The sequence below is a fragment of the Grampus griseus genome (assembly GCF_964374135.1).
Source record: "Grampus griseus genome assembly, chromosome: 12".
Taxonomy (NCBI): Eukaryota; Metazoa; Chordata; class Mammalia; order Artiodactyla; family Delphinidae; genus Grampus; species Grampus griseus.
Genome location: NC_139006.1, coordinates 88,691,810 through 88,835,256, shown reverse-complemented (window position 1 = coordinate 88,835,256; position 143,447 = coordinate 88,691,810). Strand labels below are relative to the sequence as shown.

At 48.7% G+C, this 143,447-nt stretch overlaps 1 protein-coding gene across 1 annotated transcript; it reads left to right on the top strand.

The window, feature by feature from the left end:
* The first annotated feature begins 34,903 nt into the window (after window positions 1-34,903).
* Window positions 34,904-140,696, top strand: PARD6G (par-6 family cell polarity regulator gamma). Its single transcript, XM_082668008.1, has 3 exons — window positions 34,904-35,125; window positions 70,510-70,732; window positions 139,780-140,696. The coding sequence occupies exons 1-3, from the start codon at window positions 35,054-35,056 to the stop codon at window positions 140,598-140,600; spliced, it is 1,116 nt and encodes a 371-aa protein (XP_082524134.1). The 5' UTR covers window positions 34,904-35,053; the 3' UTR covers window positions 140,601-140,696.
* Window positions 140,697-143,447: the final 2,751 nt, after the last annotated feature.

The following is a 143,447-nucleotide window of genomic DNA, read 5'->3' as shown; positions in this document are numbered from 1 at the left end:
TCTCCCCACGTCGCGAGGTAAGGCTGCCTTTCCTGCACCCTGGGCAGTGTCATGCCTGTGTATACAGCAGGACGCACAGCAGTGCATGCAGCAGGCCTGATGCCTGCCCTTGCCATGTACTTGGGGGCTTGGTGAGGGTGGAACATCCCGACAGGACACGGGCCGACCCCGGGGAGGGTGTAGGGGTGAAGCGTTTGGGAGCTTCTGGAGGGGATCCTCACCTGTCTGCACAGGTGGACTGAGGACACAGACCAAGGGTGGGCAGGCGGGGAGCCCAGGAAGGGTCCTGGGTCATCCCTGAGGCTGGAGGAGGGGTGTGGAGCTGGGGGTGACGGCGGTGGGACGAGGGACTGATCACAGGACAGTGCGGAGACAGAGCATCCGAGGCAGCGGGGAAGGTGAAGATTGTGCCCGATGGCAGGACGGAGAGACCAGCAGGCGGTGCTGCAGGCGCGGGTAGCAGGGCTGCTCCCTGCAGGGCAGCGCCAGAGCCCCGCACCGCTGGAAACCACGCAGTGTCCAGACAGAACCCCAGAGGATGGGGGCCCGGATGGGCGGGAAGAGTTTGGAAAAGTCACCTTATCTCCACATGTCCTGGGGGAGGGGTCCCTGCTCCAGCCTCGTTCCTTAGAGTCTCCCCACCTGGGGAAGTCAACACACTCACTCAACAGCCGGTCGTGCACGGCTTGGAATTTGTCCGGAGGATGAAGGGGAAGCGGGGGAAAGAATGAGAAACAAGCTCTACGTGTTTGGACAGCACATACCACTCTAATTTCCAATCAGGAAGAGGAATTTCCCACAGGCTCAGGCTTCCCCTGTAACCAGAATGGGGCTTAAAGCGATCCTGCCACTTTGTGGCCGGTTCCAGAAACATGTTGAAGACAGGTGCTCAGGAGCACTGCAATCCACAATGCCTGCAGGGTTGTAAATGACAACTATGGTGGGAAAATGTCTCGGGGTAAGTAATTGAAAAGGGCTTGAAAACAAGGCAGAATTGCAGGAACCGGCTTGCATGACGTAGACTGGACTCGCCGTTAAAGCACATGAAAGCTGCTCAACATTGCCTACGAGTCAGTTGGCCAAAAAGGGCGTAAAGGTGTAAATCCATACGCCCTTGTGCCAACCAAACATGCGGGAAAAACAAATCAACACTACAGAGATGCATCGCTTTGCCCAGTCAGAATGGCCGCCCTCACAGTGTGTAAAAACCAGAAATGGAGGCGAGGACGTGGAGAAGAGGGAACGCTGCTGCGCTGATGGTGGGAATGTCAACTGCTAACAGCCACGCTGCAGAAGGGTACGATGTTTCCTAAAAATTCTAAAAAACAGAGCTATAGGGACTTCCCTGGTGGCGCAGTGGTTAAGAATCCAACTGCTAATGCAGAGGACACAGGTTCGAGCCCTGGTGCGGAAAGATAACACATGCCGCGGAGCAACTAAGCCCGTGCGCCACGACTACTGAGCCTGTGCTCTAGAGCCCATGAGCCACCACTACTGAGCCCATGTGCCACAAGTACTGAAGTCCAACGCCTAGAGCCTGTGTTCCGCAAGAAGAGAAGCCAGTGCAATGAGAAGCCCATGCACTTCAACGAAGAGTATCCCCAACTTGCTGCAACTAGAGAAAGCCCACGTGCAATAACAAAGACCTAACACAGGCAAAAAAAAAAAATGAATTAATTAAAAAAAATAGAGCTACAGAGCATACGGCACCTCCAGTCCTGGGTGTATATCTCGGGATAACCATAAATCCATAGGACACAGGAACTTCAACTATTAGTGCAGCCCTTTTGCAGGAGCCTCGACTTGGAAACAATGTAAATGTCCTTGGAAGCAAAAAATGGATAAAGAAGATGTGGTACTTCTGTACAATGGAATATTACTCAGCCATGAAATCAATGAAATAAGGCCAGTTGCAGCAACTCAGGTGGACTTAGGTACGATCATTCTAAGTGACATAAGTCAGACACAAAAAGACACTTAGCATAAGAGATCACTTATAGGTGGAATCTAAAAATGGCTGCACATGAACTAAATTACAAAACAAACAGTCACACATTTAGAAAAGAAACTTATGGCTGCTAAAGGGGAAAGGTGGGGTGGGGTGAGGCATAAAGCAGAGGGTTGAAATTAGCACAGATACCGTTCCAAAGACCAAATAGGTAATCGACAAGACCTCCTCTAGAGCTCAAGGAACTGGACTGGGCGCACTCTAGTCACCAGAAAAGGATATGTACGACTGGTAAGAATGTGAAAAAGAATTTATGGATGTCTCTCTGTAAGTGAATCAAGTGGATGTGCAGCAGCAAGAAAGACAGCATGGAAAATCAGCTACACCTCATTATAAAAATAAATTACAAAAAAAAACAAACCACAGGGAGAAACTGTTACAAAATTCGTTCAGGGGCTGTGATGAAACCTGCATTGACCCCATCTAGATCCACAGCTAAACGGGACAAGAGCAGAGGGCTCAGTCTCTGTCTCTAGGTTTACAGTCTAATGCTAGCTCAAGTCATTGTACCTCTGTTCATACACTGCTGATTATTTTCAACAAACCACAAAGATATCAGCATTTTATATTTACTATTTGGTGCTTGAAGTGGAGTGCCAGGCAGCATCTTGAGTATATTAATCCAGGCTGAGCTATGCTAACCTGGAGCGCTACTTGGAGATGCCCAAATCTTTAACGTCGTCATAACAGTCCTTGCACTTGTAATAATATTCTCTACAGTTGTACCCATTATGATTGCAGGGTTTGAAAACAGACTTGGGCCACTAATAACTGGGGCACCTGAGGTAACATTTCCCCAAATAAAGCATATAAACTTTTGACTACTTCCCCCATCATTCTTACTCCTACTCATATCACCAATAGAAGCTGGTTCTGGCACAGGTGGAACCGTGTATTCAGCTCTAGCCTGCAGTGTGGCCCACGCAGGAGCCTCTGTCGACCTAACCATTTCCTCCTTACATTTAGCAGGTGTCTCTTCAATTCTTCCTGCTATTTCTTGTATTACTATAGTCTTTAATCCAAAACCAGCAGTCATATCCCAATACCAAACACCATTATTTGTTTAATCTTCCCCAGCTATAGCCATATTACTATAATTACCACTCTCAGTCCGAGCAGCCAGAATTGCCATACTGTTAAGAGACAGAAATCTCAACACTACCTTCTTTGACCCTGCAGGAGGAGAGCGAATCCTATACCAACACCTATTCTGATTCTTTGGTCACCCTGAAGATGGCGTTCATGGCCTACCAGGGCTTGTTATAAACTCACATATCATTACATACTATTTAGGACGAAAAGTGCCTTTCAGCGATTTGGGAATGTCCACCGGCTTTTTAGGATTTCTCTTGTGGGCCCATCTTATATTTACCATAGGGATAGCTGTCGACTCAGTAGCGTACTGTGCATCAGCTACCATAATTACTTCTATCCCTACAGGAGTAAAAGTATCTAGCCAATTAGCAACTCTTTTATTTTTTTTTATTTTTTTATTTTTTGCAGTACACGGGCCTCTCACTGTTGTGGCCTCTTCCGTTGCAGAACACAGGCTCCAGACACGCAGGCCCAGCAGCCACGGCCCACGAGCCCAGCTGCTCCGCGGCATGTGGGATCCCTCCGGACCAGGGCACGAACCCGCGCCCCCCGCATCGGCAGGCGGATTCTCAACCACTGTGCCACCGGGGAAGCCCTAATTTTTTTTTTTTTTTTTTTTTTTGGCTGCGTTGGGTCTTCATTAATGCGTGCCGGCTTTCTCTGGTTGCGGTGAGCGGGAGCTACTCTCCGTCGCTGTGCGTGGGCTTCTCATGGCAGTGGCTTCTCTTGCTGCAGAGCACAGGCTCTAGGCGCGTGGGCTTCAGTAGTTGTGGCTCACAGGCTCTAGAGCGCAGGCTCAGTAGTTGCGGCGCACGGGCTTTCTGCTCTGCAGCATGTGGGATCTTCCCGGACCGGGGATCGAACCTGTGTCCCATGCATTGGCAGGCCTATTCTTAACCACTTCGTCACCAGGGAAGTCCCTGATCAGCAACTCTTCACGGAGGTAATATTATATGAGCTCCCACTCTATTATGAGTTTTAGGCTTTATTTTCCTTTTTACAGTAGGTGGTTTGACAGGAGTCATCTTAGCCAACTCATCCCCGGACATCGTCCTCCAGGATACACACTATGTAGTAGCACACTTCCATGACAGTGTCCATGGGAGCAGTCTTCACTGTTATAGGAGGCTTCCTACACTGATTCCCACTATTCTCAGGTTATACACTTAACTCAGCGTGAGCAAACAGTCACGTCACAGGTATATTTGTCGTAGTAAATACGACTTCCTGCAGCACTTTCTTGGCCTCTCAGGGATGTCACTACGTTAGTCTGAGTACCCTGAGGCACACACAACATGAAATATTTTGTCTTTAGGCTCATTCGTCTCAGTAGCAGCAGTAATGCTAATAATCTTCATACTTTGAAAAGCATTTGCATCTAAACAAGAAGTCTCAGCAGTGGAAACTGCTACTCCTAACCTAGAATGGTTACACGGATGCCCTCCACCATATCCTATGTTTGAAGATCCTACCAATGTAAATGTAAAATAAGGAAGGACTCAAGTCCTTTTCAACCAGTTTCAAACCAACACCATAACAATTATGTCTTTCTCAATAAATGAGATAAAAGTTAAAAGTGCTGTAACTTTGTCAAAGTTAAATCCTAGGCTAAATTCCTGTGTATCAAAAGGCATATCAATATCTTCTAGGCTCTCAAGATGCAACATCACCCATTATGGAAGAACTTTTACATGTTCATCATCACACATTAATAGTTATTTTTAAAATAAGTTCTCTAGTCCTCTATAGTATTTCACTAATATTGACAGCTAAACTACCTCATATACATACAATAGATGCACAGGTAGAGAAAATGTGAACAATTTACCAGCCATTATTGTAATCTTAGCTGCTCTATCATCATTGTGAATCCTTTACATGACACATGAAAGCAATAACTCTTCCCAAACCATACAAACTATGGGTCAGTAATGATACTGAAGCTGCAAATACACAGATTATGAAGATTTAAATGTTGACTCCTCTGTAATCCCCACATCAGAGCTAAAACCAGGAGAATAATGACTAATAGAAGTCAACAACCCAGCAGTATAGTCACTGAATATTAGTTTCATCTGAAATTGCTGTACACTCCTGAGCTGTTCCTTCTCAGGACGAAAAAGAGCTGCTATCCCAGGACGCCTAAATTAAGGAATCCTAATAGCACCAGGACCAGGCCGATGTTGTGGACAAGAGAGCTCATTTTCCTGAGTTCAAAGACAGGACAGAGGGATATGGCTGAGATATGGGGTGAATCTGGAGCCCATAGGGATGCACTGTCCAAGTTCCAGGATAGGAATGGGGTCTCTGGGGTCCCAGGCCACCTACCACGCCCTCCCGAGCAGGATCTTGGCAACATTCCCTGTCAGTGATGAGGCAGCCCTAGCACTTGTCATGCCCCAGTGCTGTGTCCTATGTGGGTCCCATGCTCTTGAGACCACACCCACACTCTGCAGGTCCATGCTGCAGGGTCCTTCGTGCCTCAGGAGTAGAGACCACACAGCAAGCAGCTCGCTCGGCAACCAGCAGGAGGAGGGGAGGAGAGCAGGGGCACCAGGGGAATCTCACTCAGACAACACCCCAGGGGTGCCAGCGGGGCCAGTGATGATGCAGACGAGGCACAGGCCTAGAGGTGGAACCAGAGGACGCAAAAGGCAGCTGATCAGGTCCTGGCTCACCTGCACGCCGGACACCTTTGTCCCTCATACACCCCCTTCCTCGAACACCCTCTCCTTAAATGCAGATTCTTCAGATGCAAACAGGCAGAGCTTCAGACTGAAAGTCAGCTCTTCCAAAGTGACCCGTCAGCAAACACTGCAGGATTCCACTCCAGTGGGTGCCCTGGAGTCGACAACTCAGGGACTGAAATGGATGTCAGTGCCAGGGGCAGTGGGAGGGAACGGGGAGTGAGACTTTCATGGTTGTGGAATTTTGGTTTTGCAAGATGAAAAGTTCTAGGGATGGTGGTGACGGCTCCACGAGAAAGTGAATAGATCTGATGCCTCAGAAACGTGCACTTAAAATGGTGATGATGGTAAAGGGATGTGACGTGTGTCTTATTTCACTTAAAATAAATTCCTAAAATAATGTCTTGTTAATTGAGATTCCATTTCGACTCCCCTTCACAAATGTCGGAGGCCCAAACACAGTCCCCCACCTGAGGGACCACCATGGTACCCTCACCTGGCACATGGGGTCCATTCTTAGGGGGGGCTAGTCTGTGCTCACCTGACCTCTGTCCAGGGGGACCCAGGCAGTGGTGACCCCCATAGATTAGATATATGATATGCTATGATATTAATATTATACCATCAAGCATTGTCTCTCACCAGAACACAGAGCAGCAACCCACTCAAACATGCCTGACCTCATATGAATGTGACAAGATTAAGAGAAGAAAAGGAAGCACTGGTTAATCAGGGCAACACCCTTAATTCAGATGTTGGAAATCTCAAAGGGGACAAGACACACTGCAGGCAAAGAGCACATATGTGGTCTCCCCGTACATGTGATCCTGACCCATGCAGATGTGGTGAGACCCACACAATCCCCGCACCATTTACCTGGGGTCGCACATCCACATTCACCACGGTGACCCCACCTCCCCAGACCCTGCACCTAAAGTCACACGTTCTCTCTCAACAGGTGACCCCTCCTCCCCAGACTCCCCCACCTGGGTTCACACATGTATAGTCTCCAGGGTGACCACACCTCCCCGGACACCCCCAACTGGGGTCAAATGTGCACATTCCCAGGGTGACCCCACCTTCCCAGACCCTGCACCTGGGGTCACATGTCCCCTTGGTCAGGATACCCTGGCTCTGCTGGTGGCTCCCCTAATATGGAAACAATCTGGGTTCCTGGGACCTTCTGGGATTGGAAAAAGTGGCAGGTGGGTCTCCTCTCCCCACACTTGTCCCAGAGAAGTCCTCCTCTTTTCCCTTTGGTTCTGTTGATTTTACCTGTGTTTAAAGCTTTCATGCTAGAGGTGAACACACTACTTGGTTCTGGCAGGCTCAGTCCTTTCTTGTCTCACTTACATGTTGAGAAAACTCGCAGGACAGCAGGGCTGAAAGCCGAGGGGCAGCTCTGGACGCTGCTGAGTCGGGATGGGAGACTGGAAGGAGAGCTCAGCAGCAGCCTCACCTGTTGCCCATCAGCCTTTTGCCCAATCTGCTTGCCCTGCAATCAGTTCACCAGGTAAACCTGCCTCCCTACGCACCATGCACGTGCTGGTGAATTGGAATAATTTCCAGGTAGGCCTCCTGAGGATTCTCCACGAGCCCCAGGGAAGGTGAACCTTGCAGGGATAAATACTAAGGCCCCGACCATAGCACTGACCCTTGGGAGGGCCAGGTAACCACACTCAGAGGAGTGGCTGTTACCTAGACAAGCCCACCTCAGCTCCAGACCCCAGACATCTAAGCACTGACCTTCAGATGCAGGCACGGAGCTTCCCAGTACTGAGGCCAGGCCGGGTTTCTACCCAGGTTCCCATAGTCCTAGCATAGACAGAACATGGTTAGGTCTCAATCTTCTTATTATAGACAGCACATGGTCAGCTCTAAGAATAATCAGTAGACAGGACATGCAGAGGTCTAAATCTTCCATGTAGACAGAACTTGACCATGTTTAAACTAGCTTAGGGTAACTCATAGGAGGTACAGGTCACATACATGGGTCTCTCATCTTTGGACACCCACATCAGGAAACTGATCAAGATCTTTGTCATTAAACATTTCAACAGGCAAAAAAAAATGTTACCAATATCTCTGGTCAGGATCCACGGGTGAGCCATGAACTTCTTGTAGAGCAGCCCAGTCTCCTGCAAGGACAGACAAGAAGTGGACTGATTCCAGCCTCCGAGGCTTCCAGAAGGAGGTGGCTGCACTGGAAGCCCAGGCAGGACAGTCCTGCATGGTCCGGACCGGGAGATCCAGTCTGTCCATTCTGCTGGCCGATTCCGGGTGGGGCGTTCAGGGCCACTGAGAACCCTGCACTCAGGTCCTGCTTCCCTGCAGTGTGTGTGTGTGTGTGTGTGTGTGTGTGTGTGTGTGTGTGTGTGTGTAGAAGGGGCGGTGGCTGACGGCTCCTATGGCTCCCAGTCAGGTGACCTCATGCCCTGGGGCTGACACCCAGCATGGGCACCAAGCTGTCTTCAAGGGGAGACACGGGGAGAGGTGGGGGCACAGAAGCCGTTGGAGAGGAGAACCCACTGTGGAACTCCTTGCACATTGGCTCATCCCCACCCAGGGAACCGCCTGCCCATCGTGGGCCCCATGTCACCCCCCAGCCCCCCACCCCCGAGGGCAGGGTGCCTGCTCTTTCAAAAGCACAGGGTCTCACATGAAGAAGACCCAGTGGGGGCTGTCACCCCCCCCCCACTCCTGATGCTGAGTTTGGGAGAATGCACCCCCTTGACTGGGCAATGAGACCCTGTGAGGAATGGCGGCCCCATCCAAGTTGGGGCCTGGTTGAGAGATGGGAACACAGGAGCCAAGTTCAGGGCCTGGAGGCCAGGTCAACAGGAGGGACACCCCAGGCCCTGGTCGGGCTCTTCCACTGTGACATTGTAGCTTATAGGGACCTGGGACAGGTGACTGAATGTAATCGAGGTCTCAGCTGGACCCTGAATGGGGTTGAAATAAGGTGTGAAGGATGTTACTAAGACAATGACAGTCATTGAAAGACAGGCTCTGTGTCAGGACATCCTGTTCCATCCATTTAAATCCCTGAGATCTGTGATACGTTAAACAAGATGGACTTAATTGATATTTATAGGACATTCCATCCAGAAACAACAGAATACACTTTCTTCTCAAGTGCTCATGGAACATTCTCCAGGATAGATCATATCTTGGGTCACAAATCAAGCCTTGGTAAATTTAAGAAAATTGAAATCATATCAAGCATCTTTTCCAACCACAACACTATGAGATTAGAAATAAATTACAAGGAAAAAAAGGTAAAAACACAAAGACATGGAGGCTAAAAATACGTTACTAAATAACCAAGAGATCACTGAAAAAATCAAAGAAGAAATTTAAAAATACATAGAAACAAATGACAATGAAAACATGACGACCCAAAACCTATGGGACGCAGCAAAAGCAGTTCTAAGAGGAAAGTTTATAGCAATTCAAGCTCACCTCAAGAAACAAGAAAGATCTCAAATAAACAATCTTACCCTACACATAAAACAACTAGAGAAAGAAGAACAAAGAAAACCCAAAGTCAGTAGAAGGAAAGTAATCATAAAGATCAGAGCAGAAATAAATGAAATAGAAATGAAGACAACAATAACAAAGATCAATAAAACTAAAAGCTGGTTCTTTGAGAAGATAAACAAAATTGATAAACCCTTAGCCAGACTCATCAAGAAAAAAAGGGAGAGGATGCAAATCAATAAAATTAGAAATGAAAAAGAAGAAATCACAAGTGACACTGCAAAAATACAAAGGATTATAAGAGACTACTACAAACAACTATATGCCAATAAAATAGACAACCATGAAGAAATGGACAAATTCTCGGAAAGGTAAAATTTTCCAAGACTGAACCAGGAAGAATTAGAAAATATAAACAGACCTATCACAAGTAATGAAATTGAAACCATAATTAAAAATCTTCCAACAAACAAAAGTCCAGGACCAGATGGCTTCACAGGCGAATTCTATCAAACATTTAGAGAAGAGTTAATACCAATCCTTCTCAAACTCTTCCAAAAAATTTCAGAGGGAGAAACACTCTCAAATTCATTCTATGAAGCCACCATCACCCTGATACCAAAATCAGAAAAAGATATCACCAAAACAAAGAATATTATAGACCAATATCACTGAGGAACATAGATGCAAAAATCCTGAACAAAATACTAGCAAACAGAATCCAACAGCACATTAAAAGGATCATACACCATGATCAAGTGGGATTTATTCCAGGGATGCAAGGATTCTTCAATATACACAAATCAATCAATGTTATACACCACATTAACAAATTAAGGAATAAAAACCATATGATCATCTCAATAGATGCAGAAAAAGCTTTTGATAAAATTCAACACCGATTTATGATAAAACCTCTCCAGAAAATGGGCATAGAGGGAACTTACCTCAATGTAATAAAGGCCATATATGACAAACCCACAGCAAGCATCACACTCAACAGTGAAAAACTGAAAGCATTTCCACTAAGATCAGGAACAACACAAGGACGTCCACTCTCGCCACTCTTATTCAACATAGTTTTGGAAGTCCTAGCCACAGTAATCAGAGAAGAAAAAAATAAAAGGAATACAAATTGGAAAAGAAGAAGTAAAACTCTCACTGTTTGCAGATGACATGATGCTATACATAGAAAATCCTAAAGCTGCCACCAGAAAACTACTAGAACTAATCAATGAATTTGGTAAGATTTCAGGATACAAAATTAACGCACAGAAATCTCTGGCATACCTATACACCAACAACGAAAAATCAGAAAGAGAAATTAAGGAAACAATCCCATTTACCATTGCAACAAAAAGAATAAAATACCTAGGAATAAACCTGCCTAAGAAGGCGAAAGACTTGTACTCAGAAAACTATAAAACACTAATGAAAGAAATCAAAGAAGACATAAACAGATGGAGAAATATAGCATGTTCTTGGATTGGAAGAATCAATATTGTGAAAATGACTGTACTACCCAAAGCAATCTACAGATTCAGTTCAATCACTATCAAACTACCAATGGCATTCTTCACCATTGAATTAGAACAAAAAATTTTACAGTTTGTATGGAAACACAAAAGACCCCAAACAGCCAAAGCAATCTTGAGAAAGAAAAACGGAGTTGGAGCAATCAGGCTCTCTGACTTCAAACTATACCACAAAGCTACCGTAAGTAAGACGGTATGGTACTGGCACAAAAAAAGAACTATAGATCAATGGAACAGGATATAAAGCCCAGAGATAAACCCATGCACATATGGTCACCTTATCTTTGATCAAGGAGGCAAGAATACGCAATGGAGAAAAGACCGCCTCTTCAATAAGTGGTGCTGGGAAAACTGGACAGCTACATGTAAAAGAATGAAATTAGAGAACTCCCTAACACCATACACAAAAATAAACTCCAAATAGATTAAAGACTTAAATGTAAGACCAGACACTATAAAACTCTTACAGGAAAACATAGGAAAAACAGTATTTGACATAAACCACAGCAAGATCTTTTTTGACCCACCTCCTAGAGTAACAGAAACAAAAACAAAAATAAACAAATGGGACTTAATTAAACTTAAAAGCTTTTGAATAGCAAAGGAAAACATAAACAAGACAAAAAGACAACCCTCAGAATGGGAGAAAATATTTGCAAATGAAACAACAGACAAAGGATTAATCTCCAAAATATACAAACAGCTCATGGAGCTCAATATCAAAAAAACAAACAACCCAATCCAAAAACAGGCAGAAGACCTAAATAAACATTTCTCCAAGGAAGACATACAGATGGCCAAGAGGCACATGAAAAGATACTCAACATCACTAATTATTAGAGAAATACAAATCAAAACTACAATGAACACCGATTAGAATGCCCATTATTTAAAAATCTAGAAACAGTAAATGCTGGAGACGGTGCGGAGAAAAGGGAACCCTCCTGCACTGTGGGTAGGAATGTAAATTGATATAGCCACTATGGAGAACACTATGGAGGTTCCTTAAAACACTACAAATAGAACTACCATACAACCCAGCAATCCCACTACTGGGCATATACCCTGAGAAAACCATAATTCAAAAAGAGTCATGTATCACAATGTTCACTACAGCTCTACTTACAATAGCCAGGACATGAAAACAACCTAAGTGTCCATCGACAAATGGGTAAAGAAGATGTGGCACATACATACAATGGAATATTACTCAGCCATAAAAAGAAACAAAAATGACTTATTTGTAGTGAGGTGGATGGACCTAGAATCCGTCCTACAGAGTGAAGTAAGTCAGAAAGAGAAAAACAAATACCGTATGCTAATGCATATATACGGAATCTAAAAAAAAGGGCTTCCCTGGTGGCACAGTTGTTGAGAGTCCACCTGCCGGTGCAGGGGACGCAGGTTCGTGTCCCGGTCCGGGAAGATCCCACGTGCCGCGGAGTGGCTGGGCCCATGAGCCATGGCCGCTGAGCCTGCGCGTCCGGAGCCTGTGCTCTGCAACGGGAGAGGCCACAACAGTGAGAGGCCCGCGTAACACAAAAAAAAAAAAAAAAGGAAAAGGAAAAAAAAATGGTTCTGAAGAACCTAGGGGCAGGACAGGAATAAAGACACAGACATAGAGAATGGACTTGAGGACACGGGGTGGGAGGGAGAAGCTGGGGTGAAGTGAGAGTAGCATCGACCTATACACACTACCGAATGTAAAACAGCTAGCTAGTGGGAAGCAGCCGCATAGCACAGGGAGGTCGGCTCGGTGATTTGGGATGACCTAGAGGGGTGGGAAGCGGCAGGTGGGATAGGGAGCGTGGGAGGGAGGCTCCAGAGGGAGGGTGTATGGGGGCATGTGTATGCATATGGCTGATTCACTTTGGTGTATGACAGAAACTAACACAGTACAGTGAAGCAATTATAGTCCAATAAAGATGCATTAAAGAAAAATTAACCAAGGATGTGAAAGCACACTGAAAAATGTAAAACACTGAAGAAAGGAACTGAACAGACACAAATAAATGGAAAGCTATCATTTATTGGATGCAAAGAATACTGTTTAAATGTCCGTTCTACCCGAAACAATGTTCAAATTCGAAGCAAGCCTGCTCAAAACTCCAATGGCATTTTTCACAGAAACGGAACAAACATTCCTAACATTTGTGTGGAAACAAAATGACCCTGAATAGCCAAAGGGATTCTGAGAAAGCAGAACAGGCTGGAGGCGTCTCCCTCCCTGATTTCACTCTACCTTATGAAGCTACAGTCCCCAAAAAGTGTGGAATTGGCACAAAAACAGGCACACAGACCAGAGGAACAGAGCAGAGAACCCAGGAATCAACCTACAGGTATGTGGTCGGTTAATTCACAAGAAAGGAGCCAAGAACACACACCAGGGCAAGGACAGTCCCCTCAATAAACGGTGCTGGGAAAACCAGACGCCACGCGCCAAAGAACAACACTGCGCTCTGTCTACACCACACACCAAAGGGGCCAAAACCCAGTTTCCCACATCAAGCCCTTCCTCTCCTGGGTCCTCTGAAGACACCCTCAGCGGTCAGCCACGCACAGGAACCTTCTGCCCACTTTTCCTCACCTTCTCCCTCAGCGGCATCACCTCCCGGCGGGTCCTGAGGAGACCAGGCTCCTGTCTGCATGAACTGGACCCCACGGTGTCCCAAAGCTGAAGCCCCAGCGGGTCCTGAGGAGACCCGGCTTCTGTTAGTGTGGACTCGACCCCGGCTTGCCCCGAAGCCCGGCCATCAGCGTGGACTCAGCCCCACGTGTTCCAGAAGCCAAAGCCCCAGCAGGTCCTGAGGAGACGGGGATCCAGTCAGCTGTGCGCTGCGCCAAGTCCGCAGGCAGAATGCGCCTTCCCGCGGAGGGCCAGGGAGGCGGGCTCGCGTTCCCTGCCAGCCAATGGGAACGTGCAGACCAAGCCACCTCCCAGTTCAGTGGAGGCTCCGCCCCTGAGGGCACTTCCGCTGCATCCACTAAACTGTGGAAATTCAGACTGAAATACAGTCAAGTATCCCATGACTTCTCCAGAATAGTTAAGGAACAATTAACTGGAAACTGTATGAAATGAAATGACTGTAGACACAAACTTTAAAACTTACACCAAATTCATGCAAATTTATTATCAGACATTTAAAATGCAAAGCTATCAAAATTACGTAGAAACACAGAAGAAAATCTACATGACATTGGGTTTGGTCTGTAGACACACAAACAGCCAATCCACAAAAGAAAAAAATGTCGTGGACTTTATAAAAACTAAAGATTTCTACTCTGAAACACCTTATTCAGAAAGTCAAAAGACAAGCCACAAACTGGGAGAAAAATATTTGTAAACCACATATCCGGTAAAGAATTTGGACTAAAAACAGGCAAAGAGTTCTAAAACAATCCCATTTAAAAAAAAATGGGTTAGGATTTGAACAAGACACCTGGCCAAAAAAGATATACAGATAGTAAAAATCATACAAAAATATCATATACTATTAGGGAATTACAAATTAAAATCATGAGATATCACAGCACACCTATTAGGATTGCTAAACTCCAAAAATATGACAATATCAATTGCTGGAGAGTGAAGAACAACAGAAACTCTCCCTCATAGCTGGGGGGATGCACGTGCAGCCACTTTGTAAGACACTTTGGCAGTTTTTTCCAAAGCTAAACAAGTCTCACCTTGGGATCCAACAATCATGCTTCCAGTATTTAGGCAACTGCTTTGAAAATCTATGTCCAAATGCAAACAAGGATGCAATTATGCACAGCAGCACTATTCATAATGGCTAAAAACTTGAAGAAATCAAGATGTCCTTCAATAGATGAATGCATAAGCAAAGTGGAGTACATCCATGTCAAGATGAGTAGAATATGCCACCCCAAACTGTGCTTCTCTATCATAAGGATTATTTCAGTCTGATTGAAAAAAAGAAAGAAAAAAAAAACTGAGTAGAGATTGTCCTTTTGTGAAGGACATTTACAATAGAGCAGTCTCCATTTATAAGGGTATGTCCCTCTGCACCAGAAATAGAAGGATAATGGAATCTCAAGTAACTTTTGTCAACGGAGAAGTCCTGACTTAAATCTGCAAACAACCATACCCTTGTTTACTGTGCTTTGCATGATAACCTGCCATAACTGGCTTCTCCCCTTCCCCAGCATCTTTCTTCTGTTTTTAGCTGAAGATGATGGTATTTAAGGGGATGGTTTTGGTCATTTCAGGGAGCGACTCAGTTTTCCGTGGTATCCCCCTGTATTCAGAAGGTATACATGTTATTAAACTTCTGCTTTTCTCCTGGTAATCTGTCTTTTATTACAGGGGCGGGGGGGTGCTCAACCAAGAACCTAGAAAAACAGAGCGAAAATTGTTTTTCCTCCCATACACATGCAGTGGAATACTCAGCAATAAAAAGGAATGAACCATCGACCCATGGAAAGACATGGATAAATCTTCAGTACATATTTTTAAGTGAAAGAATCCAGTCTGAGGAGGCAGCACACAGTATGACCCCATTGATGACATTCCGGGAAAGGCTAAGCTACAAAGATGATAAGCAGATCATGGGGTGGGGGGTTTGAAGTGATACTCTAGGATGGATACCTGTCACTATGCATTTGTCTAAGCCCATAGATTTGTATAGCCCAAGGGGTCAATCAAAATTTATTCAAATTTAGTTATTTAGGGTGTAGGAATATTGCAGGATGGAATACTCAATGTGACAGAATCTAACTGTATTAGAAATGCATGGAAAAATCTCACTGTAGAGGATGGGATAAAAGGTGCTGACCTAAGTCACCTTTGGAAATGAACAGGATCTGTAGACTAAAGGCAAAATGGACCGTATATAAACAGTGGGCTTTATTCTACGAAGTTCTTTCCAGGGTGTAGTAGCTAACAGTTCTGAAACCTCTGCACATGTAACCTGGAAAGGAGCAATGCACAGATAAATGGCGGATGGTGGGAGCCAGGGAGCCAGCCACAGCCTTGCTGTGGGAGTGGGAAGTTACAGATAAGCAAGGGGAGAGCCTCTGCCCTTGTAATCCTGGATCTGGGCTTCCTGGGAGGATGCTGACCGGCCAGGGAAAACACACAGATCTTCATGCTGGGAAGACCCTGCAGACATAGGAACCTCACACCCCATCTTTCCACCATAACTGCTGGAAACACTCATCCTTCCATAATCAGTCAATTGCAGCTTTTTAGACATTCTCACCCCCAGGCAGATAAAGGAGCATGAGGGTCTTGCTTACCCCTAAGCTGTCCCAGAATCCAGACCCTGGGGGTGGAGCCAGGTTGGGGGTTCCTGGGCCTCTGACCAGCAGGTGAGAGGAGGGAGGAAGACTGGTCCTGAGGACAGAGGTTCCCTCAAGTCTGTGAGCCCAGGAGCCCCGATGGGGTTCATTCCCAGTGCGGACATGGGCGGGGCCTGCAGTGCTTCTCTGTTCCCCTTGGGCCCTTTGATGAAGCCATGGCAGCACTGGGCCCAGACGTCTCCTGGCGGTGTCTCAAACTGACAGAGCGGTTTTACAAAGGAACAAGAGAATGGAGCTGAGCCCCTGATGGCCACTCCTTTCTGGCTCTGAGTTGCTTCCAACAGGACCGCAGTCACCTGCACATAGTCTGCTGTGACCTACCTGCCCCCACTGGCCTTTCCTCTCCCTCCCTGGGATGATTCCCGTGACATTTCCAGCCCGGACCCCTCTCCCAGGCCAGATGCCTCTGTCCAGCCGCTGCATCCCCATCTCACCTTGGGGGCTAACAGGCCCCTCAGAGGACTAGGCCCGCAGCTCCCCACACCCAGGAGCAGCCCCACCTTCCCAGGTTGCTGATCCCAGACACCGGGTGTAACTGAGCAGGACCCTGCGGGGCCTTCCCAGGACAGACCCCTCCCCCATATCCTCTGCTGTAGCTCCTCTCTGAAGTACCTGGATAACAGTGTCTGAGGCACGCTTCCTCCACAACCAAGTGGAAGAAATTAACTACTTGATGATCATGAACAGGTAGCCCCAGAGCTTCTGGGGCCTAAGAATTTATAATGTTAACCGCCTGTTACCTCACCATCAGCCAGAGAGTTGTGCACAAGCTGATCACATACCCTGCGACCCCCCTCCTTCACCTGGCCTTTAAAATTGCTTTGCTGAATACTTTCAGGGAATTCGGGGCTTTAGAGCACAAACCACCTGGCCTCCTTGTATTGGCACTTTTACAATTAAAGCTGCACTTTCCTTCACCACACCCGGTGTCAGTAGATTGGCTTTACTGCACTCGGGAGAGCCGACCCAAGTTTGGTTTGCTAACACTGGGGTCTCCCAGTCTCCCACTCTCCTTGTGCCCCAGTGACTGTCAGCTCCTCCTCCGGAGTCTGTGGCCAGTTCCCACACTAATTCCCCTCTACGCCCACAGCCCTGGCCCAAGCCCGATCTGGTGCCTGGTTCCCCCATCAGACCTGACAAAGCTCCCTGCCCCACGGTGCGTCTCACATCTCACCCCAACCTGGTCTTTCTGAAGCATAAACGAGACTGACTCTCTCCTGCCTGTAATCCCCCAAATGTTTCCCCACTTTCGCTAGGGTATCTGCCGGGAGAGACATCGGCCAAGGCCCTGAGAGTCTCCGGCATCCCCACTAGGCTGCTGGCTCCTGAGCTCCCTGACAATGAGCACCTCAGCAGGCCGGGAGACACGGCAGGAAAGCCCAGAACTGCTCACCTCAGGACGCGGCAGGCACTGCCACGGCCTGATCAGCGACAGCAGAGAAGGGTTCCCCAGCTGGGACACAAACTCTGCACGAGTGGCCTCTCCTTGAGCCATTACATCACCTCGTGTGACTTGAGGGAAGGAAGGACTGAGGCACACCTGGTTCCTAAGGAGGATGGTATAGGCTCAGTCACATCCCTCCAAATTCACATGCTGAATCCTTAACCCCCAGGACCTGAGGATGGGGCTGTATTTGGAGATGGGATTTTTAAAGAGGTGATCAAGGTAAAAATGAGGTCAGTAGGGTGGGTCCTAATCCAATAGGATTGATGTCCTACAAGAAGAGATTAGGACACAGATAGGCACAGGGGGAGACCATGTGAGGACCTGGGGAGAAGATGGCTGTCTGAGCACCAAGAAGAGAGGCCTCAGGAGAAGCCAGCGTGCACACACCTTGATCTCCAACAGCATCCAGGACTGGGAGATAGGTCTGTTACCCAAGCTGCCCTGTCTGTGCTATTTGTTACGGCAGTCCTGAGCAGACTCACACGCAGGGTTAACTCAGGGCTCAGACTGTCCAGAGCCCACTCTCCATCCCCTGTACGTGAGTTACAGTATCCTCAGGAACTGAGGAGCGGGTCCCTGAGGGGAGGCACAAGATAGAAGATGCTAGGCATTAACATGGCTGCATTCATGTTAAACGTGCCCGAAGTCCAATCACACGAGACGGTTTTGTCCTGTATGTACATCGGCACCTTCAGTCTGAACTGCAGATCTTTAGCTTCACCAGCTCCACTGAGAGCATTAGCTTCACCTGCTGTGGACCGTCTCCTATAGGATTTCCAGAACCACAAAGCATCGAAGCTGCACAGGACCCAGAGTCTGTGTGCTAGCTTCCGGGCAACCCTCACAGCAGAGCCGTGGAGCTGCCCACCAGAGCCCATTTCCCTTTTTCCTGCTCACAGCTACCATGCACCTCCCAGCTTTCCCACCCCTTGCAACTGGGACCCAGTGTCTCGTGTTACCAAGGGGAAATGGTGGAGGTGGTGAGGACCTTGACAAGCCTGCATCCTAGGACGGAGGACATCATGCCCACGTGGTCACCCCAGCCTGCTGGTTGGAGCCCTCACCTGGAAGCAGGGAGGAGAAACCAGGGGGACAGAGCCTGGGCCCTGACACCCACCTGCCCTGGACTCTTACATGAAGCAGACAGAGACATCTTGAGCTTCAACCCATATCTGGGGGGATACTTTGTTCTAGTAACAAACCTTTGCCTTGAAAGCCAAGGTGCTTTACAAACCCCTCCCCAGCTTTAACAGAAAGTAAGGCTTCATTTCATCACACAATAAACTTATGAAGAATTTACAAGGCAAAGAAACTTAGGTTTTGGGTATTCAATTCGTGAAGAATCTAAACAGAGTTTGGGCTTGGGGCGGTAAATTAAAGGTTGTTTATACAGGCTTCTGCACCTCTCACATGACAGACTTATTTCCTTCTTTCAGGGAGATAGAGTGTCCCTCTTGCATCAGCCATTTATTAAGTAACTTTATTTCAAAATAATCAGTACGCCATTGTGAAGCAGCCCTCTCTGAGACCCAACAATACACAGAGATGGGGATACGTGCATATTTCCTTGCATTATCAGCTGAGCACTTTTACCTCCTATATGTAACTTTTTTGTGTGTGTGTGGTATGCGGGCCTCCCACTGCCGTGCCCCCCCCACCCCGGACCACGGCACGAACCCGCATCCCCCACATCGGCAGAAGGACCCTCAACCACTGTGCCACCAGGGAAGCCCCTATATGTAACTTTTTAATACCATTCTCTAGTAAAAGGAACCAGAGCTCTTTGGAAAAATGGCTGACACTAAGACTGACACAGTAAATATATGAGCCGGGAGAATCTTGAATCTTCTATCAGAATGTAAGGAAGTACCAAGAAAAAAAAATCCACAGGATGGATTTATGTCAAAGGAAAAGAGGAGCCAATGGGAAGGGCTCTCAGTAGCCAAAGTGGGAATGAACTTAGCAACCAACTCTGTACTGCTGGATTATAACACAAATTCTAAACAAACAAACAAACAAACAAACTAGCCACAGGTGTCCACGCTGGTGAAAATAGTAACTGCATAGAGTTTTTGTTTCTTTTTATTTGTACGTTTGTTTGTTTGTTTTGTGAATGGGGTTGAACACGAGTCTCCTATGTAGCAGAATGCCGAAACATTGATGTAGACACTCAGCCATCCACGGAGTGTGGGGGTGGGGCTAACTCCTGTCTCCATGGGTGCTGGCTCCCAAAGCGGCTTCCTCCTGGAGAACGCACACAGAATGGGAATGGGAGAAACATTAACTCCATTGTGGGGAAATGCGACCAACACTACCTAGCCAGCTGACCAAAGTTAATATTAACAGTGATAAGTTGGCCTTGAGAACCTGTTGCCTTGATATAAAGTGATGAGAAAGCACTTTACCAGGCTTCCCAGGTGGCGCAGTGGTTAAGAATCTGCCTGCCAATGCCTGGGACATGGGTTCGAGCCCAGGTCTGGGAAGATCCCACATGCAGCGGAGCAACTAAGCCCGTGTGCCACAACTACTGAGCCTGTGCTCTAGAGCCTGCGTGCCACAACTACTGAGCCCGCGTGACTAGAGACCGTGCTCCACTGCAAGAGAAGCCACCACAATGAGAAGCCCGCACGCAGCAACGAAGACCCAACACAGCCAAAAATAAATAAAACTAAAAAAAAAGAAAGCACTTTACCTCTGTGATCTGCTTACTCAAAACCCACAACTCATACCTAACCATTAGAAAAACACCAAGTAAATCCCAGCGCGGGACAGTCTACAAAATACTGACCAGTCCCCCTCACCAATGTCAAGGTCATAGAAACAAGCAGAGTCTGAGAAACTGCTGACGCCCAGAAGAGCCTAAACAGACATGATGCCTAAATGTCACATGATACCCTGGCTGGCATCCTGGAAGAGAAGAAGTTAGAATGAAGGAAACCCAAGTGAAATATGGATGTCAGTTAATAATAAGGTATCGATATTTGTTCATTAATTGTGACAATTCTGTAAAAAACTAGAACGAGAGGAAAAAATGAAAGTGAAATAGGAGAAACCTATTGCATCGCACTGGAAATCTAGGGCAAATGGGCAACTTCCTAGTAAAAACACATTAACAAAATGGAACGTAACTATGGAAAATACAAACAGAACAATTAGCCATCAAAGGACCTCTTCCCCACGCTGCTTCTCCTCTCATTGTTCTGAGACTTCACTCTCCTGAGACAGGGAAGGAACAGAGGCAGAGCAATCGGCAGCTCCCCTAAGATCTGACCACATTCAGTGTCTTCATCTCCCCCAGCCATGCCCCACCCAGTAGGACACCCAAAGGAGTCTCAGGGATTATTGGTTCTGATGTGTCAGCTCTGAAATTTTGATTCCAAGGGACCGGACACACTTACTAAAGTAAAATAAATCAATATTTTTTAAACGATTTATTTATTATTTATTTAATTTTGGCTGTGTTGGGTCTTTGTTGCGGCACGCGGGCTTCTCTCTAGTTGTGGCAGCGGGTTTTCTCTTCTCTAGTTGTGACGTGCAGGCTCCAGAGTGCGTGGGCTCTGTAGTTCGTGGCAAGCAGACTCTAGTTGAGGCAGGTGAGCTCAGTAGTTGTGGCACGTAGGCTTAGTTGCCCCGCGGCATGTGGGATCTTATTTCCCTGACCAGGGATCGAACCCGCGTCTCCCGCATTGTAAGGCGGATTCTTTACCACTGGAACACCAGGGAAGTCCCCAATATTTTTAAATGATAGAAATAAATTAATAACGGTAAGAGACAGGTTTAAAAGTGGATTTGGACTTGGCAGTTCTGGGGGCTCACTCTCTTGCAGTGTGGTCTGGTCTCTCTCCAATCCTTTGTCCTGTAAATGCCTTTGGGTGGCCCCATTCACAGGAACAGTCTCTCTCACTCCATCCAGGGCTTCCTGGAGCAACTCCAGGCTGACACCCACTCAATGTCCATTTTACTAGAAAGGAAGAGGTTCAATTAAGGTCAGGGGCTGTGGTCACCCATCCAGGGCTCTTGCTGTCCTCCCTTGATGGCAGGAAGCTCCTCCACTTGCTAAAATAGCAACTTTGCTGTTGGTGGTAAACTCAAGACTCTTGCTTTGGGCATCACATCCGAGGCTGGCCCTGATTGCCTGTGTACCTCAAAAGGCACACAGACTTCATTTGTGTCCCTGGGAGGTGGGAGCCCAGGAGTCACACCTGCCCTCTGACTATATTAATCACCCATCTCCACAGAACACATCTGCTCATTTTCCTGTCTCTGCTCTCTCCTTTACAGAGAACAGAAACCAAATGGTAGGTGGTAAGGAAACTGTTTCTCAATGGAGCAGCGTCTCAAGGATTATTCTACACCGTGGAAGCCACAGTTGGCTGGCTTTCCGGAGGCCATAGGGACTGGATGCACATGGCTCCTGGAGACTACATGGCTTCAGTGGGAAAACACCAGTTGGGAAGCCACTTGCTCCCATACCTTTGGTTTTTCACGAGTATGAATGTCAAAGGTTTGCAACAACCCAAAGGCCAGAGGATTGCAGGGCCACGGTCTGCTGTATGCTGAGGGTGGCCAGGGCCACACTCAATGTCTGGAGGGTTATTTCCTCTTGGAACGCTGGGAGGCTATGAGGGAGGAGGCCCTTTTCTCAATCACGTGGATGTAGGGAACTGAAACACCCCAAGGGGCCGTCTACGCTACCCAGGTAGCTGTTCAATTGCCCAGCAGCGAGGTCAGCTCAGTGATTGGCCACAGGGGCTTGACAGGGCCCAGGCAGGCCTGAGCTGGAGGACCACAGATGCCTGCCTGGGTGGTCAGCGGTCAAGGGATATTCTGAGGTTTTATTATGTGCTACTGCCCACTCAAATGGGACGAAGGATGCAGCCAGTCCTGAAGGGCACCGCCAGCCCTCAGGAAGGCAGCACATGGGGGCTGGCAGCGCTACAGCCTTGCATGCATGCCAACACGTCCCACTGAGTGCAGTGCATGTCAGAGCTGGGCTGGAACCTGGGTCCAGCCCCACCCTCCCCATGTTGGCAGCGGGGACCTTCCCAACTTCTGAGGCCCTCCACAACCACAGACTAAGGTTAAGGTGGAGATGAAACAATCAGCAACCAGAGCAGACATTTCTTTCACCTTCTTTAGAGTCCAGGATGCAGAAAGGACGCAGAGGTGGAGCAGAAAACCAAAAGTCCAGCTTGACCCCACGTCACTTGCACCAGGAAAGTCCTGTCCATCGTGGAGGCTCAGAAAGATGAGAGAGGGGCAGGCGAAGCAGGCCCATTAGATCGTGAACACTAGGTGTGTAAAGTATGAGTACTTTCTGCTTTTCTTTTTATTTACAGGAATGTCTGTTTTTCAATCATTAAGATGTATTATTAGTAAAATAAAAAGATTAAAATTGTGTACACCTTTTCACACGTCCCTCACTAAATGTGAATTCTGTAGAAGGTACACATCTTCAGACATCTATTCTTACAAGAGTCACGGATTTACTTACTAAAAGCTGGCTGGAATCAACACAGGTGACTTTGCAGTTTTAGGATTGCCTGGGTCTGTGGCTTGCTGGGCTGCAGTTCCTACTTTCCACCTCTGTAAGATGCAGGTGGAGAAGCAACGGTGAGACCTGTCTCTCTATTAGCTGTTCAGCTAGGACTTTGAGGCACTTACCCTGTGCAGGATGTGGTAGCAGAAGCACGGGTCACAGGAGGAACAGAGTACTTGGTCTCGGCCCTTAGATGACCCACAGTGGACATTAGATACACAGCCAACAACCAGGAAAGAGAGTCCACACATCTTACCTCCCTTCTACAAACACGTGCCATTCAGGAACACAGGACACAGAAACTGGGCAGATGTAGAGTTTAAATGCAGAATCTCTGGGACTTCCCTGGTGGTTCAGCGGTGAAGACTCAACGCTTCCACTGCAGGGAGGCAGGTTCAATCCTTGGTGGGGGAACTAAAATCCCTCATGCTGCATGGCCCGGCCTAAATAAATAAATACACAAAAGCAGAATTTCTGTTCTCAAGGTGCTGGCTGATGGGGGAGGCAGAGAATAATTCCTGTGCCCCTCCCCAGAGTGGAAGTGTCAGAGCCAGCCACAGTCGAGGATCCCTATGGGGGATGCGGGGTGGGAGGGGCAGCCGCAGGAGGAGGCGGCTTGGTGAGGAAGGGAAGGGACCCAGGGCTCCGGCCAGCGAGGCTGCCTCACAAGACGGCCTGGGAGACACTGTGTGGACAGGATCACAGGCCCCTGAGGACGGGGGCTGAGCTGCTGGTGGGACCAACGGGGAGGCCCTGATAGAGGGTTGGGAGACTGCAGGGTTTAGAGCGAGCCCTGGGCCCCTGTGAGGATGATGCAGGGGAGCGGGGCCCTGCAGAGAGCAGCTAGGAAAGGCTGCAGGCATCCAAGCAGACGCCAGAACAAGATCGCACCAGGTGACCACATACAGGCGGTAGACGAGATTGGGTGACTGCTGGGCAGGTGGGGTGGGATGGCAGACAGGGGGCACATCACGGGGAGCGTCTAGGAGCAGCAATCTGGGGAGAGAGGAGCGAGGGCAGAAACGATGAGATTTGCTGTATAGGTCAAGCCATAGTGACAAGTGTCCAGACGGTCTGCCTGAGTGCATGATTTAGATCTTGCGAAATATGAGTAGGAAGGAAGGAGGAAAGAGGAGCCCAAGTTCTGCTACTTGCTTACCACTTTGAGGATAGGAGGGATGTGAAGATTCCACAGTGAGTGAAAGTCTGAGCAGTTATTCTCCCAGTAAAATGGGGAGATCCAGGACTAATCAAGGAGAAGAAGACACCAGAAGGGGATGCAGACATGTGGATAAGGGGAAATGAACAGGACCAGAGATCAGAAGAGGACAGTCCGAGGGAACCCAGTGGGCTTCCAGTTTGTCCTTGGGGTTTTTCGTAGGACACGCTAGAACAGCTAGAGTGGGTGCATATTGAGGACAGAGGGCCTCTGGTTAAAGGACTGGATGTCAAACTGGGTGTTGCCTGAATCCAAACCTTGTCTTCCTTAGGCTAAGGAAGTTCCTTGTTCACTTTCTTCACGTGCTACTGTGAGTTTTATAATCGCGTACTGGAGCACCACCTTCCAGGAAGATTTCCACCCAGTTCTAAGAGTGCTGGGTTAACCCGTAACAATCTAGAATGAATAAACTGTATCCAGACAGGGACAGACAGAGAGACAGAAATGACAGTATGATGTGACGAGTGCTATGACGGGGAACATTCAGGGGAACAACGAAGCCAGCAGGAGGACCAAGGGGCTGTGCTGGGCCGGCCAGACCGGGGTGTGGGGTGGAGAGCCTCCGCGAGGAAGGACGCAGCTGTTTCCTTGAACAGCTACAGGTGTTGGTTTGGCGGGAGGTCACCGGACCAGAAAATGACCAGCAGGGGACGCTGAGGGGAAGACCAGGCACCAGGAAAAGGCAACTGCTACCCCAGCTCAAGACATTCAGCCGGCACCTCGGGTTCACCCAGGCCTGCTCTGGCCTTCTGCTCCTCTAGCACAGGCCACCAAGACAGCTCTGGGCAAAACTGTGCCCTCGCTCACCTCCCACCCAACCCCCTCCTCACCCACTTTGGGTCTTGATGAACCCAGAGCAGCAGGGATGCGTACCATCCTCCCAGTCGGGGGTCAAAGTCTATAAGCTCATCCCAGCGAGCCAGCCCTCTGGGTCCTTCCAGCACACTCCCAAGTGCAGTGATGGAGATGCAGCTGGAATCCAAATTGCACAGCCTGCTCACTTCACCTTCCGTCGTTAAGAAAAAGGTCTTTACCCGTGGAACATACTTTGCATTTACACATTCACCCCATTTTTGGTCCCTTAAAAAATACATTTTCTTAGGGACTTTTACACCAAAGTGTCTTCTGGAAAGCAAACGTTCAGTAATACGATTTATGTTCAGTACAGTTTCGTTTTATGTGCGTACACGTGTACTTAAAGAGGGCCGTGTCTAAAGTGATGTGCCTAGCGTGCCATTTCCTTGAAGTCTGAGGCATCTGACGGTGAGCGTGCCTGATGTTTACGATTGCTGCTTTCATAGAGCACTGTTTTCCCACGTTTATCTCCAGACCCAAGGATGGGGAACAAAGGCAAAACAGGTCTGCACACTGCAAAATGTCTTCAGGAATCTGCAAACCCCGCTTCTTACAGAGCTAAAGGTTAAGGACCAGGACAGTGAAAGGGTATGCAGGGCAGGGAATAGCAAGCAACCAAAGCAAGGTGTCTGCGAGCAGCCCACCTCCTCCGTCAGGAGCTGCACCTGGAGCTGGTCTCTGTGTTTGGGCAGCCCTTGTGCTTCACAGAAGCGGTGCTGAGCCAGGGTGGAGCAGCTGGCCACAGACACCACCTGCCAAGCACCCACTCTCAGTCCTGAGCTAAGGTTAAACCATAATTACATTTATTTGCTTATTTATTGTGACAGGAAACGTGCTCAGTACTTGGAGTGACTATATTCTCCCCTATTTTATTTTTTAACCCACTTTATGAGGGTATCATTGACATACAGAAAGCTGTACGTAATTAATATATATGCAACTTCGTGAGTATGGAGACAGATTACACCCATGAAACCATCACCACAACCTACACCGCAAACATATCTGTCACTCCAAAGGTTTGCTCCTGACCTGTTCGTTCCTTTATTTATTATTATTGCTATTATCATCATTTGTGTGTATGGCAAGAACACTTAAGAAAGGAACCATCCTCTTAGTAAATTTTAAGCACACAGTACGGTGTTGTTAACTACAGGCACCATATTATACAGCAGAACTCCAGAACTTGCTCATCTGGCATAACTGAAACTTTGTGCCCTTGGACTATAGCAGCTCCCAATTTCTCAGGGACTCAGAAGGAGTAACCTATTGCCTCGGGCCTTGACAGCTGGGAGGAAGCAGAGCCTTGGTGTCTTCCCGCTCTGTCCAGACCTGTGCGCGTCGGTAAATGCTCTGCTCCTAGCTGCAGCCCCTTGCTCACATGCCCTGGTATAAAACCCCAAGTTTGGACCCCGGGCCACCCATGCATGAGTGGCAGAAACCCTTCCCAGGGACCTCCCTCTGCCAAGTTTCCTTGGCCTTCTCCCTCCCTCCCTCCCATGCCTCTCCTTGCTTCCCCTGAAGAAGGAGTTAGTGGAGAAAAGGGAAGCCCGGTGGCTACAATCACACACACACACACACACACACACACACACACACACACACACACACGCACGCACTGCTCCCTGCTGTGAGGGCTGCTCTGAGTGGTCAGTGCATTCATACATTAAGCCTCATGACAACCTCGGGAGGGGAGTCCTCACTGTATCCCCATTTCACAGATGAGGGTCCGAGGCAGAGAAGAGCAGTAGCACATCCACCTCACACAGGATGAGGCCCAGACGCCCCTAACCTGTGGCTCACCTGGCTCCAGCCACAGCCACCTCAGGTTCTAGGAGACTCTGCTGGGTCTTTTCCACAAATCCCTTCGAGACCTACAGGCTCTTAACTAATCTACGAGGGCAAGTTACACAAGTTCATCTGAAAAACACCCCTGGCAGGTTTCTAGCCAGCTATGAGCACATGAAAAACTGAAGACAGATGGGAGAGCCCAGGTTACAGAAGAGGACGAAGCAGCTGCTTCGCTGGCGAAGTAGGAGAAGGGAGAGCTTCTACAAGCTTTCTTCAAGGAAAAGAAGGTGTGTGGCTGGGAAGGAGGGGCGTGTGTACCCTCTCAAAGCCCCGTCCTGAGGAAGGCGTACAACCTGGACCAAGGCCAAGTGCCAGCCAATGTCTTCAGAAGGGAAGAAAAGTATAAAATAAGTAGCTCTGCTTGGAGTGTTTGAGATCGAGCTGTGAGGGGCAGACGCCAGCATCACTGCACTCCAGCACATGTTCATGCCCAGAGGCACATTCTCCACGGGGAACTGCGGACATTTGTAGAACATATCTGCCCTTTTTCTGCACAGATGAAGAACCTGAGAATCACAGAACTGAAGTCTCCCGTGGAGGAGCACGCACCGTTTACAGGTTGTAAATAGTTTCAGGAGGTCACCGCTGCCGACCAAACCCCCAGCTTCACGTGCATTTAGGCACACAGGTGGGTCGGGAGTCAGGCAGGATCCTTTTGCAGAGCTGCTCCACTAAACTTCCCCTCTAGTAAGGTTTTGATTGCAGAAATGCACACTACGGCAGAAGATAACTGAGAAGAAGTCAAAGTTCCCTGTGATTCCCTCCCAAGAGATACGCGCCACTAACCTACCGATCCACCCGTCTCCTTTCAGCCTCAGGCTGAGCCCCTCGGGCCTGGACTTCAGTCTGGCATGGACACCATACCCCGCACTACCCCAGATGTCCAGTGTAGAGTCGGCAGCGTGCTGGGGCTTGGGGATGGGGCTGTCGGTGCCTGGGAGAGCCTTCTGAAGGGTCAACTCCGAAAGGCCCCGGCTGTGGAGTAGGGTGGGAGGCTGTGTCTTCGTCACACCTCTGCTACTTATCAGTTGACCCTGGAGTGTCGCGACTCAAGGGTGCTCCACAGAGCAGCCGCCACCTCACTACTCATTGGCCTAATTTGTCTCTTTCTACCCCAAATATACATTGTACATTACCAGTGAGACCAAGACCAAGTCTGCTAGCGCCAAATCCAGCAGCCACTCCCTCTGGCTTTTCAGACCCTGCTCTACAACAGAGGGGAGGGTGGGGTAAGGTGCACTCTGAGTCCATGGAATTCGGAGAGCTAACAAGGCCCTCAGTTCCCAGATCCTAAGGCCAGGGCAGTGGGTCACTCATCAAGAGTGGACAGCAAAAGGTCCTTAAATTTGACCAAGCTACAGGAGAGGACCATCACCCCCTTGTGGGCAGGAAGAGGGTTGGCTGTCTCCTGAGCTTCTCCTGGAGGCCAGCATTACCACATACATAGGTTTCTCATCCTCAGCACTGCTGACATTCTGGGCTGAATCATTCTCTGTGGTGGGGTTCGTCCTGGGCATTATGGTGTGTTTAGCAGCGTCCCTGGCCACCTGCCACTAGCCCACCCTCCAGACATTGCCAGGTGTCCCTGAGGAGGGAGGGTAAAACTGTTCTGTTCAGGAACCCCTGCACTTACCCTGCTGCTCTGGCCAGCCCAGGGGCCACCATGCATGCAGGACTCACCTCCTAACCAGGCATACCGGGGAGGGTGGGCAGGGAGGGTACAGGCTGGAGTCTCTTCTCCACCAGAGTTGACATCCAAAAATCCTAACTGCTGATTCTGCCACTCCCATGAGGTTGACATTTCTCTTCTCTCTTTTCAGGGTTTGAAAACAACTTATCTCTCTGCATTTTCATTATTAAATCCCTTTCTTTCTGATGAAAGTGCCTTTGGTCCCCGAGTACCTAGAAGTTTAAGATTTTAAGCCTACGGCTACTTCCATCTTAGATACTGATGACTGTGAGAGCAAATCTAGGCCTTTTGGGAAACAGATTTTCGGGGTCTATAGCATGTTTCCTTTTTGATACTGGCGGGCTCGGGTACCAGTTTGGGATGGATTGTTTGAAGCCAAAGATTTGAGGAGGACTGCACCCTTACACCTGCCTATTTTCCAGTCTCCATCTGAAACTAGCCTGTGTACATGGAAAGCGTGAACCTCTGCAGCCCGGGCCTCAGTGAAGGAACACCTCTGGCTGGGCTGTGTTGGTTCATCTCAAGGACAGTGTGCTCACTCCTGACACCCTCTCCACCCCAGACCAGGTGAGGCATTGCTGGGAAGGTGCAACCTCCAGCCACTTTTATTGGCAGACCGCTTTAAAGACTTCAAAGTGGGCCCACATGGTGTCCTCTTGTTGCCAGGATATCGCCTTGAAGTAGGCGAGGGAAGCACGGCGGTGCCTACCTTACAAAGAAAGAACGCTGAAGCTCAGTTCAGTGACTTGTCCAAGTTGACCTAGATCCAGGTCCTTCATAAGATGCCTGCAGGCTGCACAATGGAAATATGAGGCCTCCACACACTCCCAACTCTTCTGCTGAGAGACTCCAAATTTAACTTCATTTAAATCTCTGGATACCTGACTAGGCAGCTAGCTCAGAGACAACTAACGGAACAGCAATCAACATCTTGTATCTGGCCTGTGGGGCAAGCATGCACCTTCCAGCCATAGAGAGCCTCCCAACGAGGCCTCCCAGGGCTCTGTGACCCCATGGTGTGTGTCAGGCCGGGACCTGTGGAGAGCTTTTCAATTATGCTTCTGAACTTTGAAGAGATTTTTCCACCTGAAGGCTCCACTAGGCAAGTTGGTTTGTCTACACCCAACCCACCCACAGTCTTGAAGCCCTAAAGGATCCTGTTCAAGTCTCAGCTGGACACTCAGGCCCCACATGCAGACAGGCAGCTTTCCCAGCCTTCCCTCCTGCGGACCACGCCGACCAACAAGTGACCGGCAACAGAAGAGAGAAGAGAAGAGAGATGGGTGAGAAAGGGTGCAGATGTTCAGGTGCAGATCGCGCTGCAGCGGGCCTGGGGGATCCCTAACAAGTGCCACGGGAACACGTGTTATGGGGCCTTGGACCACACGGGCCACAAACGTGGCAGAGGCGATCTTTCCTCCGCCAAGCCTGGAATCCTGTGGCTTCCAGCCTTTCCTCTCTTCTGCCCCAAGGGCGCTGTTCATCCTCCCTCTGCCTCTAGCGCTCCTTCTTAAAACATCTGGGTGGGAGCTCGCCGTGAGCATGCCCGGAGCCTCTCCTACCCACACCAGACGAAGGTGCCCACTGTCAGCCATAACCTGTGACTCTCCTCGGAGCCAAAGACCTGCATTCAGATTAGGAAATTTCCCTTTGAGAGAAAGTCAGCACCTCTGTACACAGTTTACTCTCCCACTTGCCCACTGTGTATCTCTCTGACATTTTTTTGTTCTACCTGGAATTTATTAAGTTTTGCATAGATGACAAACTAATATACCAGGTCCTTTGTAGCTTTCAGACAAGCAGACATCCTCAGCCTGCTGTCTGGAACAGTTTTCTCCTGGCTCTCTGTGGAAATTTCTCAGCATTTTGTCTGCCTGCTTACTTCACTTGTGCCTTGTTGTGGAACTCTGTCTACATGTCTGGACCACTGGCCACCCTTCTCTTAAGGGCAGGGACCGTGACTCGCTGCCTCTCTGATTGTAGTCCCTGGCATGTAACAGCATATGTAGTAAAAGGAAATGAAAATTAAATTGTGTGTATTGCAGTTTGTCAATCTATATTGAAGGGTTTAGGGATAGGTGTGCTTTATGGCCTAGTAATTCCATTTTTAGGAGTTGATTCTAATGAAATCAGAAATAAGAGAATTCAATAAACACAGCATTATATAAAACCTAAACATTGGAAGCATTCTAAATATTCAATAATGGAATGATTAAAAATTATACCTGTATTCATATTTGCAGTTATTAAAAACTATATTTTCTAAGAACATTTAATGAAAATGTTTTTTATATAACATGAGGTTAAAAAAAAAGCAGGTTGTGAAGCTGGTTAAACAGCATGATCAAAATTTTGTGAAATATATAAACATAAATGCAGAAAAATGAAATACAGGTAAAATATACCAAAAAGGTAATAAATACAGTTGATTGCTGAGCAGTTTGATTATGGGTGATTTTAACTTCTTTCTATTATGTGTTTGTATTCTCCATATTTCTTTTACAATGAACTTATGGTACATTTATAATTACATAACTTATAAATTATAGTCATTTATGGTATATTTGATAATAATGTTTTAATTGGTTAGGTTACCTAATATTTATTTGTTTTTTTCAAAAAGCCACCTCCTGCATTTATTTATTGATTCTATTATTCTTTTCCTAATTCAATCTTTCTACTTCCCATCCTACAATTTTATTTTATTGTTATTGTTTTAAATTTTTACATTTGATCTTTTATTCATTTATTTTCATTCTCACTTATTTATTAGTATAATTACTTACTATAACATTTTCCTCTGAGCACTACTTGAACTATATCATATACACTCCGATCTATGGTTTTTCATTATTACTTTAGATATTTTAATCTGATTTTTATTTACTCATTTATTCAAGGTGTGTGTATTTTCATAACAGTTTGAGTTCATAAAATTAGCTTCCAGACAGTAAGGATTTTTGTTGTGGTGTTTATTTTCTAATTTTTTCTTTCATTCCTATTTTTAAAACATTGTGACCACATATACATATCAATATCTATCTATATATTGATACATATATATTAATACTCTTTTTATACTTTGGAATTATTAGTGTTTACAAACTAATTTAGGGATCAGCAAACTTTTTGTATAATGGGCAAGACTGCAAGAGTTTTTGAGTTTGTGACCCATGCAATCTCCCTCTCAGCTATTCAGCTTTGCACCTGGAGCACAAAGCCAGCCACAGACATGAAAGAACGAGCATCCCTGTGTTCCAATCAAACCTTATTTACAAAATCAAGCAGCAGAGCAGATTTGGCACATGGGCCGTAGCGTGTGGCCCTGTCCTAACATATGTCCTGATACACAGTTATTTTGTGGATGTTCTATGAAAACTGCAAAAGGACCATTGTCTGTCTTTAGGCAGAATTCAATAGTTATATAAGTTCAATGACTAAGTTTACTATTCTTTACCTATTACTGTGCATTTTAACAAAGGTACATTAGGTAACTTCTCATTCTATTTCCTGCCATTTTATTTTATGAATGCTGAGCCGTGCAGTGTTCATATATATTAGACCTTCATGTTGGCATACCATTTTTCATTATGAAGGATCATTTCCTTTTGTGTGTGTGTCCAAAATATAGAGCCTTTTATTTAAATATCATGTAAGAGATGTCTAAAGTCTGTACAATGACTGAGTAAGCTTAATATAACAGGAGTAAGGAATAACTATTCCTAAAGAAAAATTTTGCCCACATGACTTGTTTTCCTTAAAAAAAAAACTGTCGTCTGTGGTATCTGAAGGCTCATTTTCATTAAATGAGGTAATGCCTTTGTCCCTAAAGCAACATAATCTTAAATTAAGAACCCCCATTTTCTCCCTTTTACTGATATTTTAAATTTCATCCTTTCTATGTCACTTTGTTGTAGTTATGTCTCTTGTTTACCGTTTTTTAAAAAAATATTTATTTGGCTGCGTCGGGTCTTAGTTGCTGCACGCGGGGATCTTCGTTGCCCCTTGGGGATCTTCGTTGCGGCGTGCGGGATCCAGTGCCCTGACCAGGGATCAAACATGGGCCCCCTGCATTGGGAGCGTGGAGTCTGAGTCACTGGACCGTCAGGGAGGGCCCCTCTTGTTTGCTGTTTTTGACTGGGTATTACTTAGTGAACAAATCTGAAAGTCTTAAAATAGGTGAATTTTATCTCACTCACATTTATAGACATGACAGATGTATATATATATATATATATATACTCACAGTTCCTATTTACTGTGTTATTTTTTCTGTCTATAGAATTTAATAAGTATTTCACAACGTGTTTGCATTCGTTTCACACCCCTCTCTCTCTCTCTCTCTATATATATATATGTATATATACATAAAATGTTCTGAAAATTTGAGGGGTTATATTGTTTTCTAAATTTGTTCTTGATTACATTTATTTTTTTAACGTAGTTTAATTTTTTTTTTAGAAATTTATTTTTTATTTATTTATTTTTGGCTGCGTTGGGTCTTCGTTGCTGCACGTGGGCTTTCTCTAGTTGCGGCGAGCCGGGGCTACTCTTCGTTGCGGTGCGTAGGCTTCTCATTGCCGTGGCTTCTCTTGTCGTGGAGCACTGGCTCTAGGCGCACAGGCTTCAGTAGTCGTGGCACGCGGGCTCAGTAGTTGTGGCTCACGGGCTCTAGAGCGCAGGCTCAGTAGTTGTGGGGCATGGGCTTAGTTGCTCCGCGGCATGTGGGATCTTACCGGACCAGGGATGGAACCGGTGTCCCCTGCATTGGCAGGCGAATTCTTAACCACTGCGCTACCAGGGAAGTCCTTGATTACATATAAAACCATAGATTTAACTAACACACCCTTCTGTATGTATAATAATTAAATTAGCATGTTTGTATTTCCTCTTCCTTTTCCTCCTATGAATTTACACTAAGAAAAATTATATAATAAACTAAAATTGGATTGTAAACTCGTATAGTATACTTTATAATAATTTTGAAACACCTATTTGTCCTGTGTTCTTAACTTCATTACAAATTCCTCAAGAGCGAGGATGTTGGTTTTGGCAGCCCCGCTTCCCCATCTCTCTAGATAATAAGTACTCATGTCATTGCTAACAACTGATGACCTCTTTCTCCTAACATGTTCTTTTTTCTACCAGCCTTGGCAGAAGTCTTCCTTCTCATCAGACAGGCCTATACGATGCTTCTGACCATTCCCTATCCCTTTACTTCGGCCTATGCTAGACTATGCCTTAGGAGTTTGCCTCCGGCAGAACCTTCGCCCAGACCATCTACCACCTGGCAGCTCCTACGGACACGTGGACCCAAGGGCGTCACGCCTCCGATGATTCCCCTATTATCCAAGACAACGTTAAAGATCACCCCAGATCAGCCCCCTTCCCTGGCCGACGGGTGGAGGCAAACAAAATCTTGGCGGGAGCAAGCAAGGGAGAAAAAGCGTGGGCGCCGAGGTGGGAGTGAGGCGCCCCGCGTGGGTCAGCGCGGCGTCTCTTCCCCGCTCTTGATTTTGCGGACTGGAGCGCGCGCACCTACCCGGTCGCGGCGTCTTTGGGGGCGGGCCCGAGGGGCGGGGCTGGGGGAGGGTCTTCGGGGCACAGGGCGGGGATTGACGGCGGGTTCGGGGGGCCGGGTCGGCGAGCCCTGGGCGGGGCGTTGGGTGAGTCCTCGGGGGCAGGGGGCGTGTCCTCCAGACTCGGGAGGTGGATCCTCAGGGCGCGAGTCTGGGCCTTGAGGCTCGTGGGGCGGGTCCTCGGGAACGTGAGCCGGTTTTCTCGGCGTGGGGCGTGTCCTCGGGGAACAGGTCCTCGGGACGCGGGGCGGGGACAGGCGACTGATCCACGGGGCGCGGAGCAGGACGTGGGCCCTTGGGGCTCGTGAGGGCGTGCCCTCCGAGCTCCGGGCGTGTCCTCGGGGTACGAGTGCTGGCGACGCGGGGCAGGTCGTCGGCGCGCGGGGCGGGGCGTGGGGCCGGGTTCTCTGGGTACGGGGCGGGGATTGGCGGCGGATGCTCTGGGCGCGGGGCGGGGATTGGTGGCGGATACTCTGGGCTCCGGGCGGGACGTAGGTTCTAGGGGCTCGGGGGGCGGGTCCTCGGGGCGGCGCGCGCCGGCTTCCCCTGCTCCTCCCGCGCGCGGCCCCTGGAGTGCCCAAGGCGCGCGGCCAGCCCAGCTCGGGCCGCTGCACTCGAGCTGCCCCGCGGCCGAGCGAGCGCGGGCCGGGGTCGGGGCCGCGGCGGTGGGTATTGCACCCAGGGTCCTTCTGCAGCCCCCGTAGCGAGGAGCGAGGGCGAAGACGAGGCTAAGCGGGGCCGGAACCATGAACCGGAGTTTCCACAAGTCTCAGACCCTGCGCTTCTACGACTGCAGCGCGGTGGAAGTCAAGAGCAAGGTGAGCCGGGGGCCGGCGGTCTGCGCCCCCCACCCCCGCGAATGAATGGGCACCCCGAAGGGGACTGGGAGGTGCGAGACGGGCCGGCGCCAACTTTGGAACGCGGCGCCGTCCGTGGGATGTGCAGGGGTCCCGCAATCCTTCCCGCCCCTGCGCGCGCACAAAGCCCGGCAGCCCGATAGGGTTCAGCTGGAGCCCCGGCGCTCGGAGGGCCGCGCGGCCGCCTGACCCTTCGCGAGAGCGGCTCTTTTGTTCCACAAGCTGGCGGCGACCCGGCGCGCCGCACGGTGGAGGGGCGACATTTCCGGGGCGACCCAGGGGCTGCTCGGATTCGGGGCCGTGGAGGGGCCTCGGGGGCCCGGGCCAGGGGAGGGCCCTGGCCGCGCCGCCTCCTTCATTGCGGAGGAGTCTCGGAATCGGTGAGGGGAGACGGGCAGCCGGTCCCCGATCCCCGATCCCCGGACCGGACCCCCAGCTCCCGGCCCGGCCCTCTGTACCAGTCCCTCAGCCTCCCGGCGCGCCCCAGGCCCAGATTGCCCGGGCGCGCCGGGCCGGCGGCCCCTCCCGCTGCCCGCGCCCCGGCCCCAGCGTGCCCGAACTTGCGGGTTGCTGTGCGCGTTTGGGTAATTGGCTGATAGGATCTGGCGCTTCTGCCCTTTGCGGGGGCGGCTACTTCGCGGCAGACGCTTTTGTCTGCGAGGGTCTCAGTGGTGGACCCCGCGGCGGAGGAGGAGTTGCAGTTGTTCAGGGTCCTGGAGGGAGGGGGCTCAGCTTACCGCTGCCTGGGATCCGGCTCTCGCCCGTTCTCTGCGCGCCCCCCGCCTCGGTCAAGCAAGGCAGAGGCAACTGAGTGGTTGGTGGGAGGGGGCCGGACCCGAGGGTGGGCTCTGACCTCCAACTCTGCGCACGCTTGGGTCGCGGGGCGTGTGTGACCCGGTCCGGTCTCTGGGAAGACGAACCCGGCGGCCCCCTGCCTGGGTTGCCCCTACCGGGCAAGGGGGGTGCTTTGGCGTAGGAGTTCCAGGGCTTCCTCCGAGGATGGGGGATTCTGTGCGGGAACCCCACTGCAGTGAGTTGCGGCATTTCATCACCATCTTGTTGGACAGTCTTTTTAGGAACCCCTCATCTCTAACTACCCCGTGTGCTAATTCCGGGACCCTTGCCCTGCACTCCTCCCCGCTTTTAGCCCCAGAGTGCCCACACCCCGGAATCAGAAGTGCCCGCTGTGAGTTGCGTGGGGGAGAAGAACTGACAGGCGTGAGTGGGAGCCCCAAATAATTGACGTTTCTTCAACTCAGTGGGAAGGTGGCTTTGTGGAGCTCATTGTCGCCTGCAGTAGCCACTGAGCCCGTGTGGTGTTTCGTTTTAACTGTTTATTTTGAGATCATCACAGATTAACAGGCAGTTGTGGAAAAGAATACAGAGACTTCCCCAAAGGTAACATCTTGTATCACAGTGTCGCATTCAGGACCTCATCAGACTTGTTCACGGGGTGTTTTTGGGTCACACACTTTTGTCGTGTGCTCATTCCTGAGACCCAGCACGGTCACAACACAGACCACTTCGAACGCAAGGGTACCTCCTGCTGCCCTTTCACAGTGGCAGTTTGGTTCTAAGTGATTAACATCACATGCTGTTCCTGAGTCTCACTGGCCACATCCCCTGTGCTCAGTAGCCACGGGCGGCTTGCAGCTGCCTGACCAGATTCAACTCCAGAGGGTCCGTCCAGAGGGACAGCCCTGGAGGAAATGCCCTCACCAGGCCTTATCTTGCAGTTCTGCACTGTGGACACTGTGAGGACCCCTGGGGACTGGAGAGTAGGCATCTGCCTTTGCCTCTCCTGGGGAACCGGGGGCTGTGGGCGTTCGGGTGGCCCAGCGGATTGCCTCAGGCTGCCCCACCTTCTTGACTGCCCAGTGAAGAAGGGGCACTGCCCCATGGCCCAAGCCTGGGTTCAAGTGCAGATGCATTGAATGCTCCACCGGGGGTGAGTGGCAGAGCGAGAGTTTTGGTTGAATTTGGGAGCACCCCTGGCAGGCCACACCAGCCTGGGCCCTGCCGGGCTGGCTGGTTATACACACAGCACCATGACTGACCCCCGCCCTTTTGGAAGAGGGGGCTTGCCTTACTGTTTGTCCAGAGGGTCCACGCGGCTCGTGCGTCTGTACACGCCCTCCCACCCACCCACTTGGTAGTGAATACTTGCACGCATGGAGTCCATCTGTGCAGGGAGCGTTAGTCCAGCTGCTGATGTCAAAATATGGGAGGCCAGACGTTACGACAGTGATGTCTTTCCACCATCTAAAGGTAGCACCGTAACACCTGGGTTTGTATGTGGAGGAAGTGGTGCCCGGGAGCTGAGTCCGGCCGGTTCTGCCACCTACCCTTTGGAGTTTTCAGGCAAGTTATTTAACTGTTCTGAGCCTTAGTTATTTCATCTGTAAAATGGTCATTGTACCTATTCCACTAGCCCCCCAGGATCAAATGAGGTAATGAGTGTGAAGTACTTTTAAACCGCAGAGCACCCACAATTGTAAGAGTTAAGCCCTGCAGGTCAGGATTCTGTGGCATTTCAGGGTATCAGGTCTGAAAATCTGATCCTCTCAGAATTTTTGGCATTAGCCATCTGCCACAGCTGGTCAGTTCCCAAAGCGTCGGAGGCAGAGACATTATCTTGACCTGGTGGGTCTTCCCCATCGTATAGCCCCTGGCTCTCCCCCAGCATTTCTGTTTTAATACCTGTGATGCATCTATTTCTCTCCCCACCAGCTGCATTTCTCTGCACTTTGGAGTATAATTGCTTTACAATGGTGTGTTAGTTTCTGCCTTATAACAAAGTGAATCAGCTGTATGTATGCATATATCCCCATATCCCCTCCCTCTGTGTCTCCCTCCCACCTTCCCTATCCCACCCCTCTAGGTGCACGCACTTCTGACTCCCCAGTTCTGGTTCATGGGGCCGCCATTTCACACTCACTCTTTTTCCTCTCTCCCTGTAAGACCTGCAGTGGGGAGGGGCTGTGCAGCTGTCTGCGGGAGCATGTTTCAGGCCGAGGGGAGCAAGTCTTGGCCCATCAGAGGGGCAGCAGGAAGGCCAGTGCTGGGGGAGGGGTCTGCAGGGGCAGAGTAATTGGGGATGACTTGTTTGAGGAGAAGGCAGAAGGCCCCCCGGGGCCATTGCGAGCCACAGGCCTGAAAAGCCTAGAGGAGCACAGCTACCCATGTCCGCAAGCTGCTGTTCACTGAGCCCTCACCCTCTGGCTGGAGGCCCCTGTGTTAAATGAGGCCCGTGTTGTCCCGGTTTCCTTACCCCTCAGGCCTCATCCGTGTTCTCTTCAGCCTCTGGGTCCCGTTTATGTGGCTTTCCCCCCACCTGAAATGTTTTCTCGAAGAATCTGCCCTATCCTGACCACCCTCTCCTACAAGGCCCATCTGATGTCTTCACCAGGCCAAGCCTTATGCATCCTCTGACCCCTTCCCCGTGTTTCTCTCATCTTACGGCCTTTGTCACGGTGCTGGTGACAGGAACCCAGGACTGTGTTTACACCCCCATGGCTTGTTGTGTTCATTGTGTGAGGGGAGAGTAACACCTCTAAAGGTTTTAATCCAGTTTTGGCTGCTTGGTTTAGGTAATGTTGGAGACTTTTCTGCATTCTAAACAAATACATTATCATTGTAGAAAATGTAGAAACCATAACAGGCACAAGGGGGTAATTCTCACATCCAAAGTGTGGTCGCGTGTCCTTCTGACCCTTTATTATGCATGTATACATGCAGATGTCTTTGTTTTACAGAATCAGAGGCATATTTTATAGGTATATTATTCTGTAGCCTTCAAGTTTCCGCCTTGAACTTAACAGTGAAGTGTTTTCTCATGTCATTAATAATTTTAGAAAACATATTTTTGAAATGACCACGTAGTATTCCATCTTATGTGTAAACCATAATTAATCTAACTAATATCCTATTGGGTTATTTCCAGTTTTGTCCTAGAATAAACAATGCTGTGAATAACAACTTTGCATTTAAATCTTTATATAAAGAGTACATATAGAACGTATATCATAAAAAGTATACAAAGAATACTGATTCCCTTAATTCAATGCAGAACTTTTATTATGTCTTTAGGACAGATTCCTAGAAGTGAAATTACTAAGTGAAAAGTCTGCACATGTTTAAGGCTTTGAGTACGTATTGCTGAATTTCCTTCCAGAAAGTCTCTTCTATACATGTGTACCTTGTTGCATGTCTAGCCCTCTCCCTCCCTCCAGTCCTGGGTATTTTCTTATTCTATCCCATTTAGATAAGTGAAACACCACCCCATTTAATTTGTTTTCTTGGGTTATTAGTGAATAGAAAATTCTTATATTTGTTAGCTACTTTATGTCTATTTTTAGCTGCCTGTCTCCTTCCACCCTTCTTTTTTTTGATTAGTGTTCTTATTTTCTACTGAGTGATGGAGCTGCTCGTCCCAGGAGATTTTCCAGTCAGTGCAGATGGTGCTAGGTGACAGTGTTCCCTGTGGTCCCAGATCTTGTCTCTGCCGAGGTTGTCGGCTGCCTGGCCATGCCCTTCCACCTGGGGGCTGGAGCCTGGGCCAGGCCCTCCCCATGGGGTGGCTGGGCACTTGCCTCCTGTGGGCCAGTTGAGAACCGCCTGACAGTTTGACTCACCTCTGTGTTTGGCCACACCCTTTTAAGATTCCAGTTTTGTTGTATCCGTGCATGTCTGTGTTTAAACAGGTTCGGTAACTTGATTTGGGGAGTTGCATCTAGAGGACACTCTCATCAGGGACCCAGGTGGGGAGTGTCAGTCTGGTGGGCATGGATGGTGTTGCGGCCCACCTCCTGTGGGTCTGTGACCCGTGAGCAGCAGAAAGCCCTATGGGCGTTCCTAGGGGCACCCCAGTTAGCAGGGGTTCAAGCCCTTTCCTAGGACCCATGACATTTCAGATAGAGGGCTCTTCCAATTTTAGGGAAGGAAAGGAGTGTCAGGGCCTGGGAGATGCAACCATTCAAGATTGCTTCTAGGTGTCAGAAGCTCTAATGTTTGTGAATCACATCCTGAATCGGCAAAAATAGAGAGGCATCCTGCCCCTTTCCCATGAAGGGGCCTCCTGGACTTTTAGAGACAAGCAAGGAAGGAGCTTGGAATGACGATGGCAGAGGCGTCTGTGAAAGGGGCCTCAGGGCTCTGGGGGTTGCATTTGGTCAACTAGCTGTTTCCATGTTTATAGGCTCCCTACTTCCTCTCGGCAGATTTCTCCTCAGCTGTGAACCTGGGGAGCAGTGTGAGGTGCTGTGCCCCTTTCTAGCCCCAACACACACCTGGTAGCCCTCCTCTGAGGCTGCCCTGAACACACGAGGGGTAGAGAGATGGTCCAGGCTGGGTGCTGCCCTCTGTGTATAGGTTGCATTCAAAGTATTTCTTAGTATTTGGTTAACCACATACATATATATTCTAAATACATTACAAATAATAATTCATTAGTCCCCATCACAGCCTTGCCGGATGGGTTCTGTTATAACCTCCCTTACACGAGAGAACACTGAAACGTCAAGGTGGCGCCACTAACCTGGCCCAGGTCAGGGGGCTCAGGCAGTTCGGCTCCAGACCCCATGCTCTTTACCATGAGCGGTCTGTGGCCCTGTTGGAGGAGGACTGCTGCCCCTCTCCCTCTGACAAGCCCTCAAGTCCAGGTCCGGATACTGACGCAAGTGTTCACAGCTCACCCCGTGTAGAATGAGGCAGTCCCTCTCGGGCTGTCTGGATCTGGAGTTTGGAAGGGTTAGGCCTAGTGCTTTGTGGGGAGGAAGCTCTACTTTTCTTCCATCCGGGAGCAGTTTCTAGCCGTGTGGCCTTGAGGGAAGTCCAGTGTTCAGTAGTCATTCTTAAAAGCCTGTCATCCATTGATGTATTCATTTACTGAGCAACTACAGTGTGACAGGTGTGGGGTTCGTGCTGCGGTACAAAGGTAACCAAGACAGCCAGTATCCTCACCTTAAAAACGTATGATCCAATGAAGGATCAGTCACTGATGGGCATATCGGAGTGGGTGGATGCGGGGGTCCTTCATTCTGATATCCGAAGTATCACCAAATCCACAGTTTCACATCCTGAGACCAGAGGTTTCCGGTGCATCCTGGCTGTCTTGCCCACATAGCAAGAGCAGTCGGTGCTCGGGCATCCAGGAGCTGCTCTTATCTTCTCTGGCGTCAGCAACAGCGGTGCCCCCACGGGTTGCTTTGAGATGAGTCAGAGCATCTTCTCCCCTCCTTGCTTCCAGAAGCAGCTGGGCTCTGGTCCCCACTTGTACGCATCTGGGGACTCTAGCTCTCTCCCTGTGCTGCCTTTCTCAGTAGCACGCTCCAGGGAAAACATTCGGCGGCTAAAATGTGACAAGCAGTGCTTTGCATGCAGTAGGTACCCAATAAATGTTAGTTGAGTTGAAATCAGATGATTTTCCTGATAGCTGCTAGTTCAGAAGTGGTCTGTCAGGGTACTTTCAAAAAGAACTGCTTTTTGGGGCAGGTGACCAAAGCTGGATTCACCAATTGACTTATTCCCAGGGCATCTCTGAGAGGGGTCAGGGGCCTTGTCATCTGCCTGCTAGTGCCCCGGAGGGAAAGGGAGAGAACGGGGTAGCAGATGAGCTGAACAAAGAAGAGAAAATTTGGAAGTTCAAAGGAAGCTGATTTAAAAGTCCACGTGGACACGGCTGCTGTTGTTAGTGTCTCCTTATTTCCTTAGTGCTAAATTGTAGGCTGAGAGCTGCAGGGGCCCAGCTCGGGGCATGTCGTCAGAACCAGCTCCTGTGCATCTCCACGAGTGCTGCCCACCCCTCTTCCCTGTAAACCCCATTGGCCCTACCTGCTTCCTCTGCCAGAGCTGCCTGGGCAGCCCTGTGTTACGCATAGGATAGGGGTAGCAGGACAGGGCTCTCACTGTTACAGCTGGGACAGCAGTTACCTTCGATGCCTCCTTTCCCTGTCCCCTAAGTTCAGTGCTTCCCAGGTTCCTGGGGGCCAGGGACATGTGTCCCGCACCCCACCATCCGTCTCTCCGACTCGCCAAGACTGTGTTCCTCTGGGGCTCTGCAAAGATGCTTGCTGGCAGAGGAGACCAAGCGGGTGGGCTCCTCTCACCATCCCCAGCCAGAGCATGCGCTCTGTATTTTGGGGTATATGTGTAGCTTTTTACTTGAGGGAAGTAAAAAAAAAGCTTTTGCCACTTAAGGAGTGTGGAAAGCACCCAGAGCCTCCTGCATGGCCCATCCCTGTTAAGTTCTTAGCTTGTCACTCTCCCCAGGTCCACGGGCTTGTCACCCTCCCCAGGTCCACGGGCTTGTCACCCTCCCCAGGTCCACGGGCTTGTCACCCTCCCCAGGTCCACGGGCTGACCGTCTGCAACCCGATCGTCTCCTACACTTATGCAGGAAGCTCTGCCATGCCTCAAGGCTGAAACAGCTGCCTTTTCAGGAAACTGTTCCAGCGCCGCCTCACACCAGGGAATCTCTCCTGTGTGGAGTGCGGTGTGTGTGACAGTGAAGTACACTAACCTCAGGCGTGTGGCTTGATGAAATTTTACATGTTTGCACACCCGGTGAGCACTGTGCACACAGTGTGGGACATTTCGGCTTTCAGGAAGTGCCTTCGTGCGCTGTATAGTCAGCCCCCATCCCCAGTGTAACCGCCAGCAGGGTCTCTGTCACCAGAGATGAGCCTGCTGGTCGTCAGGCGCGATGTCACAATGCAGTCTGTGTCCGCAGGGTCCATCCGTGTTGTGTGCATCCAGAGATCTGTTTTTTATGGATTCAAAGTATTCCTTTGTGCAGAAGATGTGGCACATACATACAATGGAATTTTACTCAGCCATAAAAAGAAACGAAATTAAGTTATTTGTATTGAGGTGGATGGACCTAGAGACATACAGAGTGAAGTAAGTCAGAAAGAGAAAAACAAATACCGTATGCTAACACATATATATGGAATCTAAGAAAAAATGGTTCTGAAGAACCTAGGGGCAGGACAGGAATAAAGACGCAGACGTAGAGAATGGACTTGAGGACACGGGGAGGGGGAAGGGTAAGCTGGGACGGAGTGAGAGAGTGGCATGGACATATATACACTACCAAACGTAAAATAGATAGCTAGTGGGAAGCAGCCGCATAGCACAGGGAGATCAGCTCGGTGCTTTATGACCACCTAGAAGGGTGGGATAGGGAGGGTGGGAGGGAGGGAGACGCAAGAGGGAGGGGATATGGGAACATATGTCTATGTATAACTGATTCACTTTGTTATACAGCAGAAACTAACACACCATTGTAAAGCAATTATACTCCAATAAAGATGCTAAAAAAAAAAGTATTCTTATGCATCCGTCTGTGTTGCTGGAGGTCCAGGCAGCCAAAGCCTCCTGTGAGCTCCCCTTCAGCGTGCTTGTGAGTTTCACTAGCCGTTCTCGGTGCTGCTGGGGGCCGGCTGGCGGAGGCCCTGGTCAGGCTAGCGCACAGCCCACTGTGGCTCTTCTGGAGCGTCAGGTGTGCGGGCTCCGACCCTGGACTTGGGTGGATTTGGGTGGAGCAGCTGTTGTAGGGTTCTGAGGGTTAAGGAGTTCCCGAAGGCCTTGAGCCACAGCTTATTAATAGGTTGTTGATTACTGAATCCAAACAAATGAGGAATTTGTCTTACAGAATTGAAGGGCCTTCCTAGTCCTTCCTTTATTTATTTAAAAAACTATTTATGTATTTATTTATTTGGGTTCTGCCAGGTCTTAGTTGCAGCGCGCGGGATCTTTAGTTGCAGCACGCAGACTCTGAGATGCAGCATGCAGACTGTCAGTTGTGGCACGCAGGCTCTGAGATGCGACACGCAGACTGTCAGTTGTGGCACGCAGGCTCTGAGATGCAGCACGCAGACTCTCAGTTGTGGCACGCAGGCTCTGAGATGCGGCACGCACGTGGGATCTAGTTCCCCGACCAGGGATGGAACCCGGGCCCCCTGCATCGGGAGCGTGGAGTCCTACCCACTGGCCTGCCAGGGAAGCCCCCCCAAACCCCGACCCGGTCTTTCATTTAATTCTGCAGTTTGAGTTGCTGCTGTCCTGCCTTCCTCTGCCCTGCTTTACCCCGTACTACCTTGCGTGGGCCCTTCTGGTGGGCCAGGTGCTCAGGGAGAAACTGAGACACGACATGAACAAGGACGGGCCTGGTGCTGCTTGACGGGTCCAGGATAGCTCGTGCCACGGTCTCTTTCTATTTTTGAATTTTATTTATTTTTTATACAGCAGGTTCTTATTAGTCATCTGTTTCATACCCATCAGTGTGTACATGTCAATCCCAATCTCCCAGTTCAGCCCACCACCGCCCCCCCCGCCACTTCCCCCCTTGGTGTCCGTACGCTTGTTCTCTACCTCTGCCACAGTCTCTTTGGTGACGGTGCACAGTTGTCCTTTTGAAAACTGTCTGAGTTTCCCACGCGGAACGAAGACCCCCACGGCGGCCTTGACCGTGGCGGGCTGTGGAGCCAGGAGCTTCACGTGGCCTTCACCTAGGGGTGTCCCTGTGTCGCCCTGCAGCTCACCACTCGCACACCTGAGGATGTTGGTGAGCTGCACCCTTTGCCTTCGGGAATTACTTCGCTCTCCCTCAAAGTCCTGCCTAGTGATCCGGCATGTTTATTTTCCGTTTCACGGCGTGAGTGTGCCTGTCGAAAGCTGGATTGTATGTCCGTCAGTCTACAGAGCAGATCTCTCTGTGCCTTTGCTTCCGAGACAGGACGTGGGGCACTGATGCACAGGGGCAGAAAGCGCCCCCGACGGCCTCCTTTGGGGGTGCGTGTTGCCGTGGAAGGACCCTGGGGTCCCTGGTTAAGGGCTGTGGAAAAGAACTGTGAGGACCATTAAGTGGCTGTCTTTCCATGGTCAGCTATGCTAGAGGAACTGGGAGACTAAAGGAATGTTCGCGTCCTGTTTTCCACGCTTGGGGGCCTGAGCGACTGCTTCCCCACCCACAAGCCCTGCCCTTACTTCCCTCGCTGGCCTGGAATAATGATGGGCTGCTGCTGTGGGGCAAACTACTCTGCCTGCACGAAGGTCCTTCACACAGAGGAGGAGGTGGCCCCTGGCTCCTGGTAGCAGCTACAGGTGCAGGACGCGCGGGGCACCCGCATTGCACAAGGATGTGCTCCTTTGGCCTGGAAGGGGATGCAGAAGCCCGTACGTCTGGACGCTCTTGTGGGCAGCAGTGTGTCGGGTTCTCTGGAGAGGAGCTGCCCTGGAGCAGCTTTGTCCCTGCTCGTCTCGAGCTCGGAGTCACCGGTCCTGTGCACCGCCGCCCCGAACTGGGAGCAGTTTCCCAGGAATGCGACCGCACTGCTGGTCAGTGGTGCCTCCGCTCAGCCCACCCGGTGGTGGGTCACAGACTCTGGTCACCGCCAGGCCGAGGATCCGCAGGGACCAGCCCTTGAGAGTGAGCAAGCATGTGCTATCGGGGTTGCCCTGCAGTCCTTCCTGGACTGAGGTTCTGGGGAACGCACAGTCTCTGGGCTCCCTCCCTGCCCCAGGAGCTAGGTCCAGACTGGTGGGAGCAGTTGCCACCCAGGTCACCTCACCTGGAGGAGAGTCCAGGCAGGTGTGACCTCTCGTCAGTTTCCGTGGCGTCTCATGGTTGCAGCTTCCCTTCTCGGAGCATCGGCTGTGTACCAGCTTCCTGCCGGCCCTTCTGCCGGGTGCTCATCACAGATGTTTTCCTTGACGCTCATGACACCTTATACATGGGCTGTAGAGGGGAGGACCTGGGGTCTTGACCAGGCTGTTAGCTCGCCCAGCCAAGGCCCCAGCCAAGTGGCAGAATCAGATCTTAAACCCTCACTTGCTGTGCCGTCCTGCTTCCCATCTAGTTATTATCCCCTGGTTCCACCTCATGGAGGACAGACAACACCTACCTGGTCCAGACGTGCTCTGAAGTCACAGCGCGTGTCTCTCCACCTTCCTCCCCAGCACCTCCTGGACACCAGCTCAGGGCTGCGCTGCTTCTTAAATATCCCTCCTGCATCCTGTGAAATCCCCTCTCCTCGGCAGCCCCATGAGCTCTGGCCTGTGTACAGTCTGACTGGAGGGAGATGGGGAGGGTACAAGGAGAGCCTTTTCCTCTGTAGCACTGCAGAGGCTCTTTGCAACTGTGGTCAGTGTCAGCGGTGACCTCCCAGGTCCCTAGCGCACTGGCCATGTGACTTAGTGGAGGCCCCTTGGATTGCAAGGCTGGGGTGGGCAGCGCCTGCTCAGCTTAGCGCTGAGTCCCCATGCAGAGATCGGGGTTAGGGCCACACTCCTGAGCACAGCTTTTCTCTCACAGAGTTATAAAAAGGTGGTTTCGTTGTGAAAAATGCCCTGAACAACAGCTGCCTGCCAGTGGCGGAAGGGACAGGGCCTATGGAAGCCGCGACTCGCATTCAGAAATCAGGAAGGTGGCTCAGCTGAAGGAGGGAACGCTGCTGTTGGGGGCCCGCGAGCTTCCTGCTCTGTCATTTATAAACCCACACCGGCAAAAGGCCTCACTTTATGATGCTGGCAAGTCTGACTCTTTGAGAAGGGCTCAGTACAGCCCTGGGAATGCGTGTGGAAGGTCTAGCTCAGTGCAAAACTTCTCCATGCGTGCTTGGCCAAGAAGAGCAAAAGCTCCGGGAGCAAAGCGGATCGAGTGCGAGCTGGTGACCAGCTGCTGTTTGCTGGAATCTCACTCCGAGCAGCACATGGACGTGTATTCAGTTCTCACAACAACCCTACGAGGAATATGCTTTGTCCCTCTTATACAAAGGAGGAGATAGGCTTGGAGAAGTTGAAATTATCGAGTCACCCAGCCAGTCAAGGTGAGTCAGGACTTTGAACCTAGTACACTGGTCCAGAGCCTTCGCTCTCAGTGACTCTGCCTTTTGTGTGATAAGCTACCACTGGCCCAGGCAGCGTCCCGCCTCAGCCCATGCCCTCCCTGGACACTGACGGTTTTCCATGCACCCTGAGCTCATGTCCGAACGTGACCTTGCCTCCCCACTCAGGCTGGGGCTCCAGTCCTCTGCCTGAGCGGATTTCTGTTCCAGGAAAGTTCTGTGAAGGCAAAGACAGATGAGCACCCTGGCATTTGCCTCCACACTCTGGCCCAGGTGGACCTTCCAGTCCGCCAGCCCCACCTCAACACCAGGGTCTCCCTGCATGTTTACCCCCAGCTTCTAGAGCAGCCCGACTCTGGTTCATGCTGCTAACCCCACCATGGCCCCCCTTTGTCCACGCTGTCAGCTGGTCTGGGTGCCGTCCCTTCCCACGTAGAGTGTCCCTGTCCCTTGGAATTCTCACCCACACCATGGGCGCTCTTTAGGTCTTGTCTAAATTCTCCCCTGTATTAGCCTCAGTGCCTTCATTTACTAGCCTTGTACCCGTGCACTGTTATGGAATCCTTCCAGGCCTCAGTCTCCCGGTCTGTAAAATGGGAACAGTGACACCTCAGGGTCACGTAGAGCATGCACGCAAAGCTTGGCGCCCACCACACCTCCTCTACCACAGTGGGAACCCCTGCCAGGCAGGGACCACAGACCGTATTCCTAAATCTCTCCTCCATTCTCAGCCCTGCCCCACCGCTACATTTAGCAGTACTGGGTCCACGGGTGCCGGTCACGCATTCATGAGCAGAGGAGTGTGTGCCCACCTGTCTGGAGCACACGTGGGGCTCGTAGAGGTGACCACAAGTGCAGTGGGTTCTCAGTCCCCAGCAGCTGTCTGGCAGCCTCATGCAGGAATTGGTGCTTGTCTGAGCAGTTGTGCAGGTGCTGACAGCTGTACCACCATTGCTGTGAATTGAGGTGGGTGGACGGGGCACAGCAAGGGGCCAGGCTCCGCCCCATCTGACTCACAGGTCTGTGGCCCGATTGTAAACTGTCCCAGCGTGTCAGCCCAGGAGGTCGTCCCATGGCAGGTCCCACACTCTGACAGATGCCTCGTTAGGACGACAGCCTGTGCTACCTGATCATCCCATAAATGGAGGTCTCTCCACAGTTTTCCACGTGGCATGCTGTGTACACATGTTCCTTGGCCCCTTCCTGAAATGGTCCCGAGGTGCTGGCGTTTACCCTATGAATGTACACTCCTGAGATCTTTTATGGTTGGAATGTCGTGTTGATTGTGACTCCAGGACCCACCCCGATGAAGAGCAGGCCATAGGTCACAGCCCACAGGGCTGCCCCAGCAGCCTCCTGGTGCACACAGTGAGGTCCTGCCCCCCGGTGCCTGGGCTGTTGGGAGCTCCTTCGGGCCACATGTGGGTGATGTGCTGCAGCCCCTTCTCCATCTGTTTGTTGCTTTTCTCATGCGCACAGTTTAAACCAGGGCCTGTGTCATGCCGCTTCTTCGTTTACGTTTCTCAGTTTGTCATTACACATTTGCACATGTGATTACTGTTCAGCGTCTCAGTGTTGGGCTCTCAAGCTAAACCATCAGCCTCACGAAGACGCTCATCACTGGCGCAGGGCCTGGCCCGCATTGGGCATTCAGTGAAATCTTGTTGAATGAATGAATGAGTACTAAAAAGTAGCCCAGGGCTTCCCTGGTGGCGCAGTGGTTGGGAGTCCACCTGCCGATGCAGGGGACACGGGTTCGTGCCCCGGTCCGGGAGGATCCCACATGCCGCGGAGCGGCTGGGCCCATGAGCCATGGCCGCTGAGCCTGCGCGTCCGGAGCCTGTGTTGTGCAACGGGAGAGGCCACAACAGTGAGAGGCCCGCGTACCGCAAAACAATAAAAAGTAGCCCATAGTGGTTACTGGCAAGATGCTTACTGGGATGTTTATGACACTGCTTTTGAGACTTTAGTGTGCACCTGGGTCACTGGGAATCTTGTTAGAACGCAGATTCTGATCCCCTGTGCCTGGGCCCAGCCCAGAGAGCCTGGTTTCACTGGCCAAAGGTGGGCCGGGTGTACACAGCTCCCGGGGCTCTTGGCCTAGGCAGGAGTCCCAGGCCCGGGGTGGGCCTTGCTGCTTTGTTCTGTGCTGCACCCAAGTACGTCTCAGCCCGATTGGGATCGCACTGTGGACTTACCGTTGGCTGTGTTTTCTTCCACTGTCCGCGCTGTAAAGGCTTCCTCGAGCTAGAGCAGCGCCTCTGCTGGCTTCACCGTGTTTCATCCTGCGCGCGTGCTTCGTCTGTGTGACGAGCTTTTACAGTTTCCGTTTTCCACCGTATTTTGATGAAGATTTTCTATCAGAATCTACCTGTGCTTCTCTTCCTGTGATTGCTCTCACCTGAGAGGCCGGGGATGGTGGCCTTGGTATGGGGTGGTGCCCCGGGTGGGGTCGCCTGGGGGCGGAGCCTCTACCGCAGGATCCAGGGTGCTGGGCCGGGTCGCTTCCTGCAGTGAGAAGGCTGGGTAACGTGTGTGCGTCGTTTGAAGCCTGCGTTGTAAGACAGCCTTTACTTAAAAGGGGTCGTTCGTGTGTGGAAGAACATAGTAGCCCCCTGGATAACCCTCGGGTATCTTCAAGAGAAACACATTTTATAGTAGGAAAAGGAGCAGAGGAATCCTGGTTGCTTCAGCCCCAGGCCGCTGCCAGGGAGCAGTCAGTGGGGATTGGAATGAGAAGATTTAGCATCTAGCATCCTCCTTGGTCCCTCAAGGTTAGGACAGAGTCTCAGGATCACTGGGAAGAGTCTAGCCCTGAAGATTTTTGAAGGAAAGTACTGCTTTCACAGTAATGGTCAAATTGTTACAGTGGTCAGAACCTCCCCACTAGTATGTAAGTCTCATGGGGGCAGACATTTTTTCTGTTTTGTTCACTTACGTGCCCCAGTGTGAGAGGTCGTACCTGCTTCTTGGAACCTCTCCATGGATATTCTCTGCGTGAGTGAGAGCAGCGGCCATACCTCATTACTAGCTGTCCACTCAGCAGATGTACTTTGAGTGCCTGCTCTATGCCAGGGTCAGTGGGGATAAAATGGAGACCATAGTTTTCTTTTTGAAGCTATAAAGTCCAGCTCATGAAAGTATTTTTTCAATGAATAAGTTCCTCCTTGGGGGACTTCCCTGGCGGTCCAGTGGTTAAGGCTTCACCTTGCAGTGCAGGGGGTGCGGGTTCTATCCCTGGTCGGGGAGCTAAGCTCCACATGCTTCGAGGTCAAAAAAACCAAAACATAAGACAGAAACAATATTGTAACAAATTCAATAAAGACTTTAAAAATGGTCCACATCAAAAAAAAAAAGTTCCTACTTCGTAGTTTGGAGGAGTGAGTTCACATGAATGAAGAGACACATGTCACGTGAAACGACACTTTTGTAAAAGTGTCCTGGTGGTTCTTGGGGCCTCTCTCGTGAAAGGGAGTGGCGAAAGCAAACGATGCTTCTCGGATGTTCTCCTCTTTCTAGGGTCAGTTCTGCTGCAGGGAGGGTGTGGGGCGGGCAGTGCTGGGAGCGGCCTAGAGGCTCGGGGTCTACCTTCCTGCCGCAAATGCAGGGTGCCCACCGCGTGGTCTCCAGCGGAGGGCACACCTTCAGGCAGCCACTGGGTCTGACTGAGACCCCCTGAGCCTCTGTGTCCTAAAGCTGGTACTTGATGTTGAGCTGTGCCCTCGGAAGCAGAGGCACAGCCAGAGTGTGTTACACCTGCTGGGTCACACCCCTTTGCAAATATTCATTGGAACAGTGCCTTTGCTGGTGAAGGTGTCTTCACTTCTGTGCTGACACGTGGCGGGCAGGGGCGGCTGGCGTTCAGCTTCAGGTTCCTGGGATGTGGCAGGGCTGGCCTGAGGCGCGGGGCCTGCTTGCTGACTCCGTGCTCACATCTGCTGCATTCCTGTTTTGTCCGGTAATGTCAGCTTATAGACTTTTATTTTGACGCTGGTTAACACAGGTTTATTTCATTAATTCAATAAAGATTTGAATGCCTGCCGTCTAGCAGGGACCGTGCTAGGCTGCAGCAGACAGACCCTGCCTCACGGGCTTGTGGTCTGGTGGCAGGTTCCTGCTTTCGCTCATACGGTAATTGAAAGTTGGTGGCTGCTTGGGGTTTGGGGGGTAGCTTATGAGTGACTCAGTCACTAAGCAGATTTCAACAGGTAAAGACTCCTCCTTGATGCCTGGCTCCTCTGGCCTTGCCTGGTGAGTCTGACAATACCTCATCACGCCCCTGTGGGCACCTTGTGGGCACCTTACAAGCCAGGAGCCAGATGACGTGCAAGTTTGAGATACCTACCTCATAGGACCACAAGCGTTCAGTAAAAGAATGTTTTTCAAGTACAGCAGATAAGTGGAAAATGCATAGAGTAGACCAGTGCATACAGTATGCTCCTGTTTAAAAAAGAGGGAATATGGATACAAGCCACAGATATTGCTCTTACATGCAGGAGATGCCTTTTGAAGGCACTACAACTGAAATCATTGGTTCCTGTGCAGGGGACACTGGGTGGCTGGGATTCCTTCTGAATTTTGAGCTGTATGGTTCTATCCCATTCAAACCATAAAGATAAATGTACCAAACTGTGTGATCCTAATTGTTTAAAAAGCACACATGTTGGAGAAGCCTGGAGGAGCGTCCTCTCCCGAGCGCAGAGCTCTCTCAGTCAGCTGTCCCTCCCGGCCCAGGCAGGACTGGAACAGCCTCAGGACAGTGAGCCCTGGGCTCCAGTGGCACCTCAAGTGTCATACCAGACACCAGCCCTTGACGTTTCCGCCCCTTTTTCGGTCCAGCATGAATCTTGCTGGTTTCTCCAGAGTGACTGTGTTCACAGGCACATGCGGTCGGCTTTTCTGACTGCCTCTGAGGCGAAGATTACCGTGAGTTGCATGCAGGAGAGGAAAGGTTGCTTTTTTAAAAACAGCAGAGTATCTTAAGGAAATGATGAAGGAGGATAGAAATTCAGAGTTACAGACCTTTGTCCTTAAAGTTCAATTCCCCTTTTTTGTGAAAGGCAACCTGAAAGGGGAGGTGAGCTGGGGCTTGGGGGTGGTTGACTCAGACGCTGTGGCAAAGGGTGACCAAGTGCCCCTTTGCCTCTGGGTTTTAGCTGCCTACATCTAGGAGGGGGCAGCTTGAAAGTAACAGTAGTGTGGTGCGTTTCCTGCCCCCATATAGCTGTTAGAGACACAGCCACGGGTGCACCTTTACCTCCCACAGCCTTCCCCCAACTGATGGAAATGGTGATTGGTTGCCCCCCACCGGGGGCCGTCGAGGGACATCACGTGGGGCTCAGGCCCTAGGAGCCCTCCCTAGTTAGAAAGACGACAGTGGGAAAGGACCTAGGTGAGAAGACAATACCATTTATGATTCTCCTACCCTTGCCTTTGGTGTTAGACCACAGGAGGACAGCAGCTGCTTGACTCACTCAGTTTCTCTGGGAATGGTATTACGCCAGAGCTGCATCTTAATTATCAAAAATGTGCCATTTTAGAGTTTTTAAGCAAAGAGTAGCTAAGTGAGTTTAAGATGAAACCTGGGACCATGATTTCCGTCGTGAAAAGAATGAACTTTTTGGTCGGCTTGAAGTGGCAGCAGCTCACTGCTGCAGATGGAACACAGGAGCAGAGTCAGAAAATGGGCTTTATTTCCAGCCTGGAGTCAAGTAGCTCTATGGCCTTGGGCAAATCTCTCTCTCTGAGACCCTCAGCATAGGAGCTTGGAAGTGCACTTCCACTGGGGAAGCTTATGATTTAATTGTGGGCGTGAAGACAGCTAACAAGACTTGCAGTGCACACCAAATGAGCCTTTCACGCTCTGAATTAAATATGTTTCCATACAAAAAGGATTTGTTTAAACATGTGGATAACTGTAGAGAGAACTCCTTAGGTATCAAGAAAAAGAAAATTTTACATTTTTAATATTTTTAACCTGGAAAGTAAGAAATAATTATGGTAATGGTAATGAACTAACCTTGGAGTCACGTGACATTGAATGATGAAAATACATTTGTATTGCCAGAGCCCTGTGGCTCCAAAAACGTCATTCATATGGAGTTTTAGCTTCTAAATTGGATGAGAGGGACTGAGGGCCTTTTGCAGTTTGGGGTCAGGGTGGAGATGGGCGTGTGAAGGAGGCAAGTTCTGCCCTGTTCAGAGTGCCTGCCCTCTGTCTTCCCTACCAGCTCTACGCTGTTGGACCAATTCGAACTGGAAAAGCTTGCCCTACCAGCTTGGACGAAGTCTCACATCCCGTTCTCCTCTGCAAGGGCCAGCAGCAATGGCGGCGGGGCGGGGGGCGGGCTTCCCTGAGTTCTTTGTAAGTCTTCATCTTCCAAACTGAGGTGTGCTGGCAGGCGATGCTTGGACCCTTGGTCTCTTGGGATTTCCTGGGGCAAAAGCCGAGCCTCCGTGTGCACCAGCCAGTCCACCACCGTCTTCCGGGGTTTCCATATTTCTCAACGCAGCCGGCAATAAGCCTTCAATTGGCAGTTTAAAAAACTTATTCTTTGAAGTGAAAGTTACAAAAACAGCTCTATAAGCTGTAATTTATATGAAATAAAATTCATACCTTTCAAGTGTAAATTCAGTAGTTTTTAGTATTTTCACAGAGTTGTGCAATCATTACCATTATTTAATTTTAGAACATTTTCTTCACCCCAAAAAGAAACCCCACACCGATTAGCAGCCATTCTCAATTCCTTTCTACTTCTAGTCCCTAGAAACCACTAGTCTGCTTTCTTTATGAATTTGCTTATTCTGTACATTTCATATGAATAGAATCATACAGTATATGGTCTTACGTGTCTGACGTCTTTCATTAACCATAATGTTTTCAAGGTTCAAATTTGTCGCAGCGTGTGTCATACTTCATTCCTTATTATGGCTGATATAGTGATATAGTAATATTCACTAATAGGGTATATACCACTTTTTGTTTATCCGTTCATCAGTTGATGGACATGGGGATACTTTTCACTCTTTGGCTATTGTGAACAATGCTGCTGTGAACATTCGTGTGCAAATTTTTATGTGTTCATTAATCTTGGGTACATACCTGGGGGTGACATTTCTGGGCCACATGGCAACTCTTTGTTCAACATTTTTAGGAGCCAAACTGATTACCAAAGCAGACACGTATTTTATATTCCTACCAGAAATATGAGAGAGTTCAGACTCCTTCACATTCTTACCAACACATTGTCATCTCTCTCTCTTTTTTTTTCTGGCTGCACCTCATGGCATGTGGGATCTTAGTTCCCTGACCAGGGATCTAACACATGCCCCCTGCAGTGGAAACGTGGAGTCTTAACCACTGGACCGCCAGGGAAGTCCCTGTCATCTATCTCTTTGATTGTAGTCATCATAGTGGATGAAATGGTGGCTTATTACAGTTTTGATTTGCATTTTCCTAATGACTTATGATGTTGAGCTCTTTTCATGTGTTTATTGGCTATGTGTATATCTTCTTTGGAGAAATGTCTGTTCAAGTCCTTTGCCCATTTTAATAGGGTTGTTTGTCTTTTCATTGTTGAGTTTTAAGGGGTCTTTATATATTTTTGCAGCATTTTCCTCCCGGTCTGTAGATTATCTTTTCGCTTTGTTGAAGCACAGCACTTTCAGTGTTGATGAAGGCCAGTTTATCTAATTTATTCTTTTGTTGCTTATGCTTTTAGTATGATAGCGAAGAAATCATTGCCTAAGTGAAGTAATAAATTTAATCCTATGTATTCTTCTAAGAGTTCTATAATTTTAGCTCTCACATTTACGTCTGTGATCCAATTTTAGTTTAGCTGTATATGACATGAGGTAGGAGTCCAACTTCATTGTTTTGCCTGAGTATCAGATTGCCTCAGCACCATTTGTTGAAAAGACTATTCTCTTCCACTACTGAATTGCCTTAGCATTCTTGTCAAAAATCACTTGATCACAAATGTAAGGGTTACTTTCCTGGACTCCCAATTCTATAATGTTGATTATATGTCTACTTCTTTGCCAGCATTAGTCTGTAAGTTTTGAAATTAAGAAGTGTGAGTCCTCCCTGTTCTTCTTTTTCAAGGATCTTTTGGATTTTCTGGGTCCCTTGCATTTCCACATAAGTTTTAGGAACAGCTTGCCAGTTACTGCAAAAGGGCGGCTAGGATTTTCATAGGGCTTGAAATGAATTTGCAGTCAAGTTGGGGATTGTTGCCATCTTAACAGTCTTAAGCCTTGCACTTCATAAGCATTGAATATCTTTTTTCCTCCCCCCCCCCTTCCTTTCATGCCATAGGTAGCCATCTGCTCCCTGGAGACACCTGCCAATAACTTTGAGAAAAAATATTTGACAAAATGGGAACTCATCAGGGAATTGTTGTTAATGTATTAGTCGTCTTACTTTATGAATTAAAAGCTGTTCTGTTTTGTCCTTTTTAGATGTCCATATATGTGCTCACACTATTTAGGTCTTCTTTAAATTTTCAGCAGTATTCTGTACACTATTCTGTAGTTTTCAGTGTACCAGTCTTTCACTTCTTTTATTAGATTTATTCCTAAATACTTTAATCCTTTTTGATGCTATTGTAAGTGAAATTTTCTTAATTTCATTTTCAGATTGTTCATTGCTAGTGTACAGAAATAAATTTATATTTGTGTGTTGATACTGTATCCTGCAACCATGCTGAACTCATCTATTAGGTCTAATAATTAATTCTTCCAGATTCCTTAGGACTTTCTACATGTAAGGACATACCAGATGGGGACAGACGTATTTTTAATTCTTCCTTTCCAATCTGGATGTCCTTTATTGTCTTCCCTAAGTGCCCTTGGTAGAACCTGTAGAACAGTGTTAAATGGTAGATGTGAAAGTGGAAATTCTTTTCTTGTTCCTCATCTCAGGGTGAAATCATTCTGTCTTTGACCGTTAAGTGTGAGGTGTTAACCTAAAACAAGCAGTTACTTTACCAACAAATAGGGTTTGTTTGGGAACAGCAAAAAAAAAAAATTGCAATTTGAGACATGCAGTCTATGGCAAACCACAGGCATGTCCAGAGAACAAAGGGAGTCTGCTTTTATGGGGAAAATGGGGAAGCTGCAGGGGTTGTTCTATATGAAAGTTCATTGGAGGAAGGTAGAAGTTCAGGATGGTGATGGCTTCTCCTTGGTCGAGCTGTGATGTTTCTCATTGGCTGAACTGTTGCTGAGCAAGGAGAAATTCTTCCTTTGGGATAGTAATGTAGTCACTTCCTGTCTGGGAGTGCAAGGTATGCTTCTTCCTGTGGGGCATACACATGAAATTCAGGGCATGCAAATGATGGTGAGTGAGAATGCGTGAGAGCTCCCTCTACAGGTCATTCCTGACTCTAATTTTAGTTGAGGTCTCCTTTATTAATTTCTAGAGGTTACATGTGAGTTTTCTTAGATGCCCTCTATCAGGGTGGAGAAGTCCCCTTATATTCCTAATTCATTGAGTATTTTAGATCATTAAAAGGTGTTAGATTTTGTCAAATGCTCTTTCTGCATCTTTTGAGATGATCACGTGGCTTTGCTCTTTATTACTATTATATACTACATTGATTTTTAGGTGTTAAACTGACCTTGTGTTCCTGTGATAAATCTCACTGGTCATGATGTATTGTCCTTTCTATATAGTCCTTTGCTGGATATAGCTTGCTAGTATTTTGTTGAGAATTTCTGTGTTTCTGTTCACAGTGGATATTGATTTGTTGTTTTCTTTTCCTGTAATGTCTTTTTCTGGCTTTGCCAGGGTAATACTGACTTCATAGAATAAGTTGGAAAATGTTCCTTCCTCTTTTACTTTTTAGAAGATTTGTGAAGGATTGGTACTATTTTTGTAAATGTTTACTAGAATTCTCCAGTGAAGCCATATGGGCATCGGCTTTTCTTTGTGGGCAGTTTGAAAATTAAATAAATACCTTGCAATAAGTTTAATCAGATTGTCTGTTTATTGTTGAGTCAGTTTTGGTAATCTGTGTATTTCTAGCAGTTTGTCCTTTTCATCTCGGTTATCAAATTTGTTGACACACAGTTATTAGTAGTATTCCCTTGTCATACTTTTAAAAAATAAACTTTTAATTTTAGGACAGCTTTAGATTTACAGAGAAGTTGCAAAGATAGCACAGAGAGTTTCCATATATGTGCCACATCTAGTTTCCTCTGTTATTAACGTCTAATGTTAATAAAATCAAATCTAATGGTACATTTGTTATAGTCTGTAAATATTGATACATTTAAATGAAATACATACTTTATTTTTCCTTAGTTCTCACCTAGTATTCTTTTTAGCCTAATGTTTCAAAATCCTGTACAGGATACCACATCATATTTGTGTGATGTCTCCTTAGGCTCCTCTTGACCATGACAATTTCTCTGACTTTGATTGTTTTTTATTACCTCTGAATTGAATGTTGAATTCAGTTCATATGTTGAAGACCTAATCCCCAATTTGACTCTAGGTATTTGGAGGTATGAGACCTTTGGGAGGTAATTAGGGTTAGATTAGGTTATCAGGGTAGAAGCCTCATGATGGAATTAATGTCCTTATAAAAAGAGGAAAAGATGCATGAGCTCTCCATCATGTGAGGACACACAGTAAGAAGGCGGCCATCAGCAAATGAGGAAGAGAGCTCTCACCAGATACTGAATCTGCCAGCACCTTGATTCTGGACCTCCCAGCCTCCAGAACTGTGAGGAAGAAATATTTGTCGTTTAAACTGCCCAGTCTACGGTATTTTGTTGTAGCAGCTCAAGCAGCGACCTCAGCACTTTGAAGGAGTAATGGTCAGATCCTTTGTGGATTATCCTTCAGTTGGGATTTGCCTGCAGTGTTTCTCGTGATTATACTGGGGTTATAGGAAGTGTCATTTTCATCACACCACATCAAGGGCACATGCCGTCAACATGGCTTATCACTGTCGATGTTGACCTTGATGACCTGGCTGAGAATGTTTGCCAGATTGCTCCACTTAAAGTTACTTTTTCTCTCCCTTTCCATACTGTATTCTTTGGAATGAACTCTGTGTGCAGCCTACACTTAAGGAGCTATGTTCTACCTCCTTGAAGTTGGTGTATCTACGTAAATTATTTGGTGTTCTTCTGCATGGGAGATCTGTCTCTTCTCTCTCATTTATTATGTCATTATGGACACATGGACATTTATTTTGTATGCTGAGTTATAATCCAGTATACTTTATTGATCTTGTTGCTCATATGGTTCCAGCTTCAGCAATTGGGAGCTTTTTCAGTTGGTTCCTGTTTCCTTTGACATACCCCCATGATGATGTGTTTTGTTTCTGTTTTCAGCACTTTCTTACTTTCTGGTGTTATAAAATTTCCTAGGCTCATCTTATGTATTTTGTGTACCAGTTCTAGAACCAGTCGATTCTTCAAGGAGTTTCTTGGGTGTTAGGTGTGATTGTTACTACTGGGTTGCCTATGATCCTTCTTAATTCCTTAAGCTCAATAGTAATGTTTCCTCTTTCATTCCTGATTTTAGTAGTTTGAATCTTCTTTTTTTCTTGGTCCATCTACTTAAAGATTTGTCACTTTTGTTGATCTTTGATCTTTTCAAAGAACCAAGTTTTGGTTTTGTTATTTTCTATATTTTTTTCTATTCTCTATCACATTCATTCTGTTCTAATCTCTATAATTTCTTACTTTCTGCTTGCATTGGGTTCTTTTTGTGCTTTTTTAGTTTCTAATGGTGGTAGTTTAGGTTATTGTTTTGATATCTTTCTTCTTCTATTACTATGGGTGTTTATAGCTGTGAATTTCCTCTAAGCACTGCTTTAGCTGATTCCCATAAATTTTGCTATGGTATGTTTTCATTTTCTTTAATCTCTCTGTATTTGCTAATATCCCTTGTGATTTCTTCTTTAACCCATTGGTTATTTAGGAGTGTGTTGTTTAATTTCCACATATTTGTGAATTTCCCCAATTTCCTTCTATTATTGATTTCTAATTTCATTCCATTTTGGTTGGAAGACATATTTTTGTATAATTTCAATCCTTTTAAATTTATTAAGACTTGTTTTAGGGTCTAAAATGTGGTCCATCCTGGAGAATGTTCTGTGTTCACTTGAGAAGAATGTGCATTCCATAGTTGTTTGGTGTCATATTGTATAGACTGTTAGATCTAGTATTGTCCTCTATTTCCTTTTTGATCTTCTGTCTAGTTCTATTTTGTAATGAAAGTGGAATATTGAAGTTTCCAACATTCATTGTTTTTTTTATGTTTCAAATTTTTTATTTTTATTTTTTACATCTTTATTGGAGTATAATTGCTTTACAATGGTGTGTTAGTTTCTGCTTTATAACAAAGTGAATCAGTTATACATATACATATGTTCCCATATCTCTTCCCTCTTGCGTCTCCCTCCCACCCTCCCTATCCCACCCCTCTAGGTGGTCACAAAGCACCGAGCTGACCTCCCTGTGCTATGTGGCTGCTTCCCACTAGCTATGTTTTACGTTTGGTAGTGTATATATGTCCATGCCACTCTCTGACTTAGTCACAGCTTACCCTTCCCCCTCCCCGTATCCTCAAGTCCATTCTCTAGTAGGTCTGTGTCTTTATTCCTGTCTTACCCCTAGGCTCTTCATGACATTTTTTTTTCTTAGATTCCATATATATGTGTTAGCATACGGTATTTGTCTTTCTCTTTCTGACTTACTTCACTCTGTATGACAGACTCTAGGTCCATCCACCTCACTACAAATAACTCAATTTCGTTTCTTTTTATGGCTGAGTAACATTCCATTGTATATATGTGCCACATCTTCTTTATCCATTCATCCGATGATGGACACTTAGGTTGTTTCCTTCTCCTGGCTATTGTAAATAGAGCTGCAATGAACATTTTGGTACATGACTCTTTGAATTATGGTGTTCTCAGGGTATATGCCCAGTAGTGGGATTGCTGGGTCATATGGTAGTTCTATTTGTAGTTTATTAAGGAACCTCCATACTGTTCTCCATAGTGGCTGTACCAATTCACATTCCCATCAGCAGTGTAAGAGTGTTCCCTTTTCTCCACACCCTCTCCAGCATTTATTGTTTCTAGATTTTTTGATGATGGCCATTCTGACCGGTGTGAGGTGATACCTCATTGTAGTTTTGATTTGCATTTCTCTAATGATTAATGATGTTGAGCATCCTTTCATGTGGTTGTTGCCAATCTGTATATCTTCTTTGAAGAAATGTCTATTTAGGTCTTCTGCCCATTTTTGGATTGGGTTGTTTGTTTTTTTTTTGTTATTGAGCTGCTTGCAAAGTTTGGAGATTAATCCTTTGTCAGTTGCTTCATTTGCAAATATTTTCTCCCATTCTGAGGGTTGTCTTTTGGTCTTGTTTATGGTTTCCTTTGCTGTGCAAAAGCTTTGAAGTTTCATTAGGTCCCATTTGTTTATTTTTGTTTTTATTTCCATTTCTCTGGGAGGTGGGTCAAAAAGGATCTTGCTGCAATTTATGTCAGAGAGTGTTCTGCCTATGTTTTCCTCTAAGAGTTTCATAGTTTCTGGCCTTACATTTAAGTCTTTAATCCATTTTGAGTTTATTTTTGTGTATGGTGTTAGGGAGTGTTCTAATCTCATTCTTTTACATGTAGCTGTCCAGTTTTCCCAGCACCACTTATTGAAGAGGCTGGCAGGCGGATTCTTAACCACTGCGCCACCAGGGAAGTCCTTGCACTTGTCTTTTAATCAGAGAGAAGAAAAAGTTACAAGCAAACAGCAACACATTTGTACATACCTATGTAGTTATTTTTTTTCCTATGTAGTTACTTTTAACAGTGCTCTTTATTTCATCATGTGAATTTAAGTTAGTGTAGAGTGTCCTTTCATGTCAGCCTAAAGGATGGCTTTAGTATTTTGTAAGGCAGTTCTGCTAGTGACAAATTCTCCCAGTTTTTGTTTATTTAAGAATGTCTCATTTCTCCTTCATTTTGAAGGATAGTTTTGCTGGATATAGAATTCTTGGTTGACATTCTTTTTTCCACCCACAAGTTGGAACATGTCATTCCGCAGCATTTTAGCCTCCGTGGTTTCTGATGAGAAGTCAGTTGTTAATTTATTGAGGATCATTTGGACATGACAAATTGTTATTCTCTTGCTGCTTTCAAGATTCTCTGTTTGGTTTTGAGTTTGGTAGTTTGACTATGATGCATCTAGATGTGGGTCTCACTGAGTTTATTCTACTTGTAATTTGTTGAACTTTTGGATATGTAGATTAAACTTTTTCATCAGATTTGGGAAGTTTGGGTCCACTATCTCTTCAGATATCCTTTCGCCTTTTTCTCTCTCTCTCTTCTCCTCTAGGATTTCTCCAAGATGTGTTTCTTGGTATGCTTGATAGTATGGCACAGATAGTATGTCTCTGAGACTCTGTTCATTTTCCTTCATCCCTTTTTCTTTTGCTTCTCAGACTGGATACTCTAAATTGACCTATCTTCAAGTTTGCTGGTTCTTTCTCTGCCACCTCTGATCTACTACTGAGTCCCTCTAGGGAATTTTTCATTTCAGTCATTATAATTTTCAACTCTAGAATTTCTGTTTGGTTCTTTTTTAAAAAATGATTTTAGTCTCTATTATTTTCTAGTGGTGAGACATTGTTTTATGGTTTCCTTTAGTCTTTATACATGGTTTCCTTTAATTTGAACATATTTATAGTAGCTTATCTAAAAATCTTTGTCTAGTAAGTGCAACTTCTGGGCACCCTCAGGGACAGTTTGCATTGACTGTTTTATTTAACTCTGGCCATTTTTTCCTATTTCTTCGTATATCTCATAATTTTGTTGAAAACTAAACATTTTAAATAACATGACATGATAACTCTGAAAGCCAGACTCTTCCCTCAGGGGTTTGTGGTTGTTGCTGCTGTTGGTTTGTTGAGTGACTTTTCCTGGACTAATGCTGTAAAAAAGTGTATTCTTTCTCTTATGTGACCACTGAAGCTCTGCTTAGTTAGCTTCATGGTCATCTGATGATTGGACACAGATTTCCTCAAGTGATTTTAACCAGTAAGTCTCCAGTCCTTTTGGTTATACGTACCAAAAGGGGCACGTATTGGGGCACACAGTCAACACTTCAGTAGTTTACAACTTTGCTTTAGCCTTCACTTCCTGATTGCACAGAATCTCAAAGTCAGCCAGATATGAGAGATTACAACCTTCTCATGTCTTTCCTGACCATGCACACAGTCCTGCACATGAATGTGCCCTTATATTTCCAGGAATATATCAGAACTTATCAAAGCCTTCTATGGATACCTCATTCCCCACAATTTTAAAAATTTTCCTCCATTTTTCTATTGTAGTAAAATACACATAACATAAAATTTACCATCTTAGCCATTTTTAGGTGTACAGTTTAATGGTATTAAATGCATTCACATTGTTGTGCAATCATGCCAGTATTTATCCTCGTAACTCTTTTCATCTTGTTAAACTGAAACTTTATACCTGTTAAACAATAACTTCTGGGAATTCCCTGGCGGTCCAGTGATTAGGGCAGGGGGCACGGGCTCAATCCCTGCTTGGGAAACTAAGATCCTGCATGACGCCTGGCGCAGCCAAAAAACAACAACAACAACAAAAAAAGAAGGTGTACTAAGTGACCTCCCTTCAAAAAAAGAAAAAACAGTAACTTCCAGTTTCCCCCCCCCCCAACCCCTGGCATTACCGTTCTACTTTCTGTCTCTGTGCTTGTGATAACTCTAAGTACATCATGTACGTGGAGTCATACAGTATTAGTCTTCCTGTGACTGGCTCATTTCACTGAGCATACTGTCTCCCAGGTTCGTCCATGTTGTAGCATATGCCAGAATTGCCTGCCTTTTTTAAGGCTGAATAACATTCCATTGCATGGATAAAGCACATTTTGCTTATTCATTCATCTGTTGATAGACACTTGGGTTGGTTCTACATTTAACCTGTTGTGAATAATGCTGCTATGAACGTGAGTGTACAAATATCTCTTTGAGACCCTGCTTTCAGTTATTTTGGAGGTATACTCAGAATTTGAATTGCTGGGCCGTATGGTAATTCTTAATTTTTTGAGGAACCTCCATACTATTTTCTACAGTGGATGTATCATTTTACATTGCTAACAACAGTGCACAAGGGTTCCACTTTCCCCATATCCTCACGACTACTTGTTTTCTGTTTCTTGACAGTAGTCATCCTAACGGGTGGGAATCCCCAGCATTTCTTTTTATTGTGTTTGTCCCAGCTGGTACTTGACTCAGGTACTTTTGTAGAGATTCCTATACCCTAATGCAGTAATCTTCATATGTTACAACCCCCTAAAAGAATTTTGAGAATTACCTCTATAGAACAGATAACATATTTTGAAGTTTACATCTAAGTTTTCTTGTAATAAATATAGTTAGAAAGAATATAATTTCCTTCATGTTGTAAAAATTCCATTTAAAAATGGAACTTTTATTGTATAATCTTTAATCATTAAACAGTTGCTGCTGGTTGTTCTCAACAAATGTCCTGAGGAAAGGGCTTTTCCCAATGAGTGATCTCTGACTCAGGTCACATAGAGACAAACCCTGTGAACAGGGCTTTTCCAGGGACTTGTGAGACACGTTTAAAGATGACAGTTCTCTAAGTATGGGGCTTTTGGGTGAGCTCCAAGCCGGTTCTGCCCCCTGTAAAGCTATTTGGCTGCTCGTTTTCAAAGCTGAGGAACGGGGGAAGTTCAAACACCGTAAAACTTGCTGTTCCGAGATTCAGCTGCTTTTCTGGAATAAATGCACCGTGGATTATTGCTTGCAAACCTTTGGTTAATTTCCAGAATTCTCAAAAAGTTGATTTTTCACGACCTTTGCCAGGGTTCTCATTGCTTTTATGGAGGAACAGAGTTTTGCCGATCATGACTCCGCTGCTCTAGAAGTACTTCAAGATTCATTTAGAACAACAAATAACTTGTACTACCCCAGCTCTTAGCTATCTTGGGTGTCTACCACTCTTTTTTGTCTCCTTGCTTCTTGACCAAGGAAAAGCTTCTTGTTGACAAAGGACTTTATCAGTAACATAGTGTACTCAATAGCATATTACTTTTGTAGCAACTAAGTTCTAGGTATTATTCATTCAACAAGCATTTGTCAGAAGTATCCCTTCTTCCTGAAGGGAAAGAGGGTCAAAATAGATGTGTAGGTAAATCTTTGTTTTCTAATTATAATGATCATTTTATTACTTATGTAATATTTTTAAAGGAAATAAAAGTACATTTCATTTAGAGGCCGATTCATTTTTGATTACTGACTTAATTATTTCATATTTGAGATAACTAAAAAATCTAAAGAGGTGAACCCCCTCCCCCATTTTTACTGTCCTATTGTGGGAATAACAGGTGGGGTCAGCTGTAAAATTCAATAAATATTATCAAGATAATAATGGAATGACAGTTTATTTATCTGCAAGCTTTGGGAAATAAGGAGTTGTTACATCTGTTAATTTCCCAATAATTAATGTTGTTTCTTTGGGGAAAGTGCTTGATTCTTTCCTTTTATTTACTTATTTCAAAGTAGTAGGTTGGTTCCCTGGCACCCTCCAAAAAGTAAAAAATAAAATTTTGGTTCTCATTATAAACAAATATGCATTATTTATACGTATTGGATGTGTTCCAGTCCATAGCAGTTATTATCCTTATAGATGATAAATGCACAAATGTCCCATCTTCAGCTGTTGGGAGATCATTCAAACTAGTTCCTGAGTCCTTTTGATATGACCCTAACAGTCTTTGATAATTCCTTGCTTCTTAGAAGGATGAGATTCACGGGGTCATATAAGGTTCTTGACTCATATCTAGAATTAGCCATTTTGACAAGGAACCCTAGATCTTTTTTTTTTTTAATTTGTGTTAAAATGCACAGAACAGGGGCTTCCCTGGTGGCGCAGTGGTTGAGAGTTCGCCTGCCGATGCAGGGGACACGGGTTTGAGCCCTGGTCCGGGAAGATCCCACATGCCGCGGAGCAACTAAGCCCATGAGCCCGGGTGCCACAACTACTGAAGCCCGCACGCCTAGAGCCCATGCTCTGCAGCAAGAGAAGCAACCACCATGAGAAGTCCTCGCACCACGATGAAGCGTCTCCCCCCCACTCGCCGCAGCCTGCGTGCAGCAATGAAGACCCAACGCAGCCAAAACTAACTAAATAAATAAACAAATAAATAAATAAATTTTAAAAATACACAGAATATAAAATTTGCCATCTTAATCATTTTTAAATTTAGTGATATTAAATACATTCACATTATTGTGCAGCCATCACCATTCATCCCCGTAACTCTTTTTATCTTATAAAATTGAAACTCTATACCCATTAAACAATAACTAACCATTTTGCCCTCCTCCTAAGCGCATGGCTACCACCATGGGACTTTCTATGATTCTGACGACTCTGAGTACCTCATATAGTGGAGTCCTACAGTTTCGTCCTTTATGGCTGACTTATTTCATCGAGCATAGTGTCCTCAAGGCCCCATGCTGTAGCAGATGCCAGAATTTTCCTCTTTAAGGCTGAATAACATTTTGCTTAGGAATTCTGTATATATTCTGAATACAGTGGACCCTCAGTGTCCACAGGTTCTGCATCCGTGGATTCAACCAACTGTGGATAGACAATATTCAGAATAAAAGTTACAGAAATTTTCAAAAAGTAAAACTTGAATTTGGCGTGCACTGGCCACTATTTACATTGTATTAACAACTATTTACCTAGTGTTTACATTGTATTAGGTATTATATGTCATCTAGAGTTGATTTAAAGTGTGGGGGTGGGGCATGTGCGTAGGTTATATGCATACAGTGTGGCATTTTATAAGGGACTTGGGCTTCTTAGGATTCTGCTGATACAGAGGTACGACTGTATTTATCACTGTTTAAAGCCTTTTTACTCTGTGGATACTGTCCTTTGATGCACAGAATTTAGTTTTTAAGAAGTCCAATGTCTATTTTTTTAATTGTTACCTGTGCCTTTGGTGTCATATCGAGAACTCATTATCAAACCTCATGGACACTTTTGCCCTATGTTTTTGTCTAAGAATTTTATAGTTTTAGGCCTTACATTTAGGTCATGGATCCATTTCGAGTTAATCTTTGTAATGATGTTAGGTAAGGGTCCAATTTTACTATGACAAAACTATTTTATTTTTTAAAAATATTGGCATGTGGTACTAATTTTATATTTTTACTTCCCTGTTCTATCAGATCAGACAGGTTGCCTCTAAATGAAGGAATTAGCCGGCACAATTCGTTGTCGTATAATTCTCGGTATAGTTACCAGAAATTGAAAAAGTGAATGGCTCTAATGACTGGGCAATAAATCTTCCAAGTCAAGTATTTTCCAATTCTTTGTTTTCAAAAAACTTGAAAGTGCTCCTAATTGAATTGTCAGCGAATAGTTCGTCTGAAATAATTCTAATGATAGGCTGCTCTGTGGTTACTTCTGGCCCAAGACTTGGCGAGACTCACAGGGCTGAGCATCTTTGTGCCTATCTCCTGCTTCATGTGAAAAGGCCTCTCAGTGCCGACACCACAACAACAAGAAACAGCAGAAGAATCGATGCTGCCCTTGCCTCATTTAGCAATAAATACTTTCTGTTAAAAGGTTTTTTAAATGTTTGCTTTGGAAGGCTAATAATTATTTGTCAGGTTTTATAAATGTGTCCCAACTTGATTTAATGACTGTAATGACTCAATCTAGAACCTTTTTACTGTAAAAATCTAGTTTTGTTTATTTTATATTACTTGATTCATAAATGTGATAAAATACACATACATAAAGTTTACCGTCTCAGCCATTTTTTATTGTACGTTTTAGTAGTGTTAATTACATTCACATTGTTGTGCATCCACTCCAGAACATTTTCCATTTTTCAAAACTAAAACTCTCCACCCATTAGAAACAACTTGGAAATACTTTTCACAAGGAGAGCCTTATGGCCTTGGGGAAAATGTTTAATTTCAATTTATCTAACTTTGTTGTAGAGAAGAGTGATAGGGTAATCGAGCATAAATTATTAGGATAAAATATCGGGGTTAAATTCTCTTGGAGCAGTGTAATGGAAACGAGATCAAAGAGAAAAAGGAACCTTGTTGAATTTCTTTCTTTTTTTTTTTGGCTGCGTTGGGTCTTCGTTGCGGTGCATGGGCTTCCTTTTCTCTAGTTGTGGTGAGCAGGGGTTTCTCATCCTTGTTGAATTTCTGATTGTTATAAAAGAGCTTGTTCATTCTATTTTAAAATGCGTGACAGTAGTATCAAACCACTATGGCATTTAGAGTTCACTGACTATATTTAAAAGATCATATGATAAAATATTTTTAAATGAAATATTTACAGCATGCTGGAAATTATATCCTTTGCAACTATTTATTTTTATTATGAAGAACTTAGATGCCAACTTAAAAGTATATTATCCTCTTCATAGTGGTAGGTTTTCCAAAATTCTTGAGGGGATATGTGACATTTGGAGACCACTGCATTAGGGTAGAGGGATCCCTATGAAATGCCTGAACCAACAGTGAATTTCACTGGAGACTCACCACCCCTTTAAGGTGTTCAGCATCTCACTGGACTGTGTTCCCACGGCAGGACTCACGAAAGGGTGACCGCAGAGCTTCACTCCTTCACCTATTATCCGATAATCAGACCCATAAAATGGCTCACTCCATTACCAATTTCAAATGAAGTTCAATACTTACTAAGGAAAGTTTTAAGAAAAACTTGCCTTAAATGTGCCTGACCTAGGTTAGGAAGTAAGTTACAGAACTGTATCAAAAGTCCAGCTTTAAAAAAAAAAAAAAAAAGAAGTCCAGCTTTCCCTCCCAGCACCCTGGTTACTTAAAGGACCCAGATCCACAGAGTAAAAGACAGAATGGGAGAAAATGTTTACAAAGCATGTATCTGATAAAGAATTATATGCATATATATATGTGTGTGTGTGTGTGTGTGTGTGTGTATATATATATATATATATAGAGAGAGAGAGAGAGAGAGGGAGGGAGGGAGAGAGGAAGCACAGTGGAAGCACAGTGGTGGTTGCCAGGGTCTGGGGGGCAGGGAGATGTGTAGTTATTGCTTGACGGGTATAGGCTTTCAGTTTTACAAGATAAAGAGTTAAGGCGGATGGATGGTGGTGATGGTTGTAGAACAGTGTGAATGTACTTAATGCCACTGAACTGTACACTTAAGAATGGTTAAGATGGTGAATGTTATGTATATTTTGCCACAATAAAAGAAAGCTTGAAAAAAATGCTTTTATCGTATCACATTTCACACCTCTCTTTGCCCAACTGTGGAACTCATTCAGCATATAAAGCATATTCAACATATAGTTGGATTGACAAAGCCAGCCTCTTTATGCAACAGAAATCAGACTTTCTGTCAGGAAAAAGCCAGAACTCATTTGCACTTCAAATTAACATGTACTTTGAGGAAAATTATTACAAGAACTGAGAAACAAATGAAACTTCATCTGAAATTAATTACCAAGTGCAGTTAGGACTAAAACATTGCAGAACTGACTTATTTAATGCATGCGGTTCCTCATTACTTAAGTTGCAGGATGCGGCATAAGTCTAGCGTGAGGGAGAAGAATGAGAGTTCCCTGGTGTCCCTTGGATGAAAGTGAGTGTGTTGTGTCCAGTTTGGGGGAATATTCAACTGGGAATTATATATATATATATATATAAAAATACCCGGTTTCATTAGACATGATGAAGCTCTTCTTGTGTATTTAGTGAATAAGGCATAGACTGATGAAAACTAATTGCTCTGGAAGTCAGCATGTGTGAGATACATGAGACTGGAAGGATGGTGGTTGACCGCTGTTGAAATAAGCATTCGTGATGTGACTGGATAACTGATGATGAAGAATCCCATTAACCTTGTGTTGTCTGCTCGTCTCTTGTGTCTGGAAGTTTTGCCGGCCGGGGCGTCTCCCCTGTGTGTAAGGCGTGGGGTGCGCCCTGCTCACTGTGAGCCTGCTCTTGTGAGCGCTTGGAGAAAATACTGAGAAGGAGAATGGGGCTTGTCTTTTAAGTAAAGGGGAGAGGGACCCCGTCTCAAGGGGAGGCATCTCTGGCAGCAGCAGGGGACGAAGGAGAGTGCTCCCCTGGGCCCTGGCTTGCGGAGCCAGGCTTCAGTTTCGATTAGCCATTGAAGGTGGTTTTCCCAAACTTGAAGTTTTTCGTTCCTGGGGCAGTGCAGGATGGGTGTTGTCCTTTGCTTTTTAAAAGGGAAATGGGATCTGAGGCTCTGTTTCTAAAAGATCTGTGGAGGTTGAGGTCTGAAGACTAACCCTTTAAACCTGTGGTTTTGTCTGTGTGCTTTGCAGACCAGCACCATCAGCTTCTCCTGGGAACTTGTTAAAATGCACATTCCTGGGCTGCATTCCAAATCAGGCAATTCCAGAACTCTGGGGTCCTCCAGGTGATTCTGATGCCTCCCCAAAGTTCAGAACCACTCACACCTGTATGGTTTGAGTCACATTGCCCTTGAGTAGTTGACATAATGTCTAGATGATGTAACTATTAGTTTGTGTAAACATTAGACATTTCATTTTTGTGTATTTTGGAACCAATATAATTAGTTGTCAATTATGTACAAGGGCACAGAATCTGTCCTGCCTGATGAATAAAGGTCCCTTTGGCAAGTGCGGGACAACAGCATGTCCTGAGCCAGCAGCCTCAGGCCAAACAAACAGGCGGTGTCCTGAGATCGCGGGACAGTCCGGCCATGGGAGCTGACCCAGGGTCCTCTCCCGAGATCGCGGGACAGTCGGCCATGGGAGCTGACCCAGGGTCCTCCCCTGGCAGGTGGCCTGGAGGTCTGCAGGCAACTCTGTGGGCATCTGAGCCAGAGCCAGGGGCTGACCGGAAGGAGGTGGGCCCTGCATGTTTCCTACAACAGGAGAGTGAATAGCATCTCTTTTGAAAAGACCTGCTCTGTCCTTTTGGCCAGTCCAGAACCCATGCTCCTGCCCCAGAGATTTGTGAAGCATCTGATCCTTTTGAAGTGCAGCCGTTTGGTCTTTTTAAAAATGCAAATCATATCAAGTCGTTTCCTTCCTTAATATTACAATTGTTCCAGGACTTCCCATTGCCCTTAGGAAAGAGTGCAGAAGTTGCAGCTGGCCTTTGCTTCCCTCCCACCTTTGAGTGTCTAAGGCTGCCCCGGGCTTGTGCTGTTGCCTGGGCCTGGAGATGCGCCCCAGCGTCCTCAGAGGAGGTGAGGGTTCCCCACAAACTGAGCTCCAGCGCCTGTCCTGCACTCAAGCGAGCCGGTCCCTCCCCTCAGGGCTCGCATAGCCCCGAGGACTGGGGTGCCGTTCGCAGCTGTGTCCCAGGCCTCCTGGAGGCCCTGTAAGTGCTCCTTTGTCAGGCGAACGAGCCACAGCGCTGCTGCCCTTTCCCTGCTGTCCGCGGACCCGCTGTCTATTTCGTTGTAGTTTGGAGCCGAGTTCCGAAGGTTCTCCTTGGACCGACAAAAGCCTGGAAAGTTCGAAGACTTCTACAAGCTGGTTGTGCACACCCATCACATCTCCAACACCGAGGTGACCATCGGCTACGCGGACGTGCATGGCGACCTGCTGCCCATCAACAACGATGACAACTTCTGCAAAGCGGTCTCCAGCGCAAACCCCCTGCTCAGGGTCTTCATCCAGAAACGAGGTACCGAGGAGGCTGAGCTCGTGCTCTTGCTTGGCACTCGTTTAAGAAATAAATACAGTTTTCTATTTTGTCTGTAATTTCAGAACCATGTTATTCTGCTTTCTAGCCTTTGGTGGGAGACTAAAGAAATTAACATCTGTTTGGTCGACGTTAATTTCTTAGAAAGGCTTAACAATATTTAAGCTGCATTTTCCACCTGAAATCGTGTTGACTTATGATTTGTAAATACCGAGGAAAAATAATCTCGATATTTTCAGTATTTTAACTGGATGCATTAGCCAATCACCCAAGAGTGAAACTTAAGGTTGTTAGTATATGTTTTCCACTGTCTTCTTAGGGTTGAAAAAAATGTTAGCTTTAGATTATAACTAGTTAACTTTTAGCTCTGAAGGCCTAGCTTTGCTGTAAGTAAGAACAATATCATTTTATGTGAGAATAAGTCACTAACACAGATTAACGGCTGAAAGGTGGGGCACCCTGCTGTGGAGTCACTTCTCAGAGCTGCGTGTTAGATTTGTTTCATCGTCTCTGAACTTGGGAGAACCCTAACATTCTACATAACATACTGAAGAAAAGAGCCACCTGCAGGCGAGGCCTGAGGTTAAAGAAAGAGGCACCTTATGATTGCCCTGGTCACGACCGTCCCTCCTTCCCTGAGCAGACCTCTGTGCCCGCAGCAAGTGCTGACCACCCCGGGGGAGCAGCATGGCGGTGGGGACGCCGTACTCGCCGTTGTGGACTTCCGGCGTAGCGCAGGAGAGAGAACGGTCTTAGCCTCTGGGGCAGTGGGGCAGCTTCACGGACACTAGAAGCCGCAGCACAGCGTGCTGGGCGGGGCGCCCTCCAGGCTGCGGGAGCCGGAGCCAGGCTTCGTAAGCGTGAGACTGCAGGAGGCCCAAGTGCGGGCCCAGGTGCCTGGCTCTCTCTCCTCCGCCCGAGTCCCGCCCTTTGCATGACGGCGTTCGAAGCGTGCTCGCCCGCCAAGCCGTCCCGAGGTTGGGAGGCCGCACATGCCGAGTGCTCAGAGCGTGCTGGCCGGCAGCCCGTGCTCTGAACACTGGCTGCTGCTGTCCTCTCGTCTGTGGTGTTGGAAGGGAGTGTGTAGCAAGGGAACGGCGGGGGATCTGCTGACCTCACTTCGGGCTGGTTCCCTGGCACTAGATCAGAAAGCTGTGCATCTGCAGCCCTGGTTTAGCCTGGGTGTCCTGCTGATGGTACTGAAAGTCAACACAGCTGTCACTTCCTCACGGTGGCCTGGGGGAACTGGCTTTCGCTTCCCTGTGGAGCTGCTGGGGCCGCGGGGAGCCTGCCGCTCCTCATGTCGTTTGGGTGCCTCTTCTCGTCCGTCCACCCTCTCGGCGAGGCCTGGTCTCTATTGGCCTGTGTCCCCCCCCCCCGCCCCCATCCCCTTGTCTCTATTCTGCTCTCTCTGTGTTGTATCATCAGTTGCTCCCAGGGCTGGCGCGTGGTCCAGATCCCACGTCCACAGCTCTGCCCTGGCCATCCCAGGTTGCGGCGTTGTCTCACAGGGTGCGGAAGGGTGAGTAGTGGGTGTGAAGCCCTGTGAGTGACGGATGTGCACACGGGCTCTGCCACCTGTGTAGGCAGCAGGCGTCTCTGTACTGCTGCGTTGGGAGCACCGCCGCAGGCACTCGTGCCCTTTGTGAGGGCAGCCCTAGGGATGCTTGGCGGCCTGTGCTGTCGAGTCACCGAAGCTCAGGTGAGGCGGGAAGCCGCAGGCGGGGATGTACCAGCTTCCGCGGGTCGCTCGGATGGCTTTGCTGCTCAGCTTGCTGGCTCAGGCCCTGCCTCCTGTCTTTATTATTTTCTTTTTCTCTTTCCCTTGGCCTCAGAGGAACAGCCCAGAGTTTAACTAGCTGCCTTAGGGTTTCTAGCCGTCCCGTGTTGTAAGGGTGCAGGCTTCGCCTCCAGCCCCTGCCTTTCTCTGTTAGGTGACGGCAGGGAGCCGCATTCATACCCTGCCCCCAGCACTTTCTCGCTGGCTCTACGACCCCCCACCCTAATGTTCTCATCTGTACAGTGGGAGAACCTACCTCAGGTTATTGTCAGGCTTCGAGAGGAAAATGTTCCTGATGGTCCCAAAGCCTGGCCCCTCGCTCCATCACTGGGGAGACTGGGGCTCTCCTCTCACTCTCCTCAATGGAGTCCAACTGTAAAGACTGCATCCCAGGGGGAGAGGCGAGGGCAGTTGTGTTTCCGTGGACGGCGGCAAGCAGGAGTCATCCTGGCGCCCTGCGTGTTCAGGAAGGACTCGCTAACCATGTGAGAGGGGCTGTCCGTCACGGGTGGGGCAGAGATGAGGTTCCTCTGGAGGTGACACTCAAGTCCCATGTCCTTTTCCTACAGCGTGGGTCCTGAGATTTGGGTCACAGTAATGCCATTCTCATGATCTTACTGTAACCACACCTGGTCTGTAGTTTACTTAATAACTTTCTGTACATTGATGTGTATTGTAAGAGGAAATTGTTTGACCATCATAAATGAAGAGTCATTCTTCTAATAGATGTTGAAATAGACCCACAGTGATGTTTAGGAAAATGAATTTGTTTGCCACTTACTAATCCCCTCCCCAAACCACACAAAGACACCACAGTAAAACTACAGACCAACACGCCTTATGAATATAGATGTAAAAACCCCTCAGCAAAATACTAGGATATGGAAAACATGTTTCCATGGTGGATGAATAGGTAAACAGAATGTGGTATATACATCCAATGAGATATTATTCAGCCATAAAAAGGAACAAAGTACTAAAGGGTCCAGACTGCAGTATGGATGGGAAAGAATGCCACGTGGATGAAACAGCCATGGGTTATAGGATTCCATTTATGATCTGTCCTCACCCTGTGCAGATTCTGTGTTTGTGAACTCAGTCCAGTTTGTTTGTAACCCAACATCAGTACGCAGGGCCCTTTCACAATCGTTTGCAGACGTGCACAGGTTGCCAACGCATGTTCCAGACGAGGCTAAGTAGGCACTGCTGTGCCTGCTTGTTTCAGCTCACGCTGTGAACAAGCGTGCTTTTCATGGTCTATTTAATGCCACATTTTCCACATTTTTGTACTGCTTTGTTTTGTGAAATTGTATTAAAATACATACAACATAAAATTTAGCATCATAACCATTCTTAAGTGTTCAGCTCAGTGGCATTAAATACATTCACAGCGCTGTGCAGCCGCCACCATCCGTCCCCTTTTCATCTTGTAAAACTGAATCACTCTGACTTTTAAACAGTAACTCCCCATTTCCCCTCCCCCAAACCTGGCAACCACGACTCCACTTTCTGTCTCTAGGATTTTGACAACTCTGAGTACCTCCTATAAGTGAAGTCATACAAGATTTGTCCTTTTGTGCCAGCTCATCTCACTGAGCATCACGTCCTTCAGGTTCATCCATGTTGTAGCCTGTGTCACAATTTAGTCCTCCTTCCATTCTGTGACGATACCACATTGTGCTTATCCACTCATCCGTTGATGAACGGTTGATGAACACGTGAGTTTCATCCACATTTAAGCTATCGTGAATAATGCTGCTGTGAACATGAGTGACAGATATCTCTTTGAGACCCTCTTTGAGTATAAACCCAGAAGTGGAATTTCTGGGTCACGTGGTAATTCTATTTTTGATCGTTTTTGAGGAACGCGCATACTGTTTCCCACAGTGGCTGTTCCATTTTACGTCCCCACCAACAGTGTGTAACGGTTCCAGTTTCCCCACATCCACACCAGCACTCATTGCTTTCTGGTTTTTGGATAATAGCCATCCTGATGGGTGTGAGGTGGTAGCTCATTGTAGTTTTGATTAGTGTTTCCCTGATTACTAGTGGTGTTCAGCATCTTTTCACTTGCTTAATGGCCATTCGTATGTATTCTTTGGAGAAATGTCTATTCAAGTCTTTTGCCCATTTTGTACTAGGTTGTTTGTTTTTGGTTGTTGAGTTTTAGGAGTTCTGTATTTATCTGGATATTGATCCCTCATCAGATATATTATTTGCAAACATTTTCTCCCATTCTGTGGGTTGCCTTTTACTCTGTGGATTGTGTCTTTTGATGTACAAAATTTTAAATTTTTCCCAAGGTCCAATTTGTCTAATTTTTCTTTTGTTACCTGTGCCTGTGGTCTCATATCCAAGAAATCATTGCCAAATCCAATGTCATAAGACATTTGTCCTACGTATTCTTGTAAGAGTTTTATAGTTTTAGGTCTTCAGTGTAGGTTCTTGATCCATTTTGAGTTAATTTTTGTGTTTGATGTTAGGTAAGGGTTCAACTTTATGCTTTTGCATGTGGATATCCTATTTTCCAACACCATTTGTTGAAAAGAGTGTCCTTTAAACATTTAGTGGTCCTGTCACCCTTGTAAAAAATCATTTGACTATATGTGAGCGTCTATTTCCAGGCTCTCTATTCTAGCCCATCAGTCTCTATGTCTGTCTTTATCTCAGTATCACACTGTTTTGATTACTGTAGCTTTGTAATAAGTTTTAGAATCAGGAAGTGTGAGTCCTCCAGTTTTAGTCTCTTTTTTAAGATTGTTTTGGCTACTCAGAGTCCTTTGAGATTTCATATGAATTTTAGGATGGTTTTTCTATTCCTGCAAGAAAAAAAATAGCATTGGGATTTTGATAGGGATCACTTTGAATCTGTAAGATTGTTTTGGGTAATCTTGGCATTATAACAATATTAAGTCGTCCAATCCATGAACATAGGATATATTTCCATTTATTTATGTCTTTAATTTTTTTCAGTAGTGTTTTAAGGTTTCATTGTATAAGACTTTCACCTCCTTGGTTGTTAATTTCTAAATATTTTATAAATTTTGATGCTCTTATAACTGGAATTGTTATTGTAATATCCTTTTCAGATTGTTCCTTGCTTATAAATAGAAATGCCACTGATTTTATGTGTTGACTTTGAATCTTGCTACTTTGATGAATTCATTTATTAGATCTAACAGCTTCTCTGTGGAATCTTTAGGATTTTCTGCATATAAGGTCATATCATCTGTAAACAGAGATTACTTTACTTCTTCCTTTTCAGTTTGGATGCCTTTTATTTCTTTCTGTTGCCTAATTGCTATGGCTAGACTTCCTGTGCTTTGTTGAATAGAAGTGGTGAAAGCAGGCATCTATGCCTTCTTCCTGATTTTAGAGGAAAAGCTTTCAGTCTTTCACCATTGAGTATATGTCTGCTGTGGGTTTTTCACATATAGTTTATTATCTGGAGGTAGTTTCCTTCTATTTCTAATTTTGTGAAGTGTTTTTATAATGAAAGGATGTTGAATTTTGTCAGATGCTTTTTCTGCATCATTTGAGATGATCATGTGATTTTTTTCTCCCTTCATGTTGTTGATTGATTGATTTTTGTGTTTAACCATCCTTGAATTGCAGAAAAAAATCCCACTAGGTCATGGTATACAATCCTTTTACTTTGCTGCTGAATTCTGTATCCTAGTATTTTGTTGAGTATTTTTGCATCAATGTTCATAAGGAATGTTGATCTGTAATTTTCTTCTCTTGTGGTATCTTTGTCTGGCTTTGGCATCAGAGTTATGCTGGCCTCCTAGAATGAGGTGGGAAGTGTTCACTCCTCTTCAGTTTTGGGGAAAGTTTGAGAAGGATTGGTATTAGTTCTTCTTTAAATGTTTGGTAGAATTCACCACTGAAGCCATCAGGTCCAGAGCTTTTTTTTGTTGGGAGATTTTTGGTTACTTATTCAATCTCATTACTAGTTATAGGTCTATTTAGATTTTCTGTTTCTTCTTGACTTAGTCTTGGTAGGTTTTGTATTTCTAGGAATTTGTCCATTTCATCAGGGTTATCCAATTTGTTGGTGTAAAATTGTTTATATTACTCTCTTATAATCTTTATTTCTGTAGAAATGGTAGTAATGTCTCCACTGTCATTTCTTACTTTAGTAATTTGAGTCTTCACTCTTTTTTCTTAGTTTATCTAGCTAAAGATTTGCTGATTTTCTTGATCTTTTTGAAGAACCAACATTTAGTTTCAATGATGTGTTCTACTGTTTTTCTATACTCCATTTCTTTTATTTTTGCTCTACTCTTTCCTTCCTTCTGCTAGCTTTCAGTTTAGTTTGTTCTTATTTTTCTAGTTCCTTAAGTTGTAAGTTAGGTTGTTGATTTGAGGCTTTTCTTGGTTTTTAATGCAAACATTATAGCTATAAATTTACCCTTAGCACTACTTTTGCTGCATCCCATAAGTTTTGGTATGTTTATTTTCATTTTCATTTGTCTTTAAGTATTTTCTTTCTTCCCATGTGAGTTCCTCTTTGACCCATTGGTTGTTTAAAGGTGTGTTGTTTACTTTCCACAGTTTTGTGAATTTTCCAGTTTTCTGTTTGGTTTGTAACTTCATCCCATTGTAAACAGAGAAGATTCTTTGTATGATGTCTTTTTTAAATCTTCTGTGACTTACATTGTGGCCTAACATATGGTCTGTCCTGGAAGATGTCCCATGTGCACTTGAGAAGACTGTGTATGTGGTCGTTGTTTGGTGGAGTGTTCCGTGTGTGTCAGATCTATTTGGTTTATTGTATTAAGTCCTCTATTTCCTTAGTTATCTTCTGTCTGGCTTTTGTATCCATTATTGTGAGACGGGTATTTCAGTCTCCAACTATTCTTGTAGAACTGTCTGTTTCTTCAGTTCTGTCAGGCTTTGCTTCATATATTTTGATGATCTGTCATTTGGTTTATAAATGTTTATAATTGTTATATCTTCTTGCTGTATGAACCTTTTATTAGTATATAGTGTTATACTTTGTCTCTTGTAATCTTTTCTGATTTAACATCCATTTTATTTGATGTAAGTATAGCTACCCCTGCTCTATTTTGATTACTCTTTGCATAGAATATCATTTTTCATCTTTTCACTTTCAACCTGTTTGTGTCCTTGGGTCTGAGGTGAGTCTCTTGCAGACAGCCTATGGGTGGAACATATGTTTTTATCCATTCTGCCAATCTCTGTCTTTTGATTGAAGAGTTTAATCTGTTTTCATATAAGGTGATTACTGATAAGAGGGGCTTACTTCTGCCATTGTGCTATTTGTTTAGTATATGTCTTATAGTAACATATAAGACTGTCTTTTATGTTACTCATTTTCTGTAATCCTGTCTTCTTTTGTGGGTTTTATTGGTTGTGAAATGTTTAACTTCACTTCTCATTTCCTTTTGTGTATATTATACAGCTATTTTCTTTTTGGCTACCATGACAATTACATTTAACATCCTAAAGTTATAACACTGTAATTTGAATTCATACCATCTTACTTTTAGTAACATACAGAAACTCTGTTCTTTTACAGCTCTATCCCTACTACTTTTGTTGTTGATGTCACAAAATTACATCTTTTTACATTGTGTGCCCCCGGACGTAAATTAATAATTCTTTTAAGTGCATTAGACTCCTAAATTATGTAGAAAAGAAGATTTGGAGTTACAAATCAAAGTTACCTTAATATTGGCTTTACACTTATAATTGTTTTCTTTTTTTAAAGATGTGTTAATGTTTTGAACCATGTAGAAAACAAAAAGTCCAGTCTGGGGCTTCCCTGATGGCACAGTGGTTGAGAGTCCGCCTGCCGTCGCAGGGGACACGGGTTCGTGCCCCGGTCTGGGAGGATCCCACATGCCGTGGAGCGGCTGGGCCTGTGAGCCATGGCCGCTGGGCCTGCACGTCTGGAGCCTGTGCTCTGCAATGGGAGGGGCCGCAGCAGTGAGAGGCCTGCGTATAGCCACAAAAAAAAAAAAAAAAAGTCCAGTCTAAAACGTTGTTACAATACTATAGCATTTATAATTACCCATATATTTAATTTTATAGAGATCTTTATTTCTCCAGTTGGCTTTGAAATTCTGTCTACTGTCCTCTCATTTCATCGCAGGACTCCCTTGAGCATTTTTTGCAGGGCAGGTCTAGTGGTAATGAACTCCCTCAGCTTTTGTATATGTTGAAATGTCTTGATTTCTCCCTCACTTTTGAAGAACAGTTTTACTGGGTATAGGATTATTCATTGACAGGTTTTTTTCTTTCCACGTTTTCAATACATTGCCCTTTGTCTAGTTGCCTCCAAAGTTTCTGATGAGAAATGTGCAGATAATCTTATTGAGGATGGCCTGCACGTGATGATTTTGCTTCTCTCTTGCTGCTTTCAAAATTCTCTATTTGTTCTTGGCTTTTGAAAGTTTGATTAAAATTTGTCTCAATGTGGGTCTTTTTGAGTTCATCTTATTTGGAATTTGCTGTGCTTCTTGAATTTTATATTCATGTCTTTATTCAAATTTGGAAAGTTTTCAGCCATTCTTCTTCAGATAGTCTGCTCTTTTCTATCTCTCTTCCTCTTCTGGGACTCCCATAATACATATGTTGGTCCTCTTGATGGTGTACCACAGGCCCCTTAGGGTATTTTCTTTCCCCCCACCCCCAATCTTTTGCTTTCTAGTCCTCAGCCTTGATGATTTACATTTCCCTATCTTCAAGTTCACTGATTCTTTCTTCTGCCTGCTCAGATCTGCCTTTGAATCCCTCGAGGGCATCTTTCAGTTCAATTATTGTACTTTTCAGCTCCAGGATTTCTTTTTGGTTTATTCTTAGGTTTTCTGTATATTTATTGATATTTCCATTTTGTTCATACTTTTTCTTTACTTTCTCCACATATTCCTAAAGTTCTTTGAGCATTTTTAGGACTGCTGTTTTAAAGTCTTTGTCTAATATATCTGCCATTAAGTCTTTTCAGGGACAGATTCGGTTGAATTATTTTCTCCTGTGAACGGGCCATACTCTCTTATTTCTTTGTATGCCTTGTGATTTTTTGTTGAACGCTGGACATTTTAATCTAATAACATGGCAACTCTGGAAATCAGATTCTACCCCTCCCCCAGGGTTTGCTGGGGGTTTTGTTTTTGTTTTTGTTTTTTTTGGTTTTTTAAAATTATTGTTGTAGGCTTTCTCTGCTAAGCCATCAGCATGAGGTGTAAAATTAATAACTTCTGAGGTCTTTTCTGAGACTTCCTTGGGCACACACAGTCACTTTCTGGTTTTCGCAGTTGTTTTTCAATGTCCTAGTCTTTAATGTCTGGTTCATGAAAGGGGAAAAGAGAAAAAGGGGGGATAAAAGGGCACTCGCTTTTGAAATCCCCTTCAGGTCACTTCAGCTTCTTGGGGAGGGGTTTGCAACAGTGGCGGAAAGTGTGGCGACAATGGCCACCTGCCTCTGGCTGCACCTTTGCGATCAGACGCAGCAGTCGGCATCAGAGCACAGATTCCCGGTGTTTGCAGGGCAGAGTCCTCTTTGCCCACCCTGGCTCCTGCAAGCTGCTCTAGACATACATGCAGAGCTGCCTGCTGTGTGGCTGGGGGTGCGATGGGTGGGTGCTAAGACCTGAATGAACCAGAGTTGAGGGCAGTAACCTTCTAGTTCTTCCCCTTGAAGTCGTGAGCCTTCAACAGGCCTCAGATTTGCAAATTAGTTACCCCAGACAGGTCCTGCCATTGTTGTCCAGGTGGGGGGTGTCCCTGGTGCTCCCTTCTCTACCGTCATCCCAGAATTCTCCTGTGTGTGCGTGTGTGTGCGTGTGATTTCACTGTTTAACATTGCCCCAAGCGTAGTGCCAGAGTGCCGTAGGGCTTCTCTGAGCCCAGGGTGCATGGGATGTGCTTTACTTAGAAAACGCTCTTGGCCATGTGTTTGGTGTTAATGAATCAATAGTGTATATGAAATCCGGCGTCTCAACCAGAAACACACTAATGCAAGTTTATTGCTCGGTGGATGAAAATGCTGTGATCAGAGGCTCACAGGACCCTGTATTTCCTGGCAGCCATGGTTCAGTGTTCAGTAATGCAGTGTTCATGGAGACTCTGTGAGACGTAACTACTGTGAATAACGAGAATCAACTGTATATGAAAAGTCTAGAATGGGCAGCCTGTAGAGACAGAAGGCACATTCATGAGGGTGGGAGGTACAGGGTTTCTTTGCTGGATCATGGAAATATTCTGAAATTCGATAGTGGTGCTGGTTGCACAGCTCTGTAGATATACTAATAACCATTGAATTATACTCTTTAAATGGGTGAACTTTATGGGATGTAAATTATATCCCAGTAAAGTTGTTAAAAATTAAAAGTATGAGATCCAAACCAGACTGTCCTGGATCTGAGTCTCGGCCCTGAGTGAAGTCATCTGGGCTCGTCTCCAGCCTTTATTTCCAAACTTCAGCCATCCTCAATCCGTGTGAATACTTTGACTTTTTAACTCATTTATTTGTACAGGTTTTTTTAAAATCGTCTTTTCCCCTGGTAATAGGGACTTTTTGTTCCTCGCTGTGGCCTCAGCTGTAAGCACCACCTGCTGTCCTGACGCACGGGCTTTGGGACTCAAGACAGCGCTCAGGACACCCAAGTGGCTCCCAAGGGGCTTCCCTGGCTGCCATCCTTGAACTCATTGGGAATGTCAGTGGCAGGCACAGTAAAATTAGCAGGACCTGCAACATTGTTACCAGTAGAAATCACAGATAGCATTTTCATATCATGTGATCGTATCAGCCAGAGATCTTGAATATCATTTACAGTAATCATTATTTTTAAATAGTGCGGATTGTTATTGAATGCATTAGTGAGAAAGCATTTGTAGTGTTGCATCCCACACTTGCTTTGATCATTGCCTTCAAAGTAATTGCTTTCTTTTGTCATCCCATGTCTCTTAGTTTATGCATTTAAGAACATTATTCTGGGCGGGCTTCCCTGGTGGCGCAGCGGTTGAGAGTTCGCCTGCCGATGCAGGGGACACGGGTTTGTGCCCCGGTCCGGGAAGATCCCACATGCCGCGGAGCGGCTGGGCCCGTGAGCCATGGCCGCTGAGCCTGCGTGTCTGGAGCCTGTGCTTCACAACGGGAGAGGCCACAACAGTGAGAGGCCCGCGTACCACAAAAAAGAAAATAATAATAATAAAAGAACAAGTGGGCTTTAAAAAAAAAAAAAAAAAAAGAACATTATTCTGAGGAGGAGTTCCCAGACCTCATCAGATTGCTGAGGGTTCTTGGGACGCAGAGTTAAGAACCCAGCTGTAGATAGTCTGCATTTGGGCGCTCAGACAACAGGCCAGCGATGACTGGGATTTTGCCCTCCTGGGACCCAGTCAGGGGCATTTGTGTCCACAGGGGGCAGAGAACCACGCCGTTGGCCTTCACATCTGCAGACTTCTTTCCTTCTGCGTTTAGTAGACTTTGTCAGTCCTCTGTCCTGGGCTGGCTACCGTTACCAGCTGTGGGGTGTTTCCCTTGGGTGAATAAAAGATGTCATTATGCCTTTCACTTTAATGCTTTGCCCATTTAAGGGAAGAAGAAGAGCCGTTACCAGGATGAAGTACTCACAGTGGGGAACTTGGACCACAGATCCTCTCCATCCCCTGCATACTCCTGTCCTCCCCGAGCTTGCAGGAACAGTGGGGAAACCGACCCAAGTCAGAGGGAATGCAGGACGAGACCAGCAAAGGAGCTGGGAGTCTATTTTTAGCAGAATAAACAGGAAGTGCAGACACTCACTTGTCACCACTTACCCATCAAATAAACCCTCCCAATACTAGCAACCCCTGTGTTCTCATCACTTAAGAGATGCCCTTTACCCCCAGGTCCCAGCCCAGGACCAGGGGAGGAACCCTGATGGAATTTCAGTTGCTTTCTGTCCCTGGGGTGAGGGGCCTCCCAGGGTGTCGAGGAGGCTTGTTGAAGACAATTATACCAAAAGATTTCCAGCACAATTAGAGCGCTCTCAACTATTTACTTTTAAAATAAGTGTAAATATTGCTCATTTACATGTGTCTGTTAACTGCTCTTGGCATTCTAGCATTCTTTGGGGTTCCTAGAATGAGGAAGACACATTTTAAAACTTTTGACTTATCAGAAAGTTGCATGACTGGGGCAGGGTGGGGAGGTAGGGGTATTTGCTTGTGATGTCACTTAAGCGTGTTGCCGGAAAAAGTAATTAAGGGAAGTTCTTCAAAGTGAAACGTATAGAATCATTGAAAATTTGGTTATGGACACTGGCAGACTCTTAAAAGTATCAGGCCTGCAAATTCTGCTTATAAACGCTTTCCTTGGATGCGTCATTAATTAGCAGGAGGCGTGTTTGGCTCTTACGTTGGTGGCTTACTGCTTAGCAGGAAGCGCTCAGCGGGTCTGACAGTTTAGCTGCCGCAGCTGAATCTCTCTGTTTCTCTCCCCGTTTTACTCCCTTTCCTCAGATGCTGCCTAAGGTTTGAGGCTGTGTGTTGAGGGCAGGGTAAAGATGTAGTTTGGCTGGATTAGCTTCATCTATGCGCCCACACATACAGGAACAAGTGTGTGAGGAGAACCTGCAGTTAAACACCCCTCTGCTCTGGGGTCTTTTTCACGAGACACATTTGCTGTTTTAATTGTCACTGATTCCTGGAAGTTCGTGTGTTTGGAGAATTTCCTTTTTTTTTTTCCAACTGTGAAAAAGGGCAAAAACTCTGCCACTGCTCTACCGTGGGAACATGCAGAAAACAAAATGCCTGAAGCCGGTGTTCACCCCTGGGGTGGGAGTGGGTGGGGGGAGAGAATGTGCTGATGCAGCTCATTGAAAAGCAAACAAAGCCAGAGCCGCCCACCGTCCAGAAAGAGCTTGTCCTGGAAAAGCCGGCCACTGTGCAGGCACTGCCGGGCAGCCCGGGCCTCGCCGTGTCCCGGACGTGGCTCACTCCACCCATGTCGCTGGGTCTGCAACTTCCCCTCCAGTTGGGCCTCTGGGAGGGAGGGGAGAACATCAGATGGTGGTTTTATTCTCTCACTGTCCCACAGAACACCTTGCGTATAAACAGTGAGAGTTTACACGGATGGAATTTTGCATTCTCCTCTTCCCTTATTTATTTGAGAGTCATATGTACTTTTTATGTATTCAAGCCCATAGTATACTAACAATTTGGATTCTTTTTGAAATCCTTACATATCATAAACATATCCTATGTCATTAAACCCTTTGTGAAACTTTTGTTTTAAAAGATGTTTTTTCTGTTTATAGCGTATTTGTAAAAGAAAATTCAAACAACATGGAAATAACTTCACTGCCCTGAGGTGACCATTGTTAGCAGTTTGGTGAGCCCCCTCCACACCCCTTGCTGTAGATACAACTAGTTGGATATAGTTTCACATAAACAGGGTCACAATACACATACTGTAGAGATTATTTCAGCCTAGCATCTTTTTTTTTTTTTTTTTTTTTTTCGGTACGTGGGCCTCTCGCTGTCGTGGCCTTTCCTGTTGCGGAGCACAGGCTCCGGACGTGCAGGCTCAGCGGCCACGGCTCACGGGCCCAGCCGCTCCGCGGCACGTGGGATCTTCCCGGACCGGGGCACGAACCCGCGTCCCCTGCATCAGCAGGCGGACTCTCAACCACTGCGCCACCAGGGAAGCCCCTAGCATCATATTTTTGACTCCTTGTAGATACATAGATATACACCACCTTTCTAACAGACATAGCAGTTGTATGAATTTAACAAAATGTAGCCAATCCCGTAATAATTTATATTTAAACTGTTCCAATTTTTCATTATAATAAACTGTTGTACCTTTTTATGTGCATGTCAGGTTCAGGATTAGTTGGTAGAAATGTCCTTGCTGGATTAAACGGCATGCGTGTCTTTAACTAAAGTGTATGTTTGCCGGTGGGCCTCTCCTCAGCAGGGCATTAGAGTGGCCTTTGAACTGGGTCTTTAAACACGTCTCTGAAGGCCGCTCTCGTGCGGCGTGGGAGCTCGTGAGCTTTGCATTTACCGCCTTGAGCGCTGCAGCAGAGGCCAGTGCGGGGCTGGCGAGCGGCGTGGGGGGAGGGCTGCCCTCCTGCAGCCGCCGTGGACTCCTGAGTCCGGTGCCTTGCAGGTCCCAGCCTGCCCCCGCGAGCTGATTATCCTGCTCCGGGCTCCTGAGCTCAGGGAGCCCCTCCCAGCCTGGCCTCCCTGGGTGGGAGCTGAAGACCCGCAGGACGTGAGCTCCTGGGGAGAAGCCGCCCAGGGGGGCGGACGGTACCAGCTGAAGCCGCTTGCTTCCACGGAGGCCAAAGGACCGTGTGGCTGAACGTGGGCGTCGTATCATTTCTTTCCTGTCTTTGATATCAGAGTGGCTCGTTTGTGACGATCAACACGTGTATTTAAGCCAGTTCTCGGTGAGGACGAGCTCAAGGAGTTCTGCTTTGATGGGAAATAAGGCCAGGAACGGAGGCACAGTTTGGGGCTTTCTTTTCATGTTTCAACTGATAATCCTGGTTGTCAGGCTGCCTGTGTTAGTAGGATTTCTTTTTTTTTTTTTTTTAGCATCTTTATTGGAGTATAATTGCTTTACAATGGTATGTTAGTTTCAGCTTCACAACAAAATGAATCAGTTATACATATACATATGTTCCCATATCTCTTCCCGCTTGCGTCTCCCTCCCTCCCACCCTCCCTATCCCACCCCTCTAGGTGGTCACAAAGCACCGAGCTGACCTCCCTGTGCTATGTGGCTGCTTCCCACTAGCTAGCTATTTTACGTTTGGTAGTGTTTATATGTGCATGCCACTCTCTCACTTTGTCACAGCTCACCCTTCCCCCTCCCCGCATCCTCAAGTCCATGCTCTAGTAGGTCCGTGTCTTTATTCCCTTCTTGCCCCTAGGTTCTTCGTGACCTTTTTTTTTTTCTTAGATTCCATATATATGCCTTACCATACGGTATTTGTTTTTCTCTTTCTGACTTACTTCACTTTGTATGACAGACTCTAGGTCCATCCATCTCACTACAAATAACTCAGTTTCGTTTCTTTTTACGGCTAATATTCCATTGCATATATGTGCCATATCTTCTTCGTCCATTCATCTGTCGATGGACACTTAGGTTGCTTCCATGTCCTGACTATTGTAAATAGAGCTGCAATGAACGTTGTGGTACATGACCCTTTTGAATTATGGTTTTCTCAGGGTTTATGCCCAGTAGTGGGATTGCTGGGTCGTATGGTAGTTCTATTCTTAGTTTTTTAAGGCACCTCCATGCTGTTCTCCATAGTATTTCTCTTTGAAAACTCTTTTTAAACGTAAAGCAACATACTCCTCAGGTAATGTAACAGGGCTGTGTTTCTGTTTCCAGAGCGTGTGAGGGTTATGTGGTGTCACCTGCTTTTAGAAGGGAGGGATTCTTTGGCTTTCTGAAGCATCCCAGCCTGTAAACTCTGCACCCGCGCCCCAGCCTCCCATGTGTGCCTGAGGCCTTGGAGGCGCTCAGAGCCTGGCGCTCAGGCACCTCCCGTGGGGCCCACCTGCGTTCAGGCCGGCAAGTGGTCATTCCTTCTTGGGCTCGCTGAACCTCACGCCCGCCCCCCAGTGCTGCGGCACGCAGGTTGGGTCGTGTTCCTGCTCTCTGGGTGCAGGTTCTACTGGGAGGCATGTTGCAGGGAGGCACTGTAGCCCCAGGGTTGGGCCAGCTGCTGCAGGGCCGTGCGGGTTGCTCCAAGGCTGATGGAGAGCCGTGGGGAGGTTGAAGCAGACGCCCTGTGTGAAGGGGCCGAGGTGCCCTGTGGGTGGTGCCTTGCCCACCGCACCTGCTTCCCCTCGGCCCGAGGGAACCCGTGCCCGCTGCATGTCCTGGGCCACACTCTCCGTGAGCTGGGGCCCCGCTCCTTTCCGTCCGGAAGGGCTGCTTTGCCGAGCAGGCTGCAGCGTCCCCGCAGCAGGTGTGCAGCTTTGGGGGAGGGCCCTGTGCCTGGAGTTAAAACCGGGTTTTGCCGAGTGTTTCTGAAGGCCAGCAGATCGAGAAGCGCCAGCCCCCGTGGGCCTTTGTAAGCAAGGGGTTAAGGCTGAGCTTTCCTGGCCCTTGTTGGGGATGGGTGTCCACAGGTGTCAGCACAGAGATCTTGGAGAGGTGACCTGGCCTCGGGCAGCTTCCAAAAGTCAGGTCCTTGCTTCATTCCCCTTTGATCCGGATAATGGTTCCTAGGTCAGCCGGCCCTAACTCTGCACTGGAAAATGCAGAGCCCTACTAAAGATGTGGCTTCTAGGCCATCATTCATAATGGTCACAGAACTGTCAGCTCTTTGCTGACTTACTCATTCGGCTAACATGATCTACTGACAGGCTCACCTCGCTGATGGGCACCTGCTCTGTGCTCAGCACTGCCAAGTCCTGGGGCACAAGGTCAGGTCGTGGCTCCTGCGCTAACAAGGGGGCTGCAGCCCCACAGTCTGCCGTGAAAACAGCGACCACTCAGGGGATTGTGCTTCGGGAACTGGGAAGAGCTGCGTTAGGTGGAGAGACCAGGAGGGCTTTGTGAAGAGGCGGTGCCAGAGCTGAGTGTCGACTAAAAAGCGTGTGCGGGGCCACGGGAGAAGCAGGAAGTTGCGGGGGGGAGGGGCTCTGTTTCGCAGCGCCAGGCTGAAGTCTGTGACGGGAGGAAATGGTGGGAGGTGACCAGGGGTCTCTGAGCTCCAGGAGAGCCTGGGGATTGCGTATCCCCACCTGCAAACAGGAGGAGCTCACTCGTGAGCTGGTGGCTACGTTAGTGAGCTTCTGGCCAAGGATGCGGTCAGATGACACATCCCCCTCAGAGCTTGCAGATGAGAGGAGGGGGCACATAGGAGAAGCCCTGCAAGGTCTTGATAAGATCTGGGGATCAATCGCACATCCCTTGGGAGATCTATATTCCAGTTGCCTTCAGTCGAGACCTCTCTTTTTAGCGTGTTTACAAAGTGACTGGCTAAAACATCTTTCGCGTAGGTGAGAAGTAGTTGATCGGTATTAATCTTTTTTTATTTTTATTTTATTTTTTTATTTTTGGCTGCAGTGGGTCTTCGGTGCTGCGCGCAGGCTTTCTCTAGTTGCGGCGAACGGGAGCCACTGTTTGTTGCGGTGTGAGGGCCCCTCATGGCAGCGGCTTCTCTTGTTGTGGCTCACAGGCTCCAGGCGCGCGGGCCTCAGTAGCTGTGGCGCACGGGCTTCGTTGCTCCACGGCATGTGGGATCTTCCCGGACCAGGGCTCGAACCCGTGTCCCCTGCCTTGGCAGGCGGATTCTCAACCACTGCGCCACCAGGGAAGCTCGGTATTAATCGTAAATTGTGTTCTTTTAAGCATTTTGCATTTGACACGTTTTTGCTAGAAAAAAGCTCCAGGTTACTCAAAACAGTGATGTCTTCCCTCTTAGCTAAAGGCTAGCCCATCTAACCTACACCTACCTGTGTCCTTAGGGTCGCTGGGCTGGGAAGCTGGTTATGTTCCCGTTAGTAGTCATTTTCAGTCCAATTAAATGCCACTCCATTTGGAAGAAATTCTTTTGGGGAGAGAATGAAGACGGCTGGAGGAGAGCCTACAGTTGGTGTGGGCCCCATGGAAGCCCCAGGGAGGAGACTGGACCCCGGGTGCAGCTCCCATGAAAGCACAGCCCATGGGGAAGCTCAAGGACACTCTTGTGACAGGTTCCGCTAGTTCTGCGCGGCCATTTCTGTTTAAAAGGGCTTCTCATTGCACAGGACGGCTGTGTAGACCGGAAGCTGGTGGCAGTCCGGGTGGGCTCGTCTGAAGCCCACCATCCGCTGTGATCTGTCCTCAGTGGAATTCACCAGTGAAGAGGAGGGAATCATTCTAAACAGGCAGCTGGGGGGGAAGAGGACGCTCTGTTTTAGAAAAATGGTTCCAAAGCCCTGAGTGAAATTGCTTTGGTGCCACCTTCGTCCAAGGCCCTTAAACTCACAGCTCTGGAGACGTTTGCTTGCTGGTTTGTTCCTTTTTAACTTTCTTTCTCCTTTCTTCCCAAACTCTGGCCTGTCTTCCAGCTCTGCTGACTACTTCTCCATGTTCTGCCTGCCTGACCCCTCCTCTTGGTCTCTGTGGCTCCACCGGGCAGCCTGTGGCACCCCCGGTGGGCTGAGCTGGCCTCCTGCCTGTCACTCCGTCCTTCTGCCCGGACACCTGGTTCAGCAGCTTAGAGGCTGGACTGGCCCCTGACGTACAGCTCACGCCCCACAGCAGCTGCGAGCATCCTCGTCACATTTTTCGTTACCGCGCCTCATGGCTTCTCACGCCAGCATCTCGCATGTTGGCTTCTGTGTTTGTTTATGTCATTCCCCGGCTCAGTCATAGCCCGCTTGTTTCCCTTTAACAGCCATTCCTTCCTAAGTTCCACCGCTGTTACCATCTTACTTGAGGAGTCCTTAAAAGTAATTCCCGTGTGGCCTGGGGACCACCTTCATCAGAACCCCAGGGAGGGGAGGAAGCTTGTGAGACGCAGATTCTGGAGCTCGTCCCAACCCAGGAACCAGAACCTCTGGGGTGAAGGTCAGAGTTGGCTTCTCCAGTGACTCACGCACACAGCCTCAGAACACATATATCCCTTCTACTCTCAAGACGAACGCTCATTTAGCAGTTTACTGTTGACTGAGGGCTTTGAAGCTATCATGTGACTGTCACAACAAACCAAGTTGTATAATTGTTCTCGTTTTGAAACTGAAGCTTCAGGAAAGGTTAAACATTCCAAATATAGTTCTCAACTGAAGTTGTTTGGAATTTATTTAAAATACCCCCTGGGGAGGGCTTATCCGGCACCTTTCAACAAAGGATGCAGAGCCGGTGACATCCAACCATTTCACTGCAATGGGTGTGACATGCGACGGTCCGCAGCTCAGAACAAGCAGTCAGCCTTGGGAACTGGAATTAAGGCCACATTAAAGACCGTACTGTCTTCCCATAGCCAGGAGAGTCGTTATTTAGAATACAGGAAACTTCAGAGGTACCTTAGTGCCAAGCAGTTTACTGTACAAACGATTCACCTGTACTGGTTTGGAGTCCAGAGATTAAACTTTCCATCATGAACTTCTTTCTTTTCCAGAAGCGTAAGCAAGATTTGGATTTCCTCTTGCGTAGTGATTTGTCTTCCTGTTTTTGCCCTGTATCTCTGTAGTTTCCATCCTCTCCTGTGGGAAAGTGATTCAGCACAGAGGCCACCATCTCCAGCGGACCCCACCTGCACCCGGACTCTCGTAAAGCCCCGAGCCACTTTGTAGCATTTAACAAGTGCAGGCGGAGACTTAGGATTAGACTGCCAGTTGGATTTGGAGCTGTTTGCTCCTGTGTTGTTTTCTATGGGGACGTGAATGCAGCAGGATACGCCCTCTAGGCCCTGCCCCCCGCCCCCCGTATTCCAACAGCCCGCTAGAACCACGGACGGGGAGAGGCTGCGGCTGGGAGTTCTGTACCTTGTTAAACTGTAAAGGAGAGTGTTGGTACAGTACATACCAACCAAGAAAGGCTGTTTTTATTGTGGTAAAACATATGTACCGTAACATTTACCATTTTAACCATTTATGAGTATGCAGTGCAGGGGTGTTCAGGACGTTCACATGGTTGTGCAGCCACCGTCCACCTCCTGAACTTTGTCATCTCCCAGCTGAAACTGTACCCACTAAAACATTATGTGTTTTGGTGAGTTAAAGTCAAACGCCAAGAAGTAACCTCCGTCCGTGTAAGTATGAATTCCTATAAAACGCCCATAGGGCACATTGATAACTGACAGTGTCTGTGGTCTTCTTAGAATTTCAGATCAAAGGGTGAGGGATTATACTTCTGCAAAGAGCAAATCGCTTAGGAAATAATTGTCACTTACTAGTGGCGTCATCGTGTCCCTGCAGAGACCCCAGGCCTTCCCTGGGGGCTGTGTCTGCGGCCCACCCTCATCCCTCTGGTTCCCGTGTGCTGACCACGCCTGGACCGGAGGCTGGCAGTGAGGGCCGGGCTTCTTGGACTTCAGGTCGCACGTGGAGAGTCTCAGGTTAAATTAATCCAGCTCCTCTGGACACGTCAGGGCATCGGCAGTGACTCAGAAGGGTCAGCCAGCCTCACCTGTCCTCCTCCTGCTTGGGACCCCTCTGAGCGGGGAAGTGCAGCATGCAGCGTGACGGGTGTCTGTGTGTTGGGGGCGGGATGCCCTCTGCCAGGGCGGCTGCGGCAGTGTGGCAAATCTGCTTGCCTGCAGACCTTTCTCCCCGCGCCTCCCAGACTCCGATGAGGGGAGCCTGGAGGTGGCCGGGCCCCCGTGGCTCCTCCTGTGGCTAACAGGCCTGGGACTCTCTTCTGGCGGACAGAATAGCAGGAGAATGGGGAGGCTGAGGCTGGCGGCCCTCCTTGCCCAGGCCGGTGTGCTGGTCGCGTCTTCCTGGCCCTCCCTGCAGCCCAGCCTGTCCTGGCGGTGGTGGACGCCGGGCGGTGTGCGAGCACGTCCTCACTCCCAGCCCCAAGAGCCACTGTCCGCATCCTTGGGTGTGCTCCCAGCCCTGGCCTTGGCTCGCTCTCGGGTGGGCTTCGGGTGGGGTGGACGTTTGGTTGAGGCCCCTCGGGGGGAGGGGGGCTCCAACACAGATCTGCCCCACGTGGCCCCTGCCCCTCTCCTGCCAGCTTCAGACACCACGAAAAAGTGTGCTGGCCTTTGGGAGCAGGCGCCAGGCAGAGGGCGCCTCGTCTCCTGATGTCGCCTTTGACCTTGGAACCATCCCAATCTTTTTGAGCATCATTTAGCGGATGGAAGTTCTTCGTGCGGTTGACGCTGGAAGCACGGTTCTGACGCTCAGGCTCATCAGAGGGCAGAGCCTGAGACCGGCCCACGTGTAGATTTGGGGTGTGTCCGCCCGAGGACCTGACCCTCCTCAACCCTCCCTCCAGCAGCTCTTTCTGGCGGCCCTCACTGTCGAGCGTGGGGGCACACTTAGCTAGTGAACCCTGGCGGGCCTCCTGCGCTCTCAGAGTCGATCAGAGCAATTGCCAAAGCTTGACAAGCTCTCTGGTGCAGGCGCTCACGGACAGGCGAGGAAGACCGTGTACTTCATGCTGCAGCCTCCAGGGCTTCACACAAGGAGGTTTCCAGACCCTTTAGCTGTGGACCCTCCTCGAGTTCCCGGGGAATTCCTGCTGACCGCAAACTATGGCGAGGTGCTTCTGAAATGAAAATGCGTCCTTCTTACCCTGTGTGCCTTTTAAACCCTCATCCACCTGGCACCCCCGACCCAGTTGGTCCTCTTGTGCTGTGTGCCGCCTGCATTGCTCTGCCGGCCCCCTCGTAACGGGCAGGCGTTCCCAGGACAGTGAGTGAAGGGAGCTGCAGAAGTGGTGTGTGTTTCACAGGGGCTTGGGAGTACGGCGTCAGGGTCTGTTGTTACAGCGGGAACTTAACGAGCCCTGTTTTCTGCGTCAAGATGGCGGTGTGGCGCGTGGGCCGCTGGCACCAGTGAAGACTCCGAGGGCTGCGGAGCGCTCGTGGTCGAGGCAGGCGTCCTCAAGTCCATGGTCTCCCCGAGTGGGGTGACCTGTCCCTTTTACAGAGGACGAACCTGAGTCCCAGAGAGGTCCACACGGCTGTGCAGGTTTCTCTGGTTTCCTCCCGTGGCTGAAGTGGGGAGTGAAGGAGGAGGCCGCAGAGCTTCCGAGCGATCAGCAGAGGACCGAGGCACTGGCACAAGCCCAGCCCGCAGGCTGCAGTTTCCACTGGCCTGAGGTGGGGGGGCATCAGGAAGTGGCCCCCGGACGGACCACAGATTCCTCTGGACGGGAGAAAGACACGCACTGTGGTTCCTGGTCGCCGTGGTTTGCCCATCTTGGACAATCCTGCCGGTCAGGACCCTCTCCTGACCCAGACTGTCGCTGGTGGACTAGGCAGCTCCGTAGAAACAGCAGGAAGATGACTTGTTCAGCTCTTAAAATCCAGGGTCTTCAAGATGTATTAAGTGGAAAACCTAGGTGCAAAGTTGTGTGTATAATTCGTTACCCCTGAAACAAAATGAGAGAGTACGAATCTTTGTTCATATTTGCTTGTAGTTGCATAAATAGACCTGGAGTGACTGATAAACTAGCAAAAGTCACAACCTCGAGTACGGGGTGGGGAGTGACTGCTGACGCGTCTGGGGTTTCCTTTCGGGGTGATGCAAGTGTTCTGGAATTAGGCAGTGGCGATGGTTGCCCAGCCGAGTGCGCCAAACCCCATGAACTGTACCCCTTAACGAGGGGCGCTGTGGAAGCCAGTCACGTGGCGTGTAGCTCAGTCCTGCGGTTAAAGCATCTTCCTGAAGCAGGCATCTCGCTCGGCTCCGAGCCTCTTTGAGCCAAGTGTTTAACGCTAGCGGAGCTGCACTGGTCTTCGCCCCGTCTCTGGATTCGTGGACTGAGGGCCCGTGAGGCTGTGTCTCTCGCAGCGTCTTCGGGGTGAATCAGGCGGAGGACCCAGGGCAGGGCTGGCCCCTGGGTGCTCTGTCGTAGGGTCCCGGGAACTGCTCCCTGGGATTCACGCTCAGGAGCTGTTGGTGAGAGAGGCAGCTGGAGCCGGCGGCCTTGGCTGTGGGCTCGCGGAACAGAGACCTCTCCCCGTCGTCGCCACTGCCCAGCGGCCTCTGCTGCGGAGGCGCAGCTGCTGTGGGTGGGACTCAGCTGACGGGGTGCTGTGAGGCTTGTAGTGCCGGGTGGCGTAGAGACCTGGCCGCTGAGGGCAGGGCTGGGGACCTGTGACCCTCCTCCAGGCTCCCATGGAGCTTCCGTGACGCCCTGTGCTGTGCTGGCCTGGCCTGCAGCGTGGAGGGCTGGCCATGGGAACTGCTGGAGGAGGTCTGCTCTAAGTACAGGCTTTCCTGCCAGCAGTTATTTTCGGCTGTTTCAATTACAGTTGTCCCCTCTGGTAACCGCTGTAGCATCCCGTAAATACAGGCCGAATCACAGCCCCCGGCTGTGGAGCCAGCAGGGGAGGGTGGACACGTGGATGGCCCCGCTCCTCCTGGAGGGGACGGCGACCCCGTGGGGCTTTTAAGTGGCCGCTCGGAGGAAGGGGAGCCAGTGAACGGCGCCCCTTCTCTCTGATTCGATCGTGCTATCCTTCCCACACCCTCTGCTCAGCACCTGAAATCACCTTGTGTTCAGGAACCCGCTGTGAGCTGGGGGCAGAGCCACCGGCCCTGATGGGCGTCGGAGAGCTGGCTTTTCGGAAATGCCTGACCCAGCTCTGCCCCCGGCGACCCAACCCTGCTCCTGAGACAGGCTGTGAGAGGCCCAGTGTCTTCCTTGGAACTTGGGGGTTCATATTTCCTTGCTTTTTATCTGATCTCCTTTCTCCTACGTCATAACAAAGGTTAAGTATGAGAGGGCGGGGAACGGGGAGAGCTCTTCCTCGGGCCGACCTCCGCGAGGCAGAGGGACCGGGAAGGACTACCCGCCGGGGGCCCGAGCCGGCCTTAGCCGCCAGCGCGCCGCCCTGGGGCTGGTGAGGCCAGGCCGTTACTGCTGATCGTGTCTGGGCCGCGGGTCAGCACCGCGGCCCCGCTTGGAGGTGAGGGTGGACTTGAGGGTGGAGCCTCAGAACGGCTGGCATCAGTGCCCCTCGATGCTAGGTTTCTGAAAGTGCTCTGCTTGGGAGAGACACCAGCTCTGTCCCCTGGATGTCCAGAGACGTGGTGGGTCTCCAGGAGGGCCTGCTCACGGCCCACTTCTCAGTGGTTACTGAGTCTGGACCTTAATTACACTGCACTGCAGACTCGGGAGGGGCAGAAGTCCTGCGAAGTGAGTGGGACTGACCGAGTCCAAGCCGTCTCACTTCTGGCGCCGAGGTCTTTCCGTTAAGCTTCTTGTCTGAGATCAGCCCCCAGAACTTGGAGTTTCTTCAGTCTGGCTCCCTTAGGACCACCAGCGTGCTCTCCCTCCTGGGTCAGTCGTGCTCCTCGGACATGGCAGTGATGATAGTGAGTCCCCGTTCCTCACCCCACCAGCCACGTGGCCTCGGGCAAATCACTTCATCCCTCTTGTGCCTCAGTTTCCTCATCTGTGAAGCCTCAGTTTGGGAGGATTAAATCTTCAGAACTGTGCCTGACCCCTTAGGGCGTTTTGTGAGGGTTAGCTGTTACCACCCTCCCCTTTCCCATGGCACCTGGCTGAGGTGTGAGTGACGACGGGGTGTGTGTGACGGGGTGTGGGCCCAGGGGTCCCGGTCCTTGAGCATCGGGGGCGGGGCTGGGTGTCCTTCAGACCCACAGTAGCCCAGCCGCTGCCCAGCACCTCCCTGAGTGCAGGGCAGCAGTGAGCCTCCCCCTCGAGAAGCTGATCGTTCGGCCCGAGGGGTACGTGGCTCTCACACCACCCGTCTTCCGTGTCCTGCCCACGGGACACAGTTCCCTCCACTCTGGGGCATAAGTTAAGAGTGGTCAGGGCCGGTGTTGCACACCCAGGGCTCTCTAGGAAGGGGCCCATTGAGCAGAACGCACCCGTGTGTTGCCGGTTCCTCCCAGAAGCCAGGTTGGAGCCAGGGGCAGTCCTGCGTCCTGAGCTGTCAGCCAGCTACCCCACCATGGGACGCGTTCTAATTGGGCTTCAGGGGCATTAGAGTGACTCCTGTTGGACTCTTCCCCCATTGCTTAAGCTGGTTCTGAAGACCAGAAAAGATGAAAAGCCACTGGGCACGAAACAGACTTTAGGGATGGAGGATAACACTTTACACGTTAACTTCTGAAACAGTTGGAAGACGAGCGGCCACAGAAGAAATGCTTATTAGCGCTTGATCACAGCCAGCGGTTGGCGTGTGCCTGTGTGTGCACGTGCCCGTGTGTGTGTGTCCTGTTGTGTCCCAAGGTCTTTGGTTGTGTGCCTGGAATGATTTTGCACTCCGGTGGTGTGACACTTAGGTACCTTTGGGCCCAAGTGTAGCTAGATAGGAAAGACAGTGAAAGTTAATTTACCTTCATTAAAATTAGTTTTAAAATCACTTATTCCTAACACACTGAACCTTGAATCACCTTCTGAGGATATAATTGGCCATTCAAAATGGATTTGTAAGTAGAGACTTTGCCACCTGTGTGCTCAAGGGAGCTGATTACTGACGTCAGCAAAGCAAAGCAGCATTGACTAGACTTCTGTTCATCAAGATCAGTTGCTGGAAAAGACCCTGAAGAGGGCGGGACCTTCCAATTCAGTGACGACCTGATCTTCCGATAATACACCCGAAAGAACAGTCTCCTTGGGCCCCAAGCAGGACCTGGGAGGACGGGACGCCCTGCTTCAGACACACGCACCGTCTCACGTCAGATCCTGAGCTCGACCCAGACCCGCCGTGCACTTCCAGGCCGCCCAGCACAGGCAACGAGAGGAAGTAGCCCGACAGCAAGCCTGGCCCCGGTCCCCCGGGAGTGTCTCCCTGGCATTTGCGGGTTTTCCCACCGCGCCGGCAGGTCAGTCGCTGTCTGATCGGCTCTGCTCATTCTCAGCTTCCCAGAGGGCTGTGCCCAGGTGGGCAGCAGGGGTGCCAGCTCAGACCTGCCCCTGTGGGGGGGCAAGGCCGAGTGCGGGCTGCTTTCCAAGGCGCGAGGAGTGGGCTCGGGCTCTCGGGGCTGCCCAAGGGGGCAGGACTTCACTGAAGCGGGGAATTCAGAGTGAAGGAGGCACTGGCCACTTGTTTGCCGATCATCGTCTGGCCTGTGTCAAGTCTTAATTTTTGTCTTCAACAGAATGAGGATTATTTTACTTGTCAGTTGCTCACCTGATAAAGGTGGTGTTAGAGTTAATAAAATAACTGGCAAATTACGGCAAGCTTCTGAGCGGCGAGGCTCTGTGTCCGCGTGAAAGCGTCCCTGAAGCTGCAGTAGGGAGCAGGTTCCTTTCACCCGCCTCTCTTCCCGGGGACTGAAAACAAAGGCGGACGTTTGGGGCCACCCCTCAAATTGCTGCTCCTTCCTTCTGCAAAGCCTGCGGTCCTTACCGTTGCCTCCTCAGAGCCCTGCACAGAAGCCAGAAGGATCCAAAGCTCCAGGTTTGTAGCGCAAATGGAAGCAGTCCAGGTTAGTCAGGAGGAAAAAGAGCCTCAGCGGAAATGAACGGCCGCCATGTTCACGGGCGTTGCAGAGCCGTCCAGTTGTGGCGCGTGGAGCCTCCCCAGCGGTGTCCTGGCCCTGCCCTCGCAAGGCCCCGTCCTGGGACACGGGTGCAGGTGAGCCTGTTTGGAAGCGGAGAATGTGGACAAGCAAGGTGTGAACCCGATAAAATGCAAAACCAGTTAAAGGCAAAAACGTTCAGGTTTTAATTCGTTAGTGTTGATTGTAGTCTAACTGGGGGAAGGAGAGTCGATTAAAAGTAGGGAGAAGATGAGAATGTCTCACAAATGTCTTCTTCTTAAAAGGCATTCTGAGGATGCAACAACTAGGAAGCGCTGGGCTGTATCTAGTATTTCTTTTTCTTCCCCCAGAGCCGGAAGGAACAATTTTATTTCTTTGTTTTAATAAAAACTTTACTGAGATGTAATTCCTGTATCATATAATTCACCCATTTAAAGTGTGCAGTTCACTGGCTTATAGGGTGTTCACAGAATTGTGCAGCCACCACAGCAATTGTAGAACATTTCCATCACCCCAAAAAGAGCCCTGAACCCAGAAAACGGCTTCTTCCCAGCCCCTGACAACCCCTGATCTGCTTTCTGTCCCCCGAGATTTGCCATCCTGGGCATTCCGCATAAACGGGTCCCATCACGTGTGGTCTTTTGTGACTGGCTTCCTTCACTTGACATCGTGTTCTTGAGACACATCCGTGCTGTGTCCTGTGTCGGTACTTCGGTCCTTCCTTATGGCTGAATAATATTCCACGTATGGGTGCATCCATCCCTCAGTGGACGGACACTGGGGTCGTTTCCCCCGTTTGGCTGCTGTAAACATTCCTGTGCAAGTGTCTGTGTAGACGTGTGTATTCAGTTCAGTTCGGTGCCTCCTCAAAAGGTTTAGCGTGGCGTTACCACGGGACCCAGCGGCCCTACTTCTAATGATGGCTGTACTTCACGTTTTCCCGCCTGAATGAATGCCTGTTCTTTCTTCTTCTTGCCTAATCGCCCGGCTAGAACCTCCAGGTGCTGCATTGAGTAAAGAGTAGACACTCTTGCGCCTGAGGTTAGAGACAAGCACCCAGCCTGTCACCTGAGTGTGAGGTTGTGGTGGCTTTTTCAGGAATGCCCTTTATCAGGCTGAAGACCTAGTGTTTCCTTTTGTATCGGGGCAGATGCATCTGCGAGTGGGTTCTTAATTTCATCTTCTTCATAAAAACGACCAAAGAGAATAGAGCTACCTGACTACTAACATATTTATAAGAAGAAAACCCATAAACACGAGAGTTAAAGCACTTTTATCAGCGTCAGCATTCACGGCACACACGTCGTCACAGTTACGGTTCAGTGTGTATCTGTACTTGTGGTTTCATTGTGTGCCACGGGCTCTCAGCTCAGCCTAGGAAAACTGAGTTGATTTCCTGAGTTAGGGCATTGAAACTTTATACCACAGCTCCATTTAGAGGATTCATTTTGTTGTATTTTCCGTTCGCTTTTATTTAAACGTTGTGTGAAAGGTCGTTCGGGCTGGGTTTGATATGGAAAGGTCATTATGCCTGGCTTGGCTAAATGCAGATCTTTGTGGTCTCGGGAACGTGCTGTGCTCGAGCCTAGGAATGTCTGCAGAAACAAATGCGGGGTTTCTCCCAGCACAGAGCTGGAGGGGAGAGACGGCCCTGCCCTGCCGTTGCATCCTGCAAGTGGGCTCAGCTGGGGCCGCCCTCACCTCGGGAGCCTGCGCTGCCTCTCTGACCAGCGTGTGCCCTCGGGGCCGGTGAGGCTTGTCTGACTGCAAAGGAAGGAGAATGGTGCTGGGGATTTGGTCTTCTGGGTGGCTTTGTTTTCGTTTTTAGAAGAACCCGTGGGAAGAGCGGCGTGCTTCTCCACTCTGCCCGCGAGCGGCTTTCCCCGAGCCCTTCGTGCTGTTTCACAGCATCGTCCCCCAGCCTGTGTCTCTCTGTCGTACTCAGCTCCTGCTCCTTCCTCAGTTTCCCCACAGGTGCTCCTTCAGACGGAGCTCACGAGGGTGGGCTGGGTGCAACCCTTGAGCGCATCCTGCCACCTCCAGGGGAGGACGCCTGTGACCCCCCCCAGACCCCTGCCAACTGCCCCCCGGCCAGCCCGTCCAGGAGGTCCAGCCGCACGCGGCAGGGGCACGCGGCAGGAGGGCCTTGGGCTTCTGGGCGCGTGCCACCTTCAGCCGAGTGTGTAGCCCTGCCCCAGAGCTAAAGCGTACAGATGTCTTCTTGGAAGTTTGTCCTGCCCAAACAATAAGTGTGCGTTTTTAAAGAGTTAACACGACCTTTGTAAGAGCTGAGAACGTGCTTTGTCTGAGGCACTGCTGATGTGGAATCGGCTTCAGGCTGTACCTCCCAGGTGGTTTCCAGGGAATTGGAGAAAGTGTTGGATTAGCACCTTTTTTTCCCTGTGAAAGCTATCTTTATGCAGTGTCCGTTTGTTCTCAGAACACATTGGCCAAAATCATTACCTTAAAGTGTGAATTAATTTTTAGTGTGTATTTTCAGATATCGTTGGAAATAAATTCAGAGTTGAGGTGTCTAAACGTGGAAGATTGATTCCTCAGCCATGAACGAAGACAAAGACGTTTAGAAAAGCTAATAGCTTTCTAAGTGCAGTTCCAGAGTTTGCACAGCCACTACTCTGCAAGTAGAAGGAGGGGAGAGGGGGAGACGAGCCACTGCAGACCCACCACAAAGCCGCCACCACCTTCAGGGACAAGGGCACGACCAGGGAGTCCGCCAAGCTGTGAGGACCAGTGACCACCCAGCCACCGGCAGGCCCCCGCCGCTGACTCCCCAGGGTGCCACCCATGGGCGAGCTGGAGCCATGGCTAGCTCAGCTTAGCGGGAGGGAGCCCAGGTCCCTTGCTCAGCCTCACAGCCACCCTAGCCTCTACCCACACTGCCTGCCCTTGACCTCAACACACACCCTCGCCAGCTTCTGCTGGCTGCAGTAAAAGAAACACATAGAATTAGACACAGAACCTGTCCTTTGGCCACCTTCCCTTGCCTGGCGTACGTCTGCTCGTGGGGACGTCGGGGCACCGAAGGGAAGGCGGGGCTGCCGTTTCTCCGAGGCCCTCAGCAGAGGCGGCCTGGGCGTTTCAGGAGAGGGACGCAGTGGCTCGAGGTCCAGGGCAGCTGTCAAGTTGCAGACACAGGAGGGCTGTAAGTGCTCTGGGTGCCCGCTTCCAGCCTCAGGTTCCCCCTGACGAGGGGCAGAGGGGGCGGAGCCAGGCGCCGGGCTTCCCACGGCCACGCATGTGTGCTCCCGGGTCTGGTTAAATGCGGGTTCCGCCGGGCGGGGCCTGGTCTGATCTCTGGGGCAGCTCCACGGCCCAGCCCGCTCAGCAGACCCAGGGCCTGCTTCCCGCGTTCATTCCGCACGAGGAGGGTGCCGGACCAGGCCCCCGCCAGGAAGGGGGCGACTCCCGGCAGGCAAAAGGCCAGGCGCCCCTGTCTCAGCCTGCCACGGCCCCAGGCTGTGGCGAGCAGCTCTGACACTGGGTGGGGCACCGGGCTGGGAGGTCGCCCCTGTGTCCCCAGTCACGACCCAGCACAGCTGGGGCGCAGGTCCTCAGAGGGTGGCCCGGGCTCACAGGCACCCGAGCGCTGCCCCCGTGTGTCCCGTGTGTGCCGCCAGGTGGAGAGCAGACTGGGCAGAGGACGGCCACGTGCTGGTCGCCCATCTGTGCCAGCTCGTCCACTGCAGACGGCTTCCAGGTTTGCCCCCAAGCCCCCTTGGCCTCAGGTCCCGCCAGCAGGGTCACCCGCTGGCCCACAGTCTTCTCCATCACATGGATACGGTGCCCCCGGTTCCCAGCGCTAACGGCAGCCCGGGGGCCCCCCGGCCCTCTCGCTGTTTGGGGTCCTGGCGGCAGGGAGCTGTGAGCGGACACGGCAAGAGCTACCCTTCAGGGAGTGTGCAGAGGAGAAGGGGTCTCCGGACGCAGCTTTGGTGAGACTGCTAAAGCTGGGGAGGGGGCGGGAGCAAAGGCCCGCGGACCCCCGGGTGCTTACGGCCCCGTTCCGGCCAGTTCCTGGTGCCCGAGTGTGTGTAACGCGCACGTGCGCCCCAGGCCTGATGTCCACCTCGGGCGTGTGCAGGCCATGCCAGTCGGGGGCACTGAGGCCACAGCACCGGGCAGCCAGGGGCCAGTGCAGAGCCCCCGTGGGGATGCCTCCCTGGGCCTGGCCTGGGATGCTCGGCCTGCCCTGCAGGCCCCGGTGTCAGCACCAGGGCTGGTCCTCACAGCGTCCTGACCACAGATGGACCCTCTGGGCTGCACCTGCCCCCCGCCCGCCCAGGCCGGCTGTCTCCTGTGACCCACGTTTCCACGTCGCGACCACTCGTGTGTTGCCACGCGCCTTAGACGGCCTGACTCTGCGGGGGCCCCTCCCACCTGCTGGAGACGTGTGCGTGGCGGGTGTTCTCCCCTGCGGCACTGCTGACACTTGGGCCAGATAACCCTTTGCTGCAGGGTGTCTGTGCTTTGCGGGCACGTGGCGGCGCTCCTGGCCCTCACCTGCACGGCGCCAGTAGCACCCGGCTGATGACAACCACAGGCGTCTCCACCGTCGCCACACGTCCCCTGGGGGTCGGGACCCTCGTGGCCGTTCCCTGCGTTGAGTGTCACTTTCTGTGCTGCGGTCATGAGGAAGGCGCTGTGCTCTCAGGCTGAGGGTCTGGCCTCCCCAGGAAAGGCTGGCCCTGGGGTCTGGGGCGTGTGGAGTGTGTACTGAAGTGCTAGGAGCTGGGCCAGGCCTGCTTCCTACAGAGATGGAGCGGCCCCATCACACTGGGCACCCCGTCACTGTGGTGTGACAGAGACAAGCAAGCTTAACGTGAGACGGTCCTGCTGGAGACTTCTGGGGGCAGCTGCCTGCCCGGCTACGGGCGGCTCCCAGCTGAGCTGCAGGTGAACGTGACCAGGGAGCTTGGAGGGAAGTGAGCTCTGGTCCCCACTCGGGGACTGGTCCGAGGAGAGCCTGGAGCCCATGTTTCCAAAGACGTGGGCACAGACGTGGGCAGGGGTCCCTCCCCCTCGCAGGGCTGCCGGGGAGCCCGTGTGGGCCGAGCGTCCCACCCCCCCAGGGTGAGAGCCGAGCGCTGCACCACGGGCCCTGCTGCGAACTCCCCCAGCAGGAGCTCAGGCCGGTAGGGCTGCCAGGACCGTACCTTCAGGCAAAGTGAGCTCCAAGCCCTGAATCCGGGGCTGCCAGACCGGGCCTTCCGGTCACTTACGCACGGGGCACCTCAGTCTCCTTTCTGCATCTCTCGGGAGGGTGCTGGACTTTGTTACCTCTGCCTCTGTCCGCAGCTCTGCCAGCCAGGCACACGCCTACTGCTGCCACCGCCTTGTCACCCCTTCGCAGAGGCCCCCGCAGCCTGCTTTCTCCTTGTCTCTCGGAGCCTCGGGGCAGCTTCCTCGGCCCTCAGACCACAGGAGCATCTGTGTCAGCTGTGTTCCGAGCCAGCACGCAGGCAGTGGAGGCTCGTTCTGAAATTTGCGTAACCCAGGCCATTTGCTCTGATGAGACAGTGTCGGGCGCCAGGTATTCCGAACACTCAGGTAGCCCACGGCATTGGTGTTTGTCACCGTGCTCACGTACCCAATGAGAAAACGCGGCCTTGGGGCCGGAGTGGCTCCCAGGGTGCCATGGTTGGTGCAGTGCCTCAGGCGCAGAGGCAGGAGACCTCAGACGAGACCTGCCTGGGGAGCTGGGGATGGGGGAGCGGGGCATTCACTGGGGGCTCCCACCCCTGTCAGCCCTTTGGCAGTGGCCTGTGGAGGGCAGGACACAGTCCTGGCGAGGAAAGGGGTACTCCCCTGCGACGGCCAAGGAGCCGGGGGGCGTGCTGCTGCAGTTGGGGGCACGCGAGCCTGCTTGCAGAGGGGCGACGTCGTCCGGCCCCGGCCTCGACGTGCGTCTGAGGCTGCTTCACCGAGACACACCTGAGTGACTTCAGTTCCCGGGATTTCCGAGTGAAAATGTTCCCCTCTAGTTAAAACCATGACTGCAGTCCTCCTCCTGGCCCCTCCCGCGGGGGCCGGGCCACGGCACGAGGCCGGGAGGTTTGGCGAGACGTCCCCCCACGTGGGCTTGAGGCGGGAACGCCGGGTTCCGATTGGTGCTTTGTGATCAGCCCCCCCTTCGTGGCTTCTGCAAAAATGTAAGGATTCGGGTGTTTGGCTGTGTCTCCGCTTGACTCGGCGTGTTCTTTATTAGCTGTCTGCCCAGGTTGGGTGCGTCCTCCCCCGCTCCTTCTCGAGGAGACATGGTCCCGTAGGTGGCAGGAAGGGACTGGGGCCGAGGAAGGGGAGAGAGGACGCCTGATTCTCAGCATTTGCAGGCTTGGCTCGGGCAGAGACATTCAAGGAAACCATGCTGGATGCCCCCAAACGCTGTTCCTCACCCCTTCTGCCTTAGATCCGCGTCCTCTCGAAGCAACGCAGGGCAGTCAGCCCCAGCCCCTCCCATGTACCCCTCCCGGGGCTGGGTCTCCACTCACCCAGATTTGTTGACGTTTGCTTCGTGCCCTGTGTTATGTACATAAAGACTGGTTTCCCACAAGGGCTGGATAAGCGGGTTGTGCTGAAGGTGACGCTCCGTCACACTCTGAGGGCCTCCACCCCGCTCCAGTGAGCGGGGCAGCCCTAGAGCAGAGATGACCCGGGAGTCTGGCGGGAGCCTGTGTGTGTGTGTGTTGGCCCGGGTGCGGGGTGGGGGGAGCTGGGAGCTGGCCAGCAGGACACGTTAGGAATTCTCCAGGAAGATCCCTGTGGGCTCTGGGCGTCTCTGCTCATCTTTGCATTGCAGAGAGAGCAGAAGGTTTGGGAGAAGTTTTCCTGCCGTGAATGCAGCCAGGAGTGCGGTGCTGGGGCCTTGCAGTGGGGGCCCAGGGTCCCTCATGGCAGCACCCGACTCTCCCAAAGACACTGAGTTTGCAGAGCCTCAGCCGGAGTGGGGGGCTGGGCATGCGGGACCCTCCCCCCGCCGGCATGGGGTTTTTATTGAGGTTTTTATTGAGATGGTTGCAGTTTTCAGAAATAATACAGAGATCCCAGTGTACTTTGCCCAGTTCCCCCCCGTGGTGGTAGTTTACGAAACTGTCACAAGTGTCACACGTGACACACCCGCGCCTTGTTCAGGTTTGCCTAACTTTACTTGGCACCCAGTTGTGGGTGCTGGCATGATTTTTAAGAGCAAATCACAGCAGTGTCTGGTAAGACTGAACACACAAAGAGGAGCCACTTCCCATCTGTGGCAGGACGTTCTGCCCCATCAGACGGCGATTGACGAGTGCTTCCTACCTCTTAGGGCTCGGTCACGGGCTACTCACAGCAGCAGTGTTTGTCTGTGGGCCATGCCTGACACCTGTCAGCCCTCGCGGCCACGGCCTCCCAAGAGCGCTTTCCTCCCCCGTGGAGCTGTCCTGGGGCCTGCATCCCACAGCAAGCTGCAGAAGCAGCCCTCCGAAAGCAGGCAGGCGGCGGCTGTAAGGCCGAGTGTGCTTCACTCCTCCCCGTTCTCCCTGCCGACCCCTCACCCCCGTCACACAACCACCGCCCCTTACCCTGCTCCCCAGCCCGGGTTACCTGCTGTGCCCGCTCTCAGGCGAGGCCCGCGTGGGCGCTGAGATCCCAGAGCAGGTGCTGGCTTTTTTCTCGGGGGTTTGGGGGCATTTTTTCAGCTTTGAAGGAAGTGGGAAATACACATTATAAGTAGGATAACTGGTTCTGAAAAACACTTAACGTGTTCGAAGTTTAAACGTAACTTATAGGTATATCCATCAGTCTTTTCTCAGGGCATGAAGTTTTCTGGGTAGAGACACTAGGAAAGACTTTATTAAAAAGCAGGTATGCTCATGCAGCTCAATATTAAAAAACAAACCACCCAATCCAAAAATGGGCAGAAGACCTAAATAGACATTTCTCCAAAGAAGACATACAGCTGGCCAAGAAGCACATGAAAAGCTGCTCAACATCACTCATTATTAGAGAAATCAAAACTACAATGAGGTACCACCTCACACCAGATAGAATGGGCATCGTCAGAAAATCTGCAAACTCCAAATGCTGGAGAGGGTGTGGAGAAAAGGGAACCCTCTTGCACTGTTGGTGGGAATGTAAATTGATACAGCCACTATGGAGAACAATATGGAGGTTCCTTAAAAAACTAAAATTAGAATTACCATAGGACCCAGCAATCCCACTACTGGGCACATACCCAGAGAAGACCATAATTCAAAAAGACACACGCACCCCAATGTGCATTGCAGCACTATTTACAATAGCCAGGTCATGGAAGCAACCTAAATGCCCATCGACAGGCAAATGGATAAAGAAGATGCGGTACCTGTATACAATGGAATATTACTCAGCCATAAAAAGGAACGAAATTGGGTCATTTGTAGAGACGTGGATGGACCTAGAGACAGTCATACAGAGTGAAGTAAGTCAGAAAGAGAAAAACAAATACCGTATATTAACACATATATGTGGAACCTAGAAAAATGGTACAGGTGAACCGGTTTGCAGGGCAGAAATAGAGACACCGATACAGAGAACAAACGTACGGACACCAAGCGGGGAAAGCAGGTTGGGGGTGGTGGTGATGGTGGGATGAATTGGGAGATGGGGATTGACATGTAGACACTAATATGTATAAAACAGGTAACTAATGAGAACCTGATGTATAAAAATATAAATACAATTCAAAATGGAGAAACAAATAAGAAGCAGGTGTCAGCTACTTTAAGAGTGGTCGGGCATCTGCTCTGATTTCTGTTTCTCACCTGTGCCTCTAAGCCGACATTCCCTCCTCTTCTACACACTTGCTTCTGTCGCCAATCCTTTCCAGATAAAATGTGAGCTCCGCCCCCTCACCGCGTTCTCTGGTCATCGTGACCGTAGCTCTTCTCTCCTCGTCCGCCTTCAAGGCTGGTCCTCATAAACCACAAACCTCTCCTCTCCTTGCAAAGCTCCTCCTCCAGGAAGCCTCTCAGGATTTACTGTCCTCTGACCGGAAAGACGTCACAGTGTCGCTGGCGCTGGTGGACCGTCGGGGTCATCGGATTTAGAGGCGCTGCCTGTGGCGGCGTCACAGCAGCAGGCCCGGCGTGGCTCATGGTGCACGTTGACCCAAAGCTCGCAGCCCCGCTTCCGGGAAGAGCCCACTCGGAGGCACAGTGACGGTCTTAGGGTCATCGTAGAGTGGTTCGAGCGTCCAGGTGGGCACGCGGAGGCCTCTCCCTGCAGTGTGCACCTGATAACTATGACAGAGAGAGACCTGTCCTACCTGGAGAGCGCCCAGGGTATGGTAAATGAAGGAGCCAGCTGTGAACCGGGCACCCAGCAACACGGACCGAGCTATGTCCCGAAGCCACACGCCGAAGCCCTCACCCCAACGCGAGGGTCTTCAGGAGGCGATTAAGGTTAAATGAGGTCATGGGAGGGGGCCCGTGTCCTTCTAAGAAGAGGAGAGGACACCAGAGCTCCCCCTCCACCACGAAGAGGCCTCATTAGAACCCACCACGCGGCGCCCCGAGGGCAGACTCCAGTCCCCAGGACTGTGCGAAGTAAATGTCTTCCGTTTAAACCACCCAGCTCGAGCTAGCGTAGGAAGTTCCCAGTTACTAAAGTGCTGTTTTATGTATTTTCTGTTTGTGGTATCATGATGGTTAATTTTGTGTCAACCTGATTGGCGTAAGGGATGCCTGGAAAGCGGATAAAACATTATTTCCGGGTGTGTCTGTCAGGGTGTTTGCAGGAGAGATGAGCATTTCCATCAGTGGACTGAGTAAAGCAGGTCACCCCCGGCCCCCTGCAGTCGGTTAGGGGCCCAAATGGGACCAAAGGTGAAGGAAGGGCAAATTCTCTCTCCTGGAGCTGGGGCATCTCCCTGTCTTTGCCCTCGGCCATGGAGCTCCTGGGTCCCCAGCTCGCCTACGGCTGGGGGCTGCCTTGGCGCTGTAACCGCCGGAGCCGCTTCCCGTGAGAAGTCTCCTCCTACGTCTGTGTCTGTATGTGTCCTGTCAGCTCCATGCCGCTGAGAACCCCAAGAGTACAGATACGTTTTAGTCGCGCTAAACAGCCTGGGAAAGTGTGCGCGAGACAGTTATTAGGAAGGAGGGCATCGGGGCATTTTCTTTCTGTTTTGTGTATTGAATCCGTGATCCAGTCTGGGCTGTTCTGCCCCCAGCGCGTGCCGAGCGCTTTCTCTGCACGCTGTTTAAATGAATGCGCCAGCAGGAGGTAGCGACTTTTCACGATGCCACCTTTACCCCTGCTGAGGGGCTCACACTCCTCCCGGCCACCGGCGCAGTGCCGCAGGCGAGCACCTGGGTCCCATGCCTAGTGGCGTCTGCCTCTAGCCTCAGTTTCCCCATCTGTCAAAGGAAGGTACCCTGGGCCTCAGGAGCCGTGAGGACCGAGGAGGACGGGCTGGGAAGCTCTTAGTCGGCTCGGCCTCCAGGAAGGTTTGTTCCCGGCTGAGCCGGCCTCTCCGGGCCTCAGGAAAGCCGCCCGAGTGGCTCCCGTGTCTGTGGGCCTGAAGGGTGGGCTCTGAGCACCCACAGAGGGTTGGAGAGGACGGCTTCCACTTCCTGGCTGCAGGCGCCTTCGCGTTCTTCCTCTGGAGCCCTGGGGGAGGTCGAGCGTGGCTCAGCAACGGCAAACAGCTCTCAGGGCTGACCGGGCTGAGCCTCAGCCGGGGCTTCTCCCGTGTCCTGACGACATAAAGCTTCACTTGTCACTGACCTCAGTGGTTCTGCCAGCAGCCTGGACCCTGAATCTCGGTGGAGAATTTCGAGTGCTGCCCAGAACTGGCCACACAGGACCCAGCACTCTTCACTGTGGGCTTTGAAAGCATCTCAGCAGACCCTTCGGGGAGTGGTCCAAACATCTCCCACCTCGGGCATGGCTTCCTTTGGCAGAGAAAGGTATTTCAGAGTTGACTTTATTTTTACTCTGAGGTGGCTTTCAAGACCTGATCCATTGTTTGCGGCAGCTTTTAACAGAAAACACCAAGTGTTGGTCTGAGTCTTGTTTTCCTGGTAAACTTGTTCAGGCTCCCGGTGTTCACCACCCTCACATGAGGCTGGGAAACGGGGAGCTGAGCGCCACACGTAGCCTCTCAAATTAGGACTTTCTACATGGTGTGGTTGGCTTGTTCATGTTTACCTCATGCTGTTTCCAGACAGCTTCTATTAACGCCTGGTATTTTGTGTTGGGCCTCTTCTCCGGGGAAGCCAGAAAAGAGCTCCTAAGACCAGATCCCACACACAGGGTGTTATTTATGCTTCTGTTTTTTAAAACCAGGGCCACAGCTACTTTTGTTTGCTGCTCTACTTAGAAATGCACAGGGACGTGACCGTGGGTTAGGCAATGGTTTCCTAAATATAATATCAAAAGTACAAGCAACAGGGGCTTCCCTGGTGGTGCGGTGGTTGGGAGTCCGCCTGCCGATGCAGGGGACGGGGGTTCGTGCCCTGGTCCGGGAGGATCCCACATGCCACGGAGCGGCTGGGTCCGTGAGCCATGGCCACTGAGACTGTGCATCCGGAGCCTGTGCTCCGTGGCAGGAGAGGCCACAGCAGTGAGAGGCCCGCGTACCACAAAAAAAAAAAAAAAAAAAGCACACGCAACAAAAGAAAAAAATAGATAAATTGGACTTCATCAAAATTTAAAACTTTTGTGTGTCAATATCAAGAAAATGAAAAGATAACCCACAGAACAGAATATTTTAAAGTCTTGTATCTTATTAAGAGATTTGTGTCTAGAATATAAAGAACATTCTCATCAATGATAAAAAGACAAATTGAAACCTGAATGTGTCAGATTTGGCAAAGGCTCTGAAAAGACGTTTCTCCAGAGAAGATATTCAGATGGCCAATAAGCACGGGAAACGATGAAAGACAGATAAAAACAAATACGGAGAAACTAGAACTTTCGGGCACTGCTGATGGAAATAAAAAATAGTGCAGCCGCTGTGGAAAACCATTCGGCGAGTCCTCAAAAAGGTGAAAGTATAGTTAGCATACGACCCAGCGATTTCACTCCTAGCCACCTACCCAAGAGAAATGAACATATATGTCCACACAAAAACGTACGTAGCCGCATTATTCACAATAGCCAAAAAGTGGAAACAACCCAAGTGTCCATCAAGGAGGCATGGATTTTTAAAATGTGGTCCATCCACACAGTGGCATATTTCTCAGCCATAGAAAGAAGTGAAGCACTGACAAATGCTACAGTGTAGATTGAAAACATTATGCTCCGTGAAGGAAGTCAGGCACAAAGGCCACATACGGCATGATTCCACTTACAGGAAGTGTCCAGAATCGGCAAATCTAGAGAGAGAAGGCAGGTTAGTATTTGCTCGGGGTTGGAGGGAGGGAGCCATTTTGAAGGGCGGTGTTTCTTTCTGGGGTGATGAAAATGCTCCAGAATTAGGCAGTGGTGATGCTTCCACAACACTGTGAATTTACTAAAAACTTCTGGACTGTACAGTTTGTTTGTTTTTTTTTTGCGGTACGCGGGCCTCTCACTGCTGTGGCCTCTCCCGTTGCGGAGCACAGGCTCCGGACGCGCAGGCTCAGCGGCCATGGCTCACGGGCCCAGCCGCTCCGCGGCACGTGGGATCCTCCCGGACCGGGGCACGAACCCGCGTCCCCTGCATCGGCAGGCGGACTCTCAACCACTGCGCCACCAGGGAAGCCCCGGACTGTACATTTTTAAATGATCTAAATGGTGAATTTTATGTTACATGAATTTTATCTCAATTTTTTTAAAAAAACACCTTTCCTTGAGCCAGATGCACAGGGAGCAAACGTGGGCTGGTGAAGTGAACAGCTGGGCGGTGCCTGTTGCATGGACCACTTGGTGCTCGCTGCTGACACCGCCCCCATGGACTGGGGCAGAGGTGGGAGCCTGGAAGCTCCTCTGTCTTAGAGGTTTTCTTGGGTGGGGTCGGGGGGCTGGGGGGCGGCGTGTGGAAACACCCACCTGGGATGACGATGCCCTCTAGCTGTGTCCATGGTCACGTGCTGGAGGCTCACAGAGGAGCAGGTGGGCGGCCTGAGTCTTTTCTGAGACAGTTCTAGTGGGGACGCTGACGCTGGTGACCTAGGAGTGGGGCTCCAGCTCTGGGGGTTTTCTGATTATTCTTTGCTTCCATTTTTCCTATAATGAATATGGATGATTTGGGTTAACTTTTTAATAGAATGAGATACTAGACGCCCAGAAGCAAAAGAAAACATAAACTCTCTTCCTTTCCTTGCCCTGGACTTGGGGTGGGGGGCCTTCCAGAAACAGCACCCTAAGTAAGTTAAGAATTCCATGCCCTAGTTACAGAAGACACTACCCAGGGGAAAACTAGTACAGTTGACCCTGTGTATCCACGGGTTTCACATCCATGGATTGAACCAGCCGAGGATCGAAGGGGATACAGATGCAGGACCCACGGATACGGAGGGCCGACCACACTGGGCCATTTTAAGGGGCTTGAACATCGCAGATTTTGGTGTCCACGGGGGGCCCTGGGAGCAGTGCCCCTCGGATACTGAGGAATGACTGTACTGTGTTTTGTTTTTTGGTTTTTTGTCAAAAGAAAGCTTGTTGTCAAGCACCCAGGCTCTCTGAAGCTCATGTGAGGAGAGTTTATTTTGAAAGAATGTGTTTTAAAGTGAGAGGGAAGGAGGGCTGGAGGACTGGCCGTGTTACTAGGGAGGTTTTCTCCCCGAGGGGTCCCTGGCTGCGTGCTCTTGCCTGTTTCCCTTCCTCCGTCTGTGGCGAGTCCGAGGTGCCCCTCTTCCCCCACCTTCCAGCTCTCAGTGGCACCGGAGTCCCTGCCTGTTTTCAGCGTTCTTAGGCTCTCTGTGCACACCTAGCAGACAGGTGTGCCTCAGCCCACCTTCTGGGAGCTCGTCCTTACCTGAGTACTGCATGGCATCCTTCTATACAGGACCCAGGGTCCTAGTCTACGTTGAGCTGGGTTACAAATAAGTTAGTACTGCTAAGAACAAAGCACTGAAGATGTTTAGAGTTTACCAGAAAGGGTGGACCCACAGATAGGATTCTAAGGAAACTGTGTCGGTCAGTCAGCTCTTGGGGGAGGCTTATAGCCCTCCCAGACCTGACCCAGGTGGGGACGGAGGTGCTGGGAGCTGCTCAGGGTCACCGGCCTGTCTCCCAGTGCCAGCGGCTCCCAGGCTGGGGTGCCCTGCCGACCACCGTCTGCAGCTCGGCCAGGCCACAGCCAGCCTCTGCGTGAGATGCACAGTAGAGCTCGTCCCGGTGAAGCTGGGGCAGGAGGGTGGGAGCTCTGCCGTGGACAGAGGCAAAAACCCAAGAAGAAACAAGCGCCTGGGAACAGAAGACAAGCACAGGAGACACCTCTATGCCGTTAAAAGAGATCTCGTCACCTGAGCACAGGGCCCAGAAGCCGACTCTAGTTCATGGACACACCCTGCCCTGGGGTGTCGGGGAGCTCACAGCCACCGAGAAGGCCCCACCCCAGGAGCCCTGTGAGTGATGCCCAGGCCCCGCCACTGGGTGCCCTCCCTCCAAGCCGCCTGACACTGGCCTGGGGGTCACCGCGGCCGGGGCCGTCTGTGGCATCACAGCAAGGATCTGCCGCTCCTCGTCCCCTAGATGGGCCTCGGTGACCCAGACCTACCCGAATTTCTCTGCTGGGTGAGTAGCAGACGCTCAAGACACGTGCGAGTGGCCGTGCTGAGCCCCCCAGAGCCTGCGTGCAGCCCCTGGAGGACAGGTCTGTGTCTGCTGTCGGCAGGGCTCCTAGGACCACGACTCCGAGAGGGGCCCCAAGCTGTCAGGAGGCGTCTTGCCCTGAAGCAGGGCCTCACAGCCTCTTCCGGAGAAGGACTGAAGCGCATGTTTACCTTTGGGGAGGGGCCCTAGCACCGCAGCTCCAGGGGGCCCTGATTGGCCTGAGCCCCGCCCAGCCCCGCCCAAGTCCTTGTTTCCAGAAGGGCACAGACTGACACACTGACGGGTGACGGGCTAGAGTTTTCCGCTCCCAAGCCACGCATTCCTCGATCCCCGATCCTCGGAGCTGTTTACCGCCAGAGGCCCTAAAGGGCTCGCCGCCCTAGGCCTGATTCTGCATCCATTTCGAGTCATTTCTTAGAAATGCTCTTTAAACTTCCTTTGAAGCTGGAACCAGCCCCGACAGAAGCAACCGTGATGCCAGGACCGACGCCCAGAGCACGTTCAGCCGGTTCCTGAGCTCTGGGCCCCCGGGTGCCCTGTGGAGCCGTCCCAAACCCAGAGGACTGCACTCCTGGGGAAGATGGGGGACTAACCGGGATGGCGTCCTTTGAGGAAAACTCAGGGGGGTGGGGGGCATCCGGGAGTGGCCCAGCTGAGTCCCTCAGCCCAGCCAATCGGATGAGCCGGGAGTGGAGAGAGCTGGGTGCGTAGCGGGGGCTCCAGGGAGTTCCGCTCCGCGAGTTCATCTGGGGGCGCCGGGGGGAAATAGAGCAAGGAGACAGGTCCCAAGTCTGCACGACAGAGTTTGTGGGGAGGCAGAAAACTGCGGGGCTTCCGGCTTCCTTTGTAATATGTGGCATATTTTGTTCTTCAGCGTATGTGGCAGACTTTTAAAATGTTGACATTTCCAGTGTCTCTAGGAATAACATCTTGCTCTGACTTGGGTTTTGATCCAGTGGTGCGGTTCTTCCGGGATGTTTTCTGTATGTGTCTGCAGTGTTTGCTTAATTGTGGGAAGGGGAGCTGTTTGGCCTTAACCACCCTTGGACAAGCCAAGCCTGGAGGAGGTGTTTCCGTGCAGCCAGGCTGACGGCTGATTAAAGTCCCCCGTGTGAGCCTCCCGTCCCATGTGGCACGTCACCGCAAGGGCCTCCAGCTCTCTGCGGCCTGTTCTCCGGCCTCCTCCCGCCTCCCCCCTCCCCTCCATCCCTCTCCCTCCTCTCACTTTTTGTTTCTAGAATCCTTTTACACAGAAGCCAGCAGCCGTCTGCTGGCCCCGCTTCCTGCACCGCGGGGCCCAGGATGCTCCTCCGGTGGCCACGCAGCCGACTCGCAGCGGCTCTTGTGATCCTGGTGGCAAATCAGGCTCGTTGGGGAGCTGTTCCTTCTTCTCCTCGAGGTGCTTTAAAGTCGGGTAACTGTCCTGGGAGGGAAGGAGGCCTCCTCAGCTTGTGTCTCGAGAAGCTGAGTCAGCAGCAGCAGGATGGAGGACAGTTGGGACAGCTTATTGGACAGTAGGCAGGGCGCCTGCAGAGGCCTTCCCCTCCCCACAGGCCTGGTCTGTCTGATCCTGGAGGAGGAGCGCCACTGAGCGCCCGATGGGGCACAGGGTTTCTGCCAGAGGTTTCTGCATCTGTCTGGTGCGTCCCCCCTTGAGCAGTTACAGGAACGTAAGGGACCTGTGGGTGGAGCGTGGCCTGCAGGCTCAAGGCGTCCGGGCGCTGAGGTCCAGCACAGCCTGGCCGAGGCCGCGCCCCCGGCCTCCTGCCCTCGGCCCGCCCAGCTTGCCTTCTCTGGACACAGCCCGGCTCTGCGGAAAGTGCACCCCGAGCTGTTTCCTTGTACCACCTGCAGACACGCAAGACCATTCCTGGAACTGCAAATTAGAGCGGCATGGGTGGTGTTTTCTCACGTTTGTGCTTCCATTGTGATGCCCTGGTTGAGTGCATTCAGACTGGGTCCTGGTGATGCGCTGGCCAGCTGACCTGGCGACTCACGTCCGGGCATCTGCCTTAAGGAAATGGAGGAATGTACGGCCACCTCGTTGTTATTTGTAGGACTGCAAAGTGGTGTCAAACCAAATATCCAGTTGTGAGGGGTAGGTTAGACAGCTGCGGGCAAATCCATGTCCTGGTGTCCTATGTAGTCTTTAAAAGCAGAACAGTTACTGAACAGACTCCTAACGCACAGCATTAATGGGGAAAGCATCACACACAGGGAGGCAGCAGCCAAAGGGCACAGAGAGCATCCCAACACCGGCAGCCACGCGATTATGATGCCGCGTGTGAGCAGCCTGGGAAGTGTAGCAGTGAACAACAGGGACACCGCACGAGCCGCACACAGGGAGGCAGCAGCAGAAGGGCACAGAGAGCATCCCAACACCGGGGGCCACGCGATTATGATGCCGCGTGTGCACAGCCGGGAAGTGTAGCAGTGAGCATGTATTGCTTCTGAAATCAGATGAAAACGTGTTATTTAAAGCACAGCCAACACCCAGAAGAGCAGTGGTAGGGAAAACGGGTGTCCTTCCAGACAGGGATCCCCCAGACTCGGCCTGGGGTGGGACCGCACGCCTGGCCTCTGCTGGCTGCCTCTGGGGGCCACGCAGCCGGCTCGCAGCAGCTCGCGCCTGGACCGGGCTGCAAGGGGCAGCCGTGGCAGTGGTGGTAGTTCACCGCCGCCCCCCATCCAGTCTCGGTCAGTGGGGCCCCTGGGCATGAACAAGGCATGACCGCTCGGCACCGTGATCCGGCAGGTTGTGGTTCGCCTCAAGCTGTGTCCAGGGTGCTGGGCAGTGTGGACTGAGGATGGGCTGGAGCTTCTCGGGGCCACCGTGGACTGACCTCGAGGGCCCACATGAGGCAGCAGGAGGACACACAGACCCAGGGAGGTGGAGCAGACCCGGGGGCGCCCTGTGCTTCCCAGAGGGGACGGGATTCCAGGCGCCGAGTGCCGGCCCCCCACGCACAGGCCCCTTCTCCAGGTCAAGAGTGTTAGCAAGCGGCCTGCAAAGCCAGACCCAGGGAGGGGGGAGGTTGGGTGGGAACTCTTTGTGGGAGAGGGGACGGAGAAGGTGTGTGTGCTGACTCCTGGACTCCCACCCAGCTTCCGTCTGTCTCTTGGGGGTCCCCTGCCCACCTGCCGGGCGTTACTTTAAAGGGAAAGCAGGCCTTTAACTGTGCCACTGCTTACAGCACAGTGACTTGCAGCCTCCTGGCACTGCCTAGGCTGCCGGCCTGTTCCGCCCGTCACAGAGGGCTGCCCTGGACCCTCTCCCGGGCCTGTTTTCTTCCTGGCACAGTTGCTGGACGTTGCTGCCGGCTGCGTGTTCTCCTGACTCCGACGCTGGACTGGGGCTCTGTGACACAGAGGTTCCGCCTGTCTGTCCTGTGCTCACAGGTGCGGGCAGGTGGCGGGGAGTGAGGTACCATCCCCCGGCCTCTGGGGCAACCCGAGTTCTCCTCAACCTGCCAGGCTGAGCCCCCATCTGAGCTCTGTGTCTGGGGTGCTCGCCCAGCCAGCTGGCCAGGGCTGGCCCTCGAGTCGGGGCTGCGAGGGCCAAGGGGAGATGGTTCCAGGCAGTTCTAGCTGCTTTGATGGCTTTTCGACCACTAATACCTAGTTTACTTTTAAAGAAAACGGTCAGTGCTACTGAGGGAGTAGTTTGTTTTGTGTAAGAACCACAGACTGATTTCTAGCCTTTTATGCTTTAAGGCATTTTTAAAAATGGACAGACTTTATTTTTTAGAGCAGCTTTAGACTTATAGAAAAATGCAGCAGGAAGTACAGAGAATTCCCATCGCCCTCTCTCCCTGCTGACAGCATCCCACATTAACGCGTTACACTTTTACAGCCGATGAGCAGTATTGATATGTTACTGTTAATTAAAGTCCGTAGTTTACATCAGGGCCCCCTCTTGGTGCTGTGGTGTTCAGTGAGTTTGCCTCGTGCACAGTGACCCGTGTCCATCACAACAGTATCATGCAGAGTATTTTCACTGTGCTGAAGATCTGTGCTCTGTTTCTCCCCTGCCCCCCCTCGCCCACTCCATCCTGGGCAGCCACGGGTCTGTCTCTTCAGTGTCTCCACAGTTCTGTCTTTTTCCGAGTGTCATCTAGTGGGAATCACACAGTGCGCAGCCTTTTCGGATTGGTTTTTTTCACGTAGTTATAGACTTTTTTAAAGTTCCTTCTGCTCTTTTCATGGCTCAATAGGTCGTTTCGTTTTATTGCTGGATGATTCTCCATCGTCTGGCTTTACCACGGGTGACCTCTTCACAGTTCGGTTGCTTCCAAGTTTCGGCAATTACGAATAAAGCTGCCGTAAACATCCACGGGTCAGTTTTTGTGAGGACATAAGTTTTCGGTTCATTTGGGCAAATACCAAGGAGTGCGATTGCTGGATCATATAGTTAGATTATGTTTAACTTCGTTAGAAACCACTGAACTGTCGTCTTGCGATGGCTGCACCATTTTGCGTTCCCACCAACGGCGCGTGAGCGTTCCTGTTGCCCCGCGTCCTCATGGGCACTTGGTGTTGTCAGTGTTCTGGAGTTTGGCTCTTCTGTTAGAATGGCCAAACTAATAGGGGTGTGGTGGTATCTCGTTGTTTTACCTTCTATCTCCCTGATGATGTGACGTGGAGCATTTTTCAGTGCTTATTTGTCATTTGTGTATTGGGCGAGGTATCTGTTCACACTTTTTGCCCATTTTTTTAATTGGGTTGTTTGTTTTTTTATTGTTGAGTTTTGAGAGCTCTTTGTGTTTTTTAGAAACAAGTCCTTTATCAGATGTGTGTTTTGAAAATATTTTCTCCCAGTGTGCGGCTCCTCTTTTTTTTTTTTTCCATTCTCTGTGTCTTTCACAGAACAGTTTTTATTTCAATAGGGTCCCATTTATGCATTCTTCCTCTCCTGGATCATGTCTGGTGTCGTATTTAAAAACTTGCTGCCAGCCCAGAGTCACCTAGATTTTCTGCGCTGTCAGCTTCTAGGGGTTTTACAGTTTCACATTTACATTTAGGTCCGTGGCCCCTTTTGAGTTAGTTTTTTGCGGGTTGTGAGGTCTGGGTCTGAATTCACCTTCTGCGTGTGGACATCCAGCTGTTCCGTCTGTTGAACAGACTGTCCCTTCTCCGTTGAATCACCTTTGCCCCTTTGTCAGAAAAATCGGTTGAGTGTCTTTATGCGGGTCTGTTCTGAGCGCTCCATTCTGTTCAGTTGCTGTGTCTCTGTCCCTTCACCACAACCTTACGGTGAGTCTTAAAGTCGAGGGCGTCGGTCCTCCGACCCTGTTCTCCTCCTTCAGTATTTCACGGGCTATTCAGGGTCCTTTTGCTTGTCTGTGTAAACTTTAAATCGGTTTGTTGACATCCACACAGTAAAATGTTTACTTATACTAAGGGAATAACTTGGTTTGACGTATGCACCACATGAAGATTTAGCCTTTTACACTTCAAGACGTTGTTTCCTGTTCTTCAGAATCAGAGGGTTTGGGGCTTTGGCAGGGGGAGCCGCTAATCTTTATGAACTCCGGGATTGTTTTTTAAGCATTTTTACTGGTCATCTGGATTTAAAAAATTCTCAGTGAATTTTTAAAATAAAATTTCAATTCAATGTCCAGTTTCTAGTAAATTGCCAAAAAACAATTTGCTTGAAAGGGAGTACTATCCGTCCACAAGTTCCCGTGTTTATAACATGGAAAATACCATGGATACCCTACGTGATTCTGCGTTTTCCAAATTTAAAAGTTTCAAGTTTAAAAATTTTAAAGTTCCTTTCATGTAACTTGGTCGATTTTCCAGAGTAGACCTGAGCCAGCGGAGCGGCCCACGACACGGCGCCTCCCCCAGCCGCGGGCGCCTTGCCGCTTCCCTCCCTCCGCCCGGCCCCCCTTCCTCCTACTGACCCTGCCTCGCGGGGCGCGCAGCCCTCCGCCTGGGCCCCCGTCAGCCCCTGCCCAGCCTCCCCTCAGCTGGCCTGCGCCCCCGCGTCTCCTGGACACGGCTCCCTCCTCGCGGGGGAGGGCCGGGCCCTAACCCAGCGCCCAGAGGCACTTCAGGTCACGGCTCTCCCTCGCCCTGCCCGTCTCCTCTCCGCCGCCTGACGAGTGCTCCCGACGGGGCCCGCGCCCACCTACCCGTGTCCTCGCATCCGCCAGGCCCTCGGGGCCTGAGCGCGCTCCACGCGGGCAGAAGTGGAGCACGTGCAGGTGGCGGCCCTCCGGCGCCTGTTTGCTGGCAAAGAGGCCGGTTTGCGGCTGGTCAGCCGGCCCTCGGACCCAGGACGGCCCCAAGGAGCCCCCTCGCGCCACGAACGTGTGTCACGCGCGGCGCGCTGAGCGGCCTTGTCGCCCGTGAGGAAGGACTGCGGAGCGGTCGGCCTGCCCTCCCCCGGCTGGACCTGGGCCGAGGAGGGAGACGCGCTCGGGAAGCGGCAGGCTTGTCTCCCCTCCTGCCGAGGGCGTCTGGAAGCAGAGGTGGGGAAGGGAACATAGTTTCACGTGAGTGGAAAGGTGAAACGGGAGAGGGCGGTGGCCATGCGCCCAGAAAACGGGGGCCTCCCTTCATGCTTGACTTCGTGGAAAACAAGATCGAACACGTTGCGGGATGAAGCAGCCGTGACCGTGCTGCTCTTGCGGAAAGGAATTCCAGGAACCAAAGCCGGGATCTTAGGAGTGGGACATTCTAGACACCAAGTTTCGTTTTTGAGGTCCTGGTCCCCGTGCGACGGCTTCTGTGTGAAACGACCTGAGCCGCAGGGCTGCCCCGCCGGTGTCGGCACCGGGCGTCTGGCCGGAGCTTTGCCGCGCTGCTTAGGACGTGGGAGGACGGAGGGAAGCCGCCTGGGACCCGGGCGCGGGGCCGCTGGCCTCGGGACTCGCGGTGAAGCCTGGGCGCCCCGCCTCCTCGTGAGGGCGTCGGCTCTTTCCCCCTTGAGCCGCCTGCTCTGATGCCGCCGCCGCCGAGACTCGTTTGCCTTTCCGTTCAAACCTCTGTTTGCCGGCCTGGCGCCAGCCCCCTCGTCGTTCAGAAGCAGCCGTGAACCGCGGGCATCACCTGAGGCTCTCGGGCTGCGTCCCAGGCCAGGGACGGAACCTGCCTGGCACAAGTCCCAGCGTCAACCTGCCTGAAAAGCAGGTCCCCAGGACCCCGAACGCGCTCACCCGGGGTCGGGTCCGGACCGCCTCACCTCTCGCTGCGAGTCCCCGCCAGCCACACCTGAGAAAGGAGGACAGGGGTCCCCGAGCCTGGAGGAAACGTCGACGGCTGGCTGCATGTGCCAGCCTGGCCAGGCCACGGGGCCCAGAGGGTGGGCATTTCGGAGCGTTTCCGGAAAAGGTGAGCATTCGAGTCAATAGACTGAGTGAAGTAGGCTGGGCTGCATTCAGTCCCCGGAGGCCTGGATGGAACAAAACGGTGGAGGAGGGAGAATTCTCCCTCTTTCTGCTGGGCTGGGGCATCGTCCTCTTTGCCCTTTGACATCAGTGCTCCTGGGTCACTGCTGGCTCACCTGGGCCTCCAGCTTGCAGACAGCAGATGGTGCGACTTCTCGGTCTCCATAATTGCCTGAGCCACTGTAGTTTCAGGGATCTGAGACGCCTCCCTTCCAGAGAGGGGATCTGTGCTGGACAAAGCAAAGGACAGGGTCACTCCTACCCGATTCTCACCAGCACCCTCTCCCAGCCCCCGGGAATGTGGTGAAGGCCCCACTCAGGACCCGCCTCCCCCAGGCCTTTCTGGACCCCGTCCCACCCTCCAGGGGGCACTTCTCAGGGCCCCTGGACCCAGGCTTACTGCCCTGCCCCCAGGTCCCCGTGTCTTCGTGCTTCCATGCGTGTTCATACGTGTTTCCCGGTAGACAGGGCACTCCCAGGATGGGAACCACACAACAGAATGTCCTCTGCTCCTTGACACCCACAGGACCCATGAGGTCCCCAGATGTAGCTGCTCACTTTGCACAGGGTCTTCGCTGGAAGGACTGAGCACCCGGTATGGTGCCTTGGTCCCCTTTAGATTTGCTGACACTCCTTTGGAGGCACTGCTAAATAAACCAGGGCAGCTGGGCACACAGGGTAGGGTCAGCATGGAGTGTCAGCTCTCGGCCAGCATGATCAGGGTCAGATGCTGGGCCTTCCAGTGTCTGTGTTCAGAGGCTCCTCAAAGGAAGGAGGCCAAGTGGTAGCGAGGGGACCGGGTCAGCCTCCAGGCTCCAGCCCCACCGGCTAACCCCCTTCCCGCTTCCCCTGCCATCCCCAGAGGTGAGCAGGCCTCCTCGCCAGCAGATGGAGAAAGGCAAGAAGGTGCTGCCGCCGGGACCCGGTCTGGCTAACAGTGTGATCAGGACCCACGAGGCGGCCGCCCCCTCTGGCCGTGGGCCTGCAGCCCTCACCTCACACTCCTGGTCGCTTCTCCAAGGTCACCAAGAAGATGGGAAGAGGCTTGTAAATCATCACATGTGGCTGCAAGAAGCAGGAATGGGCTGAAATAAGCAAGTTTCCTCCCACTTGTCTGATGATCTCTACTGAGGACATTTAGCAGAAAATGGAAAATCCTGTTTTGTTTGTAAATAATAAGCGGCCACTGAGCAGCTGTGTTTTCTCATCTGGCAGCTAATTAAACCTCAGGGTGGAAGCGTGGTTCCAGGCCCTGCCCTGACCAGGGAGATTGTAATTAATTGCTTGCGATAAACGTATTGAACTCTTTGGATTCTGAAGGAGGGGGTGGTGTGTGTAGCTGTGTGCCTTCAGTTTGATAACACCGAGATTCAGTCTCAAACATTCATCTGGTTCAGCGTGAGAATTTTATCATTTGAAACAGACTGACAACCTTAATGTTGAAAAACTAGTGTATAACAATAACATGTTCACGGGAAGGTGTCAAAACAAAAACTGTGTCCAAAATGTCAGGGTCATTAAGGAAGTAACCGTACCCGGCTGATACGCTTCCCGGATGGAATTACCAGCGATTTGAACAAAAAACCTGTGGCGTATTATTTGGAAGTAAGGGCTGCTTTTTCTTACAGGAACTTTCTGACTTATGGTTAGGCAAATATGAGAAATACTTACCAACAAATGGGAAAATCTCCCATTTCCTGAACTACGTTTTCATCAGTGACTGAGCACGCCAGCTACGACTTCCAGCCCTGAACACACTAATAGTTCACCCATGCCGAGAGGGTGCAGCTCTGAGGCCTTCCTGCCAGCGCTCCGCCCTTCTCAAAAAATATCTAATTCCAGAACACTCCACCAAGCTGAGGAGTCCTCCTCATGCCTGCAGGCTGGGGAGGCAGGTCAGATCAGCAGGGGCGTCCGTCCGCACACAGGTGGCCCAGGCTGTGTTGCCTCCTTGGGTTATCCAGGGCACGGGGCCAGGACTGCTGCGGAAAGACCTCGCAGTCGCGCTCCTGGGCTTGTTTCGTTTGGGGTGGGCGCCCCTGGGTGGAGGGGCACAGCGGTGACGCTTGGGCGGCGTGTGGCCTAGTGCCCCCCTGGCCATACAGCCTCAGGTAGCGAGGCTGTGTTGTGTGGGCAGCATTGCAGGCGGGCCTGCCTTCATTTCAGAAGGAAAAATACAAGCGGAAGCGTCACAGCATTTGTTTCCACGTCCAGATGGTGACAGGGGTAGCTTTTTCACTCAGGAAGTAAGTAGCAATGATAAATGATGGTTTCTGGCAACTTCCTAGAGGTTAGTCATTCAACACCATTAAAAACATTTATCAACGTGAAGTTGGCTGGGATTTTTATATTGTTGTCTGTGGGCCAGCGAGGCCCCCTCATACCTGTCCTCTCTGTTAGGGTCTGGGGAGGCCCAGGACCAGTGGTTCTGTGCTCTGACGCTGAACAACACTCACACACGACACTAGTGGGGACAGTACGGACCCTTCAAAAAACACTCGGACAGGAAAGTGGAAAGCTGGAGCCCTCTAGACCAGAAGGGAACATGTCATGGAGGGGATGCCCTTGGAGTCTGAAGGGTTTGGGTTCCAGAGGAGGGGGGACGTGCGGTTGCTGTAGTTTGGACTTGGCATGACGGTGGGGTGAACGTGTCAAGAGCATGTAAGGCAGGTAGGGAGGAGAGCTGTGGAGGACCCGCTCAGGCAGCTGAGCGCGGGGGGGCGGGGGGGTGCGGCGCGATGGTGCGTGAGCCCCAGCAGGCCTGGAGCGCACATGGGGACGCGGCCCAGGGCAAGGGCCCAGGACCACAGGGTGACAGCGCCCCCATCAGACTGTGACGGACTCGGCTCCTAGCGTCATGGATTTTCTCTGTTGTTTTCAGGCTTGTTGAGTCACTTCTCTTTATCCCTTCCTTCCTTCCTTCCGGTGTGGGCCCTGACTGCTGACCAGAGGCTGCTCCCCTTGTCTGACGTGTTCTGGGTGCCTCTCCCGTCCCTGCACCCCGCACTCCTCTCCCCCCAGGCCATCCCAGCCGCCCCGTCTCATGTGCTTGGCCGGCTGCGCTTCCTTTCCACTCCAGCCAGTGCCGGGTTTTCTCCTTAGAGACGGCCATTTACCTTGGATTATCTCCCCAGCGTTTGGAGACCCTCCCGTGGCCTCCCCAGTGCTGATCTCTGCTTTGATCGCACACTCGGTGTGACTCCAGGTGTGAAGAGTTTGTTGAGGTCGGGGCGCGGCCGTCCCGGCACGGAGCTCTTGGGCGCTTGGAAGAGTGGGTGTCCCCCCCGTGGGCTGTCCCCAGAGGCTGTCCTGCTGGGTCCTGTGCTGGGTCAGGAGGGTTGAGGGCGAGTCTCCAGCTGTGACGGGACTTGTCGGTTTCTCCTGCAGCTCTTCTAGGGCGTTTTGCTCGGTTTTCGTTCTGTTGGTTTGCTCCGCCCCGCTGCGGCCCCGCTGGGGCACTTGGGGCTTCCCGGGTGGACCGTCTTGCGTGTGGCCCGTCTGTCCCTCTGCCCGAGGTATACGTTACCTATCAGCGCAGCTTCTGCTTTCCTCTGATTTATGTCTGAGTGGCTCCTCCGTCCTTTTAACCCGCCTACATTAGGACATTGCATTGGACTTGCAGCTGACCCTGGGCGGGTCCTGTTCTGACGCCCCCGCCCAGGGTGGACATCCAGCCTCCGGGCTCGGCCTTCACCGACCTGCGGGGGCTTCTCCGGCCTGGGGGCTGGGGGGGCTTCTCCCTCCGCCTTTGCTGTCGGATGCGGGTAAAGCGGCGTTTTTCGCTGTTGGACTTGGACTGGGAAGAGATTCCTAAAAGTGCTGTCTCTTCAGGCTGCCCCTTCGTGGTGCTTCGGGTGGAAAGAGCGGTTTTGCTAGGCTTCGGGGTCTGTGCACACTGGCGTCTCAGGCTGCGGCCTTGGAAACAGAAAACCCAGGCACTGGACAGCAAGTGGTCCCTGGGGCCACGGTCCTGGGGCCGCCTTCCGCTCACCACCCTCGGGGTCGTCCTGCGGTTTGTGTGACGTCGGTGAACCCGGAGTAGGGTGGGCAGGTGGGCATTCCCCCCCCCTCGGGAGGCAGAAGCCCACCCCGTCTCGTGCGGGGGCCTCGTCCACCTGTGTATGTGGGGAGCCCTGCTGTCCTCTGTCCCCCGAGTCCTGGGTGGACGCACAGGGACGCAGCCCTTGGGCCTCCGTCCGGTGACCGCGCCTGGAGTGCCCACTGCCCTGGGGCCACCCAGCCTGGGGACGCGGGGAAGGGAGCCTGGGGGAATGGGGGGGCTGGAAGGCCAGCGGCTCTGATGGAATCACAGCGCAGGTCCTGAGTCCGGGGAGAGGATGCTCTGGGCGGATGCTCTGGGCTGTGGAGGACCGGATGCTGCCGCTCAGAGCATCCGCCCGCCCCCTCACCCCACCCCAAATCCTTCACACTTGGAATTGCCCAGGATGTTCATGAGGGATATTGGTCTGTAGTTTTCTTTCCTCTTAGTGTGTTTGTCTGGCTTTGTCAGGGTTATGCAGTCCTCATAGAATGAGGTGGAAAGGTTCCCTCCTCTTGAATTTTGGGAGAAGTTTGAGAAGGATTGGGTATTAGTTCTTCTTTAAATGTTTAGTAGAATTCACCAGTGAACACATCAAGTGCAGGGCTTTTCCTTGTGGGAAGAAATTGGATACTGGTATAATCTCCTTACTAGTTATAGGACTATTCAGATTTTCCATCTCTTCATAATTTAGTCTGGGTAGGTTTTGTGTTTCTAGGAATTTGTCCATTTCATCTAGGTTTTCCAATTTGTTGGTGTGCAGTTATAATACTCTCTTAAAATCCTTTTTTTTTCCCTGTAGAAATGGTTGTAATGCCCCACAGTCGTTTCTGATTTTAATAATTTGAATCTTCTGTCTTTTTTCCTAGTTCACCTAGCTAAGGGTTTGTCAATTTCGTTAAGCTTTTTGAAGAACAAATTTTTTGTTGTATTGATTTTTCTCTATTGTTTTTCTGTTCTCTATTTCATTTATCTCTGCTCTAATCTTTATTATTTCCTTCCTTCTGCTAGCTTTGGGTTTATTTTGTCCTTATTCTTCTAGTTCCTAGTTGTAAAATTAGGTTGTAGATTTGAGATCTCTTGGTTTTTAATGCAAGCATATAACTATAAATTTTCCCCTTAGCACTGCCTTTGCTGTGACCCTTAAGTTTTGGTATGTTGTGTTTTCATTTTTATTCATCTCTAAGTATTTTCTAATTTCCCATGTAATTTCTTCTTTGATCCATTTCTTGTTTAAAACTGTGCTGTTTAGGTACACATTTTTGTGAATTTTTCAGTTTTCTTTATGTTACTGATTTCTAACTTCATCCTCTTGTTATCAGAGAAGATAATTTCTGTGATATCTGTCTTATTCAATCTACTGAGAATTAATTTGTGGCCTAGTATATGGTCTACCCTGGAAAAAGTCCCGTGTGTACTTGAAAAGACTCTCTATGCTGTTGGGTGGAGTGCTCTGTGTGTGTCTGTTAGATCTCATTGGTTTATTGTGTTACGTCCTCTAGTTCCTTACTTCTGTCCAGTCATTGTATCCACTTTTAGGAGTGGGGTACTGAAGTCCAACTACTCCTAAGAACTGTCTCTTTCTCCCTTGAATTCTGTCAGCTTTTGCTTCATGTATATGTAAATATATTTTTTACATGGTTGATTTACAAAATTATATTAGTTTCAGGTATACAACATAGTGATTCAAAATTTTTATAGGTTATACTCCATTTAAAGTTATTATAAAATACCGGATATTTTCCCTGTGTTTTACAATATATCCTTGTAGTTTATTTCATGCATAGTCATTTGCGCCTCTTAATCCCCTCTCCCATCTTGCCCCTCTTCCTCCTCACTGGTAACGACTATTTTGTTCTCTACTCTGTAAGTCTGTTTCTGTTTTGTTATATACATTAGTTTGTTTCATTCTTTAGATTCCACATAAAGTGAGAACATACAGTATTTGTCTTTCTCTGTCTGACTTATTTCACTAAGCATAATATTCTCTACATCCATTCATGTGGTTGCAAATGGCAAATTTTCATTCTTTTTGTGGCTGAGTAATATTCCATTGAATATATATACCACATCTTGTTTATCCATTCATCTGTTGATGGACACTTAGGTTGCTTCCATATTGTGACTATTGTAAATAATGCTGCAATGAACATTGGGATGCACGTATCTTTTCAAGTTAATATTTTTGTTTTCTTCGGATATATGCCTGGGAGTTGAATTGCTGGATCACATGGTAGTTCTATTTTTAGTTTATTGAGGAAAATCCATAGTGTTTTGCTCAGTGGCTGCACCAATATACATTCCCACCAACAGTGAACACTGGTTCCCTTTTCTCCACATCCTCACCAACATTTGTTATTTGCGATTTTTTTGACGATAGCCATTCTGATAAGTGTGAGGTGCTCTCTTATCGTGGTTTTGATTTGCATTTCTCTGATGATAAGTGATGTTGAGCATCTATTCACGTGCCTGTTGGCCATCGGTATGTCTTCTTTGGAAAAGTGCCTATGCAGGTCTGATGCCCATTTTTTAAAAGGTTGTTTGTTTTTTATTGAGTTGTGTGAGCTGTTTATATATTTTGGATATTAACCCCTTATCAATCATATCATTTGCAAATATTTTCTCCTGTTCAGTCGGCTGTCTTTTTATTTTGTCAATGGTTTTCTTTGCGGTGCAAAACCCTTGTAGTTTAATGGTGTCCCATTTCTTTGTTTTTGCTTTTCTTTCCTTTGCCTTAGGGGACAGATCCAAAAAATTATTGCTACAATTTATGTCAAGGAGTGTTCTACCTATGTTTTCTTCCAAGATTTTTATGGTTTCTGGTCTTACATCTGGGTCTTTAATCCATTTTGAGTTTATTTTTTTATATAGTGTGAGAAAATGTTCTACTTTCGTTCTTTTACACGTGTAGCTGTCCAGGTTTCCCAGCACTGCTTACTGAAGAGACTGTCTTTTCCCCATTGTGTATTCTTGCCTCCTTTGTTATAGATAAATTGACCATAAGCATATGGGTTTATTTCTGAGCTTTTTATTCTGTTTCACTGCTCTATGTGTCTGTTTTTGTGCCACTACCATACTGTTTTGATGACTGTAGGTTATAATAGTCTGAAGTCAGGAGCCTGATTCCTCCAGCTCTGTTCTTCCTCAAGATTGTTTTGGCTGTTCAGGGTCTTTTGTGTTTATATATATATACACACACACACACACACACACAAATACACATACATACATATGTACTTGGCTGCACCAGGTCTTAGTTGCGGCACATGGGCTCTTTAGTTGCAGCACGTGGGATCTTCAGTCGTGGCAGGCAGGATCTTAGTTGCAGCATGCATGTGGGATCTAGTTCCCTGACCAGGGATCAAACCCAGGCCCCCTGCATTGGGAGTGCAGAGTCTTGCCCACTGGACCACCGGGGAAGTCCCTCCATATAGAGTTGTAAATGATTTGTCCTAGTTCTGTGAAAAGTCTCATGGGTATTTTGGTGGGGACTGCATTAAATCCGCAGATTGCCTTGAGCAGTGTGGTCATTTTAATAATACTGATCTAATCCAGAGCACAGCACATCTTTCCTTCTCTTTGTGTCATCTTCAGTCTCTTTCATTAGTGTCTTCTAATTTTCCAAGCACGGGTCTTTTACCTCCTTAGTTAGAGCTATTCCTATGTATTCTTTTTTCATATGCTTATAAATGGGACTGTTTGCCTAACTTCTCTTTCCGATAGTTCGTTGTTAGTGTACAGACCTGCAACAGACTTCTGTCTATTAACTGTATCCTACACCTTCACTGAATTAGTTGATGAGCTCTAGTAGTCTTTTGGTGGCATCTGTAGGATTTTCTATGTATAGTATCATGTCATCTGTAAGTAGTGACAGTTTTATTTCTTCTCCAATTTGGATTCCTTTTCTTCCTTTTTCTGGTCTGATTGATGTGGGCAGGACATCCAGTACTGTGCTGAATATAAGCGGTGAGAATTGGCGATGGTGTCTTGCACCTAATCTTAGTGAAAATGCTTTGAGCTTTTCACCGTTGAGTAAGATGTTAGCGGTGGGCTTATCCTATATGACCTTGCTTATGTTGAGGTAGGTTCTCCTTATACCCACTGTAGAGAGTTTTTATCATAAATGGCTGTTGAATTTTGTCAAAAGCTTTTTCTGCATCTATTGAGACGATCATATGATTTTTATTCTTCAATTTGTGAAAGTGGTATATCACACTGATTGATTTGTGGGTGTTGAACCATCCTATGTACCCCATTTAATCATGGTGTATGATCCTTTTAATACATTGTTGCATTTGGTTTGCTAATAATTTGTTGAGAATTTTTGTGTCTATGTTCATCAGTGATATTGGCCTATAAATTTCTTTTTTGTTTGATAGCTCTGTCTGGTTTTGATTTTGCTATCAGGGTGATGCTGCCCTTATAGGACAAATTTGCAAGTGTTCCTTCCTCTGCAATTTTTTGGAACAGTTTGAGAATGATAGGTGTTAACTCTTCTCTAAAGGTTTGGTAGAATTCACCTGTGAAGCCATCTGGTCCTGGACTTTTGTTTGAATTAGTAATCAAAAAACCTCCAACAATTCCATTACTGGTAATTGGTCTGTTCATATTTTCTGTTTCTTCCTGGTTCAGTCTTTGCAGATTGTACACTTCTAGGAATTTGTCCATTTATTCTTGGCTGTGCATTTTCTTTGCATACAGCTGTTCATAGTAATCTCTTTATGATCCTTTGTTTTTCTCTGGTGTCAGTTGTAACTTTTTCATTTCTGATATCATTGATTCGGGTCCTCTCTTTTTCCTGATGAGTCTTGCTGAAGGTTTTACCAATTTTGTTTATCTTTTCAGAGAAGCAGCTCCTAGTTTGATTGATCTTTTCTATTTTTTTAAGTCTCTATTTCGCTTATTTCTTCTGATCTTTATTATTTCTTCTACTAACTTTGGGTTTTGTTTGTTCTTTTTCTAGTTCCTTTAGATGTACGGTTAGGCTGTTTGTTTGAGATTTTTCTTGTTTCCTGAGGTAGGCTTGTATCACTGTAAACTTCCCTCTTAGACCTGTGTTTGCCATGTCCCATAGATTTTGGGTCATTGTTTTTTCGTTTCCATTTATCTCCAGATATGTTTTAATTTCTTCTTTGATTTTTTTCAGTGATCCATTTGTTGTTTAGTATTGTTTAGCCTCCACATGGTTTTGTTTTTTGCACTTTTTTTCTTGTAGTTGATTTTCTCGTCTCACAGCATCGTGGTTGGAAAAGATGCTTGATATGATTTCTTAAACTTACCGAGACTTCTTTGTGGCCCAGCATGTGATCTACCCTGAAGAATGTTCCACGTGCACTTGAAAAGAATGTATATTCTGATGCTTTTGGATGGAATATATATATATATATATATATATATATATATATATAAAAGTCCATCTGGTCTAATGTGTCATTTAAGACCAGTTTCCTTATTGATTTTGTCTGGATGATCTGTTTGTTGATGGTAGTGGGATGTTCAAGTCCCTCACTATTATTGTGCTACTGTCAATTTCTCCCTTTATATCTGTTAATATTTGCTTTATGTATTGAGGTGCTGCTCTGTTGGGTACATATATATCTACAGTTGTTACATGTTTTTCTTGGGTGATCCCTTGATCAATATGTAATGTCCTTTGTTACTTGTTACAGTCTTCGTTTTAAAGTCTGTTTGTCTGATGTAAGTATTGTTACCCTGGCTTTATTTTCATTTCCATTTGCATGGAATAACTTTTGTCCATCCCCTGACTTTCAATCTGTGTGTCTCTTTAGATCTGAAGTGAGTCTCTTGTAGGCAGCATATACATGGCTCTTGTTTTTTATCCATACACAGCCATTCTGTATCTTTTGATTGGAGCATTTAGTCCATTTACATTGAGAGTAATTATTGATAGGTACATACTTATTGCCATTTTAGTTGTTTGTTTTGTAGTCCTTTTTTGATACTTTCTTCTTTTGTTCTCGTCTTGTGATTTGATGACTATCTTTAGTGTTATGTTTAGAAACTTCTCTCTTTTGTGTGTATCTATTATAGATTTTTGGTTTGTTGTTACCATGAGGGATGGTAAGTTGCTGATCTCGTAATTTCAAACACATTTAAACAACCCTGCATTTTTACTCCCCTCCCCTCACAATTAACTGTTTTGATATTATATTTTACATTTTGCTTTGTTTTTGTAGCCCTTACCTACTTATTGCAGATATAGGTGATTTACTACTTTTGTCTTGTAACCTTCTTACTACCTTTGTACATGGTAGGTTTGCTACCTTTACTGTATACTTGCTTTTACTGATGAGCTTTTTCCTTTCATAGTTTCCATGTTTCCAGTTGTGGCCTTTTCTTCTTTGCTTAAAGAAGTCCCTTTAACATTTTTTTTTTTTTTTTTTTTTTTTTTGCGGTACGCAGGCCTCTCACTGTTGTGGCCTCTCCCGTTGCGGAGCACAGGCTCCAGACACGCAGGCCCAGCGGCCATGGCTCACGGGCCCAGCCGCTCCGCGGCACGTGGGATCTTCCCGGACCGGGGCACGAACCCACGCCCCCCGCATCGGCAGGCGGACTCTTGACCACTGCGCCACCAAGGAGGCCCCCCCTTTAACATTTCTTGTAAGGCTGGTTTCATGGTGCTGAACTCTTTTAGCTTTTGCTTAGCTGTAAACCTTTTGACCTCTCCATCAGATCTGAACGAGAGCCTTGCCAAACAGAGTATTCTTGGTTGTAGGTTTTTGCCTTTCATCACCTTAAATATATGGTGCCACTCCCTTCTGGTTTGCAGAGTTTCTGCTGAAAAGTCAGTTGTTAGCCTTACTGGAGTTCCCTTGTATGTAACTTGTTGCTTTTCCCTTGCTGCAGTTAATATTCTCTCTTTATCTTAACTTCTGCCATTTTAATTACAATGTATCTTGGTGTGGTCCTATTTGCATTGATCCTGCTTAGGACTCTCTACCTCCTGGACCTGGACGTCTGTTTCCTTTCCTAGGTTACGGAAGTTTTCAGCTAGTATGTCTTCAAATATGTTCTCTGCCCCTTTCTCTCTCTCTCCTCTTTCTGGGAACCCCTATAATGAGAAAGCTAGTATACTTGATGTTGTCCCAGAGGTCTCTTAAACTGTCCTCATTTCTTTTCATTCATTTTTCTGTTCAGCTTCAGTGGTTTCCACTACTCTATCTTCCAGCTAGCTGATCCATTCTTCTGCATCATTTAATCTGCTATTGATTCCTTCTAGTGTATTTTTCATTTTAGATATCGTATTCTTTGTCTCTGGTCCTTCTGTTTTTTTACTCTTTGTTAAAAACTTCTAACTTTTTACTCTGCTCATCCATTCTTATATCAAGTTCTTTGATTATCTTTATGATCATTACCTTGATCTATTTATTGGGTAGATTGCTTATCTCCACTTCTCTTAGTTCTTCGGGGTTTTTTCATTTGGAACATGTTCCTCTGTTGCCTCATTTTACCTGTTTTGCTGTTTTTATTTCTGTGCGTCTCACACGTTGGTTGCATTTCCTGATCTTAGAGAAGTAGTCTTTTTTAGGAGATGTCCTATGTTCCCTGCGGCACACTGCCCTCTAGTCACCAGAGCTGTTTGCTCTAGGGCTATATGAGGGCTGCGCTGGTCCTTCTGTTGTGGCAGGATGACTATTGTGGGCAGTCTGGTAGGTGCAGCTGGCCCCGTCTGGTTGTTTGCCAGGCCCTGCCTTGTGCGGAGGCTGCTGGCCTCTGGTTGGCAGGACAAGGTCACAAGGTGGCTGGCTGCAGAACCCAGGGTGGTCCCAGATCTGGTGCTCACCGTTGGGCAGAGCCTGGTTCTGGCACAGATGGCTGCGGAACCGGGGTTCCTGGATCTAGTGTTGGCCTGTTGGTGGGTGGGTCCTGCTCCTGACATGGCTGGCTGTGGGTTCTACAGTATCCCAAGGCTGGTGCTGGCCCACTGTATCCCTGGGCAGCTAGCTGAGGATTCTAAGGTTATCTCAGAGCTGGTCTGGCTTTCTGGTGGGTGATTCTGGGGACTGGGGGGTCCATGGGCTAGTTCCAGCTCACTGCTTGGTGAAGCCAGGTCCCGAGGCCTCTGGCTGAAGGGTCCTTGGGGTCCTACAGCTGGTGTCGTCCCACTGGTGGGCGGGGCTGAGTCCTGGGGTGTCCTGATACTGTTGCCAGCCTGCTGACATGTCGCCTGACACCTGAAAAGGCAAGCGGCAGGGATCCTCGGGCCAGCGACCACCCACTGGTGGGTGAAGCTTGGTCCTGGAGTCTCTGGCTGCAGTGGTCCTGGGGCTGGTGTCTGCCTGCTTCTGGTCAGGGCTGGGGGCCCAGGGGGTTCTGGGGCTGGTACTTACCCACTGGTAGGCAGAGCTGGGTCCTGCAGTCTCTGGCTGTGGATCTAGTCTCTAGTCTCTGGCTAGATCCAAGACCCCCTCTGGCAAGGCCGTGGGGGTCTTGCATCTAGTTCCAGGGTGTGGTGCCAGGGCCTAGGCCCTCTGGTGGGCGGGGCTGTCGGCAGGAGTGGCTGGGGGCTGGGGGGGGTCTTAAGGCAGCCTGCCTGCTGGTGGGGGTGGGGCTGTGTCCCTGCCTGGCTAGTCGCTTATCCTGAGGCCTCCCAGTACTGGTGCCTGCAGGCTGCTGGGCGGGGCAGGGCTGGGTCCTGAAGCTGATAAGCTATAGGGAGAATTCAAAAACAGCACTTTCCATCACGGGTGTCCATGTGGTAGGATGAGTTCCCCAAGGTGGCTGCCACCAGCGTCTGTGTCCCCAGGGTGAGCTGCAGATGCCTCCTGCCACTCCAGGGGGCGCTCTGAGATCAGCAGGTGGGTGTGACCCAGCCTCCTTTCAAATTACTGCTCCTGCCCTGTGTCCTGGAGCATGTAAGATTATACTGAATCTAGTATTTTTTTTTGATACATCTTTATTGGAGTATAATTGCGTCACAATGGTGTGGACTTTCTGTTGTACACCAAAGCATATCAGCCATATGCATACACATGTCCCCATATCCCCTCCCTCTGGAGCCTCCCTCCCACCCTCCCTATCCCACCCCTCTAGGTGGTCACAAAGCACCGAGCTGATTTCCCTGTGCTATGCGGCTGCTTCCCACTAGCTATCTATTTTACGTTTGGTAGTGTATAGATGTCCATGCCACTCTCTCACTTCCTCCCAGCTTACCCTTCCCCCTCCCCGTGTCCTCAAGTCCATTTTCTACGTCTACATCCTTATTCCTGCCCTGCAGCTAGGTTCATCAGTACCATTTTTTTCTTCTTCTTTTAGATTCCATATATATGCGTTACCATACGGTATTTGTTTTTCTCTTTCTGACTTACTTCACTCTGTATGACAGACTCTGAGTCCATCCACCTCACTACAAATAACTCAGTTTCGTTTCTTTTTATGGCTGAGTAACATTCCATTGTATATATGTGCCACATCTTCTTCATCCATTCATCTGTTTATGGACACTTAGGTTGGTTCCATGTCCTGGCTATTGTAAACAGTACTTCAATGAACATTGTGGTACATGACCCTTTTGAATTATGGTTTTCTCAGGGTATATGCCCAGTAGTGGGATTGCTGGGTCATATGGTAGTTCTATTCTTAGTTTTCTAAGGAACCTCCATACTGTTCTCCATAGTGGCTGTATCAATTTACATTCCCACCAACAGTGCAGGAGGGTTCCCTTTTCTCCACACCCTCTCCAGCATTTGTTGTTTGAAGACTTTTTGATGATGGTCATTCTGACTGGTGTGAGGTGATACCTCATAGCGGTTTTGATTTGCATTCCTCTAATGATTAGTGATGTTGAGCACCCTTTCATGTGTTTGTTGGCAATCTGTATATCTTCCTTGGAGAAATGTTTATTTAGGTCTTCTGCCTGTTTTTGGATTGGGTTGTTTGTTTTTTTGATATTGAGCTGCATGAGCTGCTTGTATATTTTAGAGATTAATCCTTTGTCAGTTGCTTCATTTGCAAATATTTTCTCCCATTCTGAGGGTTGTCTTTTCGTCTTGTTTAACGTTTCCCTTGCTGTGCAAAAGCTTTTAAGTTTCATTAAGTCCCATTTGTTTGTTTTTATTTCCGTTACTCTAGGAGGTGGGTCAAAAAAAATCTTGCTGTGGTTTATGTCAAAGAGTGTTTTTCCTATGTTCTCCTGTAAGAGTTTTATAGTGTCTGGTCTGACATTTAAGTCTTTAATCCATTTGGAGTTTATTTTTGTGTATGGTGTTAGTGAGCGTTCTAATTTCATTCTTTTACATGTAGCTGTCCAGTTTTCCCAGCACCACTTATTGAAGAGGCGGTCTTTTCTCCATTGTGTATTCTTCTTTATCAAAGATAAGGTGACCATATGTGCATGGGTTTATCTCTGGGCTTTCTATACTGTTCCATTGATCTATAGTTCTGTTTTTGTGCCAGTACCATACTTTCTTGATTACGGTAGCTTTGTGGTATAGCTTGAAGTCGGGGAGCCTGATTGCTCCAAGTCCATTTTTCTTTCTCAAGATTGCTTTGGCTGTTTGGGGTCTTTTGTGTTTCCATACAAACTGTAAAATTTTTTGTTCTAATTCAGTGGTGAAGAATGCCATTGGTAGTTTGATAGTGATTGAACTGAATCTGTAGATTGCTTTGGGTAGTACAGTCGTTTTCACAATATTGATTCTTCCAATCCAAGAACATGCTATATTTCTCCATCTGTTTATGTCATCTTTGATTTCTTTCATCAGTGTTTTATAGTCTTCTGAGTACAAGTCTTCTACCTCCTTAGGCAGGTTTATTCCTAAGTATTTTATTCTTTTTGTTGCAATAGTAGATGGGATTGTTTCCTTAATTTCTCTTTCTGAGTTTTTGTTGTTGGTGTATAGGTATGCCAGAGATTTCTGTGCGTTAATTTTGTATCCTGCAACCTTACCAAATTCACTGATTAATTCTAGTAGTTTTCTGGTGGCATCTTTAGGATTTTCTATGTATAGTATCATGGCATCTGCAAACAGTGAGAGTTTTACTTCTTCTTTTCCAATTTGCATTCCTTTTATTTTTCTTCTCTGATTGCCATGGAATAAGAGTAGCAAGAGTGGACATCCTTATTCCTGATCTTAGTGGAAATGCTTTCAGTTTTTCACCATTGAGTATGATGCTTGAATGGGTTTGTCATATATGGCCTTTATTATGTTGAGGTGGGTTCCCTCCATGCCCGTTTTCTGGAGAGTTTTTAATCATAAATCGGTGTTGAATTTTGTTGAAAGCTTTTTCTGCATCTATTTCAATGATCATATGGTGTATCTCATTGATCGACTTGCGTATATTGAAGAATCCTTGCATCCCTGGGATAAATCCCACTTGATCGTGGTGTATGATCCTTTTAATGTGCTGTTGGATTCTGTTTGCTAGTATTTGGTTGAGGATTTTTGCATCTATGTTCATCAGTGATATTGGTCTATAATTTTTTTGTGGTATCTTTTTCTGTTTTTGGTATCAGGGTGATGGTGGTTTCGTAGAGTGAATTTGGGAGTGTTTTTCCCTCTGCAATTTTTTGGAAGAGTTTGAGAAGGATTGGTGTTAGCTCTTCTCTAAATATTTGAGAGAATTTGCCTGTGAAGCTTTCTGGTCCTGGACTTTTGTTTGTTGGAAGATTTTTAATTACGGTTTCAATTTCATTACTTGTGATAGGTCTGTTTATATGTTCTAATTCTTCCTTGTTCAGTCTTGGAATATTGTACCTTTCTAAGAATTTGTCCATTTCTTCCAGGTTGTCCATTTTATTGGCATATAGTTGTTTGTAGTACTCTCTTATTATCCTTTATATTTCTGCAGTGTCAGTTGTGATTTCTCCTTTTTCATTTCTAATTTTATTGATTTGCATCCTCTCCCTTTTTTCTTGATGAGTCTGGCTAAGGGTTTATCAATTTTGTTCATCTTCTCAAAGAACCAGCTTTTAGTTTTATTGATCTTTGTTATTATTTTCTTCATTTCTATTTCATTTATTTCTGCTCTGATCTTTATGATTACTTTGCTTCTACTGATTTTGGGTTATCTTTGTTCTTCTTTCTCTAGTTGTTCTAAGTGTAGGGTTAGATTGTTTATTTGAGATTTTTCTTGTTTGTTGAGGTGAGACTGAATTGCTGTAAACTTCCCTCTTAGAACTGCTTTTGCTGTGTCCCATAGGTTTGGGGTCGTCATGTTTTCGTTGTCATTTGTTTCTATATATTTTTTAATTTCTTCTTTGATTTCTTCAATCATCTCTTGGTTATTTAGTAGCTCACTGATTAGCCTCCATGTACTTGTGTTTATTTACAGTTTTTTTTTTCCTGTAAGTGATTTTCAATCTCATAGCGTTGTGGTCAGAAAAGATGCTTGATATGATTTCAATTTTCTTAAATTTTCTGAGGCTTGATTTGTGACCCAAGATGGGATCTGTCCTGGAGAATGTTCCATGTGCACTTGAAAAGAAAGTGTATTCTGCCACTTTTGGGTGGAATGTTCTATAAATAATCAGTTAAGTCCATCTCATCTATTGTGTCATTTAAAGCTTGTGTTTCCTTATCTATTTCATTTTGGATGATCTGTCCATTGGTGTAAGTGGGGTGTTAAAGTCCCCTACTATTATTGTGTTACTGTCGATTTCTCCTTTCATGGTTGTTAGCATTTGCCTTATGTATTGAGGTGCTCCTATGTTGGATGCATAAACATTTATAATTGTTGTATCTTCTTGGATTGATCCTTTGATCATTATGTAGCGTCCCTCCTTATCTCTTATAACAGTTTTTATTTTAAAGTCTATTTTATCTGATACGAGTATTGCTACTCAACTTCTTTTGATTTCCATTTGTATGGAATATCTTTTTTCCATCCCTTCACTTTCAGTCTGTATATGTCCGCAGGTCTGAAATGGGTGTCTTGTATACAGCATATATATGGGTCTTGTTTTTGTATCCATTCAGCCAGTCTGTGTCTTTTGGTTGGGGCATTTAATCCATTTACATTCAAGGTTATTATCGATATGTATGTTCCTATTACCATTCTTTTAATTGTTTTGGGTTTGTTTTTGTGGGTATTTTTCTTCTCTTGTGTTTCCCACCTAGAGAAGTTTCTTTAGCATTTGTTGTAAAGCTGGTTTGGTGGTGCTGAATCCTCTTCGCTTTTGCTTGTTTGAAAAGTTTTTGATTTCTCCATCTAATCTGAATGAGATCCTCGCTGGGTAGAGTAATCTTGGTTGTAGGTTTTACTCCTTCATCACTTTAAGTATATCCTGCCACTCCCTTCTGGCCTGCAGAGTTTCTGCTAAAAAATCAGCTGATAACCTTATGGGGATTCCTTTGTATGTTATTTTTTGTTTTTCCCTTGCTGCTTTTAATATTTTTTCTTTGAATTTAATTTTTGTTAGTTTGATTAGTATGTGTCTTGGTGTGTTTTTCCTAGGGTTTATCCTGTATGGGAGACTCTGTGCTTTCTGGACTTGGGTGATTATTTCCTTTCCCATGTTAGGGAAGTTTTCAACTATAATCTCTTCACATATTTTCTCAGACCCTTTCTTTTTCTCTTCTTCTTCTGGGACCCCTGTAATTCGAATGTTGGTGTGTTTAATGTTGTCCCAGGGGTCTCTGAGACTGTCCTCAATTCTTCTCATTCCTTTTTCTTTATTCTGCTCCTCGGCAGTTATTTCCACCATTTTATCTTCCAGGTCACTTATTTGTTCTTCTGCCTCAGTTATTCTGTTATTGATTCCTTCTAGTGTATTCTTCATTTCAGTTATAGTGTTGCTCATCTCTGTTTGCTCTTTAGTTCTTCTAGATCTTTGTTGAACATTTCTTGTATTTTCTCAATCTGTGCCTCCATTCTATTTCCGAGATTCCGGATCATCTTTATTATCATTACTCTGAATTCTTTTTCAGGTAGACTGCCTATTTCCTCTTCATTTATTTGGTCTTGTAGGTTTTTACCTTGCTCCTTCATCTGGAAATATTTTTTTGCTGTTCCATGTTTTTTGTTGTTGTTGTTGTTTTTATGAGTGGGATTGTGTTCCTTTCTTACTGGTTGTTTGGCCTGAGGCTTCCAACACTGGAGTTTGTAGGCTGTTGGGTAGAGCTGGGTCTTGGTGCTGAGATGAGGAACTCTGAGACCTCACTCCGATGAATATTCCCTGGGGTCTGAGGTTCTCTGTTAGTCCAGTGGTTCAGACTTGGAGCTCCCACTGCAGGAGCTTCGGCCCGACCCCCAGCTCAAGAACCAAGAGCCTGCAAACCATGTGGGGTGGCAGAACAAAAAAAGAGGACAATAACAAAGCCCAAAATAGAATTAGACTAGGAACCTAACAGATGTGTTAGAAATAATATGAGTAAAAATATAGATGGATCAACAACCAGAGGGTACAACAGTACCACACTAGTAAAAAAGAGGAGGAAAAAAGGGGGGGAAAGGCCCCAGCTGTGGAGGGCGGGGCCTAAGCAAGAGCGAGGTTTGGGTGGTGGGCGGGGCCTATGCTTAGGACCCACAGGGCTGGTAAAGGCCCTGGGGGCTGTGCAGGGTGGGGCTTAGGCTCAACGGAACAGAAGGGGCCAAGGCGTGCCCCCCACTCCTGGTCTCAGAGGGCGGGGGACTTCACCTTGGAGCACAGCAAGCTTCCCGGGCTTAAGTGGGCAGGGCAAACACCCTCCCCTCCTCTCCTGCTCCTCCCACAGGGCCCCTCCCACCTGCCTCTCCTGTTCTCCTCTCGGCCTCCTTCCTATGCCTCCAGGACGAATGCTGCCGGTGGGGGGGGTTGTCCTGGAGGGCGGGGATCAGCCTGGGAGCCCAGCAGGCTCCCCAGGCCTGAGTGGGTGGGCACTTGCCCTCCACTCCTCTCCTGCTCCTCTCACAGGGCCCCTCCCCTGCCTCTCCTGATCTCCCCGGCCTCAGGGGCCCCATCCTGTCTGGCTTCCACTTCTCCTCCCCCCCAGTCCCCCCACATCCTACCGGTTTACTTGAGGATTCCTCCCATCTCCTTGGGCATCAGGGTCCCCCATCAGTGGCAGGCAGGAGCCCTAGTTGTGGGGAGATGCTAACTTGGCGTCTTCTCACGCCACCATCTTGACTCTGCCCCCTATATTGTGTCTTTATTAAGTTTGATTATTTTGTAATCTTGTGTCTCTTTGACTTCATCTTACATAGAGATTGTTGAGCTTGGATGTTTGCATTTGCACACTTCCTCAAGTCTGGGAGTTTTCAGCCATTATTTCTTCCCATATTCCCTCCACCCCTTTCTCTTCTCCTTTTCAGACTCTCACAAGGCATATATCAGTTTGCTTAATGGTGTCCCAGTGATTGTTTACACTCTGTTCTCTTTTCTTTAACCTTTTGTTTTTGTTGTTCCTCAGATATGATCATTTCTACTGTCCTGTCTTCAAGTTCACTGATTCCTTCTTCTGCCTGCTCAAATCTGCCTTTGAGTCCCCTGTTCAATAATTTCCATTATTGTACTTTTCATCTCCAAAATTTCTATTTAGTTTCCTTTTAGGTTTTCTGTCTGTTGATGTTTCCATTTTGTTCATACATTGTTTTCTTGACTTTACCCACATCTCTTTTTTTTTTTTTAGTTTTTTGATCATGTCTTAGGCCATTGTTTTAAAGTCTTTGTCTAGTAAATCTGCCGTCAGGTTGTTTCAGGGACAGTTTCTATTACTGTTTTCCTTTGGGGCACACTCTCGTTTCTTTGTATGTCTTGTGACTTTTTTTGTTGCTGTTGAACACTGGAGATTAAGCTAATAACATGGTAGCTCTGGAAATCAGTTTCTACCCCTTCCCCAGGGTTTGCTGGGTTTTTGTTACTGTTTTGGGGTGTTTTTTTTTTAATTGTTGGAGGCTCTTTGCTGAGTATCAACATTAAGGTGTGAACTTAAGGTTTTCTAAGGTCCTTTCTGAGTCTTTCCTTGAGCATGCACAGTCACTTCTAACTTTCCCCATATATGCAGTTGTTTTTACTGTCCTAGACTTTAAGGTCTGGCTCCCAAAATGAAAAAAGGTGAAAAATGAAGGGAGAGAAAGGGTGCCAGTCCATTAACTCTCCTGGACGCTCCTTCAGGTAGAAGGAGAGGGGCTTGCAACAATGCAGGGAGGTACGATAGCCACCTACCTCTGTCTACACCTTTGTGATCAGAAGTAGCAGTCCGTAATCAGGGCACAGATGCCTGATGTTTGGAGAGCAGGGTCCTTTTTGCCCACCCTGGCCCACATACTCTCCAGAACAGTGCACAGCTGCCTCCCAGGGTGCTGGGGGGTGGGCTAGGCAGCTGCTACTGTGCTGAGAGTTGAAACTGAGCAAAATTGACTGCAATTACCGTCCAGTTCTTCCCCTGGAAGTTGAGCCTTCAACAGACTCTCAAGTTCCAAATTAGTTACATCAGACAGATTCTGCCCCTGCAGTTGTGGTCCAGGTTGGAAGACGTTCCTGGTGCTTCCCGCTCCACTGTCATTGCGGAATCCAGTCAGGCACTTTTAAACCTTTCATCTATTGTTAATTCTCTTAACCTTTCAACCATTCTGTTGGTTGCCCGGAGAGCTAATGTTAAGGAGGTGATTGTGCTTGAACTCGGCATCAAACCTTTGCCTGGTGAGTACTGTTGGGCCAGCTCACCTGATGCCAGGATTGCTGTGGGCTCAGCAAAACAACCCATAAAGTTACTGCATTGTGTTTGCATATCATCCAGGAGGTTGGGACTTTCCCCAAAACTGAAGTGTGACAAAATGAATCGATCATTCAGCTCCTGGGCATGTGTGGGAGACTTGTGTTTCAGTCAGTTCTCTATACGGTTTGATTTGCCCATTGCCTCAGACTTCCCTGGGGTCACACCACAAGTCAGAGAGGTGGTGGGAAGGGAGCTGCAGGAGGCCAGGCCTTACCTGGACGGCCAGCCTCAGGCTCTGGGTGTTCGATGCTGTTCGACTTGTGCTTCCCCATTGCCCGCGGGTCTCTCCTCTGACTGACTCCTCTGTGCTCTTCCAGAAGAGGCCGAGCGCTGCAGCTTCGGGGTGGGTTCACTGTCCAGGCGGCGGCGCCCCCTGGCCCTGCGGGAGGACGGCCCTCGCCGGCGCACACACCTGCACATTGGCCTGCCCCATGACTTCCGCCCCGTGTCCTCCATCATCGACGTGGACATCCTCCCCGAGACACACCGCCGTGTGAGGCTGTACCGGCATGGCTGCCAGAAGCCACTGGGCTTCTACATCCGCGACGGCACGAGCGTGCGCGTGGCCCCACAGGGGCTGGAGAAGGTGCCCGGCATCTTCATCTCCCGTATGGTGCCTGGCGGCCTGGCCGAGAGCACTGGGCTGCTGGCCGTGGACGATGAGGTCTTGGAGGTGAACGGGATTGAGGTGGCCGGGAAGACACTGGACCAGGTCACGGACATGATGATCGCCAACAGCCACAACCTCATCGTCACGGTCAAGCCGGCCAACCAGAGGAACAACGTGGTGCGTGGCAGCCGTGCGTTGGGCAGCTCCGGCCGCTCCTCGGACAGCACGGCCAGCCGCCACAGCCTGCCTACAGCCCACGTCCTGCAGAACTTGCCCCCTGACGAGATGGAGAGCGACGAAGAGGCCGACGTGGTCCTCGAGGGCGTCCTGGAGCCCCGGCTGGTACCCAGGCCGCCACCAGGCAGCCTCGCTCGGGTCAACGGCGCTGGCCTGGCGCCCGGCCTGCACAGCCCTGGGCGGGAGGGCAGTGTCCAGAGGCTGCTCAGCTCCCTCCGGTCTGACCCCCGCCACAGCCTGGCCCTGCCCCCCGGAGGGGTGGAAGAGCACGGGCCGGCAGTCACCCTGTAGGGCCAGGCGTCAGGTCAGTTTCCCGAGGGGAAATACTTCTTCAAGTTTTATTCCAGTCTTAAAATAAGAAAAAATTGTATACTGCACGCCTCCTTAGTGTTGTTTTTACTTATCCCTCCCTTTTCTCCCACCACCCTACTCTTTATTCCAACTTATGGAGAGAAAAGCATATTGTATTTTTGTAGAATTTCTCCACAGAACATGAAATACCTGCACCGTCTGCACGAGGCTGGGTGAGGGTCTAGCACCTTTGTCAAGTGGTAGAAAGAATCCGACCAAGTGCAGAAAATACTTCGTTTTTAAATTTTAAAAATATACTTTTTAAAATGAAGCTTTAAAATTACTTTTTTAAAATAGTCAAATTCATGTTTTCACTGTGCTTCCTGCCGACTTGCACTGATCCTGCTGACGGGCCAGAGGCTATGAAGATGGGACGTGGCAGGAAGGTAGAGGCTGGTTTTCAAGAGCAAATGCACCCACACCTGGAATAATAAGCATGGCGGTAGAGGATGAATTTCAGAACGTTGCACTGTTTGCAGTCCTGTCTCACATAGCGTGAAGTGGTCGTGGTGGCCGCAGCGGTGGACTCGCCCCGACAGGCAGTTTTGTGAGGCCGTCAGAGGTGCCCTGTTTAGCCTTTGAGGTGAATTCAATTTTGGGAAGACAGTGGAAGGCACAGCTCACCAGTACCGTCTGTGATCAAAAGCCAGCATTTACTCTGAGGTAAAAACCAGTCTTTTCCTGTGGATTGTGACTCTGAGGGCAGTTTCTGAAGTGTTTCCAACACTTCACACAGGCCTTTGAAAGGTCAGTCATTTGGATGTATGGGTTCTGTTATCTTTGATTTTAAATAACAAGTCACATGGAATGTAAAGATTTCTAACAACACAGATTAAATTCATTGTCACTTCCTTTGGTATTCTAGCAATATTCACATATTTAGTAATTTTAAAGGTTTATTCATGTTTCAGCCAATCAAACTTTATATGACCTGTATTTTCTACTTGAATCCAGTGTCGAGGAGAAAATGTTACACTTGTACTTTGAAAACTAAACTTTCACCCAAAGAAGTTTTCATGTAAATACAGGTAAACGTATTTTTGTAGGTTGCCTTTTGGGAAACTATGTGGCTGTTTCTCCTGTGGTCAGGCACCCCCTGCTGGTAGTGGCAGAACTGACTTTATGGATGGCAGGTTGATAACAGGTGGAAAACAGTGTATCTCAGTGTGTTCATTTCTCCTGAATTCATTCAGTGAAAAGCAAATTATTTTTCTTTTGGAAACTATTTATTGGGCATAAATAGCTTTTATTGAGTAGTTGTGGTCTCCTGCACCTTTGTTTGTTTTTGTTATTTGTATGCCAGGATCACTGTCTGTTTTGGTCCTAAGTACAGGGAAGACCAAAGATGCTCCCCTTTGAGGTCTAGGACCCCCAAATTTATGGGCTCCAATGAACTGTATGAGCATTTTTGGGCACCAGGAGTCAGAAGTGTTTTTTTACTATGACAAGTATTGTAGAACCAAAACTCTTATGCTAACTTACTATCAATCACAAAGGAAATGTTCTTTTATTAAGTTATTGCTGGTTATTGAATATCTTGTCAAATAACTAGGTGTGTTTTTAAGTAAATGTGAATACTTTTTTAAAGGAAAAAAAGGCTTACGCTGAGATTTGTGTGCGATTGTTCATTATTTTAGGAGTTATGAATTGTCTTGAGCAGCTGCTTGAGTGTATTTTTCTATCCAGGTCTATATTTCTGCGATTTTCTTTTTTTAAAAAAAAAAGGACAAAAAAAACTATGTTGTATACACATTAAAGAAGTTTTCTTTTATATCAAAGAATAAAACTTTTTCTTTGCTGCTTTCAGCTGTGTTCTAAATACTGGAGAGAATGTCTGTTAACGATCAGCAGAGAGAAACTCAGCCTCAGGATGGAATACCTACTATTTACCAAGTGCCTCTTGTGTGCCTTATTTTTTTTTTTTCACGTAATCCTCACACTTCCTCCACAGGCAAGTAGTAGTAGCCCCATTTTACAGATGGGAAAAATGGGCTCAAACTCAAGCAGGTAGTAAGGCATTTCAGGTAACCGAATTATACTCGTATTTGATAGGAGATGATGATAGATGTGTTGTAGGTCCAGAACCTTCTTTTGAAGTCCTTTTGAAAAAGCTTTTCTGAATACTTACTTACTGTACAGCTTTTTCAAAATATACCCTGGTTTGCAAAACCTCCATTAACACTTTATCATCATGGACATTACTAAATGTATAATACATCAAGATCTCATTCAGTGAATTACAAATGTCAAGGTGACAGCAGCAAACACCAATAACTCCTGGAAGAAAGAGGCGCAACTATCTCAGCTTTACCAGTGTGCACCACCTCGCTGAATCCCCTCACTGACGCTGAGCTGCAGGCAGCCCTTTTCCATTTAGAGTTGGGGGGACTCGAGCACTGGGACAGTCACCCCCGCAGCCTGTGAGGTGGAGCTGAGGCAGGCAGGTACTGAAGCTGGATACATGCTCTGAGTTAGCTCCTGTGATGGAGTCGGAGATGCAGGGGCAGATACCTGGCTAACCTGCCAGGGAGCGCAGGTCACTTGACCTCGTAGTAATGCACGTTGCCAGCCCCAGAGCCTGTGACATCTCAGGAGGGCCAACCTTTCAGCTGATAGGGAGACCCTGTCCACGCATCAGTGAGGTTATATAGCATCTCACAGTTTTGCACAAAGTAGCCAGAGACAGGGAGCGGGGTCTTGTTGCAAGTCGCAGAGATACCTGGATAATGCTGGTACTGAGACCCTGATATCAGGTAGCCTGCAGAAAGTATTTCCTGATGGGCAGAA

Bases quoted from the DNA above. Each gene is read 5' to 3' on its own strand.
- PARD6G (XM_082668008.1), top strand. From the start codon at position 35,054: ATGAACCGGAGTTTCCACAAGTCTCAGACCCTGCGCTTCTACGACTGC. The intron at 35,126-70,509 runs GTGAGCCGGGGG...ATTTCGTTGTAG, and splicing joins CGGTGGAAGTCAAGAGCAAG to TTTGGAGCCGAGTTCCGAAG. The intron at 70,733-139,779 runs GTACCGAGGAGG...GTGCTCTTCCAG, and splicing joins GGTCTTCATCCAGAAACGAG to AAGAGGCCGAGCGCTGCAGC.